Genomic DNA, 143,771 nt, shown 5'->3' with positions numbered 1-143,771 from the left:
TCAAGATGGCTTTGGTTCTATTATGACATGCTCACCTTCCTGTTCAGTTTTCTATGCCTCTGTCTATCTTCAGGGGGATGCCTAGGTAGCAGAATTCAGTGGCCGCATCCAGTTCTGTGTCACTAATGATAATGTTTATTTGTAGGTAGAATTCCAGGGTTCAGACTAAATAACCTTGCTCTAACTCTGGCTCATTGTTAGGCTACAGTGTCTGATTCTACCCAGAAGTTCATAATCATCTACATACCCTCTGTGTGTGCTTTCAGAGCTCAGTCATCTGCATATAGCAGCTCCTGTATGATTGATTGAAGGACTCTTGATTCGAGTAGCCTGTTGAAATGAAAAGGTTTCCCATAGGCTTGGAAGCAAACTGTGTGCCAGCTTTCAGATCTCTTTTTGTCATCTTTAGCATGGCAATGTAGAACAGGGTGAATAAGACCGGCACCGTTACACAACGTTGCTTTACTCCTGGTGATGGGGAATGCGTCAGAGAGGGCATCTTAGACTCTGGGACAACCAGCCCACCTTTGTTTATTAGCATCCAGAGCCCAGGTCTTGGTGGTGACATCAAGCTATAAAGTTCACAAAAATGGTTTAGAGATTTTGATGTTGTCCTCTGTACAGCATGGCTCAGTGGAAAGAGCACAGGCTTTGGAGTCAGAGGTCATGGGTTCAAATCCCGGCTTTGCCAATTGTCAGCTGTGTGACTTTGGGCAAGTCACTTAACTTCTCTGTGCCTCAGTTACCTCATCTGTAAAATGGGGATTAAGACTGTGAGCCCCCCATTGTACAACCTGATCACCTTGTAACCTCCCCAGTGCTTAGAACAGTGCTTTGTGCAGAGTAAGTGCTTAATAAATACCATTATTATTATTATTACTTCTCCTGTATCTAATAATAATAATTGTGGTATTTGTTATGTGCTTGACTAATGTGCCAGTCACTGTACTAAGCGCTGGGGTAGATACAAGGTAAGTGGGTTGGACATAGGCCCTGTCCCACAGAGGGTTCATAGTCTTAATCCCCATTTTACAGATGAAGTAACTGAAGCCCAGAGAATTGAAGTGACTTGACCAAGGTCACACAGTAGACAAGAGGCAGAGCCGGGATTAGAACTCAGGTCCTTCCAACTCCCAGGCCATGCTCTATCCCCTAGGCCACGCTGGAGTGTGTCCACTGTGCTGTGTCGAGGCCTAAAGCCACACTGTAATTTTGAGAGTCTGCGATTGTGGTCAAGGGGGAATCTAGATCTACAGATGTAAATGCAGCAGCAAAATGGGTAGGTGATGCTGATGGTGAATTTACAGGAGCAACTTTAGGAGGATTCATCCTACCAGACTCCTTTCCCTCAGTTGTTCTACCTTGGACCCATCATCATCCTCGGTATTTTATGGTTATAAAATGTCCAGAATAAGTTGGGAACCATACATGTCCTAGATGGACAGCATCCCTTCCCTCAGAAAGCACCCATTCAAGCTGCCGTGTCCCTAGCCCATCACAAATATGGCTCAGGTGGGAACAATCAGAGACAGTCCCTTGTAGAAACATGAGCTAATCACTTTGTAGTGTCAGTCATATTTATTGAGCACTTACTGTGTGCAGAGCACTCACTAAGCGCTTAGGGGAGTACTAGATACAATATAACAGATACATTCCCTGCCCATAATGAGCTTTGATGATTAGTTTTTACCTTTTTTCTCCTGGATTTTCTTTTTTAAAGTTGGTTATCTTGTTAAGATGGTGGAGGGAGGCTATGGAGGGGCTGGTGGAAGCTGGAAGATGATTAGTAGGGATCCCTTTAGTGGAGTTAAGGGGAAACAGCCTAGGAAGGGATGAATATTTGAGGGGTGGGGGTTGACAATGACTGTCTTTCTGAGCCAATCGAAACCTGAGGCCAATCAGCTCCTGCCTGAGGCTGCCCCACTGCAGAGTTGAGGGGGTTGAGATAGAGGACCCTCCCCCTATTTTGGGAGGGGAAGTGACAGGGCTCCAGCAGGCGAGGGAAGGTGAGATGAACATGTACAAGCAACACGGGGAGGAACCGGAGCTCATTTTTAACTTGTCAGACTCAGTAAAATAAATTACAGAAAATAATCCCAGAATGACAGAATGATGAGCAATTCATCTGAAATGTAAAATAAATAGGTAAATCTCTGGTGTACAGCCAGGATAAATGGTATTTGGATGACATTTGGTGATTAAATTAAACAGTAATGAACTTGTGAATAATGTGCTCGGGGATTGGATATGGAGGGCAATATTGCCCTAAACTGTGGGATTGGAATTTCGAGGCCCAATTGTTTTTTAATATTTCACCTCCAAGAAGGGGGCTAGGGCCTGGGGCCTGTGGGGAAGCCCAGCTACAGTTTTGTTTTTTTTTCTGGAGGGACTCAAGAGTCAAGCAGGGCCCACTCTGAGGACAGAGAGATGCAGCAGGGCCTAGTGAAAGAACTCAGGACTAGGAGACAAGAGGTCCAGGTTCTAGTCCCTGTTTTTTCTAATAGCATTTATTAAGTGCTTACTACGTGCAAAGCACTGTTCTAAGCCCTGTTTCACCACTGACTGGTTGTGAGACCCTGAGACCCTGAGACCCTGGGCGGGCCATTTAATTTCTCTGCCTCAATTTCTTCAGCTGCCAAAAGGAAATAAAATACCTCCGGTGAGCCCTAGGTGGGACATGGACTGTGTCTAACTGATTATCTTATGTCTATGCCAGTGTTTAGCACAGTGCTTGGCACATAGTAAGCACTTAGTACATATTAATATTATAGAGAGAGTTGACTAGCAGCTTGTTCCGTTATTCATTTGATCCAGGAGCCAGTAGAACAAAAGAGAATTCAAACTGAATCACCACAGGCAATGGTTTCTCCATTTCTCCCCATTTCACAGGTGAAGATAAGGTCCCAGAGAGCTGCTGATAAAGTTGGGATTGGAATCAGTGACACCTACAGGGAATATGTCCTTTTATTGTTATATTGTACTCTCCCAAGCACTTAATACAGTGCTCTGCACATAGTAAGTGCTCAGTAAATGTGATTGACTGACTTTGAGCTCCCCTAGTTAGAAGCAGCATAGCCTCATGGATAGAGCACGGGCTGAGGACCTGAGGACTGAGGAACTGGGTTCTAATTCCAACTATGCCTCTTGTCTGCTCTGTGACCTTAGGCAAGTCATTTCACTTCTTTATGCCTCACTTACCTCAGCTGCAAAATAGAGATTAAGACCGGGAGCCTCATGAGGGACATGGACTGGGTCCCAGTGCTTAATACAGTGCTTGTCACATAGTAAGCAGTTAACAAGTAACATTTAAACTCTATGCCGACCACCGCTCCCTGTGGGTTATATTTTTGTTACCTCATCTTCCCCTTCTTTGGCTGTAAATACAAAGATAGATTATTATTATTATTATTTTTAACAATGGCTATGCCCAATTTTTACAATTGGCCCACCATACTGACCAGCCCTCAGAACCATTCTAGAGAAGCAGCATGGCTCAGTAGAAAGAGCATGGGCTTTGGAGTCAGAGGTCGTGGGTTCAAATCTCGTCCCCCTCTCCATCCCCCCCATCTTACCTCCTTCCCTTCCCCACAGCACCTGTATATATGTATATATGTTTGTACATATTTATTACTCTATTTATTTATTTATTTTGCTTGTACATATCTATTCTATTTATTTTATTTTGCTAGTATGTTTGGTTTTGTTCTCTGTCTCCCCCTTTTAGACTGTGAGCCCACTGTTGGGTAAGGACTGTCTCTATATGTTGCCAATTTGTACTTCCCAAGAGCTTAGTACAGTGCTCTGCACACAGTAAGCGCTCAATAAATACGATTGATGATGATGATAGCCAAAGACAGCCAAGAGGTCATGGTGACTCCCATCGGATCCTTTGAGGGTTGGCTCTTTCCATCACTGGGAATGGAAGGGCCCACAAACTGGCTTGCTCCCATGCTCAGGGAACCATAGCTAGATTTCTTCATCAGAATTGAGTAGAGACCATCTCTATATGTTGCTGACTTGTACTTCCCAAGAGCTTAGTAAGTGCTCTGCACACAGTAGGTGCTCAGTAATTATGATTGAATGAATGAATCAAGTCAGACTCATTTTGTCCAACCAAGGCCCAGCTGGTAGCTCAGCAAGGGTCCAGAGGAGCAGAATCCAGACTTCTGTTCCCTCATTGAGCACCCAGAGAGTAAGCCGGGACAGTCACCCCAGCCCGGCCCTCGGTTCCCAATCCCTGTCCCATCCCCACCTGAAGCAGGAGCCCCTCCTCTGAGGATAGGGCCAGAGTGCAGTGGGAGGGATTCAGGCTAAACCCTAGGTCATGACTCTCAGGGGGTAAAAGTGGAGGGAGGCTATGGAATACCCTTTTGGTGCACTTGACATTAAAGAACATGCGGGCTTTCTGGAAATTGCATGCAAATTAGCCTCTGAGTCAGCAGCTTGGACAGGCTAATTGCTGCTCTGAGGGGATCCAAAGAATTAGTAATTAGTGGCAGAGGCTGGAAATGGGACCCTTCCCAATCTTGCAGCCCCTGATCCTTTCCCCCATGTCCCCAACTCCTTTCCCCTTTTCTCTTTTCCCCAGGACAGTCCAACCTGTGGCCCCTTCTCTCTCAGCCCCTCACGCCCTCTGTACGTCTCCATGCCCAAGACTCACCTGGGACCTTCCAGGAGGAAGTTAGGTCTAGATGGAATCAATTTCTCATTTGCAGAACCATCAGGGAGACAGCTTGGCCTACTGGAGAGAGTCCCGGACTAGGTTACCGTTTGCAGTTTATATCTTACGATCTACAATTGACTGATTGATTGTTTTTCATAGACAATGAATACCAATAATTGATTCCAATCAAACTCTTAATAATTCTTTACTCTCCACTTTCCACTTCCAACCATTGTTCATGGCTTCCTCCCTGCTGGGAAAAGCATCCTCACTTGGCTTCATCAGATCACATCTTCCCTTCTTTCGAACCCGCCAGAAAGACCTCCTCCTTTAGGAAGCCCTCCCTGATTAGACCCTTTCTCTTTCCTGGTCTGGCCAACTCCTCAGCCAAATCAGCATGCTTTATTACTTATTTGTTTATTTGTTATTTCAAACACTCAATAGTATGTATTGAGGGCTTACTGTGTGTGTAGAGAACTGTATGCCAACTTGTACTTCCCAAGTGCTTAGTACAGTGCTCTGCACACAGTAAGCGCTCAATAAATACGATTGAATGAATGAATGAATGAACTGTACTAAGCTCAAGTCTACTACATGAAAATTAGTAGACATGATCCCTGCCTGCAGGGAGCTTATGATGTAGTTGGGGAGACTGGACAATAAAATAAATTATAGATAGAAGGAAGTGCTAGATTGTAAGGTTATGTAAGCAAGTGCTTTGGGGAGTTGTGAGTACCTAGGTGGTGCAAAAATGTTAAAATAGTGGTTGGGGATGTAAACTGAGGAAACAAGAAATTAATCAAGAAACACCCCCTGGAGGAGATGTGATCTCAGAATGGTTTTAAAGATGGGGGGAGTTGTGGTCTGACAGATGTGATGGGGAAAGGAAGTCCCCAGGCTGGAGGGAAAGGGTGAGCAATAGGTTGGCAGGAGGGGAGGTGAGAGTGAGGCATAGGCTATAGGTGGGCCTGAGAGGAATAAAGAGTATAGGCTAGGGTGCCCTGGGTAAAGAGACTTGTTATTGGTTTGTTTGTCCACCTGGATTTATTAGTTATATTTACTCTCACACTTTTGATTGTTGAACGTACATCGATTTACACCCACTTGTCTCCCCCATTAGATGGTAAGCCTCTCAAGGGCAACAATTCTGTCTTGCACTCTTGAATGTCCTCATTCATTCATTCATTCAGTCGTATTTATTGAGTGCTTACTGTGTGCAGAGCACTGTAGTAATAATAATAATAATCATCATAATAATAATGATAGCATTTATTAAGCACTTACTATGTGCAAAGCACTGTTCTAAGTGCTGGGGAGGTTACAAGGTGATCAGGTTGTCCCACGGGGGGCTCACAGTTTTAATCCTCATTTTACAGATGAAGTAACTGAGGCACGGAGAAGTGAAGTGACTTACCCAAAGTCACATAGCTGACAGTTGGCGGAGCCAGAATTTGAACCCATGACCTCTGACTCCAAAGCCCGGGCTCTTTCCACTGAGCCACGCTGCTTCTGTAGTAAGCGCTTGGGAAGTACAAGTGTGCTGACTGTAGTTGCCTGTGCTCAGAAGGAGTTTAGCCAGTGTTGGCGGTGATTGTGGTGATTAGCTGGTGAATTCAGCATCCCAGCACTTAATAACTGTGGTATTTGTTGTAAAAGAAGCAGCATGGCAAAAAGAAGCAACATGGCGTAGTGGACAGAACAGAGCCTGGAATTCAGAAGTTCATGAGTTCTAATCCTGGCTCTGCCACTTGTCCGCTGTGTGAACTTGGATGAGTCACTTGACTTCTCTGTGCCTCAGTTACCTCATCTGTAAAATGGGGGTTGAGACTGTGAGCCCATTGTTTGGTAGGGACCATCTCTATATGTTGCTGATTTATTCTTCCCAAGTGCCTAGTCCAGTGCTCTGCACACAGTAAGCGCTCAATAAATACAATTGAATGAATGAATGAAATGTGCGACAGGGACTGTGTCCATCCTGATTTACCTGTATCCACACACATAGCACTTGTGCCTGGCATAAGTAAGTGCTTAAAAAATACCATAATTCTTCTTCTTATTATTATTTGTTACACGCTTACTCTGTGCCAGGCACTGTATTAAGCGCTGGGACAGATACAAGCAAATCAGTTTGGTTGGAGACAGTCCCTGTCCCACATGGGGCTCACAGTCTTCATCTCCATTTTACAGATGAGATAACTGAGGCACAGAGCAGTAAAGTAACTTGCCCAAGATCACACAGCATTCATTCATTCATTCAATCGTATTTATTGAGCGCTTACGGTGTGCAGTGCACTGTACTAAGCGCTTGTGGAGGAGCAGGCATTAGAAGCCACCTCTTTCTGACTCCAAGTCCCAACTAGGAGTCCAATCCACTAGGCCATGCTGCTTCTCTAAGGGCCATCAGATGATCAGCACTAGACAAGCCAAGGAGCAGGGAGAGGGCAGCATTGCAGATCATAGATCAGAGGAGTGTATGTGCATGCGTGTGTGTGTCTTTGTATGTGTACACACCTGCACATGTGTGTAGAAAGGGCTGGCAGGACGGTGAGTGGGTGGAGACAAATCTGTTAGAGCTCTCTGGGCTGAGTTCCCTCTCACTTTGGATCAATAAATCAATCAATCATATTTATTGAGTGCTTACCCTGTGCAGAGCAATGTACTAAGCACTTGGGAAAATGCAATACAACAGAGCCAGTAGACACATTCCCTGCCCACAGAAAGCTCTGGATCCCAATTCTCCAGCTCCCAGGTTGTCCTGGGCATCCCCCGGTTCACAAAGCAGTACAGCAGGGCACGGAGTCAACTTGGCACAGGAGCCGGCGAGAAGTTGAGGGTGGGACCCTTAAATTTATCCAGGTTGAGTACCAAAGGATGAAGCTGGAAGCAAATAAATTCAGCTCTCCTTAGAGCACCCTTGTGGTAATATCAGATTCCATGACATTTTTATTTACTCCAAATCTGAGTGCAAGTCACTTAGAGAAGTTTGTTTTGTTTTATATGACAGGATGAGAGATGGCCTCATACAAACTCACTCCCATCCCCGCCTGCCCCCACCTTTTTGTGTGGCAGTGGTAATTACCATATATCTTGGTTTAGAAGTCACCGCTTGTATTTAATTGAATTACTTTCCCCCTGTGGCTTTAAATCCAGGGCATCTTCCAAACTGAGATGCCATCTATTGGCTTTAATTACTGTCTCTCTAGTGGCAAAGAGTAGCTACTAAATAAGGGCGTTGATCACCCCTGGGGGAATTCTTTCACAGAAGAAGCAGCGTGAGAAGCAGTGTGGTCTAATGGATAGAGCATCGGCCTGGGAGTACAAAGGACGTGGGTTCTAATTCAGGCTGTGCCACATGTCTGTTGTGTGGCCTTGGGCAAGTCACTTCTCTTGTCCTCGGTTACCTTATCTATAAAATAGGGATTAAAACTAACCCCCCCCTCAGTTTTCTCATCTGCAAAATGGGGATTCAATGCCTATTCTCACTCCTACTTAGATTGTGAGCCCCATTTAGGACCTGATTATTTTGTATCTACCCTGGCACTTAGAACAGGGCTTGGCACACAGTAAGTGCTTAACAAATACCATTATTGTTAGTATTATTACTAAAACTACTGATGCTAGTAATATCACTCAGGGCAGGTGGGAGTCAGTTGGGAGCTTCCTTCTGGGCTTCACCCTGATCCCCACTGGCCTGCAGGCTAGACTGATGGTCCACGGGCCACCAATACGGGTATTTTCTCTGGAGGAAACTGGAGTTTCAGGAGGTTCCCAAGGAGCCTGGATGCTGAGGAATGCTGAAGCAGCACGGTTCTTGTGGAAGGCAGCAGTGCACTTTGGGTTGGCTGACCAGAGAAGATCTCCTAGTTCCTGGGTCTTTCCCATTCCCCAGCCTCCAAGATCTGCTCCTCAGCTGGAAGAGATGAGCGCTGAGCTTCCAGCTGATTTGAAGAGTGAAGGAGGTTGGAGAGGCAGTGAGGGATGGAGAGGGCCATGGGATGAAAACATTCTCCTTCCCCTGGCCCAGGACATTCTCAGTACCTATTTTCTAATGACTGAGGGGCCAGGACTCACAGAAACAGTAAGCAAAACAAAGCTCCAGACACTGCGTACAAACTGCCAAGTTCAGCACCAGGGCAGCCAAGGCCAGATGGCCTGGTCTCAACCCCAGCAAATAGTCAACTCTGAGAAACAGCAACAAAAATCAAGGTATTGATTAAGCATTTTTACTCTGTCACAGGCTTAGAGCTAAGTGCTGGGGTAGAGATGAGCCCTATGTGGGACACCCTGATTACCCTGTATCTACCCCAGCGCTTAGAACAGTGCTTTACACATAGTAAGCACTTAACAAATGCCATCATCATCATCATTATTATTATTATAGGTAAAACCCAGTTGAAGAACAAAGCATATTACCTTATTAACCCCATCTTGCTGGGGGTCTCCTGTCAGTCTCCCAGAAAGAGATTTGCATAGTCCACCTGAAAATCAGAGCAAAAACTTTCAAGAGGCTGAGAGGGTTCTCGAGGGAGCAGAGCAGAGTTGAATTGCTGCTCTGCTGGGGTGACCTCTTTTCTGACTGGAGGAAAGGAAAGGGTCTCAGAATATCTGAGCATAGTTTAATGGAAAGAGCACAGATGTGGGTCAGAGACACTGGGTTCTAATCACGGCTCTGTCAGTTGCTTGCTGTGTGACCTTGGCCACGTCACTTCAGTTCTCTGTGCGTCAGTTTCCTCAAAAATAAAATGGGGATTCATTCATTCATTCATTCAATCGTATTTATTGAGTGCTTACTGTGTGCAGAGCAGTGTACTAAGCGCTTGGGAAGTACAAGTTGGCAACATAGAGATGGTCCCTACCCAGCAGCAGGCTCACAGTCTAGAAGGGGGAGACAGACAACAAAACAAAACATATTAACAAAATAAAATAAATAGAATAGTAAATATGTACAAGTAAAATAAATAGGGTAATAAATATGTACAAACATATATACAGGTGCAGTGGGGAGGGGAAGGAGGTAGGTTGGAGGGGACGGGGAGGGGGAAGAGGGGCAGAGGAAGGAGGGGGCTCAGTCTGAGAAGGCCTCCTGGAGGAGGTGAGCTCTCAGTAGGGCTTTGAAGGGAGGAATAGAGCTAGCTTGATGGATGTTTGGAGGGAGGGCATTCCAGGCCAGGGGGAGGATGTGGACCAGGGGTCGACGGCGGGACAGGCAAGAATGAGGCACAGTGAGGAGGTTAGCAGCAGAGGAGCGGAGGGTGCAGGCTGGGCTGTAGAAGGAAAGAAGGGAGGGGAGGTAGGAGGGGGCGAGGTGATGGAGAGCCTTGAAGCTGAGAGTGAGGAGTTTTTGCCTGATGCGTAGGTTGATTGGTAGCCACTGGAGATTTTTGAGGAGGGGAGTAACATGCCCAGAGCGTTTCTGCACAAAGATGATCCAGGCAGCAGCTTGAAGCATAGATTGAAGTGAGGAGAAATAGGAGGATGGGTGATCAGAGAGGAAGCTGATGAAGTAATCCAGTAGGGATAGGATGAGAGATTGAACGAGCAGGGTAGTGGTTTGGATGGAGAGGAAAGGGTGAATCTTGGCGATGCTGTGGGGGTGAGACCAGCAGGTTTTGGCTATGGATTGGATGTGAGGGGTGAGCGAGGGAGCGGAGTTGAGGATGACACCAAGGTTGTGGGCTTGTGAGACAGGAAGGATGGTAGTGCCGTCAACAGTGATGGGAAAGTCAGGGAGAGGGCAGGGTTTCGGAGGGAAGATAAGGAGTTCAGTCTTGGACATATTGAGTTTTAGATGGCGGACAGACATCCAGACGGAGATGTCTTGAAGGGAGGTGGAGACCCAAGCCTGAAGGGAGGGAGAGAGAGCAGGGGCAGAGATGTAGATTTGGGTGTCATCAGCATAGAGATGATAGTTTAAGCTGTGGGAGTGAATGAATTCACCAAGGGAGTGAGTGTAGATAGAGAACAGAAGAGCTCCAAGAACTGACTCTTGAGGAACCCCTACAGTAAGGGGATGGGAGGGGGAGGAGGAGACTGCAAAAGAGACTGAGAATGAATGGCCAGAGAGATAAGAGGAGAACCAGGAGAGGACAGAGTCTGTGAAGCCAAGGTTGGATAGTGTGTTGAGGAGAAGGGGGTGGTCCACAGTGTTGAAGGCAGCTGAGAGGTCGAGGAGGATTAGGATAGAGTAGGAGCCATTGGATTTGGCAAGCAGGAGGTCATTGGTGACCTTTGAGAGGGTAGTTTCCATGGAATGTAGGGGATGGAAGCCAGATTGGAGGGGGTCAAGGAGACAGTTGGCGTTGAAGAATTTGAGGCAGCGCATGTAGCGATTCAATACCTGTTCTCTCTCCTAATTAGATTGTGAGCCTCAGGGGCTATGTCCAACTTGATTAACTTGTATCTACCCCAGTGCTTAGAGCAATGCTTGACACATAGTAAGCACTGAACAAATATAACCACCACAACAATAATAACAATAATAATAATATTCTGGTTTTTTTTGCATTAGGATTTGTACCTTTTATTCACCGCCCCCCCAGTGCCACAGCACTCATGTTCACATCCCATATTAATTTTCATTCTTTCATTCAATTGTATTTATTGAGTGCTTACTATGTGCAGAGCACTGTACTAAGCGCTTGGGAAGTACAAGTCAGCACCATATAGAGATGGTCCCTACCCAATAACAGACTCATGGTCTGTCTCCCCTTCTAGATTGTGAGTTCCTTGTAGCCAGAGAACATTATCTCAAGATTAGAATAGTGCTCTGTGCCCAGTAAATGCTCAATAAATGCAATTGATCGAGGCTGAGGAGTGGGGTGTCCCATGGAACCCTGGATCCCCATCCCCTAGTGCTTTGCTGTGGTCAGACAGAGGCTGCGAGGAGCAAACCCTCAGTGGTCCCGGGGCTACCCTTCAGCTCGGGTTCCCCTCCCTTGCACCCCAAAACCATAGTACATGGATGGGATACAGTGCTATCAGGAACTGCAGTATCACGGGATTGCAGCATTGAAAGCTGGGAGTGGGGGAACCAAAGAGAGCCTACAAGGCCGGTGTCTTTATGGATCTGAGAAGCATTCATTCAGTCATATTTATTGAGCACTTACAGTGTGCAGAGCACTGCACTAAGTGCTTGGGAAGTACAAGTTGGCAACATGTAGAGACAGTCCCTATCCAACAACAGGCTCACAGTCTAGAAGCAGCATGGCCTACTGGAAAGCACATGGACCTGCAAGTCTGAGATTCTGGAAATCTCAAAAATCTCCAGTGGTTGTCTGTCAACCTTCTCCTGAAGCAAAAACTTCTTACTATGGGTTTCAAAGCTCTCCATCCCCTTGCCCCCTCCTCCCTCAGCTCCCTTCTCTCCTTCTACAGCCCAGCCTGCACACTCCACTCCTCAGCCACTAACCTCCTCACTGTGCCTCATTCTCACCTGTCCTGCCAGCGACCCCTGGCCCACATCCTACCTCTGGCCTGGAATGCCCTCCCTCCACACATTCGCTGAACTAGCTCTCTTCTTCCCTTCAAAGCCCTACTGAGAGTTCACCTCCTCCAGGAGGCCTTCCCAGACTGAGTACCCCCCCTTATCCTCTATTCTTCCTCCCCTCCCCATCGCCCCCACTCCCTCCCTCTGCCGTACCCCCTTCCCTCCCCACAGCACTTGTGTATATTTGTACATATTTATTACTCTATTTATTTTATTAATGATGTGGCTATATCTATAATTCTATTTATTTTTATGGTATTTACACCTTTCTACTTGTTTTGTTTTGCTGTCTGTCTCCCTCTTCTAGACTGCGAGCCTGTTGTTGGGTAGGGACTATCTCTATATGTTGTTGAATTGTACTTTCCAAGCACTTAGTCCAGTGCTCTGCACACAGTAAGCGCTCAATAAATACAATTGAATGAATGAATGAATCTGGGTTCTAATCTTGGCTCTTCTGATTGTCTGCTGTGTGGTCTTGTGCAAGTCACTTCAATTCTCTGTGCCTCAGTTACCTCATCTGTAAAATTCATTCATTAATTCATTCAATCGTATTTATTGAGTGCTTACTGTGTGTAGAGCACTGTACTAAGCGCTTGGGAAGTACACTGAGTATTGAAACTGTGAGCCCCATGTGGAACAGGGGCTGTGTCCAAACTGATCAGCTTGTATCTACCCCAGCGCTTAGTACACAACAAATACCATTTAAAACAAAACAAAGCGAAGAACTTTGTGTCCCAGGGTTTGAAGCACCTGAAGAGTGCCCAACCCATGTTCCCCATGCTTGGTCCCAGCCTAGATGCTGGTAAAGCTGCTGAGTGGTTCCAAAATATCCCATACCCATGAATGAAACTCTTTGGAGCTGGGGGAAACCCAAGCCCTTCAAATGGACATTCACTAGAGAGGGGACCCTGCTTTGCCATGCAATGCCCTTGGAGAATGGGTACCCCAGGACACAACTTTGGTGAATCAGGTTTGCCTGCATCTGCCCAGAGCCCCTGAGTCCAGGAGCAACCCAAACCCGGCCAGCTCCAAGTTTCCCCTTTTCCTTCCCCCATCCCCCTCTAATCTCCATCCACCCTGTGGGTCAGCCCTTGGAGATCTTTTCCCAGGATTGTAGCTTCCTTCTCTCTAACTCTAAAGAAGCAGCATGGTCTAGTGGAAAACGCATGGGCCTCTGAGTCACAGGATCTGGGTTCTAATCCCAGCTCTGTCACTTGTCAGCTGTGTGACCATGGACAAGTCATTTCACCTCTCTGGGCCTCAGTTCCCTCATCTAAACAACGGGGAGTAAGATTGTGAGTACCATGTGGGGCATGGACTGTGTCCAACCTGATTAGCTTGTATCTATCCCTGCACTTAGTACAGTGCGTGGCACATAGTAAGAGTTTAACTAATACTATAAAAGAAGAAAAAAAAGCAAGGGCCAGAGACAGAGGGACTGTGCCTGCTGGGATGGCTGGAGCGAGAGGGGTGATTTACAGGGTTCCAGTCTCCGCTGGTGAATTGGATACTCACAAAACTATTTAGCTTGGGGAAAAAAATAAAAAAGTGAGGAGACGTCCTTGAAAGTTAGCTACTGTGGCCTATATATTTCTGGCTAAAAGAGTTTTTATATAAATAGACACCGGCCCAGCAGGGCTGTGGGGTGTTTACAGATTTTATTTTTTAAAGAATGCCTACTCTATAAAATCACAATTAGCTGTCCCTGAATTTATGAGGGCAATTTGCAGTTGCCATTAAAGCTGGCAGGCACCCTGGCTCTCCTGAATTAGTAATTGTATGGATCTTACTCTCAGAAAAGAGGTTGTGGGCATGTTCAAGGCTTGGGACGTTTCTTGGGAGCACAGTGCTAAGGTACTTCAGCTGGGGTAGATATGCCTTCAGGAGCTTCCTCTGATGCCATAAGACTTAATAGGATTCAATAAGTGTTTACTGTGTGATGAGCACTATATTAAGTGCTGGGAAAGAATTCATAAATTGGACCTCGACATGGTCTCAGGCCCTCAGGGGGTTCACAATCTAAAAATAATAAAATGGAGTGCTAATAATAATAAAATAATAATAATAATATTTGTGGTATTTGTGAACTGCTATGTGCCAAGCGCTAGGGTAGATACAAGATAATCAGGTTGGGCACAATTCTTATACCATATGGGGCTCATGGTCTTAGTAGGTAAGAGAACAGGAATTGAATCATCATTTTACTTTTTTTTAATGGTATTTATTAAGCGCTTACTATGTGCAAAGCACTGTTCTAAGCGCTGGGGAGGTTACAAGGTGATCAGGTTGTCCCATGGGGGGGGGGCTCACAGTCTTAATCCCCATTTTACAGATGAGGTAACTGAGGCCCAGAGAAGTTAAGTGACTTGTCCAAAAGTCACACAGCTGACAAGTGGCAGAGCCGGGATTAGAACCCATGCCCTCTGACTCCAAAGCCCGGGCTCTTTCCACTGAGCCATGCTGCTTCTCTGATGAGCTGATGATGGGGAAACTAAGGCACAGAACAATTAAGCAACTTACCTAAGGTCACACTGCACACAAGTGTAGGGCGATTCTGGCACTGTAAAGACTGATGAGAAGGGGCTGGCCTACCCTCAGATTGTTTCAGTTCAACCACGCAACATTCTGAGGAATATGTGATGCTTTGGATGTTTAGAATCAATCAATCAATCACTCAATAGTCACTCAATTTATAGTACTTACTGAGCACTTTGTACAGAGCACTGTACTAAGTACTTGGGAGAGTACAATATAACAGAATTGGTAGAAATGTTTCCAGTCCACAGGAAGCTAACAGTCTAATAATAATTAATAATAATGGTATTTGTTAAGCACTTACTGTGTGCCAGGCACTGTACTAAGTGCTGGAGTGGATACAAGCAAATCGGGTTGGACACAGTCCCTGTCTCACATAGGGCTCACAGTCTTATCCCCATTTTACAGACAAGGTAACTGAGGCACAGAGAAATGAAGTGACTTGCCTAAGGCCACATAACAGACAAGTAGCAGAGCCAGGATTAGAACCTATGACCTTCAGACTCCCAGGCCATGCTCTAGCCACTAGGAGATGGACACGGAAATAAATTCATTGTCCCACAATTCAAGGTCCCACAGTGGCCCACGTCCTCCCCCTGGCCTGGAATGCCCTCCCTCCACACATCCACCAAGCTAGCTCTCTTCCTCCCTTATAGAGAAGCAGCATGGCTCAATGGAAAAGAGCACGGGCTTTGGAGTCAGAGGTCATGGGTTCAAATCCCAGCTCCGCCAATTGTCAGCTGTGTGACTTTGGGCAAGTCACTTCACTTCTCTGTGTCTCAGTTACCTCATCTGTAAAATGGGGATTAAGACTGTGAGCCCCCTGTGGGACAATCTGATCACCTTGTAACCTCCCCAGCTCTTAGAACAGTGTTTTGCACATAGTAAGCGTTTAATAAATGCCATCGTTGTTATTATTATTCAAAGCCCTACTGAGAGCTCACCTCCTCCAAGAGGCCTTCCCAGACTGAGCTCCCTATTTCCTCTCCTCCTCCCGCCGCCCTACCTCCTTCCCCTCCCCACAGCACCTGTATATATGTTTGTACAGATTTATTACTCTATTTTACTTGTACATATTTACTATTCTATTTTGTTAATGATGTGCATTTAGCTTTAATTCTATTTGTTCTGACGACTTGACACCTGTCCACATGTTTTGTTTTGCTGTCTGTCTCCCCCTTCTAGACTGTGAGCCCGTTGTTGGGTAGGGACCAACTCTATATGTTGCCAACTTGTACTTCCCAAGCGCTTAGTACAGTGCTCTGCACATAGTTAGTGCTCAATAAATACGATTAAATGAATGAATGAAATTATGGATAAGTACCTAGGTGGTGTGGGACTGAAATGGGGTGAATAAAGGGTGTAAAGCAAAATGCAAGGATGACACAGAAAGGGAAATGAGGGCTTAATCTGGGATGGTCTCCTGGAGGGTGATGTGATTTCAATAAGCCTTTGAATGAGGGAAGAATGATTGTCAGATGGGAAGAGGGAAGGAGCTCCAGACCACAGGCAGGACATGGGCCAAGAGTCCACAGTAAGATAGCGGAGATTGAGGTACAGTGTGTAGATTAGTGTAGCAGAGTGAGCAAGCTGGGGGTAGACATGATCCCTGCCCTCAAGGAACTTACACTCCAGTCAGGAAGGCCAGCAATAAAATAAAGGACAAGTAAAGGAAGCAACAGAATATAAGACTATGTGCATAAATTATGTGGGGGTGGGTTGAGTATCTAAGGGCCCAAGTGGTGAAACTAAGCGCTTGGGTGAGGCAGCAAGGAGGGAAAATAGGGTGGAGGAAAGAGAACTTAGTCAGGGAAGGTTTCTTGGAAGAGATATGATTTCAGAAAGGCTTCAAATAGGGGGATAGTACTTGTCTAGGACAATGGAAATGCCCAGATTGAGCCCTGGGAAGGCAAATTAAAGTGACTCACCCAGAGAGACTAAAAACAGTTAAAAAAATGAATCTGGGCCTAAAAGAAATCCGGCTGCAGGCAGTGTGCATTGAAAATGAAAGCACAGTCTCAAAGGCCCTGCTTCTTCAGGCTGGTCTGATACAGTCCGGAAGTTTAGTGGAGGTTGTGGCTCCTGGTAAATATGCTTGAAGAGTGGTAGAACAGCTGCTACATCAATAGTATTTATTGAGAGCTTTCTCTGGGCAAAGCACTGAACTAAGCCCTTGGGAGAATACAATATGTTCCTTACCCTCAAGGAATTTACAATCTAGTTCAATACTTGCCAGGAATGCAAGGCTGCATTAATGGGACCAAGGACATAGTCAATCAATCAATCAATCAGTCAGTCATATTATTGAGCACACTACTGTGTGCAGAGCACTGTACAAAGCACTTGGGAGGGAATAATATTACAATATGTCAGCGTTGGTAGACATGCTTCCTGACCACAAGTTTACAGTCTAAAATGGGGAGACAAATTAATATAAATAAATAAATAATGGGTATGTACACAAGTGCTTTGGGGCTGAGAGAGATGTGGTGAATAAAGGGAGCAAATCAGAGGGATGCAGAAGGGAACGGGAGAAGAGGAAATGAAGGCTTAGTCAGAGAAGGATTCTTGGAAGAGATGTGCCTTCAATAAGGTTTTGAATGTGGGGAAACTAATTGTCAGATATGAAGAACGTGGGCATTCCAGGCCAGAGGCAGGATGTGGGCAAGAGGTTGGCAGTGAGATAGATGAGACTGAATCACCGTGAGTAGGTTGGCATTAGAGGAATGTAGTTTGCAGGCTGAGTTGCAGTGAGAGCAGCAAGGTGAGGTAGGAGGGGGCAGAGTGCTTTAAAGCCGATGGTAAGGAGTTTCTGTTTGATGCAGAGGAGGATGGGCAACCACTGGAAGTTCCTGAGGAGTGAGGAAATATGGACTGAACGTTTTTGTAGAAAAACGAACTGGACAGCAGAGTGAAATGACTGGAGTGGGGAGAGACATGAGGCAGGGAGGTCAGAAAGGAGGTTGATATAATAATCAAGGTGGCAATGGTTAAGTACCTAGATTAACATGGTGGCTGATTGGATGGTGAGTAAAGGGCAGACTTTAGCAATGTTGTGAAGGTTGAACCACCAGGATTTAGTGATAGATTGATTATGAGAGTTGAATGAGAGAGATGAATCAAGAATAATGGCAAGGTTATGGGCTTGTGAGAGAGGAAGAATGGTGGTGCTGTCTACAGTGATGGGAAAATCAGGGGTAGGATAGGGTTTGGGTGAGAAGATGAGGAGTTCTGTTTTGAACATGTTGGCAGGACATCCAAGTCTTGAAGGCAGGAGGAAATGCAAGACTGTAAAGAGGGAGATAGATCAGTGCTGGAGAGGTAGATTTGGGAATCATCTGCATAGAGATGATTATTGAAAGAGTTCTCCAAGGGAGTGAGCATAGATGGAGAATAGAAGGGGACCCAGAACTGAACCTTGAGGAATTCCCACAATTAGGGGGTGGGAGGCAGAGGAGGTAGTCTGTGAAAAAGCCTGAGAATGAGCAGCCAGAAAATTAGAACAAGAACCAGGAGAAGACAGTGTCAGTGAAGCTGAGGTTGGGTAATGTTTCCAGGAGAAGGGGGTGGTCGATATTGTTGAATGCAGCTGACAGGTCGATGAGGATTAGGATGGAGTAGAGGTCATTGGATTTGGCAAGAAGATACTTTGTGATCTTAAAAAGGGTGGAGTGAAGGGGATGGAAGTCAGATTGGAGGGTGTCAAGGAGAGAATTAGAAGAGAGAAACTTGAGATAGTGGTATACACATCTCAAGGAGTTTTGAGAGGAATGGTAAGAGGGAGATGGGGCTATAATAACTGGAGAAACAAGTGGGGTCAAGGAAGAATTTTTTTAGGATAGAGGAGATATGAGCATGTTTGAAAGCAGTCAAGAGAATGAAGCTAGGAGGTAGGATCTAAAGGTTCATGCTACTGAAAGTAATTGTAATAATTAATTTATTATTATTATTAATCATAATAATAATGATGGTGTTTATTAAGTGCTTACTATGTGCCAAGCACTGTTCTAAGCACTGGGGTAGAAGGGTAATCAGGTTGTCCCACCTGGGGCTCACAGTTTTAATCGCCATTTTACAGATGAGGTAACTTGGGCACAGAGAAGTGAAGTGACTTGCCCCAAATCACATAGCTGACAAGTGGCGGAGCCAAGATTAGAACCCATGACCTCTGACTCCCAAGCCTGGGCTCTTTCCACTAAGTCACACTGCTTCTTTAAGCACCTACTCTATACAAAGCACTGTATTGAGTACAGGGAAAAAAATACATGGGTGAGAATTGTATATGATCTCTGGCTTCTGATGGCATTTAAGAAAAATGTAGGGTTAGGGGGTTGGCTATGGACACATAAGATAAGATGAAATGATAAAAAAAATGTAAAAGACAAGGACAATGATAAGTACAGTAAGAGCAACAGGATACTGTGGATAAAGGAACAGAATTCCATGTTCCTCAGAGCTCTGGAGAAGCAGCGTGGCTCAGTGGAAAAGCCTGGTAAAAAGCCTGTATATATGTATACATGTTTGTACATATTTATTACTCTATTTATTTTACTTGTACATATTTATTCTATTTATTTTATTTTGTTAATATGTTTTGTTTTGTTGTCTGTCTCCCCCTTCTAGACTGTGAGCCTGCTGTTGGGTAGGGACCATCTCTATATGTTGCCAACTTGTACTTCCCAAGTGCTTAGTACAGTGCTTTGCACACAGCAAGTGCTCACTAAGTACGATTGAATGAATGAATGAATGGAGTCAGACGTCATGGGTTCAAATCCCGGTTCCGCCAACTTTCAGCTGTGTGACTTTGGGCAAATCACTTCCCTTCTCTGTGCCTCAGTTATCTCATCTGTAAAATGGCGATGAAAACTGTGAGCCCCCCCCCCCCCCCCACCACGTGGGACAACCTGATCACCTTGTAACCTCCCCAGTGCTTAGAACAGTGCTTTGCACATAGTTAAGCGCTAAACAAATACCATCAAAAAAAAAAATCCAACATTTGCCACAGCCTCAGTCTCGGCCACAGTATCAGCCTCAGCCTCAGTCCCAGACAGACTCAGCCTGAGCCAAAGCCTCAATCACAACCTCAGCTACAATATATCATCTTCAGCCAAAGCCTCAATCACAACCTCAGCCACAATATATTATCCTCAGCCAAAGCCTCAGTCACAGTCAGAGCCCCAGCCTCAGCCCTAGCCTCATTGTCATTCAATCATATTTATTGAACGCTTGTACTAAGCGCTTGGGAAGTACAAATCGTCAACATATAGAGACGGTCCATACTCAACAGTGGGCTCACAGTTTAGAAGGGGGAGACAGACAAAACAAAACGAGTAGACAGGCGTCAATACCATCAGAATAAATACAATTATAGCTATATACACCTCATTAATAAAATAAATAGAGTAATAAATATGTACAAATATACACAAGTTCTGTGGGGAGGGGAAGGGGGTAAGGCGGAGGGAGGGGGTGCTGTGGCTCAGCGTGGCTCAGTGGAAAGAGCATGGGCTTTGGAGTCAGAGGTCATGGGTTCAAATCCCAGCTCCGCCAATTGTCGGCCGTGTAACTTTGGGTGATTCACTTCACTGGGCCTCAGTGACCTCATCTGGAAAATGGGGATGAAGACTGTGAGCCCCCTGTGGGACAACCTGATCATCTTGTAACCTCCCCAACCCTCAGAACAGTGCTTTGCACATAGTAAGCGCTTAATAAATACCATCATCATTATTATTATTATTATCTACAGTCACAGCCTCAGTCTCAGCCACATTACTAGCCAAAGCCTCAGTCAGAACCTCAGCTCTAGCCTCAGTCACAGCCAAAGCCTCAGTCTCAGCCACAATATTAGCCAAAGCCTCGGTCACAGGCAGAGTTTCAGCCACAGGCTCAGTCTCAGCCACAGCCTCAGTCACAGCCTTCCTCAGTGTTCTCCTGGTTGTGGAGGCCTCATTCTGCTGGCATTTGAGATCTTTTCAGTCCCTTTTGGGGGCAGCGCAGGATGATGATGATGATGATGGTGATGATGATGATGATGATGATGATTATGGTATTTCTTAAGAAGCGCTTACGGTGTGCCAGGTACTGTACTAAGCGCTGGTGTGCATACAAGATAATCGGGTTGGACACAGTCCCTGTCCCACATGGAGCTCACAGTATTGATCCCGATTTTATAGATGAGGTAACTGAGGCCCAGAGAAGTTAAGTGAGTTGCCCATGGTCACACAGTGAAAGAGCCAGGATTAGAGCCCATGATGTTCTGATTCCCAGGCCCATTCTCTATCCACTATGCCATGCTGCTTCTGAAAGCCCTGGGATGGCACAGTGGGAGAGAAGGGGGTCCCAGTGGAGTTGCCTGGCATTTTAATGGGACAGGAGGTCAAGGGTGTGTTCTGCCACTGCCTGAGGCCTTTATGGTCCCCCTGATTGGAAGCTGTATTGCTGTTTTTAGATTGAACCTCCTAAGGCTGACGGTGTGGTTAGCAAAAGAGTGAGCAGCTTTCAGAATTTAACACCCTAGCCTATTCCAGTTCCCCGGGTGACTGAGGGAAAATGCAGAATCTTCTTGGAGTTTTTTTATGGTATTTGTTAAGCACTCCCTATGCCAGACACTGTATTAAGCACTGGGTTAGATTCAAGTTAATCAGGTTGGACACAGTCCCTGTCCCACATAGGGCTCACAATCTTAATTCCCATTTTACAGATGAGGAGGCAGAGGCACAGAGAATAATAATAATAATAATGATGGTATTTGTTAAGTGCTTACTACGTGCAAAGCATTGTTCTAAACGCTGGGGGGATACAAGGTGATCAGGTTGTCCCATGTGGGGCTCACAATCTTCATCCCCATTTTACAGATGAGGTAACTGAGTCCCAGAGAAGTGAAGTGACTTGCCCAAGGTCACACAGCAGAAGAGTGGCGGAGCTGGAATTAGAACCCAGGCCCTTCTGACTCAAAGGCAGGTGCCCTATCCAGGCTAAGGGGAGTCTCCAAATGGGCACCATTGGCACCAGGTCCAGATGTCTGCGCAGCAGAGCTGGCAGTGTCAGTATGAATCTTGCTAGGCTGCCATAGCTTTGCCACTGGAATCCTGGCTTTCCCAAACACTCCCATACGCATGGGTCTCGGTGCCAGCCTCCCTGGCTCGCTCAAAAAGGAGGAGCAGAAAGGATAATAATAGATTCTTTGAGTTGATTGAGCATCATTCCTCCCAGGAGTTCAAAACACTATCCAGGATTGATCTCATTAGTTCTTCCCCAGGAATCCTAGAAAGCAGGAGGGAGCTGGGCTTATTATTGCTATTTAACAGATGGTGAAACTGAAATACAGAGAGGTTCATTCATTCATTCACTCATTCAACCATATTGATCGCTTACTGTGTGCAGAGCACTGTACTAAGCGCTTGGGAAGTACAAGTTATCAACATATAGAGACGGTAGCTACCCAACAACGGGTTCACAGTCTAGAAGGGGGAGACGGACAACAAAACAAACCATGTAGGCAGGTGTCAAAATCGTCAGAACAAATAGAATTAAAGCTAAATGCACATCATTAACAAAATAAATAGTAAGTATGTACAAGTAAAGTAAATAGGGTAATAAAGCTGTACAAATATATTATACAGGTGCTGTGGGGAGCGGAAGGAGGTAGGGCGGGGGGATGGTGAGGAGTAGAGGTTGAGTGACTTGCTCTAGCACATCAATCACTCAATAGTATATATTGATCATCTATTGTGTACAGACTTGGGAAAGTACCATAGAGGTAAAAGACATCATCCCTGCCCTCTAGGAGTTTATAATCTAGTAGGGGAAACAGGCACAGAATAATCTAAAGATAGGAGGAAAAAGAAATGGCTAACCACTGGAGGTTTACTTGCAGGCCCGGAGGTGGTGGGTGGACATGTATGCGGAGTGTGAGCCCCATGTGAGACAGGGAACTGCGTCCAAACTGATCAATGTGTATCTCCCCCAGCGCTTGACATAAAGTAAGCACTTAAAAAGTACTATTATTATAATTTTTTTATGATTACATGGAACCAAAACCCAACTCTCCTGATGGCTCAGCTTTGGGCTCTTTCCAGTCATTCATTCATTCATTCAATCGTATTTATTGAGCACTTACTGTGTGCAGAGCACAGTACTAAGTGCTTGGGAAGTACAAGTTGGCAACATATAGAGATGGTCCCTACCCAACAACAGGCTCACAGTCTAGAAGGGAGAGACAGACAACAAAACAAAACATGTAGACAGGTGTCAAAGTCGACAGAACTAATAGAATTAAAGCTAAATGCACAACATTAACAAAATAAATAGAATAGTAAATATGTAGAAGTAAAATAGAGTGATAAATCTGTACAAACATATATACAGGTGCTGTGGGGAGGGGAAGGAGGTGGGGGGGGGGGATGAGGAGGAGGAGAGTCAACAAGATTCAACAAGAGTCAACAAGATTGTTAGCTATTGATGTTGGAGGTGAGAGCTAAGGGTGGGGCTCACCCTTTTTCCAATTCCAGAGTGGAGCCAGGGACCTCCAGAAGATGGTCACTAATCGTAGTTTAGTAGCGATAGTATGGGCTTGGGAGTCAGAGGTTATGGGTTCTAATCCCGGCTCTGCCATTTATCAGCTGTGTGACTTTGGGCAAGTCACTTAACTTCTCTGTGCCTCACTTACCTCAATTTGTAAAATGGGGATTAAAACTGTGAGCCCCAGGTGGGACAACCTGATTACCCTGTATCTACCCCAGCTCTTAGAACAGTGCTTGGTACATAGTAAGCGCTTAACAAATACCATCATCGTTATTATTAAATGAGATGGCACTTTCTTTAGCCTTCAGTCTGTGCCAGCCTTCACCCATCTGCCCCCACTACCTGGGTAAAATTCAAGTAGTCAGAGAGGAGTCCTCAAGAGGGGGATAGAAACAATGCGGTGTGGTAATAAAAATAGTAATAATAATACTTGTTAAGTGCTGACTATGGGCCAAACACTGTCCTAAGAGCTGGGATCGTTATGTGACAATCAGGTCGGGCACAGTCTCTGTCCCACATAAAGCTCCCAGCCTAAGAGTTCTGGGTTCTAATCCCAGTTTTGTCACCACTTGCTGGGTGACTTTGGATAAGTCCTTTTACCTCTCTGGTCTTCATTTCCTCATTTGGAAAGTGGGGGGAATAATCCCCACTCCTCCCTACCTCGCAAAGATGTTGTGAAGACAAAAAGATCGCTGATATGAAGAAGTCTTGGCAAGTAAAGGGGTGTTGAATTAAAGGGATTTTTCTTTGACCCACTCCCTCTAAGCATCAGCACTTAGAACAGTGCTTTGCACATAGTAAGCACTTAATAAATGCCATTATCATCATCATCATCATCTGCCTTTACTTGCTATAGGGCTGAGCTGTCTGGAAGGGAAATTCTGGTGGAGGTGGTGTCGGGTTGGGGGGAGTTGGGGGAACGCACTTTTCCTGTATGTGTCTGGTTCTCCTTTCTTCCTCTGTCTGGCTCCACAGAACCCATTTTTCAAATCTGCTGAAAAGCTAATGAAAGCTTATAGTTTGGTGAGATGCTAGCTCTCACCATCTCTCTCCTTATGCTGTGTTGGAAATAAAAATGGAAAATGGCTATCCTAGACTGTGAACCCTATGAGGAACAGGGTCTGTGTCTGACTTGTATCTACCCCAGTGCTTAGAACAGTTCTTGGCACATAGTAAGTATTTAATAAATGTAATAATAATGCCAACAAGAACAACAGTTATAAAAAATTTCCTTTAGGTGGGATGAGACGGGGGAGACAAAAAAAAAAAAAAAGAAACAACAGTTCACTTACCTCTTCAAAGCGTTTTTCATACTGGAGTTTCCCTGATCTTGTCCCAGATCTTCCAGCCACTGCCTCAGATTTCCTGTCTCTCTTCTTTCCTTGCTGATATTTGAGCATCATAACATTTGAACAGAATAGGGGGGCCCTGTTCATCCTGGTGGTAATCAAGGAGAGTCACGTGGTGGCCTGGATACAGGTGTGAAGTGCCCTGGCTCCAGCCCCTGGGGTGAGCTAATCACTTGTGATTTCCCCAAGGGGAGATATCAACACTTTTATCAGGAAGTCTGTCCAGAATATCCTCATCCTCATCCTCAGAGATATTCATGGAGTGCCTACTGAGTGCTTGGAAGAGTAATCAGAAGCCAAACAGATATCTCCTGCCCTCAAGGAGTTTACCCTATAGTGGAGGAGATAAATGGGATTTTTTTTTTTGCAAAGATGGGGAGCAGGAGAAAAAAACAAAGAAGCAGCATAGTCTCAAGGATAGAGAATGGACCTGAGAGTCAGAAGGACTTGGGTTCTAATCCCAGTTCTACCACTTGTCTGCTGTGTGACCTTGAGCAAGTCACTTCACTTCTCTGGGCCTCATTTATCTCATCTGTAAAATGGAGATTTACAGATTTGTAAATGAACAAGTGAAATGAAATGATTTGTAAATCTTTGTACAGATTTATTACTCTATTTTACTTGTACATATTTACTATTCTATTTATTTTATTTTATTAATATATTTTGTTTTGTTGTCTGTCTCCCCCTTCTAAACTGTGAGCTCGTTGTTGCATAGGGACCATCTCTACATGTTGCCAACTTGTACGTCCCAAGTGCTCAATAAATACGATTGAATGAATGAATGAATGAATGAGATTAAGACTGTGAGCCCTGTGTGGGACAGGGAATCTTTCTAACCTGAATAACTTCTATCAGTCCCAGTGCCTGGCCCATAATAAGTGCTTAACAAATGCCATAAAAAACCCCCAAAACAAAGGTGTAATAGGTAGAAATGTGAGGGTGAACTATCAAAATAATAATTGTGTATATAATTCAGTAGGCATATATAAGTGCTGAGGATAGGCATAAAATACACGCATACTTGGCGTTTTGCAACGTGGGATGTTGGGAGTTAATCAGGGATAGCTCTCTGGAGGAGGGGGCTTTGCAGGTAGTTTTGAAGACAGAAAGAGCCATGATTTGGTGGGTTTGTGAGGGGAGAGAGTTCCAGGGTAGGGAAATAATTTGGGCAAGGTGTTAGGGCTGAAGAGCAAGGGGCAGTCAGAAAATGAAGTGGGAGGATGGAAGAGTGCAAACTGGGGAGTAGTGGGAGAAAAGAGCTGATAAATGAGATGGGGAGAGCTGGTAGAAAGCAATCCCTGGGTATTTCCACTGGGCTCCTGCCAGGCCCAAAGGAGAGCAGGCTGCCTCAGACCTAGCTTCGCTCTTCAATCTGGAGCCCTTATGGCAGAGAACAGTGAGGCATATTGGGGCAAGAAGAGAGATTCGGAAGAGAGGACTGGGTTTTTGTTTTCTCCTCCAGCAGGCTCACTGGCAGTTTCCTCCATCATCTATCCCCCAGGGTTACACCTGCCCTTGCTCTGCAGAGTCATTTCCCCATAACCCTGCACTACCTACCACTCCCTCAGCCCAGCAGCACTTTATTTCATTCCACCCTCAATGCTCACGCATCTATCTTTTTATTTATTTATTTATTTGCATGTTTATTTTTTACCTTCATCAGCAATTTTATCCTGATTTATTGGTCCTTACCTTTCTGCTTTGTCCTTGTTCTTCCTCCTGCTCCCACAATTTGTAGATTATTTGCCTGTCTCTCCTGTAAGCTCCTTGAGGGCAGGAAGCACATGACTTGCTTCTGTTGTACTATCCCCAGTGCTTAGTACAGTGCACAACTGTTAGTAGGAACTAAAAAACTCACTACTTGATTGTTTGATTGTTGCATCACCTTTATGATATGAGACTTCCATAGCTCTTAATCACTTGGGAACTCACCTCCCCTGCTTTTCTCCAGTCTCCCCACCCCACTCATTATTATTATTAATGTAATTACTGTTACTATTATATTTGTTAAGTGATTGCTAGGTGTCAAGCACTGTTCTAAGTCCTGGGGTAGATACGGTTAATCAGGTTGGACACAGTCCATGTCCCACATGGGGTCACAGTCTAAGTAGGAGGGGCAAAAGACATTTAATCCCTATTTTACAGTTGGGGAAACTGAGGCACAGAGAAGTTAAGTGACTGGCCCAAGGTCACACAGCAAGCAATTGGCAGAACCTGGATTAGAACCCAGGTCCTTTGACTCTCAGGCCCATGCTTTTCCCACTAGGCCATGCTGCTTCCCACTTATCCCATTGCATGTATGTGCATCTCTTTATGGTCCTTTGTTTCCTGCTCTCTGTAAGTTATTTCAGTGTCCATTTCTCCCCTGTATTGTAAATTCCTTGAGGTAGGGATTACGTTTACTAATTATCTTATATTCTCCCAAGCACAAGGCTCTACACACAGAAAGCACTCAATATATGCTATTGATTGAGAGAATGGTGCACCTAAGATCAGGGATAAAGGATGCTGCACTTAAATGGCACTTCTTAAGGCCCTTAAGGTGTGACATATAATAACCATATACATTCTCTTCTGGCACCTCAAATCCACTGTTAACTCCCGAGATGGCGTGAAATTGGGGATCAATCAATCAGTGGTATTTACTGATTGCTTTTTATGCGCAGAGCACTGTATTAAGTGCTTGTTACCTGAGTTTCTATTTTGTGCTTCTATTGTCAAAGCACCTTACATTATTTATTTTAATTTGCTTCCTGCAATCCCCCTGCAAGATAGTGTTCAGATATTATTACCCCCATTTTACTGATGGGGAAACTGAAGCACAGGGAGGTTAAGTGACTTGCCCAAGACCACACAGTAGATATATGGCAGAACCATGACTACTGAACTCAATCCAATTCCTATCTAGACAGATCTACGGTATCACTCTCTGCCCCAGTTCATTTCCCGGTACAGAGTGTGAAACTATTTCAAATGACAAGAGCCTGTCTCTAGATTTATATGTTTCTGTAAAGTGCAATTTCCATGACAAACACATATTCAGGGCACCTCATTCCCATGAGTCAGAGGAGCCGCTAACAGAATACCTGAGAAATTAAGACAGTTTGGATAAAATACATCTCCCCATCGAACATATGCTAATAAGATGAAATATTCTAATTATGGCGGGAATGGAGCTGAGGCAGCAGAGGATGTAAGTTTTAAATGACACAATTTGCCTCAATAACACATTCTGAGTGGCCTCTGCGTAACCCATAAATCAGGGCCCTGTCCAACTTCTTCAGCTCTCCAAAGGTGCTGGGAAACACGAGGATGAGAAAACTCCAAGGGACAATGACCTCCTCTGAGGGCACCCCCAGCAGAGGGAGGGGGGATCTGGGCCCAGGACCCTGGAAGGGATACCCATGGAAATGCATTCGTAATCTTTGTCTTTGGTTCAAGGGACCTAGACGGAGCAAAGCAGCCTTGAAAATGATGAAGCTGGTGGAGCCTCCAGTCAAGAACAGTGGGAAAACATGCACAGATGAATTGTTCTAAGTTCTAGTGTCTTCCACAATGTCTTTCACACACTCTCGTCCTGCTGATCTTTTCCCCACCGAGGCATGGAGTGAAGCGATCTAATAGGTGAGCCCTTTCCCAAAGATGATATTCATTCAATTAAATCATATTTATTGAGCACTTACTGTATGCAGAAGCAGCGTGGCTCAGTGAAAAGAGCCCGGGCTTGGGAGTCAGAGGTCATGGGTTCGAATCCCGGCTCTGCCACTTGTCAGCTGTGTGACCTTGGGCAAGCCGCTTAACTTCTCTGTGCCTCAGTTACCTCATCTGGGAAATGGGGATGAAGACTGTGAGCCCCATGTGGGACAACCTGATCACCTTGTATCCCCCCAGTGCTTAGAACAGTGCTTCGCACATAGGAAGTGCTTAACAAATACCATTATTATTATTATTAAGCACTTGGGAGAGTACAATATAACAATAATTAGACACATTCCCTGCCCACAACGAGTTTACAGTCTAGAGAAGCTTGAAATCTAGAGGGGCTTTGCAAATAGAGGATCGCCCTCCAAGCCAAGCTGTGTTTAGGCTGGCTAAATGGTAGAGTGCTGGTTTGATTTAATTTAGCCCTTGGGAAGATTTGGGAGTGTAAGGCCGGTCAAAAAGCTGGTAAAAACATTCAAGGGCAAATGTGACCTCGACTACACCTGACCATTCCCTCAGTAAACCGTAATCTCTAGACTGTAAGGTCATTGTTGTCAGGTAACTGTTTACTAGCACGTGTATCTTCCTCTCCTCTCACAACCAATTAGTATGGTTCTCTGCAAACAGTAAATGCTCAATAAATATGGTTCATTCATTCATTCAATCGTATTTATTGAGCACTTACTGTGTGCAGAGCACTGTACTAAGCACTTGGGAAGTGCAAGGTAGCAACATATAGAGACGGTCCCTACCCAACATCAGGCTCACAGTCTAGAAGGGAGAGACAGACAACAAAACAAAACATGTGGACAGGTGTCATCAGAATAAATAGAAGTAAAGCTAGATGCACAACATTAACAAAATAAATAGAATAGTTGATTGACAAGCCTGTTTGTCAAGAGGGAAACTGGAGCAGGGTTCTCTTTTCCCAGTCTCCTGCTCTCCCTTCCACGCCCAGGGCCAAGAAATGACATTCCCACTCCTGAGCTGAGAGCCACGTGGCCCTGAGGCCACCATGGCTAGTCACAAGTGGGAGAACATACAGCCTGGCCGGGCAGGAGCCCAGGGTAACGTGGCTTGGGAGGGAAGTGAACCAGGGAGCTCTTTCCAAAGCAATCTTTTCATCAGGCATACATTTTTAATGCTGTCGGAATTTAATTTGTTATACGAACCTGGAAGCAATAGAGTTTGTGTAAATAGCACACTGTGCGGAGATTGCTCTCCACAAATATGTACTGCCGATGGGAGTCTATTTCCACAGCCGTGGTCTGAGATAGAATGATCGGCGGCAGTGGTGGCGGTGGCGGCAATGATGCTTCCAAACCCGGCGGAAGAGACCTCTGCCCGGGAGGCTGCAGAGCAAGGTGGCTGTCAGTTCGTCCTGCCATCTCTGCGCCAGCCCCCCTGCCAATGACAGCCACTGGAAGCAGTGTGGCAGGGTGTTCTAGTGGATAGACTCTGGGCCTGGAGTCAGAAAGACCTGGGTTCTAATCCCCGCCCTGCCATTTGTCTGCTGTGTGACCTTGGACAAGTCATTTCACTTCTTCTCCGCGCCTCAGTTACCTCATCTGTAAAACGGGGGGTTAAGACCGTGAGTCCCATTTGTGATAGAGACTGTTTCTAAACTGATTAGTTTGTATCTATCGCAGTGTTCAGTATGGTGCCTGGCACACAGGAAGCATTTCACAAAAACCATAAAAAAAAGGATCTGTGTTCTAATTATGACTCTGCACCTTGTTTGCTGTATGACCTTGGACAAGTCACTTCACTTCTCTGGGCCTCAGTTACCTCATCTATAAAATGGGGATTAAGGCTGTGATCCCTATGTGAGACATAGAGCATGTCTAACCTGATTAGCTTGTATCTACCCCAGTGCTTAGTTCAGAGCCTGACATGTAGTAAGAACTTAACAAATACCATAAAAAGAAAATCACCCCCCAGGGAATGTCATTTCCTCTGAATCGGGCTCCTCTGGGAATTAGCAGTAGCCTTGGTCTGGTTGCTCTCCCCTGCCTCCACCCTGGGAAAAGGAGTCTATGAGCAGGGTGTCCTGGAGCCCCCTCAGCCCAGGGACCCCACTTCTGGTCTACGATTGCAGAGAATGATGTCTGGAGAGGGAAGGGTGAAGGTGGAAGGTGGAAGGTGGATTAGTACAGTTCTCTGCACACAGTAAGCACTCAATAAATAAGATCAATTGATTGATAGTTTGGCTGCTGCTCTTCTTCTGCCAGCTGTCCCAATAACCCCAGAACTTCCTCTGGGGATCATTGTTTCAACTAGTCGCCACTGGCCATGTTGCTTGGTGGAGCAGGGAACATGGTGATAATGGAACAGTTGCAGATACCAATAAAGCTCTGTCTCTCATCTGATGCTGGGCCCCAATTTCCTGGGTCGTAAAATGAACCTATCCCCTCTGGACTTCCTTAGTGGGCCAAAGAGACATTTGCCTGTGAAATCCCTATACAGCCCCCAACACCCAAGGTCAATAGAAAAAGATAAATTCCACTCATCCAAGGCTTTTCCTGTGACAGCTCTCCTTGATGATGAAGATGATGATGGCATTTGTTAAGAATTTTTTGCCAGGCACTGTATTAAGAGCTGGGGTGGATACAAGCTAATCAGGTTGGACACAATCCCTGTCCCACCTGGGTCTCACAGCCTTAATCCCCATTTAACAAATGAGATAACTGAGGTACCAAGAAGTGAAGTGATTTGCCCAAGGTCACACAGCAGGTTAGAACCCAAGTCCTTCTGACTCCCAAGCCCGTGCTATAACCACTAGGCCATGCTGCTTCCCTCATTCCCTCATCCCTCTGGGATGACTTTCTTTCTACTGAGCAGGGCAGTTAGCTCTGGCTAGACTACCTTCTAAGTGACTATCATTTTAAGCTTCCTGGGGCACCGTATTGATTGTTTCATTTTGATTAAATGCCCACAGTGAGCTAGGCTCTGTTGAGAAAGAAGAGTTTCTGTTGTTTGCTTTCCCTCCCCTTCATCCCTTCTCCCATCCTAAAAAACCCCTCTCTTGACCCCACCTCACCTTCTAGTTATCACCCTATCTCCCTCCTACCATTCCTTTCCAAACTCCTTGAATGAGTTATCTACACACGCTGCCTCGAATTCCTCAACGACAACTCTCTCCTCGACCCCTTGCAATCTGGCTTCTGTCCTGTACATTCCATGGAAACTGCCCTCTCGGAGGTCACCAATGACCTTCTGCTTGCCAAATCCAACGGCTCCTACTCTATCCTAATCCTCCTCGACCTCTCAGCTGCCTTTGACACTGTGGACCACCCCCTTCTCCTCAACACGCTATCCAACCTTGGCTTCACAGACTCTGTCCTCTCCTGGTTCTCCTCTTACCTCTCTGGCCATTCATCTCAGTCTCTTTTGTGGGCTCCTCCTCCCCCTCCCACCCCCTTACTGTAGGGGTTCCTCAAGGGTCAGTTCTTGGTCCCCTTCTGTGCTCTACACTCACTCGGTGAACTCATTCACTCCCACAGCTTCAACTATCATCTCTACGCTGATGACGCCTAAATCTACATCTCTGCCCCTGCTCTCTCTCCCTCCCTCCAGGCTTGTATCTCCTCCTGCCTTCAGGACATTTCCATCTGGATGTCTGCCCATCATCTAAAACTCAACATGTCCAAGACTGAACTCCTTATCTTCCCTCCCAAACCCTGCCCTCTCCCTTACTTTCCCATCACTGTTGATGGCACTACCATCCTTCCCGTCTCACAAGCCCACAACCTTGGTGTCATCCTCGACTCTGCTCTCTTGTTCACCCTTCACATCCAATCCGTTGCCAAATCCTGCCATTCTCACCTTCACAACATAGCCAAGATCTGCCCTTTCCTCTCCATCCAAACTGCTACGTTGCTGGTTCAATCTCTCATCCTATCCTGTCTGGACTACTGCATCAGCCTCCTCTCCAATCTCCCATCCTCCTGTCTCTCCCCACTTCAATCCATACTTCACGCCGCTGCCTGGATTGTCTTTGTGCAGAAATGCTCTGGGCATGTTACTCCCCTCCTCAAAAATCTCCAGTGGCTACCAATCAACCTATGCATCAGGCAAAAACTCACTCTTGGCTTCAAGGCTCTCCATCACCTCACCTCCTCCTACCTCGCCTCCCTTCTCTCCTTCTACAGCCCAACCCGCACCTTCCGCTCCTCTGCCACTAATCTCCTCACTATGCCTCATTCTCACCTGTCCCACTGTCGACCCCCGGCCCACATCCTCTCCCTGGCCTGGAATGCCCTCCCTCCGCACATCCGCTGATCTAGCTCTCTTCGTCCCTTCAAAGCCCTACTGAGAGCTCACCTCCTCCAGGAGGCCTTCCCAGACTGAGCCCCCTACTTCCTCTCCCCCTCCTCCCCCTCCCCCCGACCTTACCTCCTTCCCCTCCCCACAGCACCTATATATATATGTATATATGTTTGTACATATTTATTACTCCATTTATTTTACTTGTACATATTTATTTTATTTGGTTTATATGTTTTGTTTTGTTCTCTGTCTCCCCCTTCTAGACTGTGAGCCCGCTTTTGGGTAGGGACCGTCTCTACATGTTGCAAACTCGTACTTCCCAAGTGCTTAGTACAGTGCTCTGCACATAGTAAGTGCTCAATAAATACAATTGATTGAATGAATGAATGAATCCCTGTCTTCCCCTTGCCCCAGCCTTTGTCAAGCCCCTCTCCTCTTGGCTTTCTTTCATCGTTCTCTCATCCTGTTAGGAGCTGTTACAGCGTCTTGCCTCTGCAGCACTGACACACACCAGCTGGAGTGGGAAAATTCTGGGTTTGAAGGGGTCTCTTTCTTCCACTCATTCTTAACGCTGAAATGCATGTATTTATTCCCTTCTACACTCAATCACTTATTTTGATTATTTTCTAAATTATTTTATGTTTGCCTTCCCCATTTGAGAGAAAGTTCTTTATGGGCAGGGAATATATTGCTTACTAGTTTTGTACTTCTTATTTGCTTAGTTTCATATGTTGCAATCAGGAGGTGTTTGATAAATGCCGCTAGTCATCCTTCTCCTCTTCCTCCTCCTGCTACCTAAACCTGGCACGTTTTCAGTGTCTCTTGGACTCTGTGGGACTAGGATCAGCCCAGGAGTGGAGATGTTAGCTCTCCAAGGGTGCTAAACTAGGTCAGGATGGTTCCCAGTTAGGTCAATCCCCTGTGGTAGTTCTAGGGCCTCTCCAATCCAGTTCCAGTAGGCTTTGGAAGCATCTCAGCATGCTCAGCTTCCAGAGAAGCAGCATGGCTCAGTGGAAAAGAGCATGGGCTTTGGAGTCAGAGGTCATGGGTTCAAATACAGGCTCCACCAATTGTCAGCTGTGTGACTTTGGGCAAATCACTTAACTTCTCTGTGCCTCAGTTCCCTCATCTGTAAAATGGGGATGAAGACTGTGAGCCCCCCCCCGTGGGACAACCTGATTACCTTGTAACCTCCCCAGCGCTTAGAACAGTGCTTGGCACAGAGTAAGCACTTAATAAATGCCATTATTATTATCTCAGAAGAGCTAGGTGCTTGCTCCCTCCCTCTCTTCAGCTCTCTCTAGGATTCCCCCCTCCAGTCCATGAGAACCCAGAACAGTCCCAGCCCTGGGGCTGGGCTGGGGGATGGGCTCTCTAAATTTAGGACCTGAGCCCAGGTCAGATATCCTAGAATACCTCTGGCTTGGGACTGGTCCCAGAGATTTCTCTGGGCCAAACCAAACCCCTGTGATAGTCTTGGGGTAATAATGATAATAATTATGATACTTGTTAAACACTTGCTATGTGCCAAGCACTGTTCTAAGTACTGGGGTAAATACAGGTTAGGTTGGCCACAGTCCCTGTCCCATATGAGGCACACACTCTAAATCCCCATTTTACAGATGAGGTAACTGAGGCCCAGAGAATTTAAGTGACTTGACCAAGATTATACAGCAGACATGTGACTCAGGTCCTACTGACTCCCAAGCCTGTGCTCTATTCACTAAGCCCCACTGTTGGGAAGCCTTCACAGTGCTAGAGGGTATTTCAGCCCCCCAGTGTCTTGGGGAGCGGCAGGGAAGATATAAGCTTCTGCCTTTATGCCTTATCTGTCAAGAAGATGCTCAGGTTGGTGAATGATAGGAGAAAGCTGTGTTCCTGCCATGACATCCAATCTAAAAAATATCACCCATTCAGGAGGCACAGGCTGCATTGCTGCCTTGGAGAAGATGTCTGTACCCCTCCGCCCCCAACCCCTCGGTCGGAAATTGACAAGAGCAGGTCTTTCTTCACTACCTGGTCCTAGTAAATCTCTGCTTCCCTGGCTTCCACCTTTCCCGCTAACCCACCACAAACCGTCCTTGGATTTAATAATAATAATAATGACATTTATTAAGCACTTACTATGTGCAAAGCACTGGGGAGGTTACAAGGTGATCAGGTTGTCCCATGGGGGGCTCACAGTTTTCATCCCCATTTTACAGATGAGGGAACTGAGGCACAGAGAAGTTAAGTGGCTTGCCCAACGTCACACAAGTGACAATGTGCGAAGCTGGGATTTGAACCCATGACCTCTGACTCTAAAGCCTGTGCTCTTTCCATTGAGCCACGGGATTTGTTGGTCGTCTTACTGGAGATCACCTGCTGTAAAGTAGCCCAGTTTAAAGTAAGGGCTGGTGGGAACCAACAAGGCTCCTGTGCTATCTTCAAGGGGGCAGAAGTTGATTGAGTCTGCAGACAGGTTTGGTTCCAGTTCCGTCATCCAATGTTCAGCGCAGCTGTGAAAAGAAGCCTCGAAGAATTCAGGGCTAGCCTTGTGAAAATCAGGCTGTGGATCATGAATAGCAGGCCATGAGACCTTTTTCCCATTGGATCTGTTTTTCAGAGCAATCTGGATGTGGATGAACTCTGTGAGAGAGTGTGGCTGGAAGATACTTGTGGGCTCTCCAGCAAGGAAGAAAGCGGGAAGATGGGTGGAGAGGATGGAGAAAGGGGAGGGACCTACTATACTTTGGGACAGGCAAGTGACCCGGGGAGAAGCAAGCCAACGGACTGTCCACGGTAGAATCATTCTGGAACCCTGGTTTGGGCAGCATGACCCCAGCTCCAGGTGGTTTAACAATATCCACCAGCTGACTGTCTTAACCCATCACTGCGGTTTCCCAGAATCCATAGAAAGTTTATTTTTAAAAAGTGCTGAGGGTGCATGAATCTCCTCCCCTTTTCTCTCTGCTCCCAGGACGACAGGAGTCAGCATTTCCCCACTCAACGGCGATCAGTAAAGCTCTTGGATGGGACCACTCGATGATGGAAAAAGAACCTGTGATTCAGCACCTCACCCTTATTAAAAGCTCCCCGCCAGGTGCTCAAGGGAAGAGATGCTCAGGGGAAATCATTAGCTCTCTAATGGGAAATCTATTTCAAGGGCATTTGCTTAATGATAAGAGCATCATAAATTATCTATAAATTGTTATTTTAAGAAAATGTCACACTAGAGTTTTGTTTTTATACATTGGTTTTTCCAGATGTGGAAGAGAGGAGGTTTGATGTGTCCCCACCTCAAATTCCGCCGCTTTGTGAAAAAGATTGTATCCCAGTTAACCAAAAGCCTCAGGTGGTGAAAATGATTAGGGCTGAGAGGGAATTTGGGTCAGGGATTTGGGAGGAAGGTCTCTGGGTCTCTAGTCTGCAAGTTCCCTGTTGGCAGGGACCATCTGTGCCTACTCTATACATACAGTCCTCTAGACTGTAAGCTTGTGGGCTAGGAATGTGTCTGTTATATTGTACTCTCCTAAGCACTTGCTACAGTGCTCTGCACACAGTAAGTACTCAGTAAATACAATCGAGTGACTTACTACTCTTTTGTAGAGAAGCAGAGTAGATTAGTGGGTAGAGCACAGGTCTGGAAGTCTGAAGGACCTGAGTTCATGCATTCATTCTTTCAATCGTATTTATTGAGCGCTCACTGTGTGCAGAGCACTGTACTAAGCACTTGGGAAGTACAAGTCAGCAACACATAGCGACGGTCCCTACCCAACAACAGGCTCACAGTCTAGAAGGGAGACAGACAACAAAACAAAACATATAGACAGGTGTCAAAATTCAGAACAAATAGAATTAAAGCTATATGCACATTGTTAACAAAATAGAATAGTAAATATGTACAAGTGAAATAAATAGAGTAATAAATCTGTTCAGATATATACAAGTGCTGTGGGGAAGGGAAGGAGGTAGGGCGGTGGGGATGGGGAGGAGGAGAGGAAAAAGGGGGCTCAGTCTGGAAAGGCCTCCTGGAGGAGGTGAGCTCTCAGTAGGGCTTTGAAGGAAGGAAGAGAGCTAGCTTGGCAGATGTGTGGAAGGAGGGCATTCCAGGCCAGGGGAAGGACGTGGGATGGGGGTCGAAGGCGGGGCAGATGAGAACGAGGCCCAGTGAGGAGGTTAGTGGCAGAGGAGTGGAGGGTGCTGGCTGGGCTGTAGAAGGAGAGAAGAGAGGTGAGGTAGGAGGGGGCGAGTTGATGAGAGCCTTGAAGCCGAGAGTGAGGAGTTTTGGCTTGATTCGTAGGTTGACAGGCAGCCACTGGAGATTTTTGAGGAGGGGAGTGACATGCACAGAGCGTTTCTGCACAAAGATAATCCGGGCAGCAGAGTGAAGTATAGACTGAAGTATGGAGAGACAGGAGAATGGGAGATCAGAGAGGTGGCTGATGTAGTAGTCCAGTTGGGATAGGATGAGAGATTGAACCAGCAAGGTAGCGGTTTGGATGACCTTGCCACGTATCTGCTGTGTAACCTTGGGCAAGTCACTTCACTTCTCTGGGCCTCAGATACCTCATCTGTAAAATGGGGATTAAGACTGTGAGCTCCATGTGGGACACGGCCTGTGCCCAACCTGATTAACCTGTATCTACCTCAGTGCTTAGAACATAGTAAGTGCTTAATAAGTACCATACTTTTTATTATTATTATTACTTCCCCCTCCCTAGCAGTTAGTGCAGCACTCTGCATACAGTAAGGACTCCTTAAATACCATTGATTGGTTAATTGATTGATTGGCTCCTGCTCAGAAATGTGGAGAACGGTGAAAGAAGAGTGCAGGGCCATGGGCTGGGAAGGAAGAGCATGGGCTACAGGGGTTTGTGGATCTGCTGGGCTGGTCTCAGTTTCTGTTTCTCTGATGTGGCTCTCCTGGTCTGTGGGTCCCTGCCTGGGCAAGGTGATCACCAGCAATGCCAACTGTGCTGCCTTTTCAGGGTGAGTGTGTTCAGTGTTTGGAAGTCTTCCCTTATAATGGGGAGTGGTGGTGGCTAACTGTGGAACCTGCCCTCTCCCCCTCTCTGGACAGCCCTGAGCTGTGGAGTGCTAGGCCGGGCCCACCTAGGGCCTGGGGGAACAGCACGGCCTAGTAAATAGAGCATGAGCTTAGGTCTAATCCTAACTCTGTCACTTGTCTGCTGTGTGACCTTAGGCAAGTCCTTGCACTTCTCTGTGCCTCAATTACCTCATCTGTAAAATGGGGATTAAGACTGTGAGCCCCATGTGGGGCAAGGACTGTGTCCAACCTGATTACCTTGTATCTACCCCAGTGCTTAGAACAGGGCTTGATACATAATAATGATGATATTTAAGTGCTTGCTCTGCATCAAGCCCTGTTCTAAGGGATCGTGATACATAGTTAAGTGCTTAACAAATACCATCATCATTGTTGTTATTGCTAAGTGGAGCCCCTGCCCTTAGGAATTTCTCACCAGGTGGAGACAGGGCAGGTGGGTGGGCAGACTCATTCATTCATTCAACTGTATTAATAATAATAATAATAATGGCATTTATTAAGTGCTTACTATGTACAAAGCACTGTTCTAAGCACTGGAAATAATAATACTAATAATGGCATTTGTTTAGCACTTACTATGTGCCAAGCTCTGTTTTAAGTGCTGGGGTAGATATAAGGTAATCTGGTTGTCTCACGTGGAGCTCACAGTCTTAATCCCCATTTTACAGATGAGGTAACTGAGGCGCAGAGAAGTCAAGTGATTTGCCCAAAGTCACACAGCTGATCAGTGGCGGAGCAGGGATTAGAACCATGACCTCTGACTCCCAAGCCTGTGCTCTTTTCACTAAGCCACGCTGCTTCAAAGGTGCTTACTGTGAGCAGAGCAATACACTAAGTGCTCGGGAAAGTACAACACAACAGTAAACAGTAACATTCCATGACCACAACGAGCTCAATCTAGAAGGGGGGAGATAGACATCAAAACAAATCAATTAGATTACAGATACATATGTAAATGCTGTGGGGTGCCGGAGAAGAGCAAAGGGAGGAAGTCAGGGGAATGCAGAAGGGAATGGGAGATGAGGAAAAGTGGGGCTTAGTCTGGGAAGGCCTCTTGGAGGAGATGAGCCTTCAGTAAGGCTTTGAAGGGGGATAGAGCTGTGTCATTCTGTACACATATTGAAATATGGCCAGAGGGGAAAACCTGGGTCCTGGGCAGGTCGTTGCTGGATCCGTAAACTTCCCTTGGGTTTGGAGGGGGCCAGCACCTCAGAACCCACATGGTGTTGTGTGAGGCCTGCACTGGTGTGTTGGGGGGTGTTTCCTCGTATGGTTGTAGTTCAAGGGAGAAATCCCTCAGAAGTGGCATAAAATTAAAAAGCAAACTACACAAAGCTAACAGTCCTTCCATCTCCCATCACTCCTCACTCTACCTCCTCCCCCTGCCTAAGTTTACCACCTCTTAGAATGAGCAGAGGTCAGGGTGTGGTCTAGTTAAAAGAGCAGAGGATTGAGTGTCAGGAGACCTGGGTTCCTATCCCAGCTCCGCCACTTGTCTGATGTATGACTTTAGGCAAGTCATTCAACTTCTCTTCACCTCAGCTTCCTCATCTGAAAAAGGGGGATTCAATACCTGCTCCACCCACTTAGACTGTGAACTGTTTGTGGGATAGGGACTGTCTGATTTGACTGCACTGTATCAACCCCAGTGCTTGGCACATAATAAGGATTTAGCAAGTAATAACCATAAGGGTATTTAAGCACTTATACTGTTCTAAGCACTGGGGTAGATACAAAGTAATCAGGTTGTCCCACGTGGGGCTCACAATCTTAATCCCCCTTTTACAGATGAGTTAACTGAGGCACAGAGAAGTTAAGTGACTTGCCCAAAGTCACACAGCTGACCAGTGGTGGAGCTGGGATTAGAACCCATAACCTCTGACTTCCAAGCCCGTGCTCTTTCCACTGAGCCATGCTGCTTCTCTGGCACGGTTGTTGTGATTAGTATTATGACACTGCTCTTCAGATGTCTGAACAGATACGGTTTGTCTGGAATCCCATGAACAAAACCCTCAGCCTAACTCATTCATTCATTCATTCTATTGTATTTATTGAGTGCTTACTGTGTGCAGAGCACTGAACTAAGCACTTGCAAGAGTACAGTGTAACAAGAAACAGACAAATTACCTACCCCCAATGAGAATACAGTCTAGAGGGGGAGACAGACATTAATATAACCCTCCTGGCTTTGTGGCTCTAGAGGATAGTAAATGGGTCTAGAAATCAGATGGACCTGGGTTCTAATCCCAGCTCATCCACTTCTCTGCTGTGTGACCTTGGGCAAGTCACTTAATTTATCTGTGCCTGAGTTACCTCATCTGTAAAATGGGGATTGAGACTGTGAGCCCCGTGGGGGACAATTTGATCACCTTGTGTGCCCCCAGCACTTAGAACAGTGCTTTGCACATAGTAAGTGCTTAATAAATGCCATCATCATCATCATCTGTGCCTCAGTTACCTCATCTGTAAAATGAGGATTAAGACTGTGAGCCCCATGTGGGACAGGGATTGTGTCCGACCTGATTACCTTGTATCTATTCCAGTGTTCAGAACAGTGCTTGGCACATAGTAAGCACTTAACAAATACCACAATAAGCAGTGTGGCTTAGTGGAAAGAGCCCGGGCTTGGGAGCCAGAAGTCGTGGGTTCTAATCCCAGCTCCACCACTTGTCAGCTTTGTGACTTTGAGTAAGTCACTTAACTTCTCTGTACCTCAGTTACCTCATCCGGTAAATGGGATGAAGTCTGTGAGCCCCACCTGGGACATCCTAATAACCTTGTATCTCCCCCAGCACTTAGACCAGTGCTTGACACATAGTAAGTGCTTAACAAGTACTATCATTATTATTTGAGAAGCAGCATGGCTCAGAGGAAAGAGCCCAGGCTTGGGAGTCAGAGGTCATGGGTTCTAATCCTTACTCCGCCACTAGTCAGCTGTGCAACCTTGGGCAAGTCACTTAACTTCTCTGTGCCTCAGTTACCTCATCTGTAAAACAGGGATTAAGACTGTGAGCCCCACGTGGGACAACCTAATTACCTTTTATCTCCCTCAGTGCTTAGAACAGTGCTTGGCACATAGTAAGAGCTCAACAAATACCATTATTATTATTATGTTATTATTATTATTCGGAGTGGACTTTTTTTAGGCTGGGAGGGAGGCAAAGCCTAGAGAACGGCCCTCTTTGCTCACCCTACTCTTGCTCCCAATTCTGCCACCAGGATCCTGCATCTGTTGCTCCCCTGACCCCCACAGAATTACTTCCCACCTATCTCTAGGCTTAATTCACTTCCTCTGAGAAACCCAGGGCTCCCCTAATTCTTGGAGTCTGGCCAGCTTATGGGGCTTTTGCTGCATTCTTTTCTCCCCCACCAACTTTGGTCCACAAATCAGGCAGTTCGTCTCACAGCCAACCATGGTCGGGGGAAGGGGGAATTGTGTGTGGGGGGTTCTTTTAGAGATAGGTGGGGACCACCTGGCAGGAAGCTCTCCTCATTTAAACCCATAGCTACTCAGTAAAACAGAGGCAGGCCTAGAATCCCATTTATCTTCTGCTGGCAGGCCTGATCCTTCACCTGTAGGTGCCTTGAAAAGGTGTCAAGGCTCTGGAGAAAGGGAAGGGTCATTCTGGGTGATGGAGTGGACTGGTTGGGGAAGCAAAGGAAAGGTAAGAACCCTAGTTGAGTTAATAGCAGAGAGCAAAAGAGGAATTATTCTGCAGGCTCCCTGCCTGCTCCTTCTGCTGCTCTTCCTCGTTAACAGTAAGGGCAGCAGAGTGAGAACATCCCATTTTCTGAAGTGGAAACTGAGGCACAGAAGCATGGAGTATATTGCCCAAGGTTGCTGAGGAAATGAGACCTTGGCTCCCCAGGAATCGAGAGGTGAGCGATGGGTGCAGTGTATTATACTAAGGACCTGTGAAGTATGAAGCAGAAGTGATGTTTTCCCTGCCCATAAGAAGCTTATACATTGGTGGGGGAAACAGAGATATTTATAAATGGGGAACCCTATTCTATTCTTTCATATGCTGAGGAAGAACTGAATCTCTCCCTTTCCCAATGTCTCTTTCGCCCTATCCTTGGCTGTGGCACCAGCAAGAGATGTGAAAAGGAGATTTTTATTACAGAACTAATGATCTATCAAACAAGACCAGCTAAAAGTTCTGCCTTTTCATTTAAACTTTTCCCATATCCCATTCTGAGAGAGGCAGAGGAAGCCCCTGTTAGAGATAGGAAAACAGGCTCAGAGAGGTTGACTTGCCTGAAGTCACAGAGCAAATCCCTGGCAGATCTGAACTCAGAATCCCCAATTCCCAGTCCAGGAATGGACCCAAGTCTGCCTTAAAACAGAGCTAGAATGATCCTGGGTGGCTTTTTTTCATTGTAAAAGATGAAACCTGTCTGGAATCAGAATGAAAGCATTTTCTGGAGGGAAATGATTCTCTCTTAGAAGGTTTGAGCTGTTATGCCTGAAACCAGACTCAGCTGGGACCATGACTCTGGCCATCAACCTTGGTTTTATAATCTTCCTGCTTCAAAGAAGTGACAGGTCTGAAAGAAATTCCTGGCATCAGCGAGGTTGTGTGGAGCTCCAGGGTGGCTAGCACTGCCCCAGGCACTTTAGCCCATGTTCAAGAATCGATTCCGGCCCTGCCCGCAGAAGCTCACAGTGTAATAATAGAGGAGGAAGCATCTAGGCACATACACATTACTACCTTGTACCTATAGATTCTGTGCAAACTAGAATAGGTTAAGGTGGAGGAGAGGGTCACAATGTGACAGAGCTTAGAAAACTGGTAAGGGAAAGCGTCCTGGTGGAGGTCGGCTTTGGGCTGTGATTTGTTGGACAGGAGAAGCAGTGTGGCCTAATGGATAGAGAAGCAGAGTGGCTCAGTGGAAAGAGCACGGGCTTTGGAGTCAGAGGTCATGGGTTCAAATCCCGGCTCCGCCACTTGTCAGCTGTGTGACTTTGGGTAAGTCACTTCACTTCTCTGGGCCTCAGTTCCCTCATCTGTAAAATGGAGATTAAGACTGTTAGCCCCCCATGGGACAACCTCATCACCTTGTAACCTCCCCAGAGCTTAGAACAGTGCTTTGCACATAGTAAGCACTTAATAAATGCTATCATTATTATAATTATTATAAAGCATGGGCCTAGGAGTCAGAAGACCTTGGTTCTATTCCCAGCTCAGCTACTTATCAATCACTCAAACCTATTTCTTGAGCACTTACTGTGTGCAGAACACTGTACTAAGTCCTTGGGAGAGTACAGTATAATGATATAACAAAGTTGGTAGACAAGTGTCTTGCCCACAAGGAGCTGGAGGGGGAGACAGACAGGAATATAAATAATTACAGATATGCACATTAATGCCTTGGGGCTGGGGAGCAAATCAGGGTAATGCTTAGGCAGTGGGAGAATAGGAAATGTGGGATTAATCAGAGAAGGCCTGTTGGAGGAGATGTGCCTTCAGTAAGACTTTGAAGGTGGCGAGAGTGATTGCCTGTTAGATGTGAAGAGGGAGGATGCTCCAGGACAGAGGCAGGATATGGGCAAGAGGTTGGTGGTGAGATAGATGAGATGGAGACACAGAAAGTAGGCTGGCATTAGAGGAGTGAAGTTTATGGACAAGGCTGTAGTAGCAGAACAATGAGATGAAGTAGGAGGCGGGCAAGGTGATTCAATGTTTTACAGTAGATGGTAAGGAGTTTCTGTTTGATGCAGCCCACTGTTGGGTAGGGACTGTCTCTATATGTTGCCAATTTGTACTTCCCAAGCGCTTAGTATAGTGATTTGCACATAGTAAGCGCTCAATAAATACGATTGATGATGATGATGCAGAGGTGGGTGGCCAACTACAGGAGGTTCTTCAGGAGTGGGGAAACAAGGGCCGAACATTTTTGTAGAAAAATAGTCCGGGCAGCAGAGTGAAGTATTGACTATGTGACCTTGAGCAAGTCATTTAACTTCTCTGTGCCTGTTACCTCATCTGTAAAATGGTCCCCACCTATCTCTAAAAGAATCCCCCCCACCAACTCCCCCTTCCCCCAACCATGGTTGGCTGTGAGGCAAACTGCCTGATTTGTGGACCAAAGTTGGTGGGGGAGAAAGGAAGCCCCATAAACTGGCCAGACTCCAAGAATTAGGGGAGCCCTGGGTTTCTCAGAGGAAGTGAGTTAAGCCTAGAGATGGGTGGGAGGTAATCCTGCGGGGGTCAGGGGAGCAACAGATGCAGGATTCTGGTGGCAGAATTGGGAGCAAGATTAGGGTGAGCAAAGAGGGGCATACTCTAGCCCTATGTGAGCCCCATGTGGGACATGGACTGCACCCAACCTGATTAGTTTTATCTACTCCAGGGCTTAGAGCAGTTCCTAGCACAGAGTAAGCACTTAATAAATATCATTAAAAAACAACAAAAAAGGAGGGAGTCAGGTGGGCCCACAAAGAGGCTGGGAGTAGAAGTCCCACCTGGCCCCCACCTTTAGGTCAGTGGTTCAGCCTCCTAAAATGTTTCCCAACTGTGGGGTTCCCACCCTCGTCGTGCCTCTGTCCTAGGGAGGGGAGGGAGGGAAAATGGTACCTGCCTGGATATCGGCAAATGTCCCGGGTTCTTGCTAGAAAATAAATTGTGTGTCTTTCCCCATTCCAATCCAAAGTATGTAATTTTCTGTTCTGAAAATAACTCCCCTCATCCCTTCCCGGGGACTGTAATACGCGCACCATTTGAACTCTATTCCCCATCTCTCTTTCTGGCTGACAGGCCTCTCCCACCTCTGAAGACAGGTCTCAGGCAGATGTCAACTTCTTTCACTTAATAGATTCTCTTGCAAACAGGCACCTGGGGAGAGAGTCACAGGCAGGGACTGGAAACAAGAAAAGTTGCTAGGACCCATAGGTCCCTAGTTCTCCTCCACATCACCAGACCCGGCCCTGGTTAGCTAGCTGACACTTCCCAGTATGAGAAATGGCATCTTGATGCGAGGAGAGGCTCCAGCTGAGGAGCAGCTAGCTCCCTGGTGCCACCAATCCAATTGAGCAGTGCTTGCCTGCTGATGTGATAATATTTTAAGTAAGCTTTAATTGGCTTTCCCACGTTGGTATTTCACACTGCTCCTTTGTGGATTGAATGCCAAATGGCGTTTAGCCCTCTATAGCTACTCTGTGTTGCCGTTTGGAGTTTCATAGAAGAAAGAGAGGTTTTGTTTTGTTTTTCCTTCCACTGTGCTGGGTCTGCCTCACCCTCCCACTGCCCTTAGTAGATATATTTAGCAGTGGGGAAGGTAGTTCTTCACCCCAGGCTGATCTTCTTCTTAAGTCTGAGTATTCTCCATGGGCAGAGCAGGTGCCCATTTCCAGGGCCCGGTTTCTGGACTGGGAGTAATGAGAGAGGGAGGGGGCAGGGATAGGGAAGTCCTTCCTCAAATTTATCTGAAATCCATCCTGCTGCAATTGGAGCCTCTCCTGTCCTCCCTGCAGATCCTGGATTCCTGTCTGTCAGGGTGACTGTTTCCAGTCTTGAAGGAAATGATCAAGTCAGTCAATCCTTTTCTTCCCTTTCCTCTCTCGATCTTCCATTAAAGGTATTTATTGAGCACTTACTGTGTGCAGAGTACTGGACTAAGAACTTCCTAAGTCTTCCCTTCTCCCCATAAATAATTCCCAGGACCACCCTTCCTTTCCCAGCCAACCCTCCCTGTCTCCCCAGACTTCAACACCTTCTCTCTCTTCTTCTCTTTCCTTTGCTCCCCTCACTACTCCTTCAGTGCTCCTGTCAGGAAGCTGTTTGGATGGGACATGCAAGGAGAATGAATGACATCAAGATATCCAAACAGCTGTTGTATGGTAAGCTGAAATTAGGTCACTGAAAGGGGAACAAGGGAAGTGTTTATAGAAACAGATAAAAAAAGGCTCCAAAAATGGACCACCCCAATTTATAACTGGGAGTCAGTTGCTGTGGATAGAGCAACATGGTGTACTGCTGTCAAGAAAGGAGTGACTCTTTTTGAGGAGAAACTTTGTAAGTAGCACAAGATGAGGTAAACATGAGCAGCAAGGTGGAGCAGTGAGGCCTAGAGGATAGAACAAGGACCTGGGTTCTAATTCTGACTCTACCATTTATCTGCTGTGTGACTCTGGGCAAGTCACTTCACTTCTCTGTGCCTCAATTACCTCATTTGTAAAATGGGGATTAAGACTGTGAGCCTTACGTGGGACAGGGAAGGTGTCCAACCTGTTTAGCTTGTATCTACCCTGGTGCATAGAACAGTTCTTGACACATAGAAAGCACTTAACAAATACCATCATCATCATCAGAAGCAGTATGGACTCTGGGAGGTTGATTTTTTTCCATGTGCTGTTTACCAAGGAGGTAGGGGCAAGAGAGCCCGGCAGCCACAGCCATCCTCCCATCACCATCCATCTCGCGCTTCATGGTTTAGTGTCAAGATGTATTACCTCCTCGCAGCAAAATAACACTCCAGCTGGAAACCCCATTCATTACCATCTCACTGCCTGGGACAGCTGTTCGTGTCTCTCCAATAAACATTCTGTTCTGAGACGAGGCAGCAACTTGGAGCCCTAACAAACAGCAGCTCAGCCCCCAGAGATCTTGTTGCCCTGACAGAGAGAGACCCTCCCTTTTTGCCCTCTGAGGCCCAGCTGAAATTCATTCATTCATTCAGTCATATTTATTGAGTGCTTACTGTGTGCAGAGCAGTGCATTAAGCACTTGGGAGGGTACAATATAACAATAAACAGACAAATTCTCTGCCCACAGTGAGCTTACTGTTTAGAGGATGAGCTTGAATGGTAGGCAGCCCTTAGGCAAACTGCCTGGGCTGAGGGTACCCACTAGAGGACTTACCCATGGGGCAGGAAGGAGCAAAAACTTCTCATTCACCAAAGCAGAGCATGCCAGATCATAGTTCAGGTGGGATGTCAATATCCCTCTCTGGGCACAGACTCACCAACCTCCTGCATAACTCCTCCTGCAGGAATTTGAAACTGGGTTATCGTTCAAGTCCCAGCTAAGCTGGCTCATTGTCACCTGGCTCCAATGGGTTTGATCCTGAAAGTTGACTTTTTAGATTTGGCAGCAGGAGACGTGGTCTGCTATATCAAACAATCAATCAGTGGTATTGAGCATTTTTTCTGAGCAGAGCACTGTACTTAGCCTTTGGGAGAGGACAATGCTATAGACTTAGAAGGGACAATCCCTGCCTACAAGGAGCCTAGGTGTCCTTGGTATTTGAAGAAGATGTCACTGATGGAAAAATCCACTTTCAGGGGTATGTTTGTGGCTGAAAAGGCCAAACTGGAGCATCCAGTCTCAGTAGCAAGGAGCCACTTAATGTGCTGCCATCTTTGCAAGGAGTGTGAGACGAGGAGGCAAAAGTGAAGAGAGCATCAGGGGCTGCCAAAAGCAAAGTTTCTCCTCAAAAAGAGCCACTCTTTTCTCCAAAGCAGTATGCCATGTTGCTCTATCCACAGCAACTGACTCCCAGTTTTTAGTTGCGGTGGAGCGTTTTCTGAGTCTTTGTTTTTTCTGTTTCCATAAATCACTTCCCTTGTCCCCCTTTCACTGACCTAATTTCAGTTTACCATACAGCAGCTGTTTGAATATCCTGATTTCATTTATTCTCCTTGCGTGTCCCATCCAAAACAACTTCCTGAAAATATATAGTAAAAGAGGGAGGTTTTATAGTTCCCATCTCTGGAGATCTTAAAGAACAGGAGAGATGGGTCCAAGCCAGGACTGGGAAAACCTGAGGTCAACCAGCAAAGCTTAGAGTCTTAGACATGTCTGCTCACTTAGCCTTCCTGCCTCCAGGTGGCCTTGATTCCCTTTCCAAGTCAAATGGAATATTAGTGATGACCCAGAGTAAATCTGCTTCAGCCTGACAATTAGTCTGTCTGATTGGGTCACCTGGTGTACCTCATAAAACATTCCCACTGACATTATTCACTGGACTGAAATGGAAAGGTTGAGATGAGTATGACTTGGCTTCATCCTGATGAGACTGTTAATTCTAGCGCTACTCTTTAGAAGAAGTATCTCGGAGGAGAGGAGGAGACATAGCCAACCTCCTTGCAGGCCGAACAGCAGAACAAAAGCATCTTCCCAGAGACTCACACCTTTGGGGGCCACATCCTAGGAGGAACTAGGCTACAGATCTGAACTATGGATGGCTTAGTGTGTATGTCTGGGCGGGAGGAAGCAGGGAAGTGAGGGGGCTGTCCTTGTGATATGGGGTGGCTTCATTGGGTTCCTGTCTGGTTCTTCTCCCCCTCTAATTTCTCATCAGGGCTAGTCAACATTCCTTGGAAGTCTCCACTCGCTACTCCATCGAGAAAATCCTTGGGTGCCGGGTTCCAACGCAGAGAGAGCTGCATTGCCAGGGTAGGGGGAGGAGAAGTCTGCCAACAGGGCACGTCTGGCCTCAATTGCCTCATCCCATAAGCCCCTTTTCACCTCAGCTGGGAGTCACCGGCTTGGTTTCTTTTTTAAAATGTCACAGAAATGAGACAACTTAATGAGAAGAGACATAAAATGAAGTTGCTAGAAGAACTGGAAGGAGGGGGTCAGCCTTGCCTGAAATTGGGCTGGGAATGTCCGCCCTCAAGCTTGGCAAAGGACCCTGCTACTGCAAACCTTTGCAGTCTAGCCTGCTGGACACCCTTGACTGGTATCTTCAGCTCCCTCCTACTAGCCTCCTACTGGAGTTCTTGGGACAAGTGGCTCAATGCTCTTCCTATTTTCTACCGTGGTCATCCCAGCACTTCTGTCTGGAAGTGCTCGTCTCACACCCTTGAGAGGATTAAGGCTCACAGTCTTAATCCCCATTTTACAGATGAGGTAACTGAGGCACAGAGAAGTGAAGTGACTTGCCCAAAGTCAGATGTGTCTGTCTGCCTTTGGACGGTTCGAGGGAGAGAGGGGCCACGGGTCTTACTGATTTACTGCAAGGAAGATCAAACGTTAGAGGTCAGAGCCAAGCCCAAAACCCATCCAGAAACCGAGTTGGAAAAATAACATTTAAAGGCAAAATCACAGCTCACACTTCAGCCCTCCCCACTTTCAAGATTCTCCTAAAATCCCACTTTCTCCATCCTGCCTCCTAGATTCACTGACAATGCCTGTCATTTAATTCACATATACATACACACATACGTTAACTCAATCCATGCTTCAAGCACTTATGTATCACCATCCTAAGAACATGTGATTGTTATATTTTTTAATATTCAATTTATTTATTCTTATTTCACTGCTTATAGATATTTTTATGTCTGTCTTCCCCAGTAGAGTACAAACTCCTTGTTGGCAGGAAACTCATTTTATTCTGCTATTATACTGTCCTCAACACTTTTTACAGTGCATCATACTAAGGTGGTGCTCAGTAAATAACATTATTGCTACAACTACTACTAAATTTTATGGGGTTTTTTAAGTGCTTACTATGTGCCAGGCAATGTTGTAAGCTCTGGGATAGAAACAAGTTAGGTTGGACACAGTCCCTGTCTCACATGGGACTCACAGTCTCAATCCCTATTTTACAGATGAGGTAACCAAGGCATGGAGAAGTTAAAGTGACTTGCCCAAGTTCACACAGCAGACAAATGGCAGAGCTAGGATTAGAACTCAGGTCCTTCCTCCCTTTTTCCCTTCCTCTCTTTATTTCTTTTTTTCTTTCATTTCCCTTACTGTGTGCAAAACACTGTACTAAGTTCTTTGGAAAGAATAACAATAAACAGACAGATTCCCTGACCACAATGCACTTATAGTTTAGAGGGGGAGACAGACATTAATAGGCCCATGCTCTAACCACTAGGCAATGCTGCTTCCCTTAATAGAAGCAGTACTACTATGACTGCTATTACTACTTCTATTACTACAACCTTTAAACTGGGCTTCCTCTACTTGTAACTTATTTTAATGTCTGTTTCCCCATTTAGACTTTAAGCTTCCTATGGTCAGGGAACATGCCTATCAACTCTGCTGTACTCTCCCAAGCACTTCATACAGTGCTCGGCACACATTAAGCACTATATAAATACCATTGATAGATTACCTGTCTCAGACAGCCAAAAATTTCCTGGTCTTAAAGCCATCTAGAGAAGGGGATTCCAGAGCCTACCTGGCAATATTGAATTTTTCGTGTGTTTAATACTTTCACTGTGGGGAAATTCTTCCTAATGTAGGGTCTGAAGCCTCCACTTTGAGGTTTAACCGCCATCTCAGGTCTACTCTAAAGAGATTCATTCAGTTGTATTTATTGAGCACTTACTGTGTGCAGAGCACTGTATTAAGCACTTGGGAAGTACAAGTTGGCAACATATAGGGATGGTCCCTACCCAACAATGGGCTCACAGTCTAGAAGGGGGAGACAAACAACACAGCAAAACACGTGGACAGGAGTCAAGTCGTCAGAACAAATAGAATTAAAGCTAAATGCACATCAACAAAATAGAATAGTAAATATTTACAAGTAAAATAGAGTAATAAATCTGTACAAGCATATATACAGGTGCTGTGGGGAGGGGAAGGAGGTAGGGCCGGGGGGGAGGAGGGGAGGAAAAAGGGGGCTCCGTCTGAGAAGGCCTCTTGGAGGAGGTGAGCTCTCAGTTGGGCTTTGAAGGGAGGAAGAGAGCTAGCTTGGCAAATGTGTGGAGGAAGGACATTCCGGGCCATACTGCTTCCGCTAAACCCTCTGAACGAACAGACTGTTCCCCATCTGGGCCCATCCCCACGTGGCCAGGAGAGTCTGTGTTCGGAGTTCTGGGGCACTATCTCCCTCCACACTCCCTTCCCCACTAAGCCCAGCCACCACCCTGTTCGCCCACCACCACCTGGCCCCTCTCCTGCCCCTCAACCCAAGATGCCTCTGGTCTTCGAAGGCAGAGCTTCCTGGTGAGTAGAGACCCCAGAGCTGGCTGAGGTCAGGAGGTTTTGCTCTGCCAGTGACTTGCTGGGCTTATCTGGGTTTTGTCTTCGACCTCTCTGAGCAGGATGTGAGCCAGGAGCTCACAAGGTATCCGTGGCAGAGGTAGTATTAGCACTTGCAGGCTTACAGGGTTCTCCTGCTGGGCCAGCTAAGCTCCCTCCTTGACTGTTTCTGCCAATTAAAGGGGTCTCATTCCTTTTTCCTGGGAAGGGCCTAACTCTTGGATCATGACTGATCTGTAGACCTTTTGATCTGTGATCCCTCCTTGATCTGAACTCCAGGCCTATGAAATTTGGTTACCTGGTTGCTGATCCCAGTCTCCCATTGTCTCTCTGTCTGGAAGTGCTAGAGTATCCCCAGGGCCTCCCAGGAGGGGAGGAGCTGGCTGAACTCCAAGATCCCACATAGCCTCTGGGGAGCTACCCCCCCACCGAAAAAAAAAATGGAGTGTCTGTGGGTAACAGGCTGTACAGAACCCATCTGCACTCTCTAGGTGACAAATTGCCTCTGAGAGGAAGCCCTCTCACTGACCTTCCTGTCAGTCACCAAAGGGAAGGAACACTTTTTGACTCACTCATGTGGCAATCATTGGTCTTCTCAGGCAACCTGGGAGCTGATAATTGACTGAACTCCACACTTATTGATGCAATTACCTGGCCCCCATCTTACCCACCTGCTTTTTCTCCTTCCCCCTCATAGACACACACACACACACACACACACACACACACACACGTTTATAGTAAAGGCAAGTTGAGAGAGAGGGAGAGAGTTTTTTGTGTGTATGAATGACAGTTGAGGGGCTCACAGTGGCATGAAATTAAGCTCTGGCTTGTTTGTTCAGGGCCTAAAAGAAATTAGGTAGAGGGCTTATAAGGAAACATAACATCAGGTCTAAAATGGAGTTTTTTCTGCTATTCTTTTTGCTGGAATCAGTGCCCAAGGATGCAGGCCCAGGGGGTTCTAAGCTTGACCCTTTGTTTTCCTACTTTGGGCATAGGGAGGGAAGAGCAGCAGGAGGGAAGGAGAGGGCCTGGGCAGGGTTGGGGGAGGGGGGGTGGAGTAGACAAGGACATGGGGAGGAATTGTGGATGCAAGCGTTTCTTAAACTGCTTGCCAGAAGTAACTACTTAGCTGCCCACTAGTTGCCAGGGGAAATATAAGAAAGTTGATTTTATTAGTTTAGGATCCAGGCCCCTCTGGGAAGGACAACTGGACTTCAGAGGAAAATAAGGTTTTGTAAGAGAGAAAGAAGTGGGGGGAGAATGAAGAGAAGAGGAAGGCTGGAAAACAGTATGTGGAAGACAGAAACTGAGGGAAAAGAAAAGGCAGGGATGGTAGGGGTCGAGGAGGGCCAAGTAGCTCTCTGGTTCGTAACATGTGGAGTCTGTGTGGCTGAAAGTGGTGGGAATAAGATTACTCAAAGATTTTAGTGCTGAAGATTGGAGCTACGGGGCCTCTCAACAACCACTTGGTTTAGTGGGTATTAAAGTATTTTCTCAATCATCCTCCTATCTTTCATAACTTTGCTGGCCTAGGGGTTTGTCCTCCTATTGAGACGATTGGCATTTATTAGGCAATTGCTGAGGGTTTTCCTACCTGTTCCCAGGGACAGTGAGCCCTATGCGGGTCAGGTACTATTTATGTCTGCGTGACTCAGTGGAAAGAGCCCAGGCTTTGGAGTCAGAGGTCATGGGTTCATATCCCAGCTCTGCCAATTGTCAGCTGTGTGACTTTGGGCAAGTCACTTCATTTCTCTGTGCCTCAGTTACCTTGTCTGTAAAATGGGGATGAAGACTGTGAGCTCTCCGTGGGACAACCTGATCACCTTTTCACCTCCCCAGCACTTAGAACAGTGCTTTGCACATAGTAAGTGCTTAATAAATGACATTATTATTATTGTTATTATCATGTCTGATCTGATTGTTTTGTATTGTGTTTAACAAATACTGCAATTAGTAATAGTACTACTATTAGAGACACCTATGGTTTGTCTATCTTGTCTCAGAAGATTTCTGGCTGCCCTGCAGCCCACACAAATGAGGGGTCCCATTGGGCAGCAAATGTCCCCATAATGAAGGGGATTGATAGGGACCCTACTCTGGCCCCAATCCTAACCAGATGACTTTCCAGGCTGGGCCAGCTCACCACAACCCAGCCATGCCTCACCCCCAAAATGAGTGGGGTGATTGTGGAGGAAGGAGCAGGAGCTGGAGAAGTCCAGGTGGTAGAAGTGAGTTGAGGTGAACCACAGGCAACCAATAAGGAAGTGGGCCCTTGTTGTTTATGAAGGAGAGAGAGGTTCAGGGGCAAGTCACTTAACTTCTCTGGGCCTCAGTTCCCTCATCTGTAAAATGGGAATTAAGACTGGGAGACCCCCGTGGGACAACCTGATCACCTTGTAATCAGCGCTTTGAACAGTGCTTTGCACATAGTAAGTGCTTAATAAATGCCATCATCATCATCAAGTTCTCTCCTTGCTCTGCCTGCAGTTTAAATCCAGGAACTCAGATCACTTCTCTCTCGTTTCTTCTCCTTCTTTGCCCTCTCCCCTCCAGCCCATCCCCAGCCATTCAAGGGTAATTGAGTTAGGAGACCCTGTAGGTGGTTAGTGAACCTTCTACTGCTCAGCCCACACCTGAGACAATTATAACCCAGTCATCAGCTTTGACCCCAGGATCCAATTCCTGTTGACCCCAGGAAACCTGCCTCCTCTCCCCCCGGCTCCTAATAGCTACTGGTCTCTCCGGAGAATGAGAATGAGGAAAGTGGTCTTGTCCCTCTTGGATTTCTGATTGGATACATGCTGAGCCCAGTTGAGCTCCCTCCCAACATCTCAACAAACCCTAAGTGACCGAGAGCTGAGGGAAATCTTTTGGATACCTCAGTCCTTTTCAGTGGAAGACGGCTGGACATCATATAAAGACATTGGTAAGCTTCCACCTGGGAAAGACACTTTTTTCAAATTTTTCTTTTTAATTGCTGTTGAAACTGGGGTTTGTTGGAGGTAGTATGACCAGTGGAAGAGTGCAGGCCTATGAAGCAGGGGACCTGTGTTCTAATCTTGTACCCCTCACTTGTTAGTTTTGAAACCTGGGCAAATTACTTAACCTCTCTATACCTTAGTATCCTCATAAGATAATTAGAATCTATTAATAGTATTTGTTAAGTACTTACTCTGTGCCAAGCCCTGGGGTTGATAGAAAATAGCCAGGTCAGGCATTGTCCCTGTCCCAGATGGGACTCACAGCCTTGTATCTATTCTCAACATTTAGTAAGGTGCTTGGCACATAGTAAGTGCTTAACAAATGCCACAGTTATCATTATTATTACAGGGGCAGGGGAAGGCAATAGGAAAGGGCTCAGGGCTAGAAGAGGCAGGCTGGTGGAGAGTTGTGTGGGTGGGATTATCTTATTGCTACAGAGAGAGACAGTTGACTGGGACTGAAAATGTTGTGGCTCCTGGGATGGTCAGTCAGTCATATTTATTGAATGCTTACTGTGTGCCGAGCACCTTACTAAGTGCTGGGGAGAGAACAATATAATAGACCCATTCCTTGTCCACAATGAGTTTACAGTTTAGTGGGGTGACTGTCAGCCTAGCCGACTGGAGCATCATCCTGCAGGATGGCTGCTGGCTATTGTCAGATTAACGGGATTGATTAGGTTCCCTGTGGGGAAAGAACTACGGCTTTACAAGGGCCGGCATGGCAAATCCTTCTCTGAGAATGAGATATTCAGAGCCTCACTTGCAGACCTGGAGTCTGCAATGATGCAGAACAGAAGGGTCACACTGTTCCTTCCCTTTTTCCCATCTCCTCTCCTACCCTTCCCTATTGGTCTGGTCCCAGCCTCATTTCTGGTCTTCTAGTCCCATAGTCATAGTTCTTGGCTTTTCCCCGGAGCCTGGTTCTTGTCATCAATCAACCAATGGTATTTATTGAGTGCTTACAATATGCAGAGAACTGGAGTAAGTGCTTGGGAGAGTACAGCAGACTTGATAAACACCAGGTGTTTACAGTCTAGAGTGGGAGTCCAACATTGAAGTACATTACGAATGTGTACATAAGTGCTGTGGGGCTGAGGAGGGGGTGAATATCAAATGTTTAAAGGGCACAGATCCAAGTGCGTAGGTGAAGTAGAAAGGAGAAGGAGCAGGAGAAATGAGGGCTTAGTTGGAGAATCTCTCTTATTTGCACCCTTTATTCACCCCTCAGTTCCACAGTAATAATAATAATAATGATAATGATGGTATTTGTTAAGCGCTTACTATGTGCAAAGCACTGTTCTAAGTGCTGCGGGGCTCACAGTTTTAATCCCCATTTTACAGATGAGGTAACTGAGGCCCAGAGAAGTTGTGACTTGCCTAAAGTCATACAGCTGACATTTGGTGGAGCTGGGTTTTGAACCCGTAACCTCTGACTCCAAAGCCTGTGTTCTTTCCACGGAGCCACGCTACTTCTTATGTACATATGTTTAATTTATATTACTGTCTCTCCTTCTAGACTGTAAGCTCATTATGGACAGGGAATCTATCAACTCTGCTACACTGTGCTCTTGAGATTCAGATTGGCCTAGTGGATAGAGCACAGGCTTGGGAGTCAGAAGGACTTGGGTTCTATTCCCAGCTCTGCCACTTGTCTGCTGTGTGACCTTGGGCAAGTCACTTAACTTCTCTGTGCCTGTTACCTCATCTGTAAAATGGGGATTGAAACTTTGAGCCCCATGTGGGATGTGGATTGCGTCCAACCTGACTACCCCGTGTATACTCCATGGGGGGAGGGGAAGGCAATAGGAAAGGGCTCAGGGCTAGAAGAGGCAGGCTGGTGGAGAGTTGTGTGGGTGGGTGGGGGGCATCACCTTATTGCTGCAGAGAGAGACAGTTGACTGGGACTGAAAATGTTGTGGTTCCTGGGATGGTCAGTCAGTCATATTTAAGTCATGTTGTGCTTAACAAGTATCATAAAAAGCACTTAGTACAGTGTTCGGTACAATCAATCAATCAATCATATTTATTGAGCACTTACTGTGTGCAGAGCAATGTACTAAGCGCTTGGGAAGTACAAGTTGGCAACATATAGAGACAGTCCCTACCCAACAGTGGGCTCACAGTCTAAAAGGGGGAGACAGAGAACAAAACCAAACATACTAACAAAATAAGATAAATAGAATATATATGTACAAGTAAAATAAATAAATAAATAGAGTAATAAATATGTACAAACATATACATATATACAGGTACTGTGGGGAAGGGAAGGAGGTAAGATGGGGGGGATGGAGAGGGGGACGAGGGGGAGAGGAAGGAAGGGGCTCAGTCTGGGAAGGCCTCCTGGAGGAGGTGAGCTCTCAGCAGGGCCTTGAGGGGAGGAAGAGAGCTAGCTTGGCGGATGGGCATAGGGAGGGCATTCCGGGCCCGGGGGATGATGTGGGCCGGGGGTCGAGAACAATGCACGGTGAGGAGATTAGCGGCAGAGGAGCGGAGGGTGCAGGGTGGGCTGTAGAAGGAGAGAAGGGAGGTGAGGTAGGAGGGGGCGAGGTGATGGAGAGCCTTGAAGCACAGGGTGAGGAGTTTCTGCCTGATGCGCAGATTGATTGGTAGCCACTGGAGATTTTTGAGGAGGGGAGTAACATGCCCAGAGCGTTTCTGGACAAAGACAATCCGGGCAGCAGCATGAAGTATGGATTGAAGTGGGGAGAGACATGAGGATGGGAGATCAGAGAGAAGGCTGATGCAGTAGTCCAGACGGGATAGGATGACAGCTTGAACGAGCAGGGTAGTGGTATGGATGGAGAGGTAAGGGCAGATCTTGGCAATGTTGCGGAGCTGAGACCGGCAGGTTTTGGTGATGGCTTGGATGTGAGGGGTGAACAAGAGAGCGGAGTCGAGGATGACACCAAGGTTGCGGGCTTGTGAGACGGGAAGGATGGTAGTGCCAACAGAGATGGGAAAGTCAGGAAGAGGGCAGGGTTTGGGAGGGAAGACAAGGAGTTCAGTCTTGGACATGTTGAGTTTTAGGTGGCGGGCAGACATCCAGATGGAGATGTCCTGAAGGCAGGAGGAAATGCGAGCCTGGAGGGAGGGGGAGAGAGCAGGGGCAGAGATGTAGATCTGGGTGTCATCAGCGTAGAGATGATAGTTGAAGCCGTGGGAGCGAATGAGGTCACCAAGGGAGTGTGTGTAGATCGAGAACAGAAGGGGACCAAGCACTGAACCTTGGGGAACCCCCACATTAAGGGGATGGGAGGGGGAGGAGGAGCCTGCAAAAGAGACAGAGAATGAACGACCGGAGAGATAAGAGGAGAACCAGGAGAGGACAGAGTACACTTGTACTGTATACTGTGTACAGTACACAGTACACAGGAGAGGTACACAGTAAGCACTTATAAAATTCCATTGATGATGAAGGGGGAGAGAGTTACAGCTAGAGGGAGGAAGTTGGCAGTGAGATGGAGATAGAGGTACAGTGGGTAGGTTCATGTTAGAGGAGCGAAGAGAGGGGGCTGAGTTGTAATAGGAAATCACTGAGGTAAAATAAGAGAGGGTGAGCTGATTGAATGCTTTAAAGTCAATGGTATGGAGTTTCTGTGTGATGCAAAGGTGGATAGACAACCACTGGAGTTTCTTGAGGAGTGAGGGAACATGAACTGAACTGCTTTTTACAAAAATCTGGGCAACAGAGTGAAGTACAGACTGGAATGGGGAGAGGCAGGGAAGTCAGGGTTTATGGTTTCATTTTCTAAAACTAACTGAATTTGGGAAGCAGCTTGGCCTAGTGGAAAAACCACAGGCATTGGAGTCAGAGGACCTGGGTTTTAATACTGGATTTACCACTTAGCTGTGTGACCTTGGGCAAGTTACTTAACTTCTCTGTGCTTCTGTTACCACATCTGTAAAAATGGGGATTAAGACTGTGAGCCCCATGTGGGATGTGGACAGTGTCCATCCTGATTATCTGGTATCTACTTCAGTGCTTATTACAGTGCCTGGCACATAGTAAATGCTTGACAAATGTCATTAAAAACCAAGAATTTGGGTAGGCCTAGCGCCACTGGAGGACGTCACATCAGTTGGCACCATACTGATTCCTTCCAATTACAAACTGCACCATGTCCTTTCTGTTCTATTTAAGACTTGGAGTTTCTGGCTCTTTCAACAAAACCCCAAGGCCTTGCACCTTGATCTGACTACCTTTAGATTATAAACTTTTCTTAATGATATTTTTTAAGTGCTTCCAGGCACTGTACTAAACACTGGGTAGAGACAAATTAATCAGCTCTTCAAGGGCAGGGGCTGTGTAACCGTCCTCTATAATACCCCAGAGGAGTGGTCTGCTCAAAATGGACTGCTGACTGACAGAGTCCCTTCTAGGTGATTTGCTGGATGCTTGTCTTGCAGCTGGACAGTAAATAGTGCTATTATAGGCTTGGACAGAAGCCTAGTGGATAAAGCACAGGCCTGAAGTCCGAAGGACCTGGGTTCTAATTCCAGCTCCACCACTTCATTCATTTATTCATTCATTCATTCAATCATATTTATTGAGCGCTTACTGTGTGCAGAGCCCTGTACTAAGCACTTGGGAAGTACAAGTTGGCAACATGTAGCGATGGTCCCTACTCAACAGCGGGCTCACCACTTGTCTGCTGTGACCTTGGGCAAGTCACTTCACTTCTCTGTGTCTGTTACCTCATCTGGAAAATGATAGAAGAATGTGAGCCCCATGTGGGACAGGGACTGAGTCCAACCTGATTAACTTGTATCTACCCAGCGCTCAGTACAGTGCCTGGGACATAGTAAGTGCTTAACAAATACCTTTTTTAAATAAGTAGGAGATGGGTCAGTGTACTCTGTGGTTGCTCTATGTGCTGGAACATTTGTGTCTTTGACTTGGAAATCTGACTTTTGTTATTTCCCAGGTTCCCCTTGACTCCCATGGTATAGCCCAGCAAGGCTACATATTGCTCTGGGAGGAGGCAATTTGAACAGGGGCTCGGCCCAGAGCCCCTTGGAGAGATTGTAGGAGCACTAGGAAAGTAAGATTTCTTTCTACCAGCATCTCTCAGCTGTCCTTTGAGGAGCAGAAATGGAGAGATCTGAACTCAGCTCCTGGCTGTTCCCTGTAGGTTTATTTTTCACTTGAGAACACCCTAACTGCCTAATCTAGAGAAATTGTTCTGCCCGTGTCTCCCCACATTACTTAAAATCTTCCAATTCCTCTCTATATCAAATTCCTGACTATTGGCTTTAAGGCACTCAATCAGTTCTCTCCCTATTTCTCCTTGCTCCTCTCCAGCTACACCCCAGTGTATACACTTAGGTCCTCTCAAGTCAGCTCACTCACTGTGCCTCTTTCTCATCTCTAACATTATCCCCCCTGGCTGGAGCCCCCTCCCACTTCACATCCTGCAGAACACTGCTCTCCCCACCTTCCAAGCCCTTCTGAAATCACGTCTCCTCCCGGAGGCCTTCCCTGATTGATATCTTCACACCCTAATTCCCCCCTTATTAACACTTCAGCACTTCTGCATCCCCTAACATTGGTACTCACCTCTCCCAGGCCTCCACCCTTATGTACACTTCATTAAACTCAGTGTGTTTTCTCTGCCTGTAATATTAGTGTCTATCTTCCCCACTACACTATAAACTCCCAGAGGCAAGGATTATGTCTACAAACTCATTTTACTCTCCTAAGAACTTAGTATAGTGTTCTACACAGAGAAAATGCTCCATAAATATGGTTGGACTGATTAATGCTGGTACCCTTGGCTTCACCCTTCCTTGAAGGAAGTAATCATGGGACTGTCTTCTTAGCTCTCTTGTTTACCCTTTCTCTGCACCCAGGCTAGAGCCTGGGATGGGATGATGCATGGGAGGTGGTGGAACAGGAGGGAGCTGAGCATTATGGGGGTGATGCTCTTCACTTCGCTCTCCTCCTCCCCCAACCTCACTCTCCACATCCACACTCTCTTGCTCTTGTTCGTGGGAAAAATTTAAGCTTTTTGAGTGTAGGGGCTGGGCCTGCTCTGCTTTTTTTCCCCTTACCCATGCCATATTGGAATAGGCCCCTGGGGGTCTCAGGAAATATTCGGGAGAGTGGGAAAGCTGGGGGCTTGGAGTTGAGAAGAAAAGGGCAGTGATCCCATTCCTCTGGGGTTTAGCTAGACTGTTCCTTCTTCAGCGTGGTTGGCCCAGTCCCTCCTGCCCCTCCTCCTGACTGTTTCCAGCCAGGGAGAGTCCCCAAGGAGGGGCAAGATGCTCCCTCGGGCTTCTGGGAAGTGGGGAGAAGGTGGTGGGGCAGGGCCCACCACTAAGGAGCTGAAAGAGGGACCATAGAGCCTCCTGTACTGTGAAAGAGAACAACTGCCCCTCTGGGGTCTCTGCCTGCCATTGGCACCCATAGAGGAAGGATTTGGGGTCCCTGGCCCCACCCCCCAAACACCTTCTGGTGCCTGGCCCCATCCCTCCCCTTCCACTGGGACCCAGCTGTGCAGCCAAGTGCCATGCACACTGAGTTATTTCAATTTTAAGAATATGATGGAACCAGTGATGCTTAAAATGTACTTGTTAATGGCCTCGCTTTGCAGTTTCATTTCACTTTAATAGAAACCATCTGCTCCGAGCTGGCAGGGGTGTCCACTCGGCTCCTTTGGAGGAGGCTGCTCCCACCCACCTCACGCCCCTTGCCTTCCTGGCACATCTGGCTGCAGGGAGAGCCTGGGCACGAGGACCAAGAGGGAAGGGCACCAGCTTTGCGGGGGCCTGTGTGGGGAGACGAACACATGTCGAGACGAGATCGGGAAGGGAGCAGACATGAGGCATGGGAGTGCCAGCCCATTGGCGGAAGCCTGAGGCTCAGAGGTGCCAGGGTCTGGGGGACTCCCTGCCCTTCTTCACAGAGGTAGGAGGAGGGGAGGGGTATTCCCCCTCTGTGTAAGACAAGCTGCAAACCACAGGGCTTCTGGGCAGATGGGGATGAGGGCATAGGAAAGTCGGCAGAGCCCAATCCACCCTAAGCTCATCAGTCCTCAATCTGCCCTTGACCTCTCTGTGCTCTGGAGGGTAGAGTGGGAGACTGAGTATGTGCTTGCAATGCAGCTTGCCCCTGCCCCCCTCCAGTAAGCCTAACCTGGGGCTCCTTTTAATCCCAGCTGCTGGGCGAGATCAATAAGTCCATGGCTGGCGTGGCTTCCTACGGCCCCCCGGACCAAGCCCCTTCCCCCAGCAAGAAGCTCCGAGTTCACCAGCTTCGTTCGTCCTCAAAACGCCCGACCCGCCAGTGGGCCGGAGGGAGTGATCCCCAGCTCAATCAATAAATACCGTTTGAGGCCAGCTGAAAAACAAAGGGCCCCAGAGTTGAAATTAGACTCTTTTCTCTCTTCCCGACATACCCCCATCCCTCGGAAAAGTTTACAAAAAATTTCCCTCATTAAAAAAAAAATAGAAGTGGTCAGAGGCCCAGGACTATAGGGTGGTCCCATTGGGGAGGGGGATTTTGTAGCCACTCTGCAGGAAGGCCAGGCAGATCACCAGTCCCAGGACTCCAGTCAACAGAACTGCCCCCAGGGCCTTGAGGAAGGAAGTCCTGGTGCGGATGAAGGTGGCAGGGCCCATGAGGCCCAGCAGGGCCGTGCTGACCGTCAACGTGTACACGATGGAGACGCCCGTGTTGAGGGCCACGATCTTCCCAAACTTGGCGAAGGGGGCGATGATACAGAAGAAGAGGGGCACTGTGGCAATGACGGTGGTGACCGCACTTGAGACAATGGCCACCCCCACGTGCCGGATGGCTTCCAGGGTCCGCCACTGGCGGCAGGAGCTTGGGTCCTGGCATGGGGGAAAAGAGAATGAGATGGGAGCAGGTGCATATTGGAGCACAAAGAAGGAACTGGAATCCATAGGGCCAAAGGGAGGGTTTAGCACCTAGGAAGCCAAAGGGGTAAGGACTTATGACCCTTGGGGCCCCAGAGGAAACGCTGGGGGCCATCAAACGACCTGAGTTCTAATCTTGGCTCTGCCACTTACCTGCTGTGTGACTTTGGGCAAGTCACTTAACTTCTCTGTGCCTCAGTTCCCTCATCTGCACAACGGGGATGTGCCGAATCTGCACAATCTCTGTTCTCCCTCCTACTTAGACTGTGAGCCCCATGTGGGATTTGATAATCTCGTATTGACTCCAGGGCATAGTGCAGTGCTTAGCACTCAGTAAGCCCTTAACAAATAACACAATGATGATGATAATCAGAGAGGGAGCCCAGAATCTCCAGAACTAGGCTTGGGTGAAATCTTGGACCCAAAGAGCTAGAGGGAAGGAATGGAGAACCTAAGACTCCCTTTCTCTTATATGGTGGGGGCTAAAAGAGCTAGACTGTAAACTCTTTGTGGGCAGGGAACGTGTCTACCAACTCTGTTGGATTGTGCTCTCCCAAGTGCTTAGTCCAGTGGCCTGCACACAACAAATACTCCAATACCACTGGTGGATCAATAGCAGGGTGAGGATGGACATGCACCCATGGATGAGCCTAAAGCGTGGACCTTGGCTGACTGCTACCCAAAGCCAGAAATAAAGGGGAAAGAGAGACATTTGGAGCTGCCTTTCTGGGGGAATTAACTATTTTTTCATTTACATAGCACTTACTGTCTGCAGCGTACTGTACTAAGTGCTTGGGAGAGTACAATATAACAGAGTTGGTAGACACATTCCCTACCCAGAATGAGTTTAGAATTCAGAAAGGGATGAAGACCCACCCCACTGTGTCACTGTATGTGCCGCACTTCCCTGCAGACTGTAAAGACTCTGTTAGAGCCGTTTCAAGGGACTCTGTGATGATTTTGTTTCACGCTAGGGGTTTGATTTGGTGAGATATATTTTGCACCTCAAATCATGGCAGAATCTCATGCTTTTGTAAAGCATCGATTTAAACTCAAGTGCAGGCTAAGCGGAAGGGCTATTTAACCAGCCAAGGCCTCACTAGACCCAGCAACAATTGCAGATAGCAGCTGAGCTGCTGGTGACATCACTAAGGCCAGCAGATTCTAGGCTGCAGCACAAAGGTTGCCAACAAGATCCATGAAGGAGCCAAGCCAAGTCAAGTCCTCAGCTGGGATTTAAAAGCATCCTTTTCCCATCCCCTGAGATCATTCCCCAAAACCAGTGCTAATGATTTTAACTACTCGCATTCCAGAGGGCAGTCCCATTATCATGCCCTCCAAAAAGAGTGTTTACCAGTATAAATGGAGTTTCTGGAATGTGTCTGTTATATTGTACTCTCCCAAGTGCTTAGTAATAATAATAATAATTCTAATGATGGCATTTATTAAGCACTTACTATGTGCAAAGCACTGTTCTAAGCGCGAGGGAGGTTACAAGGTGATCAGGTTGTCCCACAGAGGGCTCACAGTCTTAATCCCCATTTTACAGATGAGGTAACTGAGGCACAGAGAAGTGAAGTGACTTGCCCAAAGTCACACAGCTGTCAATTGGCAGAGCGGGGATTTGAACCCGTGACCTCTGACTCCAAAGCCCGTATTCTTTCCACTGAGCCATGCTGCTCGTTAGGGTTAGGGTCAGTACAGTGCTCTGCACACTACTAGTGCTCAATAAATATGATTGACTGACTGTAGTGTTACTCCAGTCTGGGAAGAACCCCTTGGCCATTAGCATGTCATTAGCCTGGCACTGAAACACAAACAGGAGATTTTTTTAAGTAACTCTGATATGTGAAGCCCTCCTTCTCCTGCCCTCTCCCCCTTTCCTTTCCCAAATCTTTTCCCCCTAGTTATGCGGAGGGGATAAGAACCTCACCTCTGTCTGCTGGAGGGGAAGATTCTCACCAGCCAGCAGGTAGCCCTCCACCAGGTGGACGCAGTAATCGACCGAAGAACCAACGAGGATGGAGAGGGAAATGGCTTCCACGGCCCCCATTTCCCAGCCAGACCAGTACATGATGGTCACCACAAGACAGACAATTCCTGCACAGACAGTTTGTTGATGAGCAGAGAATATCAGCTCCCTAGACAGTCTTCTCCCCCCTCCAACCCTACCAAAGAGCCCCAACTTCCAGTGGATAGGGACCCTATGGGAAGAGAGGAAGGCCTCTGCAAGTTGGAGAAAATCAAACTAATGGCATTGTAGGGTGTCCTGGATCCCCACATAGGAGGGGAGACAAGTGGGGTGCCAGGACCAATCTGCATTGTGGACACCACAGGAAGCCAGGTGGAGCTAGAAGAGAGGTACTGAATACCAGGACTAGAGAAGGGGGAGAAGTTTCCTTCTAGACAGGACTCTTCTTCCGCCAAAACAAACCCACCCAGGCCTAGCTCTGAGGCACGGGCTGGCTGAAAGTCCTCACAGCTTGGAGGCTTTGACCACCCGTGCTGCAGTGGTATAATGAATCTTTAAACACCCCTTCCTCCTCCTGGCTTTTCCTAGTCTAGGCGTTCCTTCTTCTGCTGGCACACTGACTGTGTATTGAGTACATTCTAGGTGACTTTGCCTTCTCCAGCTCTGTATTTTCCTCCAGTTAAAAAGCCCCGCTACAAGACAACCAACACCCCTCCAAGGTTCCATGTCCTAAATTTCACCTTAACTCAGCAGTAACTGCAGGTTAAACAAGGTTAAAAAGGCTGGTGCCCCCAGATTCCATGATTTTTTACCTCTGCTCCCACCCCACCGCTCAGAAAAATGAGTACTGCCTTCCTTTTGCCCGGATACTGAAACTGCCCCCAGATACCCAAGATGCTGAGCAGCACTGGCAGCAGAAGCAGGATGTGGGTTGTGAAGACGGCAACTGCAGCCACACAGATGACCAGGGAGAGGACCAGGCCATACAGAGCACTCTGCACACCTGGAATGAGAAATGAAGGGAGGCATCGTCACATCCGTTTGGCTCCCCTGGCATTTTCCTAGGCACTGCAGGGGACTGGGGCTGCTCCCAAGTCCTATAATTCTCTCTATTTTCTAACAGGCACACGAGAGTTATCGGTCTTCCCCAAGGTTACCCAGAAAGACAGTGGCCAACTGTTTGTTGAGCACCTCTGAACTGAGAGTTTGGAGCCCAGATTAGTGTCAAGCTGTGGCTCAGAGAAGGTGAGTGAGTCCCTCAAAGTCACACATCAAATCAGTCCACCCTCAGCGATTATCTACCTATCCATTATTAGTTTTAATGTCTGTATCCCCCGTCTAGATTGTAAACTCCATTTGGGCAGGGTACATGTCAGCCAACTCTGTTATATTGTACTCTCTTTAGTACAGTGCTCAATAAATACAATTGATTGATTAACTGGATTGATCCTCTGAATTAGCACGGTGGTGGCAGAAGGGCAGTTCAGAATGAGGAATTAGGTACAATCAAGCCCCAGCTCCCCTTTCCAGTGTCCCATCAGAGCCAGGGACTTCCTGAATGTCCTTGCTCCCAAAATTCTCTGTGTGCTCGGGGAAAGGGGATAAAAGCTGCGGCCAAGGGCTCTCAGTGTCTCCCCCAACCAGCCAGCCACGCCGCCTCCCTGGAGGCACTGGCTCTCCTCTGCACCATCAAGGAGGCTCCATCCCATCCCATTCCACCTTCCACCACCCAGGCAGAAATGTGTCCTGGGAACATTGATGGTTGCCAGTATGCCTTGGATTCTGAGCCTGAAATTCTGCTCCTCTAAGCTCCTCTGATATTTTGTTTTATTTTGTGACTCATCTGGGTTGTGTGTTAATGTTTTATCACTTCTGCTGTGTGCCTCCGGTCCCTTCTCCCACTTACACTCTTAGACTTTGAACCCCCGAGAGACAGGGACCATGTCTAATTCTCACCTCTGTATTATTTCCCGACATTCAGTTCAGTGCTCTGCACACAATAAGCATTTAATAAATACTATTACTACTCTTACTACTACTACCAGGTCCAATTTTTCCTAGTCTACAGGTTTATTCTCCTGCTGGCACACTGACTGCTTATTGAGAACCTTCTGGGTTATTTTAGCTATTCCAGCCTGGGATGTTTCTCAGAAACAAAAGTTGAATGAGAAGAGGTGAAACACCAGTAGTGAAGGGGAAAGTTAGGGCCTATGGGTTGTGGGCTGGAGCTGAGCGCCGGGGACCGGGGACAGGAGCTGTGGGCTGGAGACACCTACCTATGATCTCCATGAAGATCTGCTTCCAGTGTTCACAGGTCTGGAAGCCTCGGCGCAGGACTGAGCCCTCGGGAAAGAGCCGCAGCTGCTGCTGAAGGAAACCCTCCCACCGGAGGTAGTCAGTGTACGTCTGGAAGGAAGACTTCCCCTTGTAAGTGGTCTGCAGGTGAAGAAGAGGGTGGGAAGTTAAGTGGATGGCCATGCCCACCCCCTCTGCATCCTGCCACTGTCCAGAGCTCTGTGTCTCTGTACCACCGGGTGATGGCATGCACGTCAGTGTCTCCAGGCCCTCAGCCCTGCCGACAGCCTCTCATCATGTGGCCCAGGGCCAGGCAGAGGTTGGTTAGACATTACTTGGCCTGCCTGAGGATGTCTATCAAGTCTGTAAGTTGTTGGGCTTGGGCCTTTCAGATAAGGCTGCAATAGCCCAGCAGGGCTGGGGAAACCACAGAGGATGCCCAACAGAGGAACCAAAAGAGCCAAGGGCTAAGGATGGGGTCAGAGGTAATGCTGGGGGACTGAGAATGTGGTCAGAAGCAGGACTGGTGGCGGGGGCGGGGTGAGGATGGTTAGACCGCAAGCTCATCCTCTAGACTGTATGCTCATTGTAAGAAGAGAATGTCTCTGTTATATTGTTTCGTATTCTCCCAAATGCTTAGTACAGTGCTCTGCACACAGTAAGTGCTCAATAAATATGATTGATTGGGGTCAGAAACCAGGCTGAGGGATTGAAGATGGGGTTAGAAGTAGGGGTGGGGGCTCGGGAAGGGGTCAGAGGTAGGGCTGGGGGTTTTAGGTTGGACTCAGAGTTGCAGGTGTCTGAATGTGGGAAAAGACTATTTTACTTGAAAAACCAGGGCTCCCTCAGGAAACCACTGTCAATAAGGGCACCAAGAACTGCTCTCTCCCTTCTCACCACCTATAGGGTTCCTGCCTCCCCTTTTACCACCTGCCGGGTTCCTGTCTCATTCATTCAAACATATTTATTGAGCACTTATTGTGTGCACAGCACTGTACTAAGTGCTTGGGTGAGTACAAAATAAAAACACATTCCTCCCTTTTCACCACCACTGGGCTCTTCTCTCCCTCTCACCACTGGCAGGACTCTTACCTCCCCCCTCATCACTGCCTAGACTCCTCAAAGCCACACTGAGCTTTGAAGGGGAAAGTAGCTGGCAGGCCCCAGATGGGTTGACCTGACATTTCTGTGCTAGTATGTGGAGTAGGGGGGACCACACCCTGCTGCCCTGCCAGCTCTACAAGGGAATTCAGGGATCGGCCTCTGGGTGAGGGGTGTGCTCACCGACTCAAAGGCCATAGAGATCCACTGAACTTTGCCCTCCTTCACGCCCACGGCCCCGTGGGACAGCTGCCCCGGGAGCAGGTTGGGCTCGGGGATGTTCTTGCATTCAGGGTGCAACATCTGCAGAAAGGAGGAGATGCTGTAACCTAGAGAGAGAAGAGGGGAGAGACACAGAGAGAGAGAGACAGAGGCGGAGGAACCATGGGGGCCAGGGAGAGAGGGACAGAGACATGGGAGCAAGGAGGCAGAGAGAGAAGAGAGGATCCTGGGTGGGAATTGCCCAGGCTCTGTGCCTTCCCATCCATCCCCACCTCATAATAATAATAGTGATAAACATAAACAGCTCCTGTTGTTTGTCATTTTCTGAGGCCATTTCCCTATACAGCCTCTGCCTCCTCCCGGGGGGAGGAGGGGCAGCTCAATTCATTCATTCATTCAATCGTATTTATTGAGCACTTACTGTGTGCAGAGCACTGTACTAAGCGCTTGATGCATACCTTTCTCTGGTTATCTATATTGAGGGGTGGGGGAAGAGAGGGAAACTCCGGGTTAATATAGGGCTGTTGGGTGAGCTGGGGACCTGTTCACCCATTAGCAGAGAGTGGCAGGAACGGGATGGAAGCTAACTGCTTCTGCTGAACTGAAGCGATTAATAGTCAGAGCAAGGGTGAAGGTGAGGGCCCAGGGAGCAGACTTCTACAGAGAAAGGGGAGTTTGGGAAGTTAGAGATAATAATAATAATAATGGCATTTATTAAGTGCTTACTATGTGCAAAACACTGTTCTAAGCTCTGGGGAGGTTACAAGGTGATCAGGTTGTCCCATGGGGGGACTCACAGTCTTAATCCCCATTTTACAGATGAGGTAACTGAGGCCCAGAGAAGTTAAGTGACTTGTTCAAAGTCACACAGCTGACAATTGGTGGAGCCGGGATTTGAACCCCTGACCTCTGACTCCAAAGCCCGGGCTCTTTCCACTGAGCCAAGCTGCTTTTCTTTCGAGCCTCTACCCAATCTGACTCTTGCACTTGGCACAGCCTCCCTGGTTCTGTCAGGCCCCATTCCTCTTCTCCTTTAATCACAACTCAACTGCCTCCTCCAGGAAGTTTTCCATCATTCACCCCATCCACTTTCCAGTGTTTCAGCACAGATTCCGAGTCCCTGGCTCATTCCACGCTCTCAGCTCACTCTTGTCATTGTTGGGTCTGGATGGGCCTTTATGTGGCTTGTCACTGGGACTGTCTCGACTCTCCTATTAAACTGGGAGCTTCTTGAGGCCGGGGACTGGATGTGATCTTCAAATGTCCCCCCAGAGATTCAATACAAATTGTTAACCAACAGACTGACAGGAACCTCCAGCCCCCTGCTGCCCCCCACCCCCAGTCCCAAAGAATCAATTAGCCTTGGTCCCCGCCCTTACCTACCTGAGGGCAGACACTGGGCTCCACCAGGCTTCACCAGCTCCTCATTGCTGGCAATGGCCTTGCAGAGGCGGCAGAGGTGACCAATCTCTTTGAAGAGGTCAAAGGAGTCATCATAGATAACGCTGCCCTTTCACAAGGAGACAGAAACCGGCCCAAGCCAATCACATGAGGCCCTGACAGGAGCACCCACCCGCTGGGAGGAGCAGGGCTCGTGGGGAGCTCCAGGTGGGACCACTGTGCCTAGGATCCAGGGAGGAGCAGAAAGGAGCAGAAGTATAAGAGGGACGTGAAGCGGCACAGTGTAGTAGAAAGCACACAGCCCAGGGAGTTAGGGGACCTGAGTTCTAATGTCAGTTCTGCCACTCTCTGTTGTGCAACCCTGGGCAAGTCACTTAACTACTCTGATCCTCAGTTATCTCATTTATAATAATAATAATGATGGCATTTATTAAGCCCTTACTATGTGCAAAGCACTGTTTTAAGCTCTGGGGAGGTTACAAGGTGATGAGGTTGTCCCACAGGGGGCTCACAGTCTTCATCCCCATTTTACAGATGAGGTAACTGAGGCCCAGAGAAGTTAAGTGACTTGCCCAAAGTCACACAGCTGACAATTGGCAGAGCCGGGATTTGAACCCATGACCTCTGACTTCAAAGCCTGGGCTCTTTTCCACTGAGCCACGCTGTTCAGTGGAATGGGAGTTTAGACTATGAGCCCGATGTGGGACATAGACTGTGTCCAAATTGATTACCTTACATCTTCCCCAGCCCTTACCTTAGAATAGTGTCTGGCACATAGTAAGTACTTAGAGAATACCAGTAAAAAAAACAAACAAATCAATAAATACTGTAATTATGCCAGGAGGATTTAAGGGGCTGGATACACCCACTAGAATGCCCCAGAGAAGGAGAAAAATCCCCTGGAAAATATCCACCAGCTGATTCACCCAGGACAAGTGGCAGGTGGGTTGTCAAGAACCATTGTTTCATTTGTTTTACCATCTAGGGGTTGGGAGGAAATGAAAACAGAGACAGACTGTTGGGCCAGGAAGGCTGGTGAGTTCTGCGTATTTATCAGAGGAGCAGCATGGCTCAGTGGAAAGAGCATGGGCTTTGGAGTCAGAGGTCATGGGTTCAAATCCCAGCTCCGCCAATTGTCAGCTGTGTGACTTTGGGCAAGTCACTTCTCTGTGCCTCAGTTACCTCATCTGTAAAATAGGGATTAAGACTGTGAGGCCCCATGGGACAACCTTGTAACTGCCCCAGCGCTTAGAACAGTGCTTTGCCCATAGTAAGTGCTTAATAAATGCCATCATTATCATTATCTGCAAAGCTGTGTGTTTAATGACCCCCTTCCAAAGCTCTGCCAAAGACCTTGTGAGAGCCTGAGCGCCCCACCTCTGCAGGTGGAGAGTTCATGTACCATGTCTCCGATGACGTGGTTGTCTGAGCTCCAGGTGCGATTGACTCCAAGGATGCCGAAGACCACGAAGACCATGGCACCCGTATCCACCAGTGGCCGCACCGCTGGCTTCCCGCAACCCGTGTTCACACAGGGGTTGAAGCCGTAGGTGGCAGACAGTCGAACTTTGGGGGCTGTGGGTGAAGGAAGGGAAAGGAGGAGCACTGTTGGGGGCTCCCAGCCCCCGGGAACACCCCTGTTCCCCTATCCTCCCCTGCACCCCACCCTCCCTCTTCCCCTCCAACTCCCACCTCCATCACCTTTCTCACTGGGCACATAGAGGAAGCCTTTATTGGGTCCGTCTGGGCTGGAGCTCAGCAGGCAGCCAGGAGGTGCCACGCACACCCGCCCGTGGAAAGGAGGCTTGTGGGATTGAGCAAAGTACAGCTTCCTGCAAAGGGAACCGTGGTGGGGTGTCTGTGAGCTCAGTGGGGCTCTGCAGGTGGGGGCTCAGCTTCTGCCATTAGGAGTAGAAAAGAAAGCGGATTCCACTGATGCCCCAGGGAGGGAGGGCAGCTTGAGAGAATGGTGGAGAGCTGGGTAGGGGAAGGTCGAGTGCTGATTTGCCAGGCTGGTGGAAAGCCACCACGAAATGGCGTACCGGGTTCGCTGCTGCTCCTTGGCCGCCACGTAGAAACTGAAGTCGAACTTCCAGCCCCTCTTGGTATCGCAGGAGAGAGAGGTCATCATCCACTGGAGCTGGTTCGTCTGCTGGAGCAGCCCTACTGTAGACACACAAGCGGTCAGCTTCTTGGTGAAGTTAGCGAAAGGCACTCTATACACCTAAGCAGTGGATTAATGAAAACAAGACACGTGACTCTGTGGGGCCGCCCCGGCCGGAGACCGAGAGGCTCGCAGTCTGCTTCCCCGAGCTTTTGGTCTCCCTTGCTTTATCTCCCGCCCTTTACCTCGTTCCCAGCTGGGCTGGGTCCCTGCTCCCCAGCTGCTATGGGGCCCTCTAACCTGTTAGCTCTTTGTGGGCAGAGAATGTGTCCGTTTATTGTTATATTGTACTCTCCCAAATGCTCAGTACAGTGCTGTGCACATAGTAAATGCTCAATAAATACGATTGAATGAATGAAAGGAGGAGGTGGGGGCGTATGGAAATGGTAAATCTGGGACTGGATTAGACTCATCCTCTAATCCCCACTCCAACCCTGTCCGGCTCTCCCCAGTCTTGCTGTTTTTCCCCAGGAGATCACCCACTGATCCAGCCCCCTCTCCGAGTGCCCACTGAGATTACAGGGAGGGGGCTCCCCAAAGCTCTAATGGTCACCAGGCTGGGGATGCCGGGGTTTGGTCCCTGCAGAACCAGGCACGTAGTCCTGGCCCCCGAGGAGGATGGGCAGGGGCTGTGTTCCGACCCAGACCCACGGCTCACCTGAAAGGAGGGCACCTCTCCTTCCCCCGGGGATACCGTCTGCCACGGTGTGGGCAGGCTGGCGTTGAGAGAGAACCTGTAAATGGCTGGTCTGCCGTGACCTTTGGCCTTAGAGATGTACACGGTACCCTGAGGGTCTAAGAGACACAACAGCAACCATTAAGGGACAGGATGGAAGAGCCCATGTCCCTCTGCCCATCACCTACACCAGTGCAATGTGTCAGGTCCTGGGGAATCAGAAAGGAGATTCAGAACCGTCAGGACTCCCGCCTCTCCCTCAGACTTGGCCCTGCGGGTGGACTGTGGCCTTTTCCCCAACTATGACTCAGTTGCTGCCAAGTCAAATAAGTCTTTTCCCTGATCTGACTTCCTAAAATGAGGCAGGTGCAGGTTCAGTTTCCTTGAATCCCTAGGATAAAATCAGAACTCCATGGCCATCTGCCCACCCAGCTGGGGTTTTAAATACTGCTGCTTTCTCCTGCCCCCACAAAGCTGTGAAATGACTAGGAGGGGTGAATCAGCAGGAGCGGCCCCAAGGAACGGGGGCTGTGGGTCAGGGAAGGTCAGATGCCCATGCCTGGACCTGTCTGCTTTAGTGTCCCCCACTCCACCTCCCACTGCACATTATGTTGTGTGTTGGCTGAAAGTAGAAGCTCAGCAGCCGTCATGACTCCAATTATCCAGCATGGCACTTGGCAAATAGAAGTCCATAGTGAGAGGTTAAAAAATACCATCAAAAGCAGCCAGCACGATAACAGGTCCCAGGCTCCTCTCCCCATTGCCCTGGGTTGGCCTCTATCTTTCCCATCCTGTGTCTCAGCCTTTGTGGAGAGTTGACTTTAGCCAGGGTCAGGCATTCAGTCTATGGTATTTATTGAGCACTTGCTGTGTGCCCACGCATCCCACTCCCTTCCCCTACCCCCAGGACTGACCCTGCTGGGCATCCTCACTCCGGCTGCCCCAGGGCACACCGGAACCCCGCTTCTTCTTCTCCAGTGAAGTCCTGATGTTGTTCTGCAGATTGTGGGGCTTCTCCTGAAACAGACCTGTCCCATATACTGAATCAGGGAGGGAAACTCAGTCGGCTCAAGAAGAGGAGTGAGGCAGAGGCCCCGGGGATGGGGTGCCATCCCCCGGGCCGGCTCAGAGGTGGTGATGAAATCAGAAGCCCTGGGGGGCCCTCCCAGTGCCTCACTCCCCCACCCCAGCCTCCACCATACCCTGATCCAACGTTGAGACTTCTCACCTGAGCAGGTGACACATGAGATGCCCTCAGCACTCAGGTTGTACTTCAGATCCAGCAGCACCTGGATGTTAGTGTCTGGACGGAAGAGGAGAGGGGCTCGGCTCGCTGGGCGGAGCCGGCTGGCAAAGAACAGCGACAGGATGAGGATGGTGATAAACAGCCCTGTAAAGAGAGTCCACCCCAGAGGCGAGGCTTGGATGGGGGCACCGGCACACCCATCCCAGCCAAGCTATTCTCTCCTCCACCTCCAGCCAGGGACCAGGGTGGCATCTGGGAAGGAGGCTTACCTAGAGTCACTATGTATTTGGCCATAACTGGGCAGGAAATTCCAAAAACACAGTTTAGATTCACTTTATCGGCCTGGGGACCTTTGGGAGGACCAGGAGGGCTGCTGGCAAGGGCTAGCCTGATCAGATCTGAGGGCTAGGAGGGCCCCTGAGGAGGACTTTAAATGTCCCCTGCAGCTGGTCAGGGCCCCAGTCATGGCAGGAGAAGACCAGGGCCCTGCCATTAGAGAAAGAAGTGAGCCTAAAGGCTAGCAGGGACTCCCAGCTCCCAGCCCAAGCAGCTAAGGCAGTGGCAATCAAGGAGGCTGGACAGCCGAGTTGTGAAAGAGCCCTGATGAAAAATATTTGAATGCCCGTGGGCTCAGCCCCAATGCTATCTTGCCTCAGTTGTATCCAGCGCTTAGAACAGTGCTTCGCACATAGTAAGCGCTTAACAAATGCTATTATTATTATTATTATTCTGGTGGTGGGTGGGGAAGGAGAAGGGACTTTTGTCTTCCTCTATCAATCATGCAATCAATGGTATCTATCAAGTGCTTACTGTGTGCCGAACATGGAACTAGGCGCTTGGGAGAGAATACAGTAGAGCTGATAGACACATTCCCTGCTCACAAGGAGCTCACAGTCTACAGGGGAGACAGACATGAAAATCAATTACTGATAGGAGAATGGGAGGTCCTGGGGGTGGAGGGGAGGGAGGAGGAGAAGGAGGAGGGGATATGAGGGAACAGGATAGGGAAAGGCAGAGTCGGCAGCAGGGCAGATGAGGAAGCAGCAGGGTGGAAGCTCAGATGATGATGAGTTATTCGTTAAGGCAGCTGTGGCTGCAATTCCCAGCTATTTGCCAGTCCAACAGGGGAAACAGCAGGCCTCCGGGAGGCCCGGGGGGCAGGGATTGGAGACCGCGGAAGGGGCACGAGCGGACCCAACTCTTACCGACGATCACCCAGCGGCTCTTCACTGCAGCCCACAGCACCCACTGGTGGAGCAGCTCCTGCAGCTGGCTGATCAGCTGGCCCCGGCCACCCCGCTCAGGGGGCTGCTGCAGGTTCTCGGGAAGCACGGACACCAGGGGCACGTCGCCCACCTCCAGAGACGCTGGAAGGGCACAGCCCCAGGGGGTGTCAGAGACAGCTAGGGTTGGCATGGGGAAAGGGGAGCTCAGTGGGGAGCTGGAAGGTGAGTCTGTGGGATACCCAGCTTGGAATAATAACTGGGGGATTTTATTAAGCACTTATTAGGTGTCCAGCACTTGGATAGATACAAGATAATCAGATCGGTCACAGTCCCTGTCCTACATGGGGTTCAGAGTTTAAGGGGGAGGGAAAACAGGTATTTAATTCCTTTTCTACAAATGATGAAACAGGCACAGCAGATATAGGAAATGAGAAGTCCAAGATGCCACAACTGGCAAGTTGAAGGGTTATTAGAACCCACGTCTGCTGACCCCCAGGCCTGTGCTCTATCCCCTGGGCCACACTGTTTCTCAGTTGTGCTGTGGATGTCCACTCAGGGCTTGGGCTAGCTGTTCCAGCTGCCTCAGGAGAGGGAGGGGGACTCAGGTTCAGCGCTGCAGAGAACATGACCTTGGGGGTAGACCACCCTGGAGACTTACGGCTGGGAAAGTCTACAGCCATGGTGTCTAGCCCAGCCTGGGGAGTTGGGGCGGTGGCGGGGAGGGAAGGGCCAGGACCCCCTGGTTCCCCAGCCAGCCTGGCTCCCCTCCCAGGCCTGGGGCAGGGAGCAATCTGACCCTGGCCTGACTCTGTGATTCTGGTCTCACCTGGCTCTTCCTCCACGCTCAGCAAAGGGATGTCATCATCTAGGTAGGGCATTGAGCTCTGAGAGGACCCTCCCGGGGTGTCCCAGGTGAGGAACACATCTTCAGCCAGATGGAGGGAGCTCTTCTTGCCGCATGTGTGCTGGCAGCTATGGAGAAAGTGGCCCCATGAGCCTGGAGCGATCCCTTCTCCCATGGCTGCCCCAGGAGATGCCCGGGAACTGCCACCCTTCCACCAGTGCTGAGTTCCCTTAAACTGGTTCCTGTGAGCACCCTCTCAAAAGGGAAGAGAAGAAGAGGCAGAGGCCAGGGAGCATCTCCGAGGTTTGATTTCCCATCAGCCTTCTGCCTGATCAATTTTCTTAGCTTGTCCACCCACGTTCCTTGAGGCCTACAGCATTTGATGGTTTTCTGGTCTATGGAGAGGAAGAGAGAGAGAGGGAGGAAGGGAGAGGAGGAGGGAGGGAAAAAGGAGGGAGAGGAAGAGGGAGGGAGACCTGATCCTCCTCTGGCACTGAGGAGCAGCTGGGCCAGGCAAGGTCAATATTTTTCCTGCTGAGCTTCAGTGCCACTCCCAAAGGTCCAGCCATCCATCCCCAGTGGAAAGACAGAGGGGGTTGACGGGCATTATGTCCCTGGCAGGTGCTGGAAACAAAAAGCTGGATCCAAAAAGAGCTCCCCTGCAACTCTGACTCATGACTGGAAATGGTTCCGGGTGGAGGCAGGTAGGACCACCAAAATTTAGGGGAGGAGAGTCCAGAGAGGCCAGCAGGACCCCATCACCCTCCCCACTTTGAACCTGGGGCAGCTCACCTAGCCTGGCAGGAGCTCTCCAGTGGGGACACGTATAGGTTCCAGATGCCCAGGGCCGCAGGCATGGTGAACAACACCGCCAACCAGCAACAGGACACAATGAGGGACATAAAGAGGCCAAAGTCGTGGACAGCCGGGATCTGGAACCAGGGAGGTCAGAAGAGGAAGGTGGAGAGGGCAGAGGGTTTGGGGGTGCACGTGGGACCTGCCCCCCACCCCCCGCCCCAGTTCCCCAGGGAGGCTGGGGTACCCTGCCCAGCCAGCTGAGCCCCAGCCTCACCTGGGAGAAGATGTTAGCAGCGTAGGCGGCAGCCGTGGTCAGGGACGTGAAGAAGGTGGCCTTGCCGGCTGTCTGGATGGTGTGGATCATGCGCAACTGGGGGTCTTTCAGGTGGGTGGCCTGGCGGTATGTGTTGATGAAGACGAAGACATCATCCACCCCTGGGGGACCCGACAGAAGGTTGGGGAATGGGGCCTTGGCCCAAGGAGGCCCTGCCCAGCCAGTAGCAGGTTGAAAGGGCCGGGAGGTTTGGGCAGGGCTCCACCAACCACCCCTCGATTCCAGGAATAAAGCCATCCCTATCCCACTCTCACCCAAGAGGAGCCAGGCTGCTCCTCGGATGGGAAGGCTCTGGCTGGGCTCCGGGGCAGGGGTGGTCACTGCAGCAACCGAAGAGGACTCACCGATCCCTACGATGACGAAGGCAGCCACCCCGTTGAGGATGCCCAGGTACTGGATTCCAAACACGACATGGTAGAGGAAGAGGGCCACCAGGCAGCTCAGCCCAATGCTGGCGATCCCAAAGAATGACAGGAACACTGTGGAGAGCAAGGGGGTGGAGGTGGGATGAGGGTCCTTGGTGGGATGAAGCTTCCATCATCCTTCCAGTGGCCTTGTTCACCTTGAAGGTGAGGAACAGGGGGCCAGAGAACTGACTCAAGGGGAGACTCTATCTGGACTCTGGAACACCTCCAGGAGGGGGACTCATCCTGTCTAAAACCAGTCTGAGTGGGCTACCACCATCCCCTCGACTCCAACCCAGCATCTGGACAAACTTCCAGTCCACTGGGTACCATTTTTTGACTCTGGCTTCTATTCATTCATTCATTCAATCGTATTTATTGAGTGCTTACTGTGTGCAGAGCACTGTACTAAGTGCTTGGGAAGTACAAGTTGGCAACATATAGAGATGGTCCCTACCCAACAGCAGGCTCACAGTCTAGAAGGGGGAGACAGACAACAAAACAAAACATATTAACAAAATAAATAGAAGCACATCATTAACAAAATAAATAGAATAGTAAATATGTACAAGTAGAATAAATAGAGTAATAAATCTGTACATATATACAGGTGTTGTGGGGAGGGGAAGGAAGTAGGGCGGAGGGGATGGGGAGGGGGAGAGGAAAAAGGGGGCTCAGTCTGGCATGGCATGGAGATGGCATGGCAAACCTATTGTGGCTGGCTCAGTAGCCCCCACATCTTAGGGCATGGGCTAGCCTGCGGGTGCTCACACTGCCATTTCTAGAACCTGAGCTGCCCCTCTGGAACCCGGTCACACCCCCTCCCTCCCGCCCCAGAACCATTCTCCTTTATTTGCCAGGCCGACACCCGCTAATGGTACTAGGTTCCTGTGGCGGTCCCCCAGAGGTGGAGCTCCAACCCAACAGGAAAGGTGACTGCAGTAAGCGACAGTGGTCTGAAGGTCTCACGTGGACTCCAGTCCCTATGTACATAGGGAGTTGACTCCCTATGTTGGGAGTACAACTCCCAACTATGTACAGGTCTTTAAATTGTGAGTTATAAATGACTTATTTATTCATATTAATGCCTGTCTCCCCCTCTGGACTATAAGCTCGTAATGGGCAGGGAATGTGTCTGGTAATTTGGTTGTACTGTTCTCTCCCTAGTGCTTAGTACAGTGTTCTGCACATAGTAAGCACTCAACAAATACCACTGATTGACTGACTGATTGATTGACAACATCCCTGGGCAGAAACTGGTGAGATGAGCAATTGGTCATTCCTGCTCTTGCCCCATCCCTTGAAAAACCCAAGTTCTCCTGCAGGCAGATTCATTCATTCATTCATTCAATCGTATTTATTGAGTGCTTACTGTGTGCAAAGCATTGTACTAAGCGCTTTGGAAGTACAAGTTGGCAACATATACAGACGATACCTACCCAACAGTGGGCTCACAGTCTAGAAGGAGAAGACAGATAACAAAACAAAACATAGCAGATGTCCTAAGTCCCTCAATGGGGTCCAACCTTCCTTGAACTATTTTATCTACTAGAGTCTGAAAATACCCCTTTCTATATAATATTCATTCATTCATTCAGTTGTATTTATTGAGCACTTACTGTGTGCGGAGCACTATACTCAACTCTTGGGAGAGTACAGTACAATGATAAAAAGAAACATTCCCTGCTCCCCGCTTCTAGACTGTGGGCCCATTGTTGGATAGGGATTGTCTCCATTTGTTGCTGAATTGTACTTTCCAAGCTCTTAGTACAGTGTTCTGCACACAGTAAGGGCTCAATAAATATGATTGAATGAATGGTCACAGTGAGCTTACAGTCTAAAGGGGATAATAATAGCATTTGTTAAGCTCTTACTATATGCCAGGCACTGTACTAAGCACTGGGGTGGATACAAGTAAATCGGGCTAGACACAGTCCCCGTCCCATGTGGGGTTCACAGTCTCAATCCCCATTTTACAGATGAGGTAATTGGGGCACAGAGAAGTGAAGCGACTTGCCCAAAGTCACAAAGCAAACAAGTGGCAGAGCAGGAATTAGAACCTGGGATCTTCTAACTCCCAGGCCCCTTCTCTATCCACTATGCCACGCTATAATAACTGTGGTATGTTATGCACTTATTGAGTGTCAAGCACTGGGGTAGATACAAGTTAAGCAGTTTGGACACGGCCCCTGTCCCCCATGGAGCTCACAGTCTAGGAGAGAACAGGTTTTGAAGTGCTCTACACATAGTAAGCCTTCAATAAATATGATTAATTGAATCCTCCTTTAACAAGTGAGGAAACTGAGGCACAGAATCAATCAATCAATCAATCGTATTTATTGAGCGCTTACTATGTGCAGAGCACTGTACTAAGCGCTTGGGAAGTACAAATTGGCATCACATAGAGACAGTCCCTACCCAACAGTGGGCTCACAGTCTAAAAGGGGGAGACAGAGAGCAGAACCAAACATACCAACAAAATAAAATAAGTAGGATAGAAATGTACAAGTAAAATAAATAAATAAATAAATAAATAAATAGAGTAATAAATATGTACAACCATATATACATATATACAGGTGCTGTGGGGAAGGGAAGGAGGTAAGATGGGGGGATGGAGAGGGGGACGAGGGGGAGAGGAAAGAAGGGGCTCAGTCTGGGAAGGCCTCCTGGAGGAGGTGAGCTCTCAGCAGGGCCTTGAAGGGAGGAAGAGAGCTAGCTTGGCGGATGGGCAGAGGGAGGGCATTCCAGGCCCGGGGGATGACGTGGGCCGGGGGTCGATGGCGGGACAGGCGAGAGCGAGGTACGGTGAGGAGATTAGTGGTGGAGGAGCAGAGGGTGCGGGCTGGGCAGTAGAAGGAGAGAAGGGAGGTGAGGTAGGAGGGGGCGAGGTGATGGAGAAGAGACGGGAAGTGACAAGTCCAAGGTACCACAGCAGGTGATGGCAGAGCCAGGATTAAAATCCAGATCCTCTAACTCCCAGGCCTGTGTTCTTTCCACTAGGCTATGCCAATACCCTCCCCATTCCAAGAGCCCCTCCTTGACTGAGGACCAGCTGAAGGATAGAACAACCCCAGAGAGTGGGGAGTTGACATGAGTGGAAGATCAAAGGCCTTGGAATGGGTGAGAAGGGAGGGCTAGGGAAAACTGGAACAGTCCCGACAAATGCCTTGAAGGGGAGAGGCCCAGTGAGGGGGAGGAGGAGGGAGAGGGGTGGTTGGAGAGGACAGAGCTCTGTGTTTCAGGAGTGAAGCTAGGCTTACCCAGCAGCAGGAGCCAGTTAGAGTAATAATAATAATGGTATTTGTTAAGTGCTTACTATGTGCCAAGCTCTGTTCTAAACACTGGGCACTGTTGTAAGCACTGGGCACCATTCTAAGTGCTGGATAGTAATAATGATGGTATTTGTCAAGCGCTTACTATATGCCAAGCATTCATTCATTCAATCATATTTATTGAGTGCTTACTGTGTGCAGAGCACTGTATTAAGTGCTTGGGAAGTACAAGTTGGCAACAAATAGAGACGGTCCCTACCCAGCAGTGGGCTCACAGTCTAGAAGCACTGTTCCAAGTGCTGGGGTAGATACAAGGTAATCAGCTTGTCCCATGTGGCTTCATCCCCATTTTATAGATGAGGTAACAGGCACAGAGAAGTTAAACATCTTGCCCAAAGTCACACAGCAGACAAGTGGTGGAGTCGGGATTAGAACCCACATCCTCTGCCTCCCAAGCCCATGCTCTTTCCACTAAGCCACACTGCTTTTCTAGAGAAGGAAGAATTTCCTGATCTTGGGGAGGGCCTCTAAGTACTGGATAGAGCTACCAAGGGAGCCTCCCTTCTTGGAGGGCTTTAAGAATAAGATAGATATTCAGTGCTGGTGGAGAGTCTGGTAAAGCAGGCTTTAGGCAGAGGGATGGATTGGATGACCTTTCAGCCTATACTTCTATAGAAAATGCAGGCAGATACATCCAGGCATAAATCCACAATCTGCGTTTTAGAGAAGCAGCATGGCTCAGTGGAAAAGACCCCGGGCTTTGGAGTCAGATGTCATGGGTTCAAATTCTGCTCCACTAATTATCAGCTGTGTGTCTTTGGGCAAGTCACTTAACTTCTCTGTGCCTCAGTTCCCTCATCTGTAAAATGAGGATTAAGACTGTGAGCCCCCCGTGGGACAACCTGGTCACTTTGTATCCTCCCCAGTGCTTAGAACAGTGCTTTGCACATAGTAAGTGCTTAATAAATGCCATCACTATTATCATTATTATTATTATGATTATTCCCAGAAGGGAAAGGCCAAGACCAGAAAGATTAGGAGAAAAGTAGGGAGAGGGGAAGGGGAGAAATGACAAGACACCCAAGATCTGGTCAGCATGGCCTTCAGGCCCCTCCTGAGTTCTCCTCTTTCTCCCTTTTTCTCCTCCCTCTGTCCCCCACCCAACTCTTCCTCCTTCCGTCTTTGGTCCCCACCCTACTCCTCCATGTCCCCTCTTCCTCCTTGTCTCTTCCCCTTTCCTTCTCCCTCCTCATTCATTCAATCGATTTTATTGAACGCTTACTGTGGGCAGAGCACTGTACCCCCCCTCCTCCCTCCTTTTTTATGGTACTCGTTAAGCACTTATATGTCAGGCACCATACTAAGTGCTGTTTTAAGTCATTCATTCAATTGTTGATTCAATCGTATTTGTTGAGCACTTATTATGTGCAGAGCACTGTACTAAGTGCTGGGGAGATTACAAGGTGATCAGGTTGTCCCACAGGGGGCTCACAGTCTTAATCCCCATTTTACAGATGAGGGAACTGAGGCACAGAGAAATTAAGTGACTTGCCTCCTCCCACTCTTCCTCCTTCTTTCCCCCATCTCTCCTTCTCCCTTCCCCCTCGCCCACCCCTAACACTGTCCAAATCAGTTAGCAGGGGAACCTCCCTCTGAAAATCATTTCCCCAACAGCTCCTGGAACTGGGCGGCTCAGAGGGAGGCCAGTGGAGTGCAGTGAAGCAAGGCAGATGATGTATGAGGCCAGATTAAAGGAGCTAAATATGGGCAGACAGGCTGAACAAGGTGAGAATCATCCTCAAGTGTCTGACAGGTGGGAACGCTGAGGAAGGAGACAATGATTTCGCCTGGTCAGCCGGGGAGGGAAAGATGCCATTTAGGGAAGGAGCCCTGGGCCACGGGGAGGCTAAACATCCCCCTGGAGATTAAAAAACCCGGCCTAAAATGATGTTATCTGGGTCACTCTGCTCCTCCCAGCTCCCTCCAATAATAGCAATACTGATAACCGGAGGTGGCACAGCATGTCACATCATTTTGAGGGGAGATCTTGATAGTGGGCTTTGATCAAATCTTTCAAGTCTTTCTCTACTCCAGAGAGCACCCCTGAGCTGGAATTCCCCTGGGACCTGGGATTCCTTCCTCTGCATCCAGCTGCTGCTGCTGCCAGAGAAAGAACACTGGACTGGATGTACCACCGGTTCAAGCCAGTTATAACTGCTTTCCAGTGCTTAGACCAGTGATTTGCACATAGTAAGCACTTAACAAATATTATTATTATTTTTTTTCTGCTCTTACATTTCCCCCCCCACCCACCCCCAACCACATCCCTGGCAGGATGGTCGGGACCAGGAAGAATTCACTGCATTTCACAGTCCACCTTGTGCAGCCCAGCTCCAATGAGCAATTCTGTTCATTTATTTCTCACTGATGTACTGATCCACTCGTGTTTCTTATTTATAGCTTCTCTCCTGCTCTTTTTATCACTGCATACGCATCATTCTAAATATCCTTTCCTATGAGTTTGTAAGTTTCTTAAGGGCAGGGCTTGACTTTTATGCATTTTCTGCTTATTCCACAAGAGCCTGTTACAGTGCTCTGAACAGCAATAAGGACGTGATACTGTTGAGACTGAAATTGATAGAGATAGGGAAACTGATGTCCAGAGAGGTTGAGACAAGGACAAGGACACAGGAAGCCAGTGGTAGACTAGGATGCCTCTTTATATCTAAGCGCTTAGTACAGTGCTCTGCACAGAGTAAGCGCTTGATAAATACGATTGAATGATTGAATGAATGAATCTCCTTAGCCCAGGAGATCCTCCTCAGGAGGATTAACTCCTGCTGTCCCCCTCTCTTCTGTGTCACCTATGCATTTGGGGTCTGTACCCCCTCAGTACTTTGATACTCACCACACTCTCTGCCCCACAGCACTTATGTACATATTTTTATACTCTGTCATTTCCCCTGACTGTCATTTATTTTAATGTCTGTCTTCGGACTAGACCAAAAGCTCTTCGAGAGCAGATAATCATGTCTACTGACTCTATTGTATTGTTCCCTCCCAAACGCTTGGTACAGTGTTCTATACTCAGTAAGCCCTAAATAAATACCATCGATCGATTGGTTGACTGATGATCAAGGCCTTCCTGGACTCCCTCCCCCTTCAAATCCAACAGAGTCTGCTCTCTCTATTTTCAGAGTCCTCCTGAAATTTCATCTCCTCCCAGAGGCCTTCCCCAAGTCAGTTTTTTCTCTCACCAGATTTTATCTTCACAATGGCCACTTCATCCTGTTGGTGCCACCTCAACCCTTATGGACTCACAACCTCCCATATCACTTATGTACATATCTGACATACACTATTACTTAAAGACTAACTCACGTACATATCCCCTTTCCCTTCTTCCTCCTGTACATGGAAAGAATACAGACCTGGGAACCTGGCTTCTACTCCCAGCTCTGCTATTTGCCTCCTGTGTGAACTCAGGCAAGTCAGTTCATTTCTTTGTGCCTCCATTTTCTCATCTCTCCCCTTTAGATGAGAACCCCACATGGGATAGGGACTGTATCTGACCTCTTAACTACCCCAGCATTCAGTACAGTGCTTGGGTTATAATAACTGCCTAATGAATGCCACAGTTATTGTGATTATTTCACTGTTCACTTCCCCTACTAGGTGGTAAACTCCTTGAGAATGGAGATCATGTCTACTAACTCTACTGCCCTCTCCCAGGTACTTAGTACAGTGTTTTCCACAGAAGATGCTCAAGAAATATCACTGACTGATCGATTAGGAAAGACAGGAAGGGTCAATGATTGGAGTGGAGAGGAACAGGAAGCAGAAACCTACCTGAGCAGGAGGTGAGGATGTAGACAAGGGCAGCGATGCAGCTACTGCTGATGAAGGCCAACAGCATGTCATTGTTGAAGGTCCTCCTCACCTCATAATCAAACAGATCAGTTCCCCCATACAACACCTGGACTTTGCTGTGAGGGGGAGAGGAAAGTTGGAGGGGGGGGGGGGGAAGAGAGAGAGAGAGAGAGAGAGAGAGAGAGAGAGAGAGAGAGAGAGAGCACACAAAATAAGCTGTGAAGCTGTGTTTCTGCATGGGGGAAGGAGAACAATTAATCTCCACCAACACTGAATTCTGAACCAAAGCACACTGCAGCCAGAGGGATTCAGAGCAGAGATGCTAATTCTTCCCAGTCATGTTTGGCAGGAAGAAACACTGGGGAACGAGGGAATACCTCAGCCCCAACTCTTCCTCTGGAGTAGATATTGCCAAAGGAGGTCACACAGAACCAGAGAAATGTCTAAATCCCCAAAATGTTTGGAGGAAAGGAAGGGAGGGACCAAGTGGAGGTAGGGGGATGGACACAGTGTCCTCCAGAGAATCTCCCAGCCTTGAGTCTTTAACATAGCCAGCTTCCCTCCCACACCATATCTGCCCACCATCTAAAACTCAGTATGTCCAAGACTGAACTCCTTATCTTCTCTCCCAAACCCTGCCCTCTCCCTGACTTTCCTATCACCGTAGACGGCACTATCATCTTTCCCATCTCACAAGCCTGTAACCTTGGTGTCATCCTTGACTACGCTCTCTCATTCACCCCTCATATCCAATCCATCACCAAAACTTGCCAGTCTCACCTCCATAACATCACCAAGATCCACCCTTTCCTCTCCATCCAAACCAATACCTTGCTGGTTCAAAATCTCATCCTATCCCGACTGGATTACTGCATCAGCCTCCTCTCTGGTTTCCCATCTTCCTGTCTCTCCCCACTTTAGTCTATGCTTCAAGCTGCTGTCCGGATCATCTTTGTGCAGAAATGCTCTTGGCATGTTACTCCCCTCCTCAAAAATCTCCAGTGGCTGCCAACCTACGCATCAAGCAAAAACTCCTCACTCCCGGCTTCAAGGCTCTTCATCACCTCGCCCACTCCTACCTCACCTCCCTTCTCTCCTTCTCCAGCCCAGCCCGCGCCCTCCTCTCCTCTGCCACTAACCTCCTCACTGTACCTCGTTCTCACCTGTCCCACCGTCGACCCCCGGCCCACATCCTCCCCCTGGCCTGGAATGCCCTCCCTCCACACATCCGCCAAGCTAGCTCTCTTCCTCCCTTCAAAGCCCTACTGAGAGCTCACCTCCTCCAAGAGGCCTTCCCAGACTGAGCCCTTTCCCTCTCCTCCTCCCCATCCCCCTGCCCTACCTCCTTCCCCTCCCCACAGCACCTGTACATATGTTTGTACAGATTTATTACTCTATTTATTTTACTTGTACATATTTACTATTCAATTTATTTTGTTAATGATGTGCATCTAGCTTTAATTCTATTTGTTCTGTCGACTTGAAACCTCTCCACATGTTTTGCTTTGTTGTCTGTCTCCCCCTTCTAGACTGTGAGGCCTCTGTTGGGTACAGACCATCTCTTGCCATCTTGTACTTCCCAAGTGCTTAGTACAGTGTGCTGCACACAGTAAGCACTCAATAAATATGATTGAATGAATGGCAGAGAGCAGGAGAAGAAGAGGAAGTTGGTGGCTCTCCCAGAAGGCTGCAGGGCTGTCTGGGAAAGCCTTTCCTCCAGCGACAGAGAGGCTGCCAGCCCCAGGTACCCCAAGCCATCCTCAGAGAGAACAGTGGGGAGGAGAAAGCCGATCTTCAATCACTGGTCAATTTTTATTTTTAATTCTTCTGATGTCTGGCAGTCGCTGACATTAATAGAGTTTTTGCCGTCAGTAAACACGCCAGTAACCTCCAAATTCCACCTGGAATCTTAACCATGGCCGATTATATTAAGCACAAAGGTAATAAGGAGCAGGCACGGACAAAGCCCAGGCCTATCAAGAACCTCATAATTTACTGGCCTGGCTGCTTGAGAATGGCTCCAAGCTGAGGTAATCCCAGATAATTAAAACCAGCGACACAATAAACCGACATAGCCGGAGCAAGGCGGTAATCCATTCTTCTTAACTGCTTAAGTGCTCTTCCCTGACCCTTGCTGGGGGCATCTTAGTTATCCTCTGCCCTGCAGGGCCTGCCCCTCTCTGCTTAGTTGCCCTGGCCCCCTCCAGCAGCCTGAGACAAGGGCTGCCTGGTGGGCGGCTGTCCCCATGCTGTGGAGCCCACTCCACTTAGCCTCAGACATGGGGAGCAGGTCACAAGAGTTGAGCTGAGCCTGGTTGGCCCAGCCCAGCCTCATCTGCCTGGGCCTTGCAGGCCATTCTGAGCAAGGAGACTTTAGCCAGGAGCAGGTGCAGCCGGGCCGGTTTGGCCACCCAGCAGAGGACTGGGAAGAAGAGGAAGTTGAGCTTCCCAGTCTTCTAGTCTCTTAAGCCTCCCTCCTGCTGGAAAGCCAGCTCTGAAAAGCTGAGAAGAGTCACCCTGCAGCATTAGACGTGTCTCCACACTCATGGTCAGGGAATGTGTCTGTTTATTGTTATAATGTACTCTCCCAAGCGCTTAGTACAGTGCTTTGCACAGAGTAAGCACTCAATGAATATGATTGAATGAGTCTTTGGCCTGCATAGCCTCTAGCAGCTAGAGATGTCCAAGCTCTTTGGGGACCCCTGGAAATCTGGCTTCGGAGAAGGGATGGAAGCAGAATAGGAAACAAGAATCACAGGAGGCGGGGGATCGGGTTGGTGAATGTGGGGGCAGGGGTTGTGGACAGAGCGTGGGAGGGAACCTAGCTGACCTGATTTCCAGTCAGTCCCATCCTCCAGGGGTTAAAATTGCCTTGCAGATTAGTGTGAATTCTTACCAGTCCAAGAAATGTTGTAGCACTCCATCCTCCCTCTGGGTTTGCAGGTCATGAAATCAGTGAAAGAAGCATCCCACTCACCTGTACACACTACAGCCTTGGACAAGAGAACCTGGAGGAGCAGCTCAGCAAGAAGGGGTCACCACCATCCCCATTCAGTCCGGGCTTGGGTCTGCTCACCTGGTGGACTGCTTGGCTAGCATGGCTACGTAGGTGACCACAAAGCTCTGGAATTTGGTGCGCTGTTCCTCCCAGCGATCCTCCACCGAATAGTAGTTGGGGAGGGGTGCCCCAAAGAGGATCTCACTGCGCAGGAGGGAGCTCTTCATGTTCTCTGCCGACAACCCCTCATCCACATACCAGTAGAACTCCGGGTGGGTCATGGCCAACTCCAGGGACCCTAATGGGGACACATTCACAGGTTTCACCTTGTCCACTACCTCACCCCTGAGAAACCACTCAAGGCTACCCAGAACACCCTCCCATCTGCCATCTGTGAAATTACAGCTCAAAGCCCACCTCCACCGGGAAGCTTTCCTGGCTGGATCCCAACCCAATGCTCCCTGGGTCTCCACAGTTCAGTTGCTCCCCCTTTTCCCCAGCCCATCCCTGGCCCAGTTTCCCCTGAACAAAAAGCAGCCTCCCCAGGAAGGGGCCTCACCTCGGATGTCGGCCAGATCCTGCCCCATCCCGTCATAGTAGATCTTGCCACCCCTCTCAGTGGGGAAGAAGTAGGTCATGAGGGAACTGGGTGGGGAGCAATAAGAGTAGGATCCCAGGGGCAGGTCCTTGAGGACCTCGTGGGGCTTCCAGCAGAACTCACGGAAGCCAGGGTGGTCCATGATCTTCCGCTCGATATCGTGGATGGTGACCAGCCTCTCCGTGGTGAAGATGTTCTTCTCAGTATCTCCTCTGGCCAGGAAGATGAGCTCAATGCGCCAGTGGGCATGAGCCTGGGTGTTGGCGCTCACGTAGGCTCGGGAGTAGTCCCACCGAGAGGCACCCCGTCGGAGGCGCCTGCTCCGATTCACCGTCCAACTTCTGTAGGGGGGACCCTCACAGCGGGGGTGGCACCCTCTCCTGTTGGCCAGTTCGCGTCCTGGAAAGGGCACTGTCATGGCCCAGGAGAGTCTGCTCTGATTGGCCGAGAACCCTCGGGGGGCAGGGGTGGCCTGCCTGTCATCCTTCACTGTATCGGAGGCCCAGGCTTCCGGCTGGAGCAGCCCCCCAGGATCAGAGGTGGGGACCCCGCGCCGGAGCCGGGAGCTGCTGCCCAGCCGGGAAGCGTTGCCCAGGCGGAGTTGCTGCAGTTGCTCAGTGATGAGCCGCTGGAGGGTCTCGGAAGTAAAGTCTGCTAGATCTCGCCGGTTCCGCCCCCACGAGCCAAACTGGGACTTGAGAGCCAGGGCCAGGGCGTCAAATCGCTGCGAGGCCTCATGGTTGCGGATCTCAAAGGCGTTGTAGGAGATGTCGATGTCCAGGGCCGGGTAGCGCAGGAACATCAGGGCGGCCAGGGCCGTGGGCACGGCACAGCCCAGGAACAACACCAGGCTGGCACAGTAGGGGTTGGTGAAGGCCCAGCCCAGGGTGCTCCAGAAGCCTGAGGCCGGTGGCCGGGGGGGTGGAGTCTGGGGCCTCTGGCCACAGGGCCCACACAGCTTGGGGCCCCACCCGCCCTTCTGGGGCCTGCGGCAGGTCTCTGCGGCCGTCTCTCCCTCCTCCACTTCCTCTTCTTCCTCCTCCTCATCTTCCTCCTGCTCCCTTTCCTCATCCAGCCACGCGTCTTGCAACAGAGGCTCGTCCTCCGCGTCCATCTCCTGTGGAAGGCAGAAAGAGGGAGGGAGACATTAACGGGGCCCAGAGGGAGCCGATTGGGACTGGCCAAGGGGCAGATCCCTCTGTGGCACTAGATATCCTAACACGGGGCATCCCTGTTGGGTGGGAGGGCCACCGCCCCTGAAAACACAGCCAGGCAGCAAGACAAGATTGCCAGATCCCCTTCCTCCATCATCTCTCCTCTCCTGCAGTTCCCCCATGCCCAGGTCTACCTCAGAACCTTCACTGGTCTAACCTGGCAGCTCCGACTGATCCCAGAGAGAGGAAGGAGCACAGACAGAGCTTGAACCCCAATCTCTCAGTGCCACCCTGGGCACCAGCAGGAAGAGGGGCAGGCCCTTTGGCCTGCCCAGAGGGCAGCCACTCAGGACCCAAGGTGGGGCAGAGGGAGAAAGAGTTAGAGGGGGTGAACGGGGAAGAGATGGCAGGCAGGGGGTACCTAGGAGCCCCTGCCCGGTGAGGATCCTCAATCCCTCTGCCCACTCCAAGCCCCATCCTGCTGGTCTGGCCTGTCCTTCCAGCCCCTAAACTCAGGGCCATAAAGCAAGTCATTACCGAGTTAGAGAATCAGGCGCTGAAGCGAGAAAGCTAATTGCACCCTCCCCGACTAATTAATGCTGACTTTCAGATTAAAATTCCTGATCACGCTTCATTTCAATTAACTGTTCCCTCTTCCCTGGCAAGGAGGGGGGCTGCCGGGGACCTGGCGCGGGGTGAGGAGGGCAGAGAGAAACACTCCCGGGGCAGAGGGAGCGAGGTGGGCAGAGACCTTAAAGGAGGAGAAGGAAACAATGTTGGTAATATGCAAAGGTTCTTATCGACAAAATAATTAAACTTCACGCTCTGGTCCCATTTCCCCTCCTCCCACCAGAGAAGCTAACTGTTCCGAAGCCCAATCTGTATTTGTGAAAACACTCCAGGGCCAGAACACAAGGCAGGGCCCCTTGCTCTTTGTACCGGCTAAATAAAGACTCTACAGCAGCAGGGAAAGGCGAGTCTGTCTGACGAGGGTGGGGGGAATCTGCCCGCGAATAAATCGCAGCCTGCTGCCACAGCGGCATTGCCGTTCCCTGGAAGACACAGGGGCTGACTGTAGGAATCAATCCCGCGGCCTCTGTGAATGGTGGAGTGGGGCCGGGGAATGGGGGCTGGCGGTTGGGGAGACTAGGCTGCGGGGCCAAGAAAGGTGGGAGGAAAGAGCTTGTACAATTAAGTGTCGCTACTGCCTCACCAGTGACTACAGGTGACCCCACCACCCCAGATTTTTTTTTTTTTCAATGATGGCGTTTGTTAAGCTCTTACTATGTGCCAGGCATTGAAGTAAGAGCTGGGGTAGATACAAAATAATTAGTTTAGATGCAGTCCATATCCCATATGGGGCTCACAGTCTTAATTCCCATTTTATAGATAACTGAGGCATGGAGAAGTTAAGTGGTTTGCCCAAGGTCACACAGCAGACAAGTGACAGAGCCAGGATTAGAACAAAGGTCCTCCGACTCCTGGGCCGTGCTCTTTCCACTAGGCCATGCTGCTTCTCAACCTTCCCAGATGTCAGGTTCCCTGTCTTATCAGCTGAGGCTCAACACAAATAATTCTGACCATTATGGCACTTATTAAAAGATTCTTAGTTGCCAAGGCAGGAAATTACCAGCTCTCCCTCCTACCTAGATTTTGAGCCCCATGTGGGACAGGGACTTTGTCTAACCTAATTATCGTGGCTCTACCCCAGTGCTTAATATAGTGCTTCACACATAGTAAGAAGTTAACTAATACCATCATCATCAATCAATTGTATTGATTGAGCATTTACTGAGTGTGAAGTACTGTACTAAGCGCTTAGAAGAGTACAATAGAACAGATCTGGTAAACATGTTCTCTGCCTACAAGGAACTAAAGAGTCTAGAGGGAGACATTATTATAAATAAATTATGGATATGTATATGAGTGCTGTGAGGCTGAGGGAGGGGTGAATAAAGCATATAAATCTAAGTGCAAGGGTGATGTAAAAAGAGTGAAAGAAGAGGGAATGAGGGCCTAGTCATCATCATCATCAGCCATGGCCCCCATCCCATGTGGGACTCAAGGTTTAGGAGGAAGGGAGGGCACTTGGACGAGGGCCTGGGAAACGGTTGCCAACTTGTACTTCCCAAGCGATTAGTACAGTGCTCTGCACACAGTAAGCTCTCAATAAATACAATTGATTGAATGAATGAATGAATGAATGGTTGGGGACTCTCCAGAGGCCAGCAGGATTTGTGGAATCCTAAGCCCTTTCTTTTGTGCCAGCACAATTGGGTGGCCACACAAGTACCCTGGGCTCAGATATATGACACACTTTATGCCAGATGCACAGCATGAAGCATAGCCTAGTGGAAAAAGCACACTACCTGGGAGTCAGAGGACCTGGGTTCTAATCCTGGCTCTGCTGCTGGTGTTCGATGTGACTTTGGACAAGTAACTTAACTTCTCTGCGCCTCAGTTACCTCATCTGTAAAATAGGGATTAAGGCTGTGAGCCCCATGTGAGACAGGGACTATGTCCAACCTGATTAGCTTGTATCTATCCCAGTGCTTGGAACACTGCTTGACACATAGTAAACGCTTAACAAATACAATTATTATCATTATGGAAAGCTGCCCAGGGCTGGCATGGCAAGCCTCAAAGAGGTAGTGCCACCCCATAGCACTCTTACAAGTCCATTCTGGCCACTGGATCACTTTTTTTAATCGACCACCAACCCCGGAATCCACTGTCTGGGGAAGAAGGAGATGGAGCAGGAGATGGCAGGGGGCTGCAGCTCTTCTCTCAAGGGTCCCTGGCTGCAGCTCTTCTCTCAAGGACCAAGTGGTGGGGAGATGCACGCCTGAGATGTCAGTTGGCTTTTCTCTCTTGCTCTCAAAATGACTCAAATTGATTAGTTTATTGCAGCTATTGAGCAGCCCAAACAAAGCTAAGTGTAGCAGCTGCTGCGGTCTTTACTGGGCCTGAGGGAGGACAGCAGAAAAGCAGGGGAGAGAGGGAAAGGAGAGATAATTTATGATCATGTACTGCTCTTCCAGAGGTTGAAGGAGAACCCCAAGACCTTAAACACACCTTGATTACCCTCTTCCCTTCTCCAGGCGCCTCCCCTGAGGAGCCAGGAATACTTTCCACTCTCGATGCTTCAGTCCTCAAGGTCAAAGAGAACCGAAAGCCTCTTTTATTTCCCCAGTGGTATTTATTAAGCACATACTATGTGTCAGGCACTGTACTAAACCCTGGGACAGATACCAGATAACCAGGTTGGACACAGTCCAGGTCCCACATGGGGCTTTATGGTTTTAAGCCCCAGTTTCAAGATGAAGGAACTGAGGCACAAGAAGATAAATGACTTGCTCAAGGTCACACAGCAGACAAGCGGCACAGCTGGGATTAGAACCCAGGGCCTTTCGACTCCCAGGTCTGTGCTCTATCTGCTATGCCTTGCTGCTTCTCTCATTTCTCTTGAAAATGACAGGGCCATGGATGACGCATTTGGACACAGCCTGGTCTGTGAAACTCCCAAGGTGGTGGAGATTCAGTTGTTCTCTTGAGTCCCATCGTCCCCATCCCCTCCAACACCTGTATTTGGCCTAAACCCCCACAACAGATTCCCTACCTCAGTCCCTTGACCACATCCCCATTAAGCCCCGCTGACCGCACTCTCTGATATCTACAGTGGCTGCCAGGGAGGCCAATCTGTTTACCAGTTTCTTCCTCTCTTGCTAAGAATGCCTCTTCTGTTCCAACCACTCCCAGTCAGACTATAAAAATGTAATCAAAAAAATCACATTAGGCATGCAGATTCTACTTAAAAGACATATATATATATATAATTTAACAGCAATTAGAAGCTAATCAGTTTTTCCTTCCTGAAGCTGGGTGTTTTTGTCCTCATCTGGCTCAGTAGCTTCTGGCATTCTTCCCTTTTCCCTCCAGCCTCTGGTGTTCATTCATTCATTCAATCATAGTTATTGAGCGCTTACTGTGTGCCGAACACTGTACTAAGTGCTTGGGAAATACAAGTTGACAACATGTAGAGACGGTCCCTACCCTTCTTGGGGTGAAGCTGGAAACTGGCACCTCTCCAAGCCGATGGCCCCACCGTTGTGATGAGAAGACAGACTGAGAAAAGGCTGAAAAGAAGGGGTCCCTAAGGCTAGCTCTCCCAGAATCCTCAGCATTAGTGATGGAACCAGAACACAAGGCCTTGGTCTACTCCTTTTTGTTTTTTTATGGTATTTATTGAGAGCTTACTATGTGCTAGGCACTGTACTAACAGCTGGGGTAGATACAAGCTAATCAGGTTAGACACGGTCCATGTCCCACATGGGGTTCTTCATCTCCATTTTACAGATGAGGTAACTGAGGCACAGAGAAGTGAAGTGACTTCCCCAAGGTCACACAGCAGAAAGTTGGTGGAGCTGGGATTAGAACCTAGGTCCTTCTGATTCCCAGGCCCATGCTCTATCCACTAAGCCTCTGCTTCTCTATAAGGCCATGCTGCTTCTCCCATGTTAGTATGGAGCTCGGCCTGAGGCAGTAGCCTTTAATAATGATGATAGTATTTGTTAAGCGCTATGTGTGAAACACTAAGTGCTGGGGGGATACAAGGTGATCAGATTGTCCCACGTGGGGCTCACAGTCTTAATCCCCATTTGACAGATGAGGTAACTCAGGCACAGAGAAGTTAAGTGACTTGCCCAAAGTCACACAGCTGACAAGTGGCAGAGCCGGGATTAGAACCCATGACTTCTGACTCCCAAGCCCAGGGTCTTTCCACTGAGCCACACTGCTCTCCCTTGTATCTGGAAAGCCCCTTGATGAGGCTTAGGCGCCCATTGCAGTTTTTTGGACTCCAGGTTCTTCATAATGAGGAGTCCCAGAAGCCTGATTTCTCCCAGAAAGACTATAAAGCCTTCCGTCTCTCTGCCTTGCAATGACGCTGCCAGTCCCCGGAAGGGTCTTGGCCACTTTACAGGATAATTTTGCTGCTTATTTGATGTCTGGGAACAAGGAGCAGGGGGTATTGGTTGACTTCCCTTCTCAGAGTGCACTGCAGAGGGAATCAGGTTTCATTTTCCTAGGTGGTCCATGGCCCAGCTCACCTGTCCCTCACAAGACCCAAGGCTTAGCCATGCCTCTCACCGTGCTGCCTGTTGTGGCCCGAGTTTGCCCACAAGTCTGCTCCCTTGAAGAAGCACCTGGACTCACGTTGGCAGGGACTTGACAGGAAGCTTGACAGGAAGCTGGCACAGAGCTAATTTCAGAGGCCTGGGGCCACAGCTGGAAGCTGCCGGACTGAGGGGAGCTGTCAGAGGTTCCCTCCTGCCTCTGCAGGCCTCTGGCAGAGCAGAGAGAAGAGGCAACCATGAGGCCTAGAAGACAGAACTTGCGCCTTCCCATTGCTGGGGCCCAGAGTGGGTCAGACCACACATCCCAGGGCTGTGAGATGGTTCGGTGAGATGGTTTCTGTCCATCAGTAGTCAAGCTAAGAACACCAGCTGAGTATCTGCCAATCTCCAGGATGCCTTACCAGCCCTGGCTCCTCAGAGGCTAAGGGCCCGATCAGGCTTGTGCTCACTGCCAGCACTAGGGAAGACTGACTGACTGAATGACTGAGTGACCACTGGGCTGATGGACAGACTCCAGGGGGGCAAAGCTGTCCGAGGTCATAGAGCCTCCTCCCTGAGCGTGACTGCCAGGCAGGGTGGACAGTGACACCAGGCTGGGAAGAAGGAGCAGGGTTTGGGGCAGAGGAAAGGAAACAAAGGTGTAGGATGTTGGGGAGGGAGTCAGGAAAAAGGAGTGGAAGAGAAGAAAGCTGCAATTGGCAGTGAGGAAGACAAAAGGAATACAATTCAGGGAAGATATATGGGTGGCAGAAGTGCTGGAAAGGTCCTGGAAGGGGAGTTTTGGGGACAGGCCAGTAAAGAGAAATAACTTGGAAAAAAAACCAGGTACACACAGCTCCACTCCCAACCAGACAGCTGGCCAGGAAAGAGTGTATGATGAGTTGTAAATCTAACAGCTCAATAAATAGTAAACAAACAAGCAGCTTCAAAAGCCAGTTATCTCAAGCAAGGCTTTTCTCAGCCAATAGGTCAGGAACCAGAAAGTAACAATAAAAATAATTATTACTATTATAATTATTAATAACCACAATATAATTCCTCAAATCTATTCTATTTCCCTGTGGCCCACAGAGCCTTCCAAGTGGAATCTAACAGAGAAGAGCAAGGCCCTGGGATCCAGAGGACTTGGGTTCTAATCACATCTCTGCCATATGTCTGCTGTGTGACCTTGGGCAAGTCCCTTAACTTCTCTGTGCCTCAGTTGTTTCCTCTGTAAAAATGGGGATTAAGACTGTGAACCTGGACTACATCCAACCTGTTAGTTTGTATCTACTCCAGGGCTTAGAACAGTGCCTGGCACTTAGTAAGTGCTTAATACCATAAAACAACAACAACAAAACCTTCCATGCTCTGCTATGAGGAAGGAGGGAGCAGAACTCTGTGCATGATGATGAAATGGAAGCTGAACGGAATGAGCGTGCAAGGGGCTTGTGGAGCCTGCTTCTCTAGCGAGCTTCAAACTGGAAGGAGATTGATCATCCTCCCAAGCGTGGTTTAAGAGAGATCCCGCCTGGAGGCAGAGGTATGGATTAGATGATATTTCAAGGTCCCATCCAGACAGAGGACTCCAGAAATCCAACTGTATTCCCTCCTGCTCATCCTCCCAGCTGGAGGAGCACTGGTCTGGGTCTTTATTTTTACACTGTATTGTAGATGCGTTCCCGGAAGCAGAGTCAGTACCCGCTTTGGAGGGTATACCCTCTGAAGCCCACACACTCCATTCCTTTGGCGTTAACCTATTCACTTTGCCTCAATCTCACATGCCTCACCGCTGACCCTTGGCCCACATCCTACCTTTGGCCTGGAACGCCCTTCCTCCTCAAATCCGCCAATCACTCTTCACTCCTTTCAAAGCCCTACCTCCTCCCAAGAGGCCTTCCCAGACTACACCCCCTCATCCTCAGCTTCCCTTCCCTTCCATGTCGCCTCGACTTTGCTCCCTTTGTTCCCTTTGCTCTTCCCCCACTCCTCGCCCCACAGCATTTACATATATATATATGCATGTATCTAAAATTCTATTTATTTATATTGAGCCTGGTTACTTGTTTTGATATCTGTCTCCCCCCTCCCCCCACCCAGACTGTAAGCCCGTTGTGAGCAGGGATTTTCATTCTTCACTGCTGTATTGTACTTTCCAAGCGCTTAGTACAGTGCTCTGCACACAGTGAGTGCTCAATAAATACCATTGAATGAATGAATACCTCATAAATTCAGTTTTATACCTCTCATCTGCCCCATTTAGACTGTACACTCCATGAGGGCAGGAGCAATTCTACTCCAATCTTCCTAGCATCTGCCCAGCCATAGCGTGGATGTCACACATTCACAGCTGATGATCTCCTCTCACTCTTTTCTCAGGCTAATCCAACACCCCTTAGCAGTCCTGTGGTGCTTTGCTTCTGCCTTTCCAGACCAAAGCCCCATCCCCCAGCCCTCAGGGCAGGCTAGACAGAGAGCTGGACTCATCCCCAGCGCCTGGGAAACAAATACAGTTCGCTTCTCATTACTCCAGGAAAACAAAGGAGCATCCCTGACAGGCCCAGGTGGGAGGAGGAAAAATTAAGCTTGTGAAAGGTTTGACCTTTACTTACCAGCAGATAACACCCTCTGGGCTCGGCGCTAACTAAATAGCAAGTGTTATCAGCGTGTCCTTAATGGGGGAGCAGGGAAGGCTTGGCTAACCTTATTTGCTTCCAGCTCTATCAGGAGCAGTCAGAGGATGACTTGCTTTGTAAACATCCACCTAGTTCCACCTCCTGGGCGGGGCCAGATCATCTCCCATTTGTCCTCCAGCAAAATAGATAAACTTCAGAGCAGCTGAACCTCAGGACCTCTCTGCCCTGGACCACGCAGCCTTTCCTATTCATCTCCTCCTGGGGGCCAGCCCATCACCTCCACCGGGGAATCTCTCCCACTCTTTCCTCCCTAATAATAATCATCATTGTGGTATTTGTTCATTCAGTCAATCATATTTATTGAGCACTTACTGTGTGCAAAGCACTGTACTAAGCGCTTGGGAAGTAAAATTCGGCAACCTAGAGAGATGGTCCCTACCCAACAACGGGCTCACGGTCTAGAAGGGGGAGGCAGACAACAAAGCGTAACAAGTAGACAGGTGTCAATACCATCAGAATAAATAGAATTGTAGCTATATACACATCATTAATAGAGTACTACCTATGTACAACTATACACATGTGCTGTGAGCAGGGGAAGGGGGTAGGGCGGGGGGGATTTGGGGAGGGGAGGAGGAGAGGAAAAAGGGGAGCTCAGTCTGGGAAGGCCTACTGGAGGAAGGTTTTGAAGGGAGGAAGAGAGCTAGTTTGGCAGATGTGTAGAGGGAGGGCATTCCAGGCTAGAGGTAGGACGTGGGCCAGGGGTCGACAATGGGGCAGGCGAGAATGAGGCACAGTGAGGGGGTTAGGAGCAGAGGAGTGAAGTGTGCGGGCTGGGCTGTAGAAGGACAGAAAGGAGGTGAAGCAGGAAGGGGCGAGGTGATGGAGAGCTCTGAAGCCAAGAATGAGGAGTTTTTGCTTGATTCGAAGGTTGATAGGCAACCACTGGAGATTTTTGAGGAGGGGAGTGACATGCCCAGAGTGTTTTTGTACAAAGATAATCAGAGCAGCAGAGTGAAGTATAGATTGAAGCGGGGAAAGACAGGAGGATGGGAGATCAGAGAGAAGGCTGATGCAGTAATCCAGTCAGGATAGGATAAGAGATTGAACCAGCAAGGTAGCGGTTTGGATGGAGAGGAAAGTGGATCTTGGCGATGTTGTGGAGGTGAGACCGGCAGGTTTTGGTGATGGATTGGGTGCGTGGTATGAATGAGAGAGCAGAGTAAGGATGACACCAAGTTTGTGGGCTTGTGAGACGGGAGGGATGGTAGTACTGTCTTCAGTGACGGGAAAATCAGGGAGCGGACAGGGTTTGGAAGGGAAGTTAAGGAGCTCAGTCTTGGACATGTTGAGTTTTAGATGGCGGGCAGACATCCAAATGGAGATATCCTGAAAGCAGGAGGAGATACGAGCCTGGAGGGAGGGAGAGAGAACAGGGACAGAGATGTAGATTTGGGTGTCATCAGGGTAGAGATGATAGTTGAAGCCACGGGAGCAAATGAGCTCACCAAGGGAGTGAGTATAGGTGGAGAACAGATGGGGACCAAGAACTGACCCTTGAGGAAACCCTACAGTAAGGGGATGGGAGAGGGAGGAGGAGCCCACGAAGGAGACTGAGAATGAACGGCCGGAGAGACAAGAGGAGAACCAGGAGAGGACGGAGTCAGTGCTTACTATGTGCCAAGCACTGAACTAAGCCTTGAGGTAGATACAAGATTATCAGTTTGGACACAATCTCTTTCCACATGGGGCTCGTAGACTCAGTAGTGGTGAGAGCAGGTTTTGAGTCTCCATTTTGCAGATGAGGAGATTGAGGACACGGAGAAGTTAAATCATTGTCCAAGACACAGAGAAGTTAAATGATTGTCCAGGGTCACACGGCAGGCAAGTGTGAGAAGTAGCACTGCTTAGTGTATAGAGAATGGGCCTGGGTGGGAGTCAAAGTACCTGGGTTCTAATCCTGGTTCTGCCACTTGTCTGTTATGTGACCTTGGGCAAGTCATTTAACCTTTCTTTGCCTCAGTCACATGTAAAATGGGGATTAAGACTGTGAGCCCCACATGGAACACCCAACCTGACTAGATTGTAACCACTCCAGTGCTAGTACAGCTCCTGTCACATATTATGCACTTAACAAGTACCATAAAATGAAAATAAATCCAGTAGCAGAACCAGGATTGGATCCCAGGTCCTCTGACTTAAACTCTTTCCACTAGGCCACACTGCTTCTCTTCAACCTCCCTCTCCCTCTTTCACCCCTGCCCAGGGCTGTTTCTTCTGCATGGAACAGCCTCTGCACTCCTGGCTGCCACTCCCCCTACTTCCTCCTTTTTAAATTCCAGATCCTGGTCCACCTTCTTTGGGGAGCCTTCCCAGACTAACCTCGCCTGTTCTCTAACCCACTTGTTCAGCCCCTGACCCACACTTCCCCATGTCAGTTTGAACATGTGGATACTGATTTGATAACTGTCCATCTAGGCTGGGTCCTTTCACCCTTAACTGAATGTTCCTTGAGGACCATAACTGTTTCTCAACTTGAGCCCTAAATCCCTAACCCAGTGGGCAAACCCTCTCCAATTCCTTGTTCATGTCTTTCTTCCTGCCTGGACCTCCCTCCTCCCACAAATCTTCCAGACTTTAGCTTTCCCCATTTTCAGAGCCTTTCTGAAATCCCACCTCCTCCAGGAGGCCTTCCCTAATTAATTTTTCTTCTCCCCAGGTGATCACATTCTCCCAACTACCACCCATATTTATTCACCTGTCCATCTTTCCATTAATTTTCCTTCTCTGTAAATATGTTTGTTTCTGTCTCCCCCATCAAATTGTAGACTCCTTGAGGACAGGGATTTTTTTTCTCCCAAGTACTTAGTACAGCGCTCTGCCCACAGCAGGTGCTCAATAAATACTACAGAACAATGATTTAATTCCTTGACTGAGAGCCCCTAATAAATAATGGCCTCCCTCTCACTCACCCTACCCAGACCACGGTCTATCCAATCTGCAGCACCCTCTTTGGGTAGCCCAACTCTTTGCCTTTGTGACCAAGAAGCTCTTCATTTTGCCCAAGTAGAGTCTTTCTATCCACTGGGGAAAAGGGAAGACAATCCAACCAGCAGGATCCCCTAGATGCCTCCCCTTTCTGGTAGGGGTGCTGAAAATCCCAAGCTCAGAAACAATCAACATACTGTGTGACCTTGGATAAGTCATTCAACCTCTCTAGGCCCAAGTATCTCCATCTGTAAAATGGGGATAATACCATGTTGCCCCTTCCTTAGGGACAGAGTGAGGAAAACCGAGATAAGATATATGAATGCATTGTACATTCTTTAGAAGGAAGCTACTAGAGAAGTTCAAAGAATTCATTTTCAGTATTAGGCTTATCATACGATTATGCAGCCCTACCCATGAGCTTTCTCCTTAGAGATAAAGATTCAACCTTGCAAATGGGCAAGAAATAAAAACTTGATAAAGTCGGATTGCTCAAAAATCCCATTAAATATTAGCCAGCTGTCCCCAGCCACCTCCTTACAAAGGAAGCTCCTAATGTTTGAACTTCAGACCCCAGGTGGCTCAGATGCTCTGGTACAGCAAAGCTCTGACCAACAAAGTCCCAGGCCTAACCTTGCCGAAGTTGTCCAAGACAGCACAAGAGTTACAAAACCAAGCCATTACCAGCCCGGGCTCTGATGGAGTGAGCTGGACAGGCAAGGGCCCTGCTGGAAACCAGGCTGTGGATTGCTCAGTTAATAAAAAAGAAAAGATGCCTAGAATATGTGACTAATAACTATGCCCATAAAAGCCAAATTGGATTCCTTCCTGGAAAATGAGCTACAGGCCTCATCTCTCTTCTCCAGACATGTATTAACAAATATGTAAAACCACACCACATGGGGAGAGAGGGCTGGGCCATTGCTGCAGACTTCAAGACCGGCATAAGTCAGTTTAAATCCGAAGTCAGAGTGGTTCTCCACTTCCTGAGGGCAGCTCACTGGGAGGAGGTCACGGGGGCTGCTGAGGGGGACACCCCGGGGGGCACCCCAGTATCCCAGAGACAGGGCTGTTTCTGATGCTGATCAGGGTGTCTTGGGGATGGGATGGGGTACTGGCAGGAGGAGTTGGTGGAGCTTTAAAATGTGGCTCAGCAACTTGGAAATGGCCAGTACAGGTTCTACTCCAACTGTCTACCAAGACCTGAGATTTGCCAGTTAGGGCTGAAAAGACCCAAAATGGTGGCTTTCTGGCCTATTGGCTCTAGACTATTAGCACGAGGTGGGCAGGGAATGTGTCAGTTTATTGTTATATTATACTCTCCCAAGAGGTTAGTACAGTGTTCTGCACACTGTAAGCACTCAGTAAATATGATTGACTGACCTACTCTTTAAAGACCATGCCCTCTCGGTCCTCATCACCCCTAATATAACGCTGCTCCCCACATTCAAAACACCAAGTTGCTTGTCTATGCTCTTTTCCCTCCTCGGGCCCCAGAATGGCCAAGCTGATGGGCAGGGCAGCCTCGTAAATAGAGCCAAACAATGCCTAGCGATTATTTCTGAGCCTGAGCAGGCTGGATGCCAGTTACTAGAGCAAATCACTGCCTGTCAAAAGATCAATGGTCAAACATCACCGGTTTCAATCAACTCCAGGTAAGTCATCAACAGTGCCGCTGTCACGTTGCTCCAATCAACAGTGGCCAGAAGCAGAAAGGTGATGGTCGAGGAAAAGTCCAATGACAAGGCCAACCTCTTCCTCCCTCTGGAAGGTAAGCGGGCAAGGATAATAATAATAATTATAATGGTATTTGTTAAGTGCTAACTATATGCCAAGCACTGTTCTAAGCACTGGGGTAGATACAAGGTAATCAGGTTGTCCCATGTGGGGCTCACAGTCTTAATCCCCATTTTATAGATGGGGTAACAGACACAGAGAAGTTAAGTGGCTTGCCCAAAGTTATACAGCTGACAAGTGGCGGAGCCAGGATTAGAAGCCAAGACCTCTGACTCCCAAGCTGGTGCTCTTTCCACTAAGCCAACCTGTTACCTCTGGGAGCCTGGAAGGGGTGGGGTGGGGTGGGGAATATAGAAGGAACACTGCTCAATTAAGATCCAGTTCTTAATCCTCTGCCCTGCAGATGGGCCCTGACTGGTTGGAGGAGTCTGTAGCAATCTGGAATCTCCTAAGCATCACTGAGGATATGGGGGTGCGGAGGGGGCAGGGAAGGGAAGGGAAGGAGGGATTACATCCGCTCACATTCATCGATTTGTGAGCAGACAGGTTCCATAACTTTTCAACTTGATGTACAAATCCGTAATTTGTTTATTTGTTTTAATGTCTGTCTCCCCCTCGAGACTGTAAGCTACTCGTAGGCAGGGCATTAGTCTACTAACTCTGTTATATTGTACTCTCCCAAGCGCTGAGAACAGTGCTTTGTACACAGTAAGTGCTCAATAAACATGATTGGTTGTTGAAGGATTCATCAACCTGATCACTAGGAATTTGTCCATAAATGCAGGATTGATTTATTTTTCATGATTTGTCATTCAGCTAAGGTCCCATGCAGAGTATAGGAGACTCGTTTTTTCCTGTCCTCTGACAGTCTCCAGTTCAGAGACTATATCCAATCTTCTGGTCTCACAGAGCAGAATTTCATAAAGCCACAAGAAATGGGTCACTAAATCCAGTCCAAGGGAGATGACTTTTCTAAAGGCAAGGAACAGGGTTGGGAAAAACAAAAACAAACTCAGAACAACAGTGTCTAGAGAAAAAAAAAACAGCACAGCTCTAGATATTTGATATATTCATCTGGGTGACTCAGCTACACCTTGGAGGAAACTACATCTCAAATACAGGGAGAAAGGATGAAGGGAAGCACTCAAGCAACCGTGCAAATAAGTAGCAACACCTTACCAGCCTGCAATATTTAACATGCTCAGAGAGTCAAATGAATAAAATCAGCATTTTTGATTATTTGCTCAGCATCAACTGCTTTGCACCTTGGGCTGGTGGGCAGCTGGTTTTTGCAAGGATGCAGTAGAGGATGGACCCCCATATTAAAGGTCACTCGGAAGTGGAGGAGAAGGACTCTAGATTGCTGGAATGTCCAGTGTTCTCATTCCACCTCCTGGCACTTGAAAGCCCGGAGGGAGGGAGGCTGACAGGATCCTGCCCTACTGAAATCACATCTCCTCCTAGATGCCTTTCCCAATTGACTTCTAACTTCCCTAAATGCTATTATAGCACTTCCACACCACCTAGGCATTTTATGTACACTCTAGGGTTCACAACTTGTCTCTGTAATTGACTTTCAAGACGATCTCCCCTGGCAGACGGTAAGCTCCTCGAAGGCAAGGATGTGAGCCTGTCTTCTAGACTGTGAGCCCATTGTTGGGTAGGGACTGTCTCTATATGTTGCCTACTTGTACTTCCCAAGCGCTTAGTACAGTGCTCTGCACACAGTAAACACTCAATAAATATGATTGAATGAATGAATCTCTACCAACTCCATTGTCCTTTCTCAAGTGTCCACAAATAGTCAGTTCTCAGAAAATACTCTGATTGATTGATTGGCCATTAAAGGATAAAGATCCTACCCCCTCTTCATCTGCAGGACCACTGGGAAAGGGCCAGCTCTGCTGACTGAGAGACTCAAGACTCTTAACACCTTTCTTCCCTTCCCTCCTAGATCAGCATAGCAGGAGACTTCTGAGGACCTGGACCAGAGCTGAAAAGCCATCAGGAAGGAGGTCAAACACCCATCCAACACACACCCACCCCACATCAACACCTGTCTCCTCCTGGACAGGATAAAACAGGAAGATCACAGCTTCAACAGCGCATTGTTTCCCCCTTCCATGAGGAGTTCTCAAAGAAGAGACCAACTGGTTGCCTGCCATGTCTTTGAGTCTGAGAAAGAGAAAAATTTAGTTGTACAGAAGAAAGATAGTCCTGAAGAATATGGGGGCTTCAGCGTTCTTGTCTGAAGGCAGGGCAATGGATCAGATGACCTCTCAAGGATTCTTCGATACTTACAAATTTCCCCACTACGCCCCATGGTAGTTCTGGCTCTGGCTCTTTTCCCAGCAGCCCAGGATTAGTGAGGGGGAGGTTGGGAAGGGATGGTGTGTGGGGGTTGGGAGGGGCGTGTGTGTGTGTGTGTGTGTGTGTGTGTGTGTGTGTGTGTGTGTGTGTGTGTGTGTGTGTGTGTTGGGGGCCTCAGCACCATCAGGCCTCACGACCATCTTCTGGCCAGAGGGAAAGAGATTTACAAGTAAAGATGGTTTATGATGGCATTAGTCAGAGAAACTGCTTTGGGCTTTCTCCTGGGGGGAATTCCCTAAGACAGACTAGTCAACAGCCAGGGGACCCAAGAGATGCCCCCAGGCAAGCTGGTGGCCACTCCTGGATCCATGACTCTCAGCATTCAATGCAGGAGGCAGGAGCCCTGGAGACTGTGGGGAGAGGCAGAGAAAGAAGGGTTGCATTCCCATTGCCTCTCAGCCCCCATGCTCCTGAAGCAATTATTTGAACAGATCCAGAGAAGATATTCCTTAGCTCCAGTGCATGACCTATGCCGACTCATCCAAGAACTCCCAATCAGAGAAGGGAAACAGAGAAACCATCTCTCATCCCTCAGACTAATTAACCCACATTAGCCTCAAGGTAGGCTGGACACTGAGGGGTAGTGTGGACTCTTCACTCCCATACGGAGTTGGTTTCATCCTGTATAGAGGCAGGGGGTTGTTAACCAAGGATGGGGAGTGTTAAGTGTGATTGGATCAGTAGTTGGTGTGGAATTCACAGACTTCTCAACCTTCCCAGATCTGACAAACATTTCTCACAGGATCGCCCTGGCCCCTCTCCCCGTCCCAGCAAGGGTAGGAGATGGGAGAAATTGAGGCACCAGACAGTACCATCACAACCTAAAGCCCAAACCTCGAGTCTCCCCCAGTACTTATCTTTTAGGCATTCCCCTTCACCCCTTAAAACAGGAGGCTTTGTATATGGGAGTTGAGGGTATTGTCACCACCAAACCCAGCCTTGCAACAAGATGGGGTTTGGGAAGAAGTCAGGGCCGGGGTCAGGGCAGCAGGCTGGATACCAAGATACCTAGGTATCCCCCCTGCCCCCTCCTTGCTAGCCACACCTCTGTGGAGCCCAGTGCCCTCACCCAGCATGGGGATGTAGTTAACCGACCTCACACCCGTGTGCTGTGAGCCAACAAAGCATCATAAAAAATGTGGTATTTGTTAAGCACTTACTATATACCCAGCACTGTACTAAGCCTGGGATAGAAACAAGATAAGCGGGTCAGATACAGAATTTTTCCCAGAGGGGGTTCACAGTCTAGCCTGAGAAGGAGAACAAGTATCTTATCTCTATTTGATAGATGAGGAAGCTGAGGTGCAGAGAAGTTAAGTGACTGGCCAAAGGTCCCACAGCAGGCAACTGGAGGAGCAGAGATTAAAACCCAGGTCTCTTAACTTTCAGCCATGCTGCTTCTCTATAGAGTCCCTTAGATAGAAAATGGTTCATATCTGCTCCTTCAGACTGGCAGAACATTTCACTCTCTTCATTGCCCTCCACATCACCCCTTCCCCAGGCTCCTCTCAACTCCCTGGCCTAAGATCTTCGTGTTATTCTGCAATGGGGCTCCTCTGACACCAGATTCCACAAGAATTTACATTTCTCTCAGACCTGATGTCCATTTTCCATTAGACTAGCAGCCTGATTTCCATTAGCCCTGCTGCCTGGGTTCGCTTAGCTTCCAGGCAATGGGACTATGGCAGACAGGCAGGAAAGGTGAGGTTTTTCCTGCCACCCAGCTCGATTCCCCACCGCCAAGGGCTGGAGAGGAATGAGGAGTGGGGCCTGAAGCAGATGGTGTGTGGTGGGACCAATTATACATTGAGGAACCTGGCTATGTGGTGCCAGAAAATCCCTTGCAAGTCAATTCTAAACTGCCTATTCACTAGTCATGGCAGCGCCTGTGGGAATAAAACATTTACCATGGAGGTGAAGGCAGGTTGGCTCATGCTGTCTGATTGTCTGCCGACCTACCTGTCTACCTGCCTGCGGAGAGTATGAAGCTGGTCCGTGCTCCCTCCCCAACTTCTCCTTGCCATCATGCCTGGTTACTGGGAAGCCTGGAGAAGGGAAGGTTTAGGCCTGGGCATCCCACCCTCTTACTCACTCACTCCCTCTGGGCCAGGCCACCTTGACCAGGGGTCCATGGGCGAGGCAGAAGAGGAAGATATCAAGGTCACATAATCCTGGCCAAGCCTGAGGAGAGGGGAAAGAGGCCACAGCTGAGGGAGTTCTATGAGGCTGTTTTAGCATCTGATATGGAGAGATTCCTCTGTATTCCAATCGGGCTCTTTAACTAGAGAGAGGTCCAGCCTGGGCCACTGTGCTTCACAAAGGCCGTAGGGAAACCAGAGAGGATCATGGGATAAGCTGTGAGCCCGCTATTGGGTAGGGACCGTCTCTATATGTTACCAACTTGTACTTCCCAAGCGCTTAGTACAGTGCTCTGCACACAGTAAGTGCTCAATAAATACAATTGAATGAATAAGCAACAAAAACATTAGAATAGCTGGCAAATGGATCCTCTAAGGAAAGGGAAGAGGAATGGCACCTCTGATGATGACACTGACCTGTGCTCTCCATATCCACAGAGGACTAACAAGAGGAAATGGACTTAAACTGCAGCAAGAGAGCATTTGGCAAGACATAAAGAAGAACGTCTTCACCTCAAGGGGACAGAACACTAGAACGGGCTTGCAAGGAAGACTGTAGTGTCTCACTCCCTGAAAACCTTAGAAAACGTGAATAGATGGTCATTAGCTAGATTGCAAATTCATTAATAATAATAGTAATTGTGGTATTTGTTAAGCACTTACTATGTGCCAGGCACCGTTCTAAGTGCTGGGGTGGATACAAGCAAATTGGGTTGGACGCAGTACCTGTCCCACATAGGGCTCAAAGTCTCAATCTCCATTCTACAGATGAGGTAACAGAGGCTCAGAGAAGTGAAGTGACTTGCCCAAGGTCACAAAGCAGGCAAGTGGCAGAGTGATTGATCCTGGTTACTTACCCTATTGAACTCTCCCAAGTGCTTAGAGCAGTGCTCTGTATACAGTAAGCACTCAATAAATACCATTGATTGACTGATTGACTTGAAATGGTTTAGCTATTCACCAAACTGGAGGCAAGGGGTTGAATCTGATGACCTTCTGGGGTCTTTTCCAACTCTAGGATTCTAGGTATTCCTAGCTGGGCCCAGGACTGGTTAGCCAAGAGACTGCCCTCAGGTTAAGGGGCTCTTGTGACCCAGATATAGGGGCCAAGGAGTTGTGACAGAGTCCCAGTTCCCTGTGTCTAGAGATGGACCCAGATCCCCGGAAATGAACCCCGCTCTCCCCTTCCCAGGTAGCAGGCAACTGGCTTAAACTGACTCTCCCATACTGCTGCATCGCTCATCCCTTTATGGTCCGGCCTGCGTTTCCTTTACAATTGGGCTATAAAGGCTGGCTGGAAGCTGAAACAGAGTGCCTGGTGATTTGAAAACCGATTGGAAATGGGGGCTGGGGGGAGCAGGGGGACATTTCAAGGCTCTGGCTGTTTGTCAATTCAGAGGAGGGTGCCAGCGGAGTGCTTAGAAGTCTGGCTTTATCAGGTTCCTATTCATGCCTCCTCAGAACTGCGGATTTCCCCACCGTCCACTTCTCCCTGCCCCCTCCCCCGCCTCATTGGCACTACTATTCTCCTGGTAGCCCGAATTAAACCAGAATCTCACAGGACAGCCGGCCAGGGAAGAGACAAGCGGCATGGCAAACACCTTGAGGAGGAGCCCGGGTTGGATCCAGGGGAGGAAGAGCCACGGGTGTTTTACAAGCACAGTCTGCTGACAGAGGAATAATCCACTTACTCTTTGAGGCTGGGAAACAAAAAAAAAAAGGAAATTGATTCATATTAAAATAATGTCAAGGGCCGATAAGACAAAGCCAGCAAGAAACAGCTCTCTGACACAATAGACACTGATCCGATTCACTTGACAGCACTTTTTATCAGTATATCCCCAAGAACTTCAGAAGTGGTGTTAATTAATGTAGGGGAACCTTTGTCAGTAGTCCCAGCTTCAGTGGTCAGAACATGGGGGGCAGCAGGAGAGAGACAGAGCAGGTGGTAAACTGAGTCCTAACAAGAAAGATACAACCCAAGTGCCACCAATGTTGGCTCGCATTACTTGAGAAACCATCCCATTGAACACTGGAAGGGCTCAGTAATACTATTGATTGATTGACTGTGGGAAATAACAATAATAATGACAGCATTTATTAAGCACTTACTATGTGCAAAGCACTGTTCTAAGAGCTGGGGAGGCTACAAGGTGATCAGGTTGTCCCACGGGGGGCTCACAGTCTTAATCCCCATTTTACAGATGAGGTCACTGAGGCCCAGAGAAGTTAAGTGACTTGCCCACAGTCACACAGCTGACAAGTGGCGGAGCCGGGATTTGAACCCATGACCTCTGACTCCAAAGCCCGGGCTCTTTCCCCTGAGCCAAGCTGCTTCTCTATAATATAATAACATTGTAGCATAAATTGTAATATAATCTTACAATGCAACAGGCCACCAATTAGGAGCTAATGGTGAACATGCTTTATGTCCAGACATGGATGTCCCTTTGCAGTTCATTATTCCTGCTGGCTTCCACTATCTGAGTTTCTAACCCATTATTTCTACCACTCTGATATTCTTTTAAACACAAGGTTTTGCTTGGCTGGTGAGGGCCATGCAGACAGACGGTCTGAACTCCTACCGGATCTGCTAGAACACCCACCCCACGTAGTGAGAGTGAGGGGGAAAGCAAAGAGAGGCAGAGAAGAGCCGGGCTCCATCTTTGCTCACACTTTTGTAGGTGGCACGTATCCCAGTTTCACCTGGAAAGGCACAGAGGTGATTTGGCAGATCTCAGCCAAAGAGGGAGCAGGAGCCCCCAGAAACGAGTGCCTGGTCTTTGAACCCGTTGCAATGTCTGCCTCAGCTTTCCTTCCACTCCTACATACCAAGCTCCCTCTTTCTGCTCCCACCTCCTTCTGAACACATTTCTCTCATTCTCTGGGAGAGAAACCCTCACCACCAAAGGGTTCTCTTTGGAAACTGCGGTTGGGTCCGCCTCAGTTCAGAAGGCGGGACTCCTAGGTACCTGCCGCAAAACCTGGAGGCGGTTTTATCTCTTTAAAAATTGATTCCCACCCAGTGCCTGGGTTAGGATAAGGCAGAAAAACAAGACCAATCTGAGCAATAAAAGTACAGCAATATTAGACCACAGATTCTTCCAAAAAACTCAAAGAATTTTCACTGGCACCATCACATTTTATCTTCACCATATCCCTGATTGGTGGGAGAAGGGGAGAAGGAGGGGGATCATTCCCCTCAAGGTAGAGTAAGGAAACTGAGGCAGAATGGCCAAAACCCAGGACCTTAGAAGTATTTCCCACCTGCTCCATCCCACCAAGCAGGGATGCATGTCACTAGCTCTCCTGGCTCCAGGCATAAACTCAGCTCTTCAGCTAAAGAAAGAAATGTCAACCTCAATCTTATCCCCAAGTTCTAGCACACAGGCCTGGCAAACACTGTACACCCAGCTCTCCTAAAATGTGGAGCCAGGGTTCTTGCAAAACCCCAGAAGGAGTTTTCATCAGGTGGTGCCTCCCAAGGTCATAGAGGTGATGAAAAGCCGTGAGCATGAGAGGCCTGAAGATGTAAAGGTCCATCAGAACTGGCCCTTGCCCACTACCTGATTTTTCTAAGATTGGGCCTAATCTCTTTTGGGCCTTGAATTTCTGACGGGATCCAGAAAGGATAAAGCCAGCTGAGGGGCCCTGTTACCCAGGATCTCCTAGTAAACAATTAAGTCACTGATCTCTATCCAAAGAAGGAAGGTCAGAATATCTACTTCCTTCATAAAGAGGGGGACTTAACTGGCCTACAGAGTCAACCAACCAGCTAGAAATAAGATCCAGGACAATGGCCCACAGTCTGACTACAAGGCTGGGCTGGCGTCTCCCGAGATTAGCAAACCCTTCAGATAATTCAGGCTCCCAATATACCTTTTGACTTCAAATTTCTAGATACTCAAAGTTGAAAACCCCCAACCCTTTTCCTAGAAATTGGGCATTTGAGTTCCAAGTCCCCAAAACCAGTTCCACCCTGAGGCACCATCCCAGTCCCCAGACTCAAGGAAACAGACGCAAGTTTCTTCCTGTGATGGGAACCATGAACTGTTCAGCAATTATTCCCCCTCTATTAAAGAGTTTTGGCAAAGTACAAGGAGTCCTGGGGCCAGCCTGGGCTTCTGCTGCCTGCAGGCAGATGGCAGGGAGCAGGAGTGTCTGCCCCTTCAGGTCTCTCTCCTCTCCCAAAAAGCAGAGATGAATTGCCATGGAGAATAAAGGAACTGGGTGTCAATAGCCACAGCCATCTGCAGGGGCCCTCCTCCTGGTAGGGGAGGGTCATTCATTCATTCATTCAGTTGTATTTATTGAGCACTTACTGTGTGCAGAGCACTGTACTAAGCGCTTGGGAAGTACAAGTTGGCAACGTATAGAGATGGTCCCTACCCAACAATGGGCTCACAGTCTAGAAGGAGGGTCCCCTTCCCAAGCCACTCACCAGGGCTCAACGTCCTTCCTGGGCTCCCTGCTCCTCTGGATCACAATAATAATATTAATAATGATGGCATTTATTAAGCACTTACTCTGTGCAAAGCACTGTTCTAAGCACTGGAGAGGTTACAAGGTGATCAATTTGTCCCACGGGGGGCTCACAGTCTTAATCCCCATTTTACAGATGAGGGAACTGAGGCACAGGGAAGTGAAGTGACTTGCCCAAAGTCACACAGCTGACAATTAGTGGAGACGGGATTTGAACCCAAGACCTCTGACTCCAAAGCCCATGCTCCTTCCACTGAGCCATGCTGCAGAGACCCCAAATTCCTTTTCCTTTCCAGGATGCAGGGTGATTTGGGGATTTGGGATTGAAACAGCACTTATCTGGTCACAGAGAAGGCATCTCTGCTGTTTCCAGAAAGGGTGTGGCGGGGGGGGGCGGTGTGTGTGTTTGTGTGTGAGACAAAGAGATGCTCACCTCCAGTGAGGTGGCTTATTGGAAAGAGGACGGAGAGCTTGGGAGTCAGAGGTTGTGAGTTCTAATACCGGCCCCACTACTTATCAGCTGTGTGATTTGGGAGATGTCACTTAACTTCTCTATGACTGAGTCTGTAAAATGGGGATTAAGAATGTGAGCCCCACATAGGACAACCTGATTACCTCATATCTACCCAAGCGCTTAGAACAGCGCTTGGGACATTGTAAGCACTTAACAAATGCCATCAATATTATTATTAAGTGCTTAGTACGGTGCTCTGCACACAGTAAGCGCTCAATAAATATGATTGAATGAATGAATGTGTGTATGTGTGTGGCATATGGCAATTGTGGCATATGCATGTGTGGTGTGTATGTATGTAACCACACAGAGGGTGTAGTCATAGGTGGCCACAGCCAGAACCTCCAAGCCCAGAAGTCTGAACTTCTCTGCTGTGCGACCTTGGGTAAGTCACTTCACTTCTCTGTGCCTCAGTTGCCTCATCTGTAAAATGGGGATGGAGACTGTGAGCCTCACATGGGATAGGGGCTATATTCTATCCTATTTGCTTGTATCCACCCCAATGTTTAGTACAGTGACTGGCATAGCGTAAGCGCTTAACAATTACCCAAATTATTATTATTATTATTGTTGTTATTATTATTATTATTGTTATTATTATGAGAGGAGAGTTTTCTGGGGGAGCAGCAGAGTGAGGTGGGGAGAGTCCAGATCATAGCTCTCATCAACACCATTCCCAGACCCAAATGGGACAAAGCCAGGCCCTCCCTGGGCGCATATGAGGTGTGGTGTGCAGCTGCAGAGAAGCAGCGTGGCTCAGTGGAAAGAGCCCGGGCTTTGGAGTCAGAGGTCATGGGTTCAAATCCCGTTCTGCCACTTGTCAGCTTTGTGACCTTGTGAAAGTCACTTAACTTCTCTGGGCCTCAGTGACCTCAGCTGTAAAATGGGGATGAAGACTGTGAGCCCCACGTGGGACAACCTCATTACCTTGTATCTCTCCCAGTGCTTAGAACAGTGCTTGGCACATAGTAAGCCCTTAAATACCAACATTATTATTATTATTAACATGTAAACCAGCCCACTCCAGCAGCCCCAAATCAACTTTCCATTATACTCGCAAGACACGTCCCAATCAAACTCCACCTAAGTTCAGTGTCAGCTATCTTGTTCATTCATTCATTTATTCATCCATTCATTCATTCAATAGTATTTATTGAGCACTTACTGTGTGCAGAGCACTGTACTAAGTGTTTGGAAAAGTACAATACAACAACAAACAGTGACATTCACTTCCTGCTCCCAACCTTGCCCTACTAGCAAGATTTTCTCATTCATTCAATCAGTCGTATTTATTGAGCGCTTATTGCGTGCAAAGCACTGTACTAAGTACTTGGAAAGTGTAATTTGGCAACAGATAGAGACAATCCCTACCCAACAACGGGCTCACAGTCTAGAAGAGGGAGACAGACAACAAAACAAGTTGTTTTTGTGGTTTTTTAATGGCATTTCTTAAGCTCTTACTATGTGCCAGGCACTGTACTAAGCACTGGGGTAGAAACGAGCTAATCAGGTTGGACACAATCCATGTTCCACATAGGGCTCACAGTCTCAATCCCCATTTCCCAGATGAGGGAACTGAGATTCAGAGAAGTCAAGTGAATTGTCCAAAGTCACACAGCAGACAAGTGACGGGGCTGGGATTAGAAACCAGGACCTCTGATTCAGGCCCGTGTTCTTCTCACTAGGCCATGCTGCTTTCTGACATCCGCTCTTGGGATGGAGCATGGAGGTGTCAGACTGGGGCCCCCTGACAGGGTTGGTAAGCAAGGACCCCCAAATCTTAAATTCTAACTCTAAAGGATGGCCTCTTACATCCCCTCTGGCTCGAAAGATCGGTGGGGATTCAACTGCTTCTTCCCATGGGCCTGGAAGTCAGAAGACCTGAGTTCTAATCCTGGATCCACCACTTGTCTGTTGAGTGACCTAGGGCAAGTCACTTCACTTCTCTGTGCCTCAGTTAGCCCATTTGTAAAATGGGGTTTAAGACTGTGAACTCTATGTGGACCACAGCCTGTGTCCAATCTGATTAGCTAGGCCTTAGTACGGTGTCTGGCACATAGTAAGGGCTTAACAAATACTATAACAAAAAAAAAAAAACCAGAGAAACAAAACAAAACAAACTGATCCCTCGGCAGCCCTGTGAAGGGGAGCTAAATTGCTGTCGGCAGCCAGTGAGTCAGCTCTTCCTCTCTGGGTCATTTTACCCTCACCGCTCTCCTCCTCAGACTCTGCACTCCTCCCCACCTCGCCAGCCAGGGGAAGCTTCAGCCAGCCTCCTGACTATGGGTGGCAAGATCGATTTCTGCTCCATCCTGCCTGGCAAACACATAAGTGCCCCAAATTTACCAGCCCAGTAACTGTTCCTGACCGACTCCTGTGTCTCCGGGGACAGCATTCAGAGAGTGAAGTGAATGAAATGTCTACTTAGTCATTTGTATTTTTTGAGCACTTACTGTGTGCAGAGCACCGTACTCAGCTGGAGTGGAGTCGTGTTCACACTGCCCCTTAAATAAAAGGGGCACTGAACACCTCACCCAGGGTAGCTACCAACTTTTGCTGAAGAAGACTGTAAGCTTGTTGTGGCAGGGAACGTATCCATTTATTGTTATATTTTACTCTCTCCAGCACTTAGTACAGTGCTCTGCACACAGTGAGTGCTCACTAAATATGATTGACTGACTGACTGAATAGACATTTCATTCACTTCATTCTCTGAATACTGCCCCAGAGACGAGGGAGCTGGTCAATTTGGGGCACTATGGGTTTGCTAGGCATAGGTGGACAGATAGACAAGACAGCTAGTGCAGGATGGAGCAGAATTCTACCTTGTCACCCACTGTCTCTGTCAGTCCCTGCAAGGCACCTGCTCTGGGCTCCTGCCACTACATCCTCCTTGTCAGTCAGCCAGTCATATTTACTGGGGACTTACTGTGTGAAGAACACCATACTAAGAACATGGGAGAGTACAATATAACAATAAACAGACACATTCCCTGCCCACAACGAGCTTGCAGTCTAGAGGACTGGAACCTCCATTCCAAGACCCCCAGATCTGATTGTCCCCATCTGGGCTCCAAGCTGTGGGAGACGGCTTCCACCCTGGACCAAGCCATCGAAGCCAATGTCCGAGGCACGAGGCTTGGCGGTCGGTGGCTCTGGCCCGCTGAGGGCCTGCAGCCCACTTGGCCAGCTCTGAAGAGCAGTTAGTCACCTCCGCACAATATGGGCCAAGGAACCAGCAGGGCTAAAATGGATTTCATTTCTGGCACAGGAGGAATCGTGAAAGCTCTCCAGTTTCCAGTGAAATGAGGAAGCCACATGGCACACAACAGAGACGGCTCCCTGCAGGCCATGGAAACCTGAGAGACGGGATCCAGGGGGACTCAGGATTGTCAGGTCTGGGCCAGTGTTCCCGACCACATACTTCCAGAGGGCAAACCAGCCCAGATAGTTCTGCATCAAGCTCCTTTAACCATAATCCAGGAGCTGGAGCCCAGTATCTTTGGGGATCAAAGTTAGGGGGTGCTGTCCGGTGGAGGCAACTGGGCAGGCCTGTTCTGGGGAGAAAACATTCAGGTCTGCCTGAGACACAAGAGAAAGCTGGGTCAGATTACCTCTGCCCGGGGAGCCGGGCAAATTCCCATGATGACAGGTTCTTGGGCATTGACTCAGGGTGGGATTCGAGGAGACGGGGCTTCCCAGAATTATCCGTGTCCATTTTGCATCACCAGGTGACAGGTCTGGGGCGGATTTGATGTCCAGCTGAAGCTCATCTGCCCCAACACCTTGCAGACCAGAAGGTCCCATCTAACCCCAAATTGCAGTGATTTAACCCTCTCTCTTGTGGCTTGGCCATTTCTCTCACAGCCAGCAGTTCATTTTGGCCAGATAGAATCGTGGTCCCGGAGCTGGGTAATCGGCTTCAGTGTTTCAAGAATGTCCCCCAAATGGGGTTTGCTTCTGCCAAGCATTTCCACACACATCCTTGGGGGAAAACCAGTGGCCCCCCCTTGATGCCCTGCTTCCAGCCTGGCCCGAGAGGTAAGCCTCCCTCTCCACTATAAGGCCTGCCAAGATCCTGATAAATTTGAGGCAGGGTTGGAACACCTGAAGACTACCAGCTCTGGCAGGCTTCAGAAGCTGATTTGCTTACCTTCAAGACCTAATTTCCTCAGACTCCCAGCCAGTTAGGCAGATTCCCACCCAATTTCCCAGATGGGGAATTGAGGCACATAAAGGTTAAACAGTCTGGGAAGCGGAATGGCCTAGTGGAAAGAACTAGGGCCTGAGGGTCAGAGGCTTTGGGTTCTAAACCCAGCTCTGCCACTTGTCTCCTGTGTGACCTTGGGAAAGTCACTACTTAACTTCTCTGTTCCTCAGTTTCTTCATCTGTAAAGTAGAGATTCAGTACCTGTTTTCCTTCTGTCTTATGTTGTGAGCCCTATATGGGACAGGACTGGGTCCAACCTGATTAGCTTGTATCTACTCCAGCGCTTAGTACAGTACTTGGCACATCATAAGTGCTTAACAAATATCACAACTATTATTATTCAACATCATAAGCGCTTAACAAATATCACAGCCATTATTAGCAATCTGCTGCAGACCATGCCATAAACAAGTCCTGAGTCTTAATTCTCAGTTCCACAACCTCTACCAACTCATGAAAATGATGCTACTGTGAGCTCATTGAGGGCAGGGAACGTGTTTGTCAACTCTGTTGTGTTATACCCTCCCAAGAACTTAGTACAGTGCTCTGCCCATAGTAACTACTCAATAAATACGAGTGATTGACTGATGGAACAGACACCCTGGTTGAGTGGGGAATGGCTTCACGGTGACAGAGAGTCAGGGCCACAGGCTTTCCCCCAGTGAAGCAGGAGGAAAACAGGAAACTCAGAGCATACCGGCCCACTAAATTTTTCACCGACTTGCCCTCCCCCATGACAGTACATAAGTACCAAAGTGAAGGAAATCAGACTAAAATCTTTCCTGCTTTTCCAGTCAAGAAGAGCTATTCCTCTTGGGCAAGGAAGAAGAGGCTATTTCCTAATATATCTCCATTAAACAAAGAATTAAGTGTAAGGGGCCTGTCTAAGGTCTCTGACTAGGAATGGAATAGAGGCTAGTGTTTTTCTAACCCAATCCTAAGCAATTCATCCTACTTTTAAGACAGAAAACTGATATCTAGATATCCTGAAGGTAGAAAAGAAATGAACACCTTGCCCCAATTTCAGCCACTGGAGAAGATGGATGTTTGGCCCTTTTTTTTTCCCTTCTCCCCTGAAATGTTTCCTTTGGAAAACATACCGACAGGGAGTTGCTGCTTGTTTCTATTTTGGTCTATCAGTGCTCTATTTATTTTTTCTGACAAACCCTCCCCATTCCTCAATGCCTCCAATTCTAGGTCTCTGTGATTTGTTTTGACAGGCTTTGAGATGCCTCCTCCTTTCTCTGGCGGGCAGTATGTTGAGAGTGGATGAGATGTGAGCTGACAAACTCTCCTTTGTAGAAGTGGGCAGGACCCACTGACCATCCTCAGGGGTGAACCCTTCCAAGGGCTTCTGGCCTTTGCTGAAAATGGACATTGGTGTCTTCGAATTGCCCAGTAAAATGCCGCACCCCATACCTAGAATGCCTTTTCTCCTCTTCTAACCACCATATCATTTCTCTCCCTCCTACAGGAACCCTTCCCAGATTAATTTAATCAGACTCTGCTCACTCATCTCTACCCGTCCCTAGCACTCATGTTTAACTATAAAACAAACCCGTTCTGTCCCCTGTTACTAAGTTTCTTTTTCTCTTTGTTTCTCTTGCCTGGTCACAACAGCTGGGGATTTGTTATCTGTCCTGCCCCTTTAAGACTATAAACACCACTTGAAGGTATAGCCCATGCCTTGTTCTTCCTCTGCAGCTACCCACAGCATCTACAACAGGCCCTGGACTTCCTGACCATCTGAAGAGGTGAATGGATCTAGTTCAATTTTCTACTCCCTTTGTACTCAACAAACCTAACCTGCACTCATGAACCTGTGATCAGAAATGCATCAAGCTCAGATTCCCACCCCTAGGCTCCATCCCTTCCACTAGGCTACTCTGAGTGTCACCAGAAGAGGACTGGTTATTCCCCAAGTCAAGGGGGTGGGGGCTCTTTGAACTTTGGTTTCTGGCAGGGTGTTGTGGGGAACTTGTACTTCCCAAGTGCTTAGTACAGTGCCCTGCACACAGTAAGCGCTCAATAAATATGATTGAATGAATGAATGAATGAGAGGGTGTTAGATCAAGGGGTCCAGAGAGGGAGCTCTGGAAATGGGTACAGCACAGCTTTTTTACTGTGGTGTACACCGCCCCCACCACCACCGCCAACTCTCTAGATTGTGAGCTCAGTGTGGGCAAGGAATGTGTCTGTTCTATTGTTATATTGTACTTTCCCAAGCGCTTAGTACAGTGATCTACACACCGTAGGCGCTCAATGAATATGACTGACTAACTAGTGCTCCAGGCAGAGGCTCTGATGACTTCTCCCGATCAGAGCTGGACAGGTCACTGTCTTCTTGAGACAAATTCTCTCCTTTCTCTGGGTTCAGATCAGGAGACAAAGCTGCCACAATCTGCTCCTGTTCTAACCCTTCCAGCCTCCCTGCTTCAGAGAACTGCACCTGCCAACCATGCACTGCCCACCCTCAATAAGACCACCAGAAATCTGAGGCACCATCAGGCATGACGGTCTCCCTTTTCTTGAGCCTCTCCTTCCAAGCTGACTGGGAAGAAGATGAAACTACCTTTACAGCAGGCAGGAAACAAGATCAAAATATGGGGAAAACACAGCCGGATCTGCCCTGGAGGAGTGGGGTGCAGGAGGGAGGGAGGGAAGGAGAGAGAATGAGAGGGAGAGGATATACAGCAGGATGGGGGTGGGAGGGGCATTTAGTCGGGCTTGTGCTCAGCAATTGGAAGGAATTAAGCCAGCTCATCCTTCAGTTCTCTGAGTGATTTGGAGCAAACCAATTAAACCCTCTGGGCCTCTGTCTCTCCACCTGTAAAATGGAGGTGACAATGCCTGTCTGTTCCCACTTCTTGGGTGAATAGCCTTGGCGAGTAGCAGGGTAAAGAGCCCAACTGGAGCCTTGTTATTGCCAGGATCAACCAATCAATCAATAGCATTTATTGAGCGCCTATTCTGTGCAAAGCACATTAGAGTGCACTCATAGTTTTGGAATAATAATAATGATAACAATTATAATAATAATAATAATTGCAGTATTTGTTAAGTGCTTCCTAGGTGCCAAGTCCTGTACTAAGCCCTGGGATAGATAATCAGATCCCATATGGGGCTTGCAGTCAAAGTAGGAGGGAGCACAGGTATTGAATGCTCATTTTGCAGTTGAGGGAACTGAAACATGGAGAAGTGAAGTGACTTGCCCAAGGTCACACAGTAGGTAAGTGACAGAGGCAGGATTAGAACCCAGACCTTCTGACTCCATGGCTGTGCTCTTTCCACTTAGTCATGCTGCTTAAGGGCTTGGAATCGGGTGGGAGTTCAGATGCACTGCTCTTCGCTTTAATAATGATGTTATTTGTTAAGCGCTTACTATGTGCAAAGCACTGTTCTAAGTGCTGGGGAGGTTACAAGGTGATCAGGTTGTCCCACGGGGGGCTCACAGTTTTAATCCTCCATTTTACAGATGAGGTAACTGAGGCCCAGAGAAGTTAAGCGACTTGCCCAAACTCACACAGCTGACAGTTGGTGGAGTCAGGATTTGAACCCATGACCTCTGACTCCCAAGCCCGTGCTCTTTCCACTGAGCCACGCTGCTTCTCTTAATCACATCTTCAGGAGGAAATAGCACTCTGGCCATCAAGTTCAACCATTCCAGCCCTCCCTGTTCCCCAAAGTGAAGGGCCAAGTTAACTCTCCTAGGGACCCTCTTCTCTTCTCTAGCCTGTCCACATTTCCTCTCCACAACCAAGGTGGAAACTCCACTCCTTTACATCGGGACCTGGAGCTCAGCATGCTTGGAGAGGTGAACGAGGTGGGCTTTGTCCCACCGGAACCAGAGCTGCAAGGAGACAGTAAGGGTGAGAGGAGAGAGTAGAAGGAGGCGGCGAGAGGGGATCTGCAGCAAATGAACACAGCCTGCAAAACGCAGCAACCCTTTGTCGGGCGGGTTTCTCCCGCATCAAGCAGCAGAGCAATCCCTGAGCCCAGACAAGAGTAAGAGGGACAAGAAGGGAAAAAAGGAAAGGGACCCAAGAGACAAAGAGAAAGGGGGTTGGAGGCAGGGAGAGGAGAAAGAGAGTGGAGAGGGAAGATCAGAGGCAGCTGCAAAGGAGAAAGGAGCAGAAAGGTGGGAGGAGGGGAGAGAAGGAGAAGCAGAGGGAGAGAAGCAGATGGGGGCTGGCAAGGGGAGAGAGTTCACTCTCTGACTGACTGAGAACCTGAATGGCTGTAGTTCTGCACTCGGGGGAAGGAGTAGATTTCCAAGTGGCTTGGGGCCGAGCGGGAGCCAGAACTCTTCACCGGCATCTCCTCCACTGCCCAATCCCATCCGTGTCCACAGCACTTGTGTACATATCTGTAATTTTATTTATTGATTTTAAAGTCTATCTACTCCTCTAGGTTGTAAGGTCATTGTGGGCAGGGATTGTGTCTGTTATATTCTACTCTTCCCAGGGCTTAGTACGGTGCTCCACACACAAGTGCTCAATTGTTTTGTTGTCTGTCTCCCCCCTCTAGACTGTGAGCCCGTTGTTGGGTAGGGACCGTCTCTATGTGTTGCCAACTTGTACTTCCCAAGAGCTTAGTACAGTGCTCTGCACACAGTATTAACTCAATAAATACGATTGAGTGAATAAATAAATACGATGGACGGACTGACTGCCCCCTACCCCATCATGGAAGGGGCCCTGTCACTGCCATCGGGGCTTCAGAGGGTGAATTCTAAATAGGAAGAGCCAGGATCACCGGACCACCCTACGCACTAGGACCTTTGTGCGTGCACGCACACACAAACACATGCACACACAGAGTATTGCAACTACCCTCACAATTACAATCACGCTTATGGCTCAGTGGTCATGGCCATGTGTTTCTCTGTGCACGTATGCTTGTGTGTGTTTGTGTGCAAAGTGGGTCGTCGTTGGGTAGTCGAGTAAGCCCAAGACCCTTTTTTGACGTCCCTTCCCGGACTTGAGGGGGCACCAGGCCTGCGTGGTTGGGTTTGTGGGGTGAGGATGGGCTCTGTGCGGGCTCACCGACCCCTCGGACCCCCCAACCGCCCCGCTTCTCCCGGCCCTGGGGGCTGTCTGGGGTTCCGCAAGCTGGACCCACGGCACCGGGCCCGGGCGGCAGAGGGATTGAGCCCTAGGCTCGGGGGAAGGAGGGAGGAGAAGCCCTGGGCTAAAGTGATGCCCCTCTGCGGGGAGATGAAGGCCCAGGAGCGGGGCAGATGAAGCCCCGGGGAAGGCGCCTTCCGAGAGGACGGCGGCAAATAGCTGGACAGAGAGTCGAGGGTAGGAGGCCTTGTCCCCTGCGTCTTTGAAAAGTTACTCCTGCGGACGGCTCCGTGGGCCACAAAGAGCCAAAGGGCAAAACTGTCAGGAAGCCCTGGATGCCCTGGGAGCGCCTTCCCTGCCGGGCCCTCTGCTCCCCTCTGTTTCCCCTGCTCCCATCCACTCCCCTCTACCCCCCCGCTCTTCTCTGCCCCCCTCTGCTCCCTTTGCACCCCCTACTCCCCTGCTCTTCTCTGCTCCCCCTGCACCCCTACTCTCCTGCTCTTCTGCTCCCCTCTACTCCCCCTGCACCCTCTACTCTCCTGCTCTTCTCTGCTCCCCTCTACTCCCCCTGCACCCTCTACTCTCCTGCTCTTCTCTGCTCCCCCTGCACCCTCTACTCTCCTGCTCTTCTCTGCTCCCCCTGCACCCTCTACTCTCCTGCTCTTCTCTGCTCCCCCTGCACCCCCTACTCCACTGTTCTTCTCTGCTCCCCTCTGCACCCCCTACTCCCCTGCTCTTCTCTGCTTCCCCTGCACCCCCTACTCTCCTGCTCCCCTCTACTCTCCTGCTCTTCTCTACTCCCCCTGCACCCTCTACTCTCCTGCTCTTCTCTGCTCTCTTCTATTCCCCCTGCACCCCCTACTCCCCTGCTCTTCTCTGCCCCCCTCTACTCCCCCTGCACCCTCTACTCTCCTGCTCTTCTCTGCTCCCCCTGCACCCTCTACTCTCCTGCTCTTCTCTGCTCCCCCTGCACCCTCTACTCTCCTGCTCTTCTCTGCTCCCCCTGCACCCCCTACTCCACTGTTCTTCTCTGCTCCCCTCTGCACCCCCTACTCCCCTGCTCTTCTCTGCTTCCCCTGCACCCCCTACTCCACTGTTCTTCTCTGCTCCCCTCTGCACCCCCTACTCCCCTGCTCTTCTCTGCTTCCCCTGCACCCCCTACTCTCCTGCTCCCCTCTACTCTCCTGCTCTTCTCTACTCCCCCTGCACCCTCTACTCTCCTGCTCTTCTCTGCTCTCTTCTATTCCCCCTGCACCCCCTACTCCCCTGCTCTTCTCTGCCCCCCTCTACTCGTTCTGCACTTCTCTGCGCCCCTCTACTCCCCTTGCTCTTCTAGACCCCCCTCTATTCTCCCTGCTCTTCTCCACACCCCTCGGCCCCCCTCTACTCCCCCTGTTCTTCTAGGCCCCCCTCTGCTCTCTCTGAACCTCTCTACTCCCCCTGCTCTGCTCTCCTCTGCTCCCTCTTCACCGTCCCTCTCGGTGCTCCCTCAGTAGCTGCCCACCCCGCTTCTCCCCCTGGTTTAATCTTTCACACCTCTCTCCCCTCTCGCCTGTCAGGTACCCTCGGAGCTGACGCTTCAAAGTCCGGCTGATGATGTGGAGGGGAAGAGGGGGGCGAGGGACTAGTTGATGAACGCTTTTCATCCCGCCCCACCGCATTGGGCAACGGGCCCGGGGCTATTCCTTTGGGACGTTTAACTTTCGACTGGCATAATGGCATCGCAGAAGGAATTGGGAGTCGGGGAGAAGACCCGCCCCACCCATCAAACGTCGAGGGATGGGGGGAGGTGATGGTGACCAGAAGAGTCCATTCTGAGACCCCCTGGGATCTAACGCTCCAAAGTCTCGGCTGCCTTGGAAGGGAGGGGGTCTTTGCTCAGCAGAGAGGCTGCGGTGTGGGGCACAGTCTGCCTGGAGGAGGGGACACGAGGGGTGCCCAACACCGCTCTGGATCCCACCCCCAGAGCCTGCTGACTGCCTCGGAGCCTCCAGACCCTCACTGGCTCCGAGATTCATTCATTCATTCAATCGTACCTATACAGCGCTTAAAACAGTGATTGGCACATAGTAAGCACTTAAATACCATGATTATCATTATTATTATTGAGCGCTTACTGTGGGTAGAGCACTGGACTAAGCGCTTGGGAAGTACAAATCGGCAACATTCATTCAATCGCATTTATTGAGCGATTACTGAGTGCAGAGCACTGGACTAGGCGCTTGGGAAGTACAAATCGGCAACATTCATTCAATCGTATTTATTGAGCGTTTACTATGTGCAGAGCACTGGACTAGGCACTTGGGAAGTACAAATCGGCAACATTCATTCAATCGTATTTATTGAGCGTTTACTATGTGCAGAGCACTGGACTAAGCGCTTGGGAAGTACAAATCGGCAACATTCATTCATTCAATCGTATTTATTGAGCGTTTACTGTGTGCAGAGCACTGGACTAAACGCTTGGGAAGTACACATCGGCAACATTCATTCATTCAATCGCATTTATCGAGCGTTTACTGTGTGCAGGGCACTGGACTAAGCGCTTGGGAAGTACAAATCGGCAACAGATAGAGACGGTCCCTACCCAGCAACGGGCTCACAGTCTAGACGGGGGGAGACAGACAAAAGAAAACAAGTAGACAGGTGTCAAAACCGACAGAATTATAGCTCTATGCACATCATTAATAAAATAAATAGAGTACCAAATATGTACAAATATACACAAGTGCTGTGGGGAGGGGAAGGGCAGAGGGGCTCAGTCTGGGGAGGTGAGCTCTCAGTAGGGCTTTGAAGGAAGGAAGAGAGCTAGTTTGGAGGATGTGTGGAGGGATGCCAGGCTACCCCCAGCTGGGCTCACGTCCCTCTGGGGTGGTCGCCCTCCCTCTGGGATCTTCCCGGACCTCCGACCTCTCGGGGGGTCCTGGCTGGTCAAACACCCCCCCACCTTGCCCCCAGGCCCAGGGACCGGCCGACCCTCACTCACCTCACCCCAGAAGGTGGAGGCCACCGGGGCGCGCCTGGGCCAGTCGGTGCCAACAGGCCTGGGCTGGCTTCGTGCCCCTTCCCCCCTCGCCCACCGTGCCCGGCCGAAGCCCCCGCCGCCTTTTTATCCACCGCCTGCCTTTGTTTGGGTCGCGGCTGCTACCATCGGGGGCGGGGATGTCGGGGAGAGGGGGGCGGCCCAGCCCCGGCTCCGGAGCCCCCCAACCCCGCCTCGTCCTCGGCCTTCCTCTCCTCTCTTCTTGGTCGCAGCTCCAGCCGGGCCTCGGCCCCGCCGCCGCCTCCAGGCAGCCTTCCCCCCCCTCCGGGCCCCACTTTCCCCCTCCAGAAGCCGGCACGGTGGTACAGCCGGGCCTATATATTCCGCCGGCGGAGAGGGACTAATACAGAGAACAGCGACTCGCAGCTGCAAGATGCTCAGCACCCGTCCTGGTCCCTTCTGGGGCCGCCTTCTTCGCCTCTCTTCCTCCCTTCAAAGCCCTCCTGAGAGCTCACCTCCTCCAGGAGGCCTTCCCAGACTGAGCCCCCTCCTTCCCCTACCCACAGCACCTGTATATATGTTTGTACAGATTGATTACTCTTTTTTACTTGTTCATATTTACTATTCAATTTTTCTTATATGTTTTGTTGTGTGTCTCCCCCTAACCCTAAGCTTGGGCTCTTTCCACTGAGCCACGCTGCTTCCCTAACTGGATGAAATGCCAGTTCTCCCTCCCCACTTCATTCATTCATTCGTATTTATTGAGCACTTACTGTGTGCAGAGCACTGTACTGAGCGCTTGGGAAGTACAAGTTGGCAACATCCAGAGACGGTCCCTCCCCGACAGTCTAGAAGGGGGGACGGAAAACAAAACATATTAACAAAATAAAATAGAATAAATATGTACAAATAGAGTAATAAATAATAATGATAGCATTTGTTAAGCGCTTACTACATTCAGAGCACTGTTCTAAGCACTGGCGGGGGGGATACAAGGTGATCAAGTTGTCCCATGTGGGGCTCGCAGTCTTCATCCCCATTTTACAGATGAGGTAACTGAGGCTCAGAGAAGTTAAGTGACTTGCCCAAGATCACATATGTACAAACATATATACATATACACAGGTGCTGTGGGGAGGGGAGGGAGGTAAGGAGGGAGGGATGAGGAGGAGGAAGAGGGAGAGAGGAAGGAAGGGGCTCAGTCTGGGAAGGCCTGCTGGAGGAGGTCTAGACTATGAGCCCGCTGTTGGGTAGGGACTGTCTCTGTATGTTGCCAACTTGTACTTCCCAAGCGCTTAGTACAGTGCTCTGCACACAGTAAGAGCTCAATAAATATGATTGAATGCATGAATGAATGAACAGCCGGGGTTTAGGAGTCACAGGTCATGGGTTCTAATCCTGGCTCCCCTACTCATCAGCTGTGTGACTTTGGGCACCACACTTGAAGCAGCGTGGCTCAGTGGAAAGAGTGCGGGCTTAAGAGTCAGAAGTTCTAATCCTGCCTCTGCCACTTATCAGCTGTGTGACTTTGGGCAAGTCACTTCACTGGGCCTCAGTTACCTCATCTGGAAAATGGGGATGAAGACTGTGAGCCCCACATGTGACAACCTGATCACCTTGTATCTCCCCCAGTGCTTAGCACATAGTAAGCACATAACAATTACCGAAGTTATTATTCTCTGGGCCTCAATTCCCTCATCTGTAAAATGGGGATTGAGACTGTGAGCTTCACATGGGACAAGTTGATTACCTTGTATCTACCCCAGTGCTTAGAATGGTGCTTGGCACATAGTAAGCACTTAACAAATACCATCATCATCCGTCTTCCAGAATAAACCCTGGCATCCTTGTAATGCCAGGTTAAAGACCCCCCCCCCCCCCCACTCCGTTTCCCTGATTCACCCCTAACTGGGGAGCATCCTCCCTTGCCCCCACCAGGCACAGAGACTCAGCCCACCCTGTCAACTGTGCCTGTGCCCCCCAACTACAAAAAACCCTCCCTCCTCCCCACAGAGAGAGTCTCCCCCCTCACCAGACACAACACCAATAGAAAGAAGCTTCCTTCTGCCTGGCTGGACACCCTGGGTCACTCCTAGAATTACCTTCCTGTTGAAGAAATGGGAGCAGGGAGGAAGCCACAAGAGTAGGTGCCCTGGAGGAAGTGCCCTGGTCCACATGACTTCCCTCGTGCTCCATCCCACAGCTGGCAGCAGGACATCCCCAGGCACAGTCGGAGTTTCCATCACAAATGTCTCAGCCACCAGCCAGCCCGACACAGAAAGAACTGGGAAGAGAAGAGGGAATTCCCTGAAGAGAAGGCTCTTGCATAAAGGGAGGCCCTAATGATGTGGGCAGGGGGTGCATATGTGGTGGTTGGGAGTAGTGACAGCTGCCGGATAACGGGACATTTAGTGAAGAGAGCTGGGAGGGCATTGGGTCAATAGCCCAGGTGGCTGAGAAAGCCTTCTCTGCATTTATTACCTTCTCCACTGCCCGCCAACAGCTGGCACTCCTGGCCTCCTTTGCTGGCTTTGCCATCAGCCTCTCACCTTTAATTTCTCAAGTCTAATGAATGGGTTTTCTGACTCATCTACAAAGCAATCAAATTGTGTTTGTGTGTGTTAGAAAAACATCCCTGGGCATAGACTATGGGATCTTTCTGGATGAGTGGCAAGGGTGGAGGCCCCTGATCCACCCCCAAGTCCAGGAGGTCCATCTCCCAGTGCCTCACTTCCATGGCAGACATCCAAGTCCAGTGTCATTGGGGAGAGGGGGATGTCGGTAGAAAGAAATGAGCAGAGATCTGCCAACTTGTCTTCCCAGGGTCCCCAAACAGCCGTCGGGAAGCAAATTGGAACTGACAACTCCAAGCTCGTGATCAAATCCCACTAATGTCTCCACCGAAAACCCCTAGTCAGAAGCATCATCCACCACTGGGATCCCCACTGCCTCCCTCCTCTTTGCCTTCTGGATGTCCTTCATCAACCTCCAGTCTCAAAGCAACTTCAATCGTCTGTCCCATCCTGGAGCCTTGAAACCATAGTGGAGCAGCAAGGCACTGCTGTTTGGAGAGGCACAGAGAGAGACAGACAGAGAAAAAGGGAACCAGTGTGGCCTGGTGGAAAGAGCAAGCGCCCGGGAGTCAGAGGACCTAGGTTCTAATCCCAGCTCTGCCACTTGTCTTTTGTGTGACCTTGGGCAAGTCACTTCACTTCTCTGTGTCTCAATTCCCTCATTTTGTAAAATGGGACTAAAATCATCCTCTGTCCTATTTAGACTGTGAGCCCCATGTGGGACCTGAACTGTGTACAGTGAAATTATCTTGGATCTACTCCAGTGCTTACTGCAGTGTCTGGGACATAGTAAGTACTGAACAAGTACCATAAAAAGGAGAGACAGAGAAAAAGGGGGCAGGGGGGAGAGAGAGCGAGAGAGAAAGAGAGCACATCTCCAAGAGGCATTCCCCAACCACTTCTTCTTTTCCCACTCCCTTCTGCATCATCATCATCATCATCAATCATATTTATTGAGCCCTTACTATGTGCAGAGCACTGTACTAAGTGCTTGGGAAGTACAAATTGGCAACATATAGAGACAGTCCCTACCCAACAGTGGGCTCACAGTCTAAAAGGGGGAGACAGAGAACAAAACCAAACATACTAACAAAATAACATAAATAGGCATCACCCTTGCACACTGATTTGCATCCTTTATTCACCCCTCCCTCAGCCCCACAGCATGGCAGCGTGGCTCAGTGGAAAGAGCACCGGCTTGGGAGCCAGAGGTAGTGGGTTCTAATCCCTGCTCCGCCACTTGTCAGCTATGTGACTTTGGGCAAGTCACTTAACTTCTCTGGGCCTCAGTTACCTCATCTGTAAAATGGGGATTAAGACTGTGAGCCCCACGAGGGACAACCTGATCACCTTGTATCCCCCCCAAAGGTTAGAACAGTGCTTTGCACATAGTAAGCACTTAACAAATGCCATCATCATCATCATCCTATCCATAATTTATTTATTTATTTATAGTAATGTCTGTCTCCCCCTATAGACTGTAAACTCCTTGTGGGCAGAAAATGTGTTTACAAACTCTGATATATCCTACTCTCCCAAGTGCTCAGTACAGTGCTCTGTGCACATTAAGTGCTCAATAAATGTGAGAAACAGTCTCTTTTGAAGCATCCTTTGAACCATGGCTTCTGTACCTCCTCCCTCCCTCCAATGGGTTACCCTTCCTTCAAAGCAGAAGGCAAAGTCAATTAGAAGACGCTGGGCATTTGTTTGAAGTGTGCTGGGGAAATGAATCAAGGACTGTGACAATCCACAGGACTGTGAACTGTGAGTTGGGGCCAGAGAACACTGGCAGGGTCTAGAGAGGCTTTCATTCATTCATTCAATTGTATTTATTGAGTGCTTAATGTGTGCAGAGCACTGTACTAAGCGTTTGGGAAGGACAAGTTGGCAACATATAAAGACGGTCCCTACCCAACAATGGGCTCACAGTCTAGAAGGGAGTCTTGAGGGGAAGCCTCAAATTGGTTTCAAGCCAAATCTCTGTGTAGCTCCAAGGCAGCAGAGGCTAGTCTCTTCTGCTCACCTCTGGAAAAGGACCTGGTATCTTTGAGCTCTTCCGTGTCTGGGGGAACAAACAGGTCCAGACCCCAGGCTTCCCTGGGGATGGTGCAGCCGGGGAGAAGAAAGCCCAGAGGAAGAACATCTCCGCACAGCATGTAAATAGAGAGTTCAGAGGGAAACGGCTTTCTTCCGCAGTTTCTCAGCAAAACGAATTGAACCTAGGCGGGTGTCGGGGATAGCAATCCATCTTGCAGCCACTCCGGGGAACCGGCAGGAAATTATCATTCCGCCCCACATCCGCGCACTCAGATTCCAGGTCGGCCCTCACCAGCCACTTCTCCGGCTCTGAAAGCCCAGAGAGGGGCTCTCCGAAAAAGCCCCCTCCCCACCCCACCATCTTTCAGCACCACTCAACACTTCCACGGCCCTCTCAGCACAGACGTGGGCAAACAGGTCTGACACATCAGCGTCCATCCCTGCCCAGGTGCTACTTGCCCCTAGAAGGGCACCATGCCCTCAGGGTTGCCCTTGGCCAGAGACCTTCCACACACCCAAACACACATACACAGACACCCACAAACATGTAATAATAATAATAATGATGACATTTGTTAAGCGCTTACTATGTGCAAAGCACTGTTCTAAGTGCTGGGAAGGATCCAAGGTGATGAGGTGAGGTTGTCCCACGTGGGGCTCACAGTCTTCAACCCCATTTTACAGATGAGGGAACTGAGGCCCAGAGAAGTGAAGTGACTTGCCCAAAGTTACACAGCTGACAAGTGGCGAAGCCGGGATTTGAACCCATGACCTTTGACTCCCAAGTCCGTGCTCTTTCCATTGAGCCATGCTGTGCGTGCACACACACGCAAACACACACATAAAACATTCCTTCAGCCCCCTCCATATCCATAAAGGAAGAAACACGGATACAAGCAGGCTTCAAGGAAGAACCGCAACCCTAACCCATCACCCGTTTACCCATCACTGAGAGGAGGCTGAAACACATCCTCTTCTCATCGGCCCCAGGAGGCAGAAGAGATGGGGCTGGGACAGAGGGAAAGAGAGGAGCTGCTGTGATGGTCCCCTTACAGGTGGAGAAACTGAGGCTGAAAATCAATCAGTCAATCATATTTCTTGAGTGCTTACTGTGTGCAGAGCACTGTACTAAGCACTTGGGAAGTACAAGTTGGCAACATATAGAGACAGTCCCTACCCAAAAGTGGGCTCACAGTCTAGAAGGGGGAGACAGAGAACAAAACCAAACATATTAACAAAATAAAATAAATAGAATAGATATGTACAAGTAAAATAAATGAATAAATAGAGTAATAAATATGTACAAACATGTATACATATATGCAGGTGCTGTGGAGAAGGGAAGGAGGTAAGACGGGGAGGTGGAGAGGGGGACAAGGGGGAGAGGAAGGAGGGGGCTCAGTTTGAGAAGGCCTCCTGGAGGAAGTGAGCTCTCAGTAGGGCCTTGAAGGGAGGAAGAGAGCTAGCTTGGTGGATGTGGGGAGGGAGGGCATTCCAGGCCAGGGGGATGACGTGGGCCGGGGGCCAACGGCAGGACAGGTGAGAACAAGGCACAGTGAGGAGATTAGCGGCAGAGGAGCGGAGGGTGCTCCACTAATCTCCTGGGCTGTAGAAGGTGAGAAGGGAGGTGAGGTAGGAGGGGGTGAGGTGATAGAGAGCCTTGAAGCCGAGGGTGAGGAGTTTCTGCCTGATGCGCAGATTGATTGGTAGCCACTGGAGATTTTTGAGGAGGGGAGTAACATGCCCAGATCATTTCTGGACAAAGACAATCCGGGCAGCAGCGTGAAGTATGGATTGAAGTGGGGAGAGACACGAGGATGGGAGATCAGAGAGGAGGCTGATGCAGTAGTCCAGACGGGATAGGATGAGAGCTTGAACGAGTAGGGTAGCAGTTTGGATGGAGAGGAAAGGGCTAAGGGTTAAGAAAAGGGTTAAGAAGTGTGCTTGGCTTCCCACAGAAACTGGTGGTGCGACTGGAACACAGGACTTTTGCACCCCAAGTCAGACGGTCTGGCCATGATGTGATTCAGGGATCTGGGTGGTGGAAGTGGAAGAACACCTCTTCCTCAGGAACCCCCTAGTTACCTTATTTCCCACTCATCTCCCTAACCCCCTCAGCATCACTTAACCCCTCTGTGCGAGGCTCCTCATCTGTCAAATGGAGATAAAATCCCTCTTCTTCCTCCCTCTTAGACCATGAGCCCCAGATGGAACAGGGAGGGGGTCCAATCTGCTTGTAATTACCCCAGCAGTTAGTACAGTACTTGGCACATAACAAGTGCTTAACTATTATTCTTATTACTATTGTTAGCCAGCATTCACTGGCTATACCTATCCTCTTTATTTTTTTAATGGTATTTGTTAAGCACTTATTGTGTGTCACGCACTGTTCTAAGCCCTGGGTAGATACAAGCTAATCCTCTTGTCTCTTCTCTCCCTGGCCATATGCTTTGTGCCTGCTCCGCATTCCACCCCCCACCCCTAACTTAGACTCTCCATCTCCAGGAGAAACAAAACTGCTTTTCTCTCCCTTTCCCTGCCCCCGTCCTTCTCCCTGGTGGTTGTATTTATGACTCCCTAAAATCCCCCGGCTTATCTATGATAAAGCAAACTACCCAAGCAATCTTCCCTGCCCAGGTGCTCATTACCAAAGTGTTAGAAAACACCAGGCAATGGAAGCAAGTTTTCCCAGGACCATAAATTCCTTCCAAGGAACCCTAGACTTCTTCAGGGCTCTGATTGTCTGAGAGGCTTTCAGGTTCTTTCTCAGCCAGCGGGTCATCAGCACTGAAGCTGGGCGGAGGGCTCAGAAAATGTATCTATTGCCTGCTATATCTATTGCTGCAAATTTATCTATTGTCATACAGCGAACAAGGGGCAGAGCTGGGTTTGGAACCCATGAGCTTCTCTTTCGCACGCCCATGCTTTATTCATTCATTCATTCAATCGCATTTATAATACAGTGCTCTGCACACAGTAAGCACTCAATAAATACGATTGAATGAATGAATGAGTGAATGAACTGAGTGCTTACTGTGTTCAGAGCACTGTACTAAGCGCTTGGGAAGTACAAGTTGTCAACATAGAGAGATGGTCCCTACCCAACAATGGGCTCACAGTCTAGAAGGGGGATACAGACAACAAACTAAAACAAGTGGACAGGTGTGAAGTCATCAGAACAAATAGAATTAAATCCTGTCTCTTTTTATCCACTATGCCATGATGCTTCTCCAGACCGTAAGCACCTTGTGGGCAGGGAATACGTCTACCAACTCTGTTGTGATATGTTTAGTGCAGTAAATACTTAATAAATGCAATTGATTCATTGATTGATTGTATTGCTCCCCAGATGCTCCTCCACAAAGTGGCCAAATACTTAATAGAGTGCTCTGCACACAGTAAGCACTCAATAAATATGATTGAATGAATGAGAGGACTGTGACTTGTTCCTTATTTCCAGCAAGAAACCCACACACTCCGTGACTGAGGGCGGCTTCACACATACTCAGTGTGGGCACTGCTCCATTATACTATTCCTATGCCAAGATATTCAAGAGCTTATATTACTCACCCCATTAAGAGTGTAAGCTCTCAGAGGGCAGGGACCAAGCCTTGGCCTTTCTCCGTCACCCTACATGCCTAGCCAGGCACTGTGCACTGAGAGAGCTGCAGGAGGAGAAGGACTAGGAGCAGAAGGAGGCAGAGGAATGGGGTCAGGGAAGACCCCCTATATGGGAGGAGTCCCGGTTTGGTCTTCATTTCTCATAATTTTCAGGTTGGGGAAATGAATTCCCTAAAAAGCTGTTGGAAGCAGTTTGGGAGCTCTGAAGAGAGCATCACTCTCTCTTCCTCCCCCACTGTCAGGAACAAAGCAGCTGAGTGATTTCTAGGGGATAATTTTCTAGACCCAAATACACAATTGGTAAAATGACCAACCCAGCTACTCCGAGGAGAAGGAGCACTCAATCATTTCCCTGGTGTCTAAAACAGTCTGCACATTTCTGGATTAGGACAAAGAGGAAAAGCCCCACGGCCTAATGGAAAGAGCATGAGTTTGGGAGTGAAAAGGCCTGGGTTCTAATCCTGCCCCTGCCATTTATCTGCTGTGTGACCTTGGGCAAGTCACTGAACTTCTCTGTGCCTCGGTTACCTCATCTGCAAAATGGGCATTCAATTCCTTTTTGATCTCCGACTTAGACCATGAGCCCACTTGCTCCCTTTACTCATCCCCAATCCCAACCCCACAACACTTATGTACATACCTGTAGCTTATTCATTTCTATTAATGTCTGTATCTCCCTCTAGACCGCAAGCTCACTGTGGACAGGAAATGTGTCTGTGCTTAGCACAGTGCTCTGCACAGAGTAAGCCCTCAATAAATACAATTGAATGAATGAATGAATGGACCTGATGATCTTGTATAATAATAATGATGGCATTTATTAAGCACTTACTATATGCTAAGCACTGTTCTAAGTGCTGGGGAGGTTACAAGGTGATCAGGTTGTCCCACGGGGGACTCAAAGTCTTAATCCCCATTTTTCCAATGATGTAACTGAAGCACAGAGAAGTTAAGTGACTGGCCCAAAGTCACACAGCTGACAATTGGCAGAGCTGGGATTTGAACCCATGACCTCTGATTCCAAAGCCCGTACTCTTTCCACTGAGCCACTCTGCTTCTCCGTACTACCCCAGAGCTTAGTACAAAGCCTGGCAATACTAAATGCTTAACAAATAATACTACTGTAGTGTTTATCATATTTATTTAATAACATTATAATATTTATTATTATAATAATAATGTGTCTGACCCAGTTCCAAAAGAGCCTAGATTCTGGGTTCGAGGCCTCGGAGCACACAAACTGGAAGTTGAGATTGCATCCAATCAGCACTTAGAACAGTGCTTGGCACAGAGTAAGTGCTTAATAAATACCATCATCATCTAATGTTCATCCATGCTCAGGCACTGGGAGTACTAGTCACAACATCCCCATTTCCTTTGGTTGCTCTCTCAGTCCCCAGGGTCATAGTGGAACCCTGCCCTGGGGTCCACTCCTTCACTCTAACCAGGTGGGACAGAGAACCCAGAGGAAAAGCAGAGATCAATCAACCAGTCAATAATCAATGGTATTTATTGAGCATTAACTGTGCACAGAGCACTGTACTAAGCTCTTGGGAGAGTACAATACAATAGAGTTGGTAGACCTGATCCCAGCCGGCAAGGAGTTTACAGTCTAGAGGGGGAGACAGACATTAAAATAAATTCCAGAAAAAGGAAATTAGAGAATATAAGGATGTGTACATAAAAGCCGTGGGTGAATGTCAAGTGCTTAAGGGGTGCAGAGCCAAGTGCCCAAGTGATACAGAAGGGAGGACAAACAGAAGAAATGAGAAGTTGATTGGAGAAGGCCTCTTGAAAAAAGTGTGATTTTAGAAGGCTTTGAAGATGGGGAGAGTGTGGTCTGTCAGATAATAATAATAAGCCTGGGGTAGACACGAGATAATCATGTTGACACAGTCCCTGTCCCACTTGGGGCTCACAGTCTTAATCCTCATTTTACAGATGAAGAAACTGATGTTAAAGAGAAGCAAGGTGACTTGGCTCAAGGTCACCCAGCAGACACAGGGTGGAGATGGGATTAGAACCCACATCCCGGGACTCCCAGTCCCATTCTCTTTCCACTAAACCAAGCAGCTTCTGAAGGGGGAGTTCCAAGCCAGAGGGAGGATGTGAGTAAGGGGTTGGTAGTGAGAAAGACAGGATCGACATAGATTGAGTAGGACCGCATTTGAGAAGCAAAGTGTGCCAACAGGGTAGGAGACGAACCAGATAAGGAATAAGGGAGAGACCTGACTGGGTGATTTCAAATAGATGGTAAGGAGTTTCTCTTTGATGCAAAGGTGGATGGCCAACCATTGGAAGTTTTTGAAGCATGGGGAGACATGGACTGAATTTTTTTTAGAAAAATGATACAGGCAGCTGAGTGAAATACAGGCTGCAGTAGGGTGAGACAGGAGGCAGGGAGGTAAGTGAGGAGGCTGATTTGGTCAAAGCTTGGATCACCATGTTAGCAGTTAGGATGGAGAGGAAAGGGTGGATTTTAGTGATGTTGCGAAGTTAGAGCAAATAGGATTTGGTGAAAGATTGAATATGTGAGTTGAATGAGAGAGATGAGAGGAGATGTGAGACGGGGAGGATGGTGGTCCTGTCTACAGTGATGGGAAAAACAGAAGGAAGACAGGATTTGTGTGGGAAAATGAAGATTTCTTTTTTGGACAGATTTAGTTTGAGATATCAGTGGGATATGATGATGATGATGGTATTTGTTAAGTGCTTACTATGTGCGAAGCACTATTCTAAGCATTGATAATGATGGCATGTATTAAGCACTTACTATGTGCAAAGCACTGTTCTAAGCACTGGGGAGGTTACAAGGAGATCAGGTTGTCCCACAGGTGGCTCACAGTCTTCATCCCCATTTTACAGATGAGGGAACTGAGGCCCAGAGAAGTTAGATGACTTGTCCAAAGTCACACAGCTGACAATTGGCAGAGCCGGGATTCGAAACCATGACACCTGACTTCAAAGCCCGTGCTCTTTCCACTGAGCCACGCTGAGAGCTGTCCTGAAGGCAGAAGGAAATGCAGCACTGCCTACTGGATGGAGTAGGGGCCTGGGGGTCAGAAGGACCTAGGTTCTAATCCCGGCTCTGCCACTTGTCTGCTGTGTGACCTTGGGACAAATCACTTAACTTCTCTGTGCCTCCTTTGCCTCATCTGCAAAATGAGGATAAAGAGAGGGTCATTTCCATGGAGTGAAGGAGTCGAAAGTCAGATCGCAAAGGTCAAGAAGAGAACTGGAAGAGAGGACGTGGAAACAGCGGGCATAAACTCTCTCAAGGAGTTTGGAGAGGGGTGGTAGAAGGGAGATGGGGCAATAACTGGAGAGTGCTTTGGGGTCAAGGGAGGGCTTTTTAGAATAGAGGATCAAACATCCATGGTCATGTTTGAAAGCAGTGGGGAAGGAACTGTTGGAAAGCGAGCGGCGGAAGATTGCAGATTGGAGGGAAGAAGGGAGAGGGCAAGTGTTTTGATAAGATGTGAAGGGATGGGGTCCGAGGTACAGGTGGAGGGAATAGATTTTGAGAGGCTGTGGGAGATCTCCTCTTGAGGTACTGCTGGGAAAGATGGGAAAAAAGCTGCCCTAAAGATGTGGAGTGGAGAGAGAGGTGAGGGGAAAAGATAAAAGGGGAGAGAGACAAGAGAAACAAAGGATCTTCAAAAATCCAGCTGAGAGCAAGGACTTTCTCTGCTTTATTCCTTCCAAGGCTGTTTGGTTAAAACGGGCCTTCGCTGTGTTGCTTAATGGAGTTTTTCCAAGGCATCCCCAGGGGCCTCAGCTCTACCCATTTCTTGTAGTCTGCCAGCTCCCCCGGCCTGGCTTCCACCCCCACAAACCACTGCCTGCCCTGAGCTCTGCCAGAGGACGCTGCTTCAGTTTGCTGCCTTGCCCCAGGAAAGAAACATGTCTAATCATGATAACAATTATGGTACTTCTTAAGCACTTACCTTGTGCTAAGCACTGTTCTAAGAGCTGGGGTAGATAGATGTTAATTGGGTTGGACACAGTCCCTGTTCCACATGTGGCTCACAATCTTAATCCCCGTTTTACAGATGAGGTAACTGAGGCCCAGAGAAGTGAAGTGACTTGCCCATGGTCAGACAAGTGATGGTGCTGGGATTAGAACTCAGGTCCTTTTGACTCCCAGGCCAAAAATCTATCCATTAAGCCATGTTTCTTCTCCCAGGGGTTTTAATAATAATAACAATAATAATAAAAATTATGGTATTTGTTAACCACTTACTTTGTGCCAGGTACTATACTAAGTGCTAGGGTGGATACAAGCAAATCGGGTTGGACACAGTCCCTGTCCCAAGTAGGGCTCACAGTCTCAATCCCCATTTTAGAGATGAGGCAACTGAAGCCCAGAGAAGTGAAGTGACTTGCCCAAAGTCACACAGTAGACAAGAGCTGGGATTAGAACTCGTGATCTTCTGATTCCCAAACCTGTGCTCAATCCATATTGCCATGCTGCTCCTCTAGGGACTAAGGAGCAGAGTTGCCCTCAGGGTAGCCAGACTTTTAGGTTGACTGCCGGAGGTCCCAAACATCCACTGAAGCCTGAGGGTGGCAGTTTCCAGGCATGTGAAGGGAGAGGTTTCTTCACCTAAGAGTGGGGGTAAACACACGGTCTCCTAAGAAGTTGGGCAGGTGGAAATCACACTAGGTTCAGGAGGGGTTTGGATAAACTCTTAGATGGGTAATCCTTAATGGATTAATAATAATAATACTAATAATAATGGTATTTGTTAAGTGCTTACCATGTGCAAATCACTGTTCTAAGCACTGTGGAGGTTACAAGATGATCAGGTTGTCCCAAAGGGGGCTCACAGTTTTAATCCACATTTTACAGATGAGGTAACTGAGGCCCAGAGAAGTTAAGTGACTTGCCCAAAGTCACATAGCTGACAATTGGCAGAGCTGGGATTTGAACCCGTGACTTCTGACTCCAAAGCCCAGGCTCTTTCCACTGAGCCATGTTGCTTCTCCAAAAGGAAAGGTAGGGTTGTAGAGGGGGAAAGTTATATATGTTAGATCGGATATCTCTAAACGTCAGGATCATCATCAATCGTATGCCCAGAGAAGTGGGCAGATGATGCCCAGGTGGACAACTACCAATCAACCAGTCAATCAATCATATTTACTGAGCACTTTGTGCAGAACACTTTACTAAGCTAATGAGAGAGTATAATATAACTGAGTTGGCAGATAAGTTTCCTACCTACAGCAAGCTTACAGTCCAGCCAAACAGCTAGTCCAAGCATCGTATTGCCACTGTTGGATTTAATTTTGAGACGATGGACATCGGTCTGGCTCTGTAATTGCATTGCTGATCATTTTATGGTCTCATATCCTAAGGGTTAACCCAACATAAGGGGAGATCTCTTATAGCTGATCTGGGGGGTTGGTGGAGAGATGTCCCAACCTATCACTCTAGAGGTTGGATCTAACAGAGAGATTCAGAGATCCTGTTGTTTCTTCCTCCACAACATATTCAGAATTCCCACTTCCTCTCCTAGTCCACTAGTTTAACTAGTCCAGGCCTTTATCATATCCCAATTTGATGCCTCATCAAACTCCTTGCCGACTTGCCTGCCGCCAGCCTTGCCCCTCTCCAGTCCATTCTTCACTCTATTAACCAGATCATCTAAAATAATGTTCTGTATGCATCTCCCCTCTCCTTAAAAACGTTTAATGGTTGTCCATTCCTCTCTGCATCAAGCAGGAATTCCTGCCTTTGGCTTCAAGGCGCTCAGTCAGCTCTCCCCAGTTTTTCTCTTCCCTTCTCTCCTCACCCCAGTTTACACCCTTCACTTCTATCTAGTTAACCTACTCAGTGTGCCTCCTTTTCATCAATCAATCAATCAATCGTATTTATTGAGCGCTTATTGTGTGCAGAGCACTGTACCTAGCGCTTGGGAAGTACAAGTTGGCAACATATAGAGACAGTCCCTACCCAACAGTGGGCTCACAGTCTAGAAGGGGGAGACAGAACAAAACAAAACATATTAACAAAATAAAATAGAGTAGATATGTACAAGTAAAATAAATAGAGTAATAAATACATACAAACATATGCATATATACAGGTACTGTGGGGAAGAAAAGAAGGTAAGGCAGGAGGATGGGGAGGGGGAGGAGGGGAAGAGGAAGGAGGGGGCTCAGTCTGGGAAGGCCTCCTGGAGGAGGTGAGCTCTCAGCAGGGCCTTGAAGGGAGGAAGAGAGCTAGCTTGGCGGATGTGGGGAGGGAGGGCATTCCAGGCCCGGGGGATGACGTGGGCCAGGGGTCGACAGCGGGACCTGCGAGAACGAGGCACGGTGAGGAGATTAGCAGCAGAGGAGCGGAGGGTGCGGGCTGGGCTGGAGAAGGAGAGAAGGGAGGTGAGGTAGGAGGGGGCGAGGTGATGGACAGCCTTGAAGCCCAGGGTGAGGAGTTTCTGCCTGATGCATAGGTTGATTGGTAGCCACTGAAGATTTTTGAGGAGGGGAGTAATATGCTCAGAGTGTTTCTGGACAAAAACAAACTGGGCAGCGGCGTGAAATATGGATTGAAGTGGGGAGAGACGAGTGGATGGGAGATCGGAGAGGAGGCTGATACAGTAGTCCAGACGGGATAGGATGAGAGCTTGAATGAGCAGGGTAGCGGTTTGGATGGAGAGGGAAAGGCGGATCTTGGCAATGTTGCGGAGCTGAGACCGGCAGATTTTGGTGGCGGCTTGGATGTGAGGAGTGAACAAGAGAGTGGAGTCGAGGATGACACCAAGGTTGCGGGCTCGTGGGATGGAAAGGATGGTAGTGCTGTCAACAGTGATGGGAAAGTCAGGGAGAGGGCAGGGTTTGGGAGGGAAGACAAGGAGTTCAGTCTTGGACATGTTGAGTTTTAGGTGGCGGGCAGACATCCAGATGGAGATGTCCTGAAGACAGGAGGAGACGCGAGCCTGGAGGGAGGGTGAGAGAGCAGGGGCAGAGATGTAGATTTGGGTGTCATCAGTGTAGAGATGATAGTTGAAGCCGTGGGAGCGAATGAGGTCACCAAGGGAGTGAGTGTAGATCGAGAACAGAAGGGGACCAAGAACTGAACCTTGGGGAACCCCCACAGTAAGGGGATGGGAGAGGGAGGAGGAGCCCGCAAAAGAGATTGAGAATGAATGACCGGAGAGATAAAAGGAGAACCAGGAGAGGATGGAGTCTGTGAAGCCAAGGTTGGATAGCGTGTTGAGGAGAAGGGGGTGGTCCACAGTGTTGAAGGCAGCTGAGAGGTCGTGGAGGGTTAGGATAGAGTAGGAGTCATTGGATTTGGCAAGCAGGAGGTCATTGGTGACCTTTGAGAGGGTAGTTTCTGTGGAATGTAGGGGACGGAAGCCAGACTGGAGGGGGTCAAGGAGATAATTGGTGTTGAGGAATTCGAGGCAGCGTGTGTAGACGACTCGTTCAAGGAGTTTGGAAAGGAATGGTAGGAGGGAGATGGGGCGACAACTAGAAGGTGAGGTGGGGTCAAGAGAGGGTTTTTTAGGATGGGAGAGACATGGGCATGTTTGAAGGCAGAGGGGAAGGAACCAGTGGAGGGTGAGCGGTTGAAGATGGAAGTTAAGGAGGGGAGAAGGAACGGAGCAAGAGATTTCATGAGATGAGAGGGAATGGGGTCAGAAGCACAGGTGGCCGGAGTAGCACTTGAGAGGAGGAAGGAGAGCTCCTCTGAGGATACTGTTGGGAAGGATGGGAGAATAGCAGAGAGTGTTGAGAGCCGGGGGGTTGGAGAAGTAGGGGGAGTGACTTTGGGGAGGTCAAACCTGATGGATTTAATTTTATTAATGAAGTAGGAGGGCAGATCGTTGGGGGTGAGGGAAGGAGGAGGGGGAGGAACCGGGGGTCTGAGAAGGGAGTTGAATGTACGGAAGAGCTGACGGGGATGAGGGGCATGGGTGTCAATAAGGGAGGAGAAATAGTTTTGTCTGGCAGAGGAGAGGGCTGAGTTACGGCAGGAAAGAATAAACTTAAAGTGAACGAGGTTGGCATGGTGTTTAGACTTTCGCCAGCAGCGTTCGGCAGCTCGAGCATAAGAGTGAAGGAGGCGGACAGTGGCAGTGATCCAGGGCTGTGGGTTAGTGGTACGAGAGCGGCGAAGGGAAAGGGGAGCCAGTGAGTCTAGCTGAGTAGAAAGGGTAGAGTTGAGAGCAGTAATCTGATCATCAAGATTGGGTAGAGAGGAGAGGGAGGGGAGGTGGGGTGTGAGGTGCTCAGAAAGATGGATGGGGTCAAGAGAGCAGAGATCTCTGTGAGGGAGTAATAAGGATTTACAGGGGAAAGGACTGTGAGTGAGGAGGCAGGTCTCTTGCTCCCATCCTCTCTTCTGCCTGAAACGCCAGTGCTTAGTACAGTGCCTGGCACATAGTGAGTGCTTAACACAACCATAATTAGCAATAAGTCCCTTCCAATTCATGTCTGCGAGACCACTGCTGTCCCCATCTTCAAAGCCCTCTAGCAATCACATCTCATGGAAGCCTTTCCTGATTAATCATTCATGTACTCTCCCAAGTGCTTAGTTCCGTGTTCTGCACACAGTAAGGGCTCAGTAAATGCCATTGACTGATCTCCCCACCTGCTATCCCCACAATTGCACTACCTAAGCACTTGGATATTCACAACTCTTACTCTTCCCATAGCACTTGGATCCATATCTTTATACTCAATAGCTTCCTCCTTTCTGTATTATTTTAGTGCCTATCTTCCCTACTAGATTTGTGCACTCTCTGAGGGCAGAGAGCTTGTCTAGCAAGTTACTTGGACTCTCCAAAGACCTTAGTACAGTATTCTTCACACAGCAGTAGCTTAGCAAACACTACCGATTAACTGAGTCCTCTGAAAATGGACCCAGGGCTAGGAGACACACCACATGGGTTCTGTCCCTGGCTCTCTTGGTAACCTGTTAACTGCTTGCCACCTGTTTCCCCATCTCTCTGTCTCCTGGGGATGTTGGGGACAAGGTGGAATACGCTTGAAGCTCTTTTTCACTTCTGGTTCGATAATGATTTGGTTCAAGATAAAGAGTTCCCAATTGTTTCTGTTTGTTTTGAGAAATGTAGCTCGTTGACGCCAAAGTGGAGAATGTAAGTTCAAATTAGGATAAGGAGGCTTAGCTATGCTTTTTGTTTGGTTTTCTAGTGCTCATTAGTGTTGCGAGTTTCATGCAGAAAAGGCTAGAGTTTCCTTCATCAGCTGACCATTGAAGGGTCTCTTTATCTTAGGCCACCCTGTTGGATCCACAGTCCAGGCAGAGACTGTAAGCTCGTTGTAGGCAGGGAATGTGTCTGTTTATTTTTGTATCGTACTCTCCCAAGTGCTTAGCACGGTACTTTGTGCACAGTAAGTGCTCAAAAATACTACTGAATGAATGAATAATCACTTCAGCTCTCAGTTAGACCACTGCTCTTGCCTTCTGTCATTTCCCCTTCCCTGTCTTCCTGGGTGATGGGAGTCCTCAGCTGGAGGTGGAGTTGGCCAGGATGGTGTCATCAACCTCAATGAGGTCTAAGAATGTTCCATTTTGGCTCTCAGTCTTCAACGCTCCTTCCCTTATCTGGCCTCAGCATTTACCTAGAAATAGGTCTCTGCCTGCCGTTTCCTGCGAAAAAAAAAAAAAGAAAAAAGTCCCCGCCTGCTCCCTGCTCTTGCACAGATCTGATCTTTCTGGATGAGATGGCTTCTCTCCCAGCGTCGCACGCCCACAGTGTGCTGCATCTAATGAAGATCTCTTTAGATGTGCCTCCCGCCCACCCTTGGCCTACACGTTCCTCTTCTGCTGCTTCATGCTCCCCCTCCCTTGCCTGTCCTTGCCCTGTGCCTCATGGAAAGTCTGTCACGCTCTGGAAGCAGTGTAGCCTAGTGGAAAGAGCACAGGACTGGGATCCTGGAGACCTGGGTTCCGACTGCATATCTCTCACTGGCCTGCTCTGTGACCTTGGGCAAATCACTTAACATCTCTGTGCCTCAGTTTCCTCATCTGTAAAGTGGAGTTTAAATATCTGTTCTTCCTCCCCCTTGGACTGTGAGCTCCAAGTGGGACAGGAACTGTACAGACCTCATTATCTTGTATCTACCCCACAGCTCAGTACAGTGGTTGGCACATTATAAGCATGGACTAATGGGTAGAGCACCGTCCTGGAATCAGAAGGGCCTGGGTTCTAATTCTGGCTGTGCCACTTGTCTGCTGTGTGACCTTGGGCGAGACATTCAACTTTTCTGTGCCTCAGCTCTCCCACTTGTGAAATGGGGACTAAGACTGTGAGCCTCATATGGGACATGGACTTGTATCTACTGTATCTATGGATTAGCTTGTATCTACCCCAGTGTTTGGTGCCTGACACATAGTAAGAACTTAACAGATACCATAAAAATAAAGTTTAACAAATATTATTTTGATTATAATTTATGATTATGATTATGATTATTACTCTGCCCTTTGCTGAGTCAGAGAGATGCTCCCATATTCAGAGCCATCGAATGGGTAGGAATATGAAAGGTGTGAGGTCCAACTAGAGGGGAGGCTCTTGTCTTCCAGCCCCTCGGAAATCAGAGAATCAGACAAACTTTAGCGGGAGGGCTGGGTTCTTCAAGGGTCATCCATCTCAGACAAATGAGGACCTGCTCTTTCAGGATGCTGGGAAGAAAATTCCACCACGTTCCTGTCTTAATCTTTCCCAGTGTCTCTCGTGGGCAAGAAGGCCTCATCCAAAACCCTCCTGCTGCAGGTTAAGTCGACTTGTGTCTAGGTTTCCTCCAACTAATTACTATTATGCTAATTAATGTTTAACTATATGCATTAATAAAATACAGCTTACTTATACTAATAGTGGCGGTGGTATTTATAAAGGATTTCTCTGGGTCAAACACTTTACCAGGCTGTGTGGTAGATACAAGATAATGAGGTCAGTCATAATCCCTGTCCCTCGTGGGCTTCTCAGTCTGACTAGGAGGGAAAACTGATATTGATTCCCCATTTGACAGAAGAGAAAACTGAGGCACAGAGAAATTAGCTGATTTGACCCAGATCACATGGACCCGCTATCTAGCCCTACATCTGTATCTCTCCCTCCCACCACTCCATCTCCAAATTCTCCTCCCTGGGCCTGTCACGCTTCCCCTCTCTGCTCTGATCAGGAGCAGTGAGGGCAGTCATCTCCAGTCCCCCCCGGGGTTGGAGATAGTAGATGTCAGAGGCTGAATTCATGGAAGACTGGCACCTTTCCTGACTCTGTCCCCTGCACAAGGCCCCAAGGATCACGAGGCTCACGGCAAATCCTCCTCCTCCCAACTTCTGACTAGAGAGAGTGGATGTCAGGTCCAGGAGAGTTTGTTGATCTTGGTAAATACGGCAGATTAAGGGAAGCTTAAGTATTGTTTGTCAGCAGCCGATTAGGCCTGATAAATTAATTTATTTGTAATGAATTCCCTCTCTCTTCTGCATTTATCACTTGGGACTGAGACCATGGAGCTGTTCCGTGAAAGCTCTAAGCTGTTTGGACCTGTCTCTTTGTGAAGTGTCCAATTTTAACTTTGGTACTACAGGGATCTGGCTAGAATAGGAGTTGCTCCAAAACAGAGATGCCCCTTCAGCTCAGGAGAACCCTGTGTGCCCTCTTGGCACTGAAGCCCACCTATGGCCTTGCCACTATTCGCTGGGGCAGTGATACCACTTCGCACACCGCCTTTTCTCCTCTTCAATCTCTCTCCCTTTTCCTCTTCTGTTCCTCCTTCTCAATCAATAGTATCTATTGATGACTTATCATGAGCAGAATGCTGTACAAAGCTCCTCCTCCTCCTCCTCCTTTTCTTTCTCCTTCCCTCCTCCTCTTCCCCCCTTTCCTATTCTCCCCTCCTTCTCCCCTCCCTCTCTCCTTTCTTGTTCAAATATATTTAGTGAGCACTTCCTGTGTGCAGAACACTGCATTAAGCTCCTTCTCCCCTTCTCATCCTCTTCTTCTCTTCCTTCTAGTCTTCCTTTTCCTCCTTCTCCCCTTCTCTTCCTCCTCTTCTTCCCCCCTTCCTTCTCCCCTCCTTCCACTCTTTCTCCCTTGCACTTCGCCTCCTAGCAGTGGCTTGGGAGCATCCCTAGGTCCTGGTGCCTGGCATTAGAGCAATTGCCCCGCTTGACATGACCTTGGCACAGACTAGCTCTCCAGGGACTATGTTCTGCTTGGGGGGCCTGCATTTATGTGACACTTCTGTTGAATTAAAAAGTAAAATACTGGGTTTGGAGGACTCGGGGTCAGAGCAGGGGGTGTTTTGCACCTCTCACTTCATGCCAAGTCTAGATTTGGGGAGCAGCAGTTCTTAGCAAGCATGGCCCACTATACTGCTTACCCCTGGGTGAAGGAATCACAGAAGCATGGAAATGCCTGAGTTCTTACAGAGACTACAAACCCAGCAGCCCATGGGGGCTACCTCCTCTGAAAAGCCTCACACCCGCTAAGTAAGGCCAGGCCCCAATTCCCCCAGCTCTGGCTTTGGGCCAATTTCAGGCCAACATTCATGAGCCCAACCTGGACTCTAGGCCAAACCCAGAACTCACCCACCTACTCAGGTTTTAGTGACACTGCTGGCTGGGTTCTTGCTCTAGCCCTATGGATGCCCAGAACCCCCTGGGAGTCTGTTCCCTGCTACAGCAGAAGTTGTTTCCCCCTCACACAGCCATGAGGATACAAAGCTAAGGGAGCCAATCAGGCAACCTTGGCTCCCACCTCTCAGCCCAGCAGAGAACAGAACTATACCTGCCCAGCACCTCCAGGACTTCTTGTCCTTTCTTGTGCCCAAGAAGTGGGACCCTCTGCAGTCATCACCAAAAAAAAAAAAATTAGGAAATGAAAACCACACAAGAGAACTGTGAAACTAGTCATGATATTCATTCATTCAATCACATTTATCGAGTGCTCACCATGTGCAGAACCCTGTTCTAAGCGCTTGGAAGAGTACAATACAAAAATAAACAGAAACATTCCCTGTTCACAGTGAGCTTACAGTCTAGAGGTGGGGGAGACCGATATTAATATACATAAAATAACTGACGGATATGGACAGAAGTGCAGTGGGGCTGGGAGCGGAAGGACAAAGGGCACAAATTGGGGTGACACAGGAGGGAGTGGGAGAAGAGGAAAAGGGGACTTGGTCAGGGAAGGCTTTTTGGAAGAGATGGATATGTGTTTTGTACCTTCAATATTAACATGCGCTTTAGGTGTGAGATGTGCGCGCCTGGTCATTGAGATTAGACTAGAAGCTTCTAGGGGGCACAGCCTAGGTAGTCTCTTCATTCATTCATTCAATCATATTTATTGAGT

At 48.5% G+C, this 143,771-nt stretch overlaps 1 protein-coding gene across 4 annotated transcripts; it reads right to left on the bottom strand.

Moving 5' to 3' along the window:
• Nucleotides 1-60,098: 60,098 nt before the first annotated feature.
• On the bottom strand, nt 60,099-122,285 carry DISP3 (dispatched RND transporter family member 3). Of its 4 annotated transcripts, none has more exons than XM_038747456.1 (22): nt 122,212-122,279; nt 106,513-106,653; nt 86,778-87,933; nt 86,297-86,516; nt 83,200-83,336; nt 76,016-76,150; nt 75,612-75,772; nt 75,332-75,471; nt 74,522-74,667; nt 73,675-73,836; nt 72,452-72,613; nt 72,138-72,251; nt 71,206-71,342; nt 70,426-70,607; nt 70,085-70,215; nt 69,786-69,958; nt 68,366-68,492; nt 66,944-67,089; nt 65,641-65,800; nt 64,254-64,367; nt 63,326-63,492; nt 60,099-61,347 (listed from the first exon to the last, which is right to left on the bottom strand). In XM_038747456.1, exons 2-22 carry the CDS (start codon nt 106,543-106,545, stop codon nt 60,985-60,987), a joined length of 4,266 nt encoding a protein of 1,421 aa, XP_038603384.1. In that variant the 5' UTR covers nt 106,546-106,653; nt 122,212-122,279; the 3' UTR covers nt 60,099-60,984. The 4 variants fall into 4 exon arrangements, with proteins under 4 accessions (XP_038603384.1, XP_038603380.1, XP_038603383.1 ...); XM_038747452.1 differs by having other exon boundaries at nt 106,555-106,653; XM_038747455.1 differs by having other exon boundaries at nt 106,645-106,653; nt 122,212-122,243.
• Between the last annotated feature and the right edge of the window lie 21,486 nt (nt 122,286-143,771).

This window comes from Tachyglossus aculeatus, chromosome 5, assembly GCF_015852505.1.
Source record: "Tachyglossus aculeatus isolate mTacAcu1 chromosome 5, mTacAcu1.pri, whole genome shotgun sequence".
NCBI lineage: Eukaryota > Metazoa > Chordata > Mammalia > Monotremata > Tachyglossidae > Tachyglossus > Tachyglossus aculeatus.
The sequence above is the reverse complement of the archived record's forward strand: the minus strand, read 5'-3'. Positions and strand labels throughout refer to the sequence as shown.

Bases quoted from the DNA above. Each gene is read 5' to 3' on its own strand.
- DISP3 (XM_038747456.1), bottom strand. From the start codon at position 106,545: ATGCCGCTTGTCTCTTCCCTGGCCGGCTGTCCT. The intron at 69,959-70,084 runs GTGATGGAGGTG...CTTCACCCACAG, and splicing joins CTATGTGCCCAGTGAGAAAG to CCCCCAAAGTTCGACTGTCT. The intron at 61,348-63,325 runs GTGAGGTTCTTA...CCCCCATGCCAG, and splicing joins TTCCCCTCCAGCAGACAGAG to GACCCAAGCTCCTGCCGCCA.